We start from the raw sequence: 107,052 nt of genomic DNA, 5'->3' as shown, positions 1-107,052 counted from the left end.
AAAAAGTGATACCTTTACTTCTTCTTTTCCGATATGGATGCCTTTTATTTCTTTGTCTTGTCTGATTGCTCTGGCTAGAACCTCTAGTACCACATTAAATAAGAGTGGAGAGAGTGGACAACCCTGTCTTGTTCCTGATTTAAGGGGGAAAGCCTTCAGTTTAGTGCCATTTAATATGATGTTAGCTGATGGTTTATCATATATGGCCTTTATCATGTTGAGATATTTTCCTTCTATACCCATTTTGTTGAGAGTCTTAAACATAAAATTGTGTTGTATTTTATCGAACGCCTTTTCTGCGTCTATTGATAAGATCTTGTGGTTTTTGTTCTTTGTTTTGTTGATATGGTGTATTACGTTAACCGTTTTACGTATGTTGATCCATCCTTGAGATTCTGGGATGAATCCCACTTGATCATGATGTATTATTTTTTTAATATGTTGTTGTATTCGATTTGCTAGTATTTTGTTTAGTATTTTAGCATCTGTATTCATTAGAGATATTGGTCTGTAGTTTTCTTTTTGTGTGCAGTCCTTGCCTGGTTTTGGTATGAGGGTTATGTTGGCCTCATAAAATGTGTTTGGAAGTATTGCTTCTTCTTCAATTTTTTGGAAGACTTTGAGTAGAATAGGAACCAAGTCTTCTTTGAATGTTTGATAAAATTCGGTTGTATAGCCGTCAGGGCCTGGACTTTTATTTTTGGGGAGGTTTTTAATGGTTTTTTCTATTTCTTCTCTACTGATAGTCTGTTTAGGCTTTCTGCTTCTTCTTGACTCAGTCTAGGAAGGTTCTATTGTTCTAGGAATTTATCCATTTCTTCTAGGTTGTTGAATTTAGTGGCATAAAGTTTTTCATAGTATTCTACAATAATTCTTTGTATATCTACGGTGTCCGTGGTGATTTCTCCTCTTTCATTTTGGATTTTGTTTATATGAGTTCTTTCTCTTTTTTCCTTGGTAAGTCTTGCCAAGGGTTTGTCAATTTTGTTGATCTTTTCAAAGAACCAGCTCCTTGTTCTATTAATTTTTTCTATAGTTTTTCTGTTCTCTAATTCATTTATTTCTGCTCTGATTTTTATTATCTCCTTTCTTCGGCTGGTTTTGGGTTGTCTTTGTTCTTCTTTTTCTAGTTCCTTAAGGTGGGAAGTTAAGTGGTTCACTTGGGCTCTCTCTTGTTTGTTCATATATGCCTGAAGTGATATGAACTTCCCTCTTATTACTGCTTTTGCTGCATCCCATAGATTCTGATATGTCGTATTGTCATTTTCATTAGTCTGTATATATCTTTTGAACTCTGCACTTATTTCTTCTTTGACCCATTCATTTTTTAAAAGTATGTTGTTTAGTTTCCACATTTTTGTGGGATTATTTTCCTCTTATTTGCAGTTGAAATCTAGTTTCAAGGCTTTATGATCAGAAAATATGCTTGGTACAACTTCAATTTTTCTGAATTTGCTGATGTTTTTGTGGCCCAACATATGGTCAATTCTTGAGAATGATCCATGTACACTGGAGAAAAATGTATACTCAGTCACTTTGGGATGAAATGTCCTGTAGATGTCTATCATATCCAGGTGCTCTAGTGTTTTGTTTAAGGCCACTATGTCTTTGTTGATTCTCTGTTTGGATGACCGATCTAGAGCCGTCAGCGGTGTATTGAGGTCTCCAAGTATGATTGTGTTTTTGTCAGTTTTTGTTTTAAGATCAATAAGTAGCTGTCTTATATATTTTGGTGCTCCTTGTTTTGGTGCATATATATTAAGAATTGTTATGTCTTCTTGATTCAGTGTCCCCTTAGCCATTATGAAATGGCCATTTTTGTCTCCGAGTACTTTTCCTGTCTTGTAGTCAGCATTATCCGATATGAGTATTGCTACGCCTGCTTTTTTTTGGATGTTATTTGCTTGGAGTATTGTTTTCACTTTGAATTTGTTTTTATCCTTGTTACTTAGATGAGTTTCCTGTAGGCAGCATACAGTTGGATTTTCTTTTTTAATCCATTCTGCTACTCTGTGCCTTTTTATTGGTGAGTTTAATCCGTTTACATTTAGTGTAATTATTGATACTTGTGAGTTCCCTATTGCCATTTTATATCTTGCTTTCTGTTAGTTTTGTGTCTTGTTTGATCCTTCTCTTTCGTTTTTCTATCTTCTGTTTTTATTTGGTTGTATTCCATACATCTTTCCTCTGTTGCTATCTTTTTTATCTCATGTGCTTCTGTGGTGGTTTTTTCAATGGTGGTTACCTTTGAGTAATGAAAAGGGTCCCTACCCTCTTCATTGTAGCGAACTATTTTGTGAGTACTTTTGCACTCCATCGTCCTTTGCTACTGTTAATCTCCATCTTCTCCCTCTCTTTCTTTTTGTTGTTGTCACAGTTTAAATTTGGTTTTATTGTGTTCTTCTTGGAGCTTTTACTTGTGGCTCTGTTTTTTTTTTGTTCTTTGTATCTGATCGGAGAACCCCCTTTAGTAATTTCTGGAGTGGGGGTTTTCTGATGATAAATTCCCTCATCTTTTCTGTATCTGTGAATGTTTTTATTTCTCCTTCATATTTGAAGGATAGCTTTGATGGGTATAGTATTCGTGGCTGAAAGTTCCTCTCTTTCAGGACTTTAAATATTGGGGTCCACTCTCTTCTAGCTTGTAGAGTTTCTGCTGAGAAATCTGATGATAATCTAATGGGCCTTCCTTTATATGTTGTATTCTTCTTTTCCCTGGCTGCCTTGAGAATTTTTTCTTTGCTGTTGGTTTGTATCAATTTCATTATGATATGCCTTGGAGTAGGTTTGTTGGGGTTAAGAAAACTCGGAGTTCTGTTTGCTTCTTGAACTTGAGGCTTTAGTTCTTTCCACAGGCTTGGGAAGTTCTCATCTATTATTTGTTTGAGTATGTTCTCCATTCCATTTTCTCTCTCTTCTCCCTCTGATATACCTATTATTCTTATGTTATTCTTTTTGATGGAGTCAGATAATTCTTGTAGGGCTATCTCATTTTTTTTAATTTTTGAGTCTCTTTCTTCTTCTCTCTGTTGTGCCTCAAGTTGCTTGTCTTCTATTTCACTAATCCTCTCTCCTATCTGACCTGTTCTATTAGCTAAGCTTGTTACTTCGTTTTTCAGCTCGTGAATTGAGTTTTTCATCTCTGTTTGATTTGTTTTTATAGTTTCAATTTCCTTGGACATATATTCTTTGTGTTCATTGAGTTGTTTTCTGAGCTCCCTAAATTGCCTTTCTGTGTTTTCTTGTATATCTCGGAGGATTTTTAGGATTTCTATCTTGAATTCTCTGTCATTTAGCTCCAAGGTTTTCAATATATTAAATTTTTTCTCCATAGATTTTTCCTCATCTAGCTGTGTTACCTCTCTTTCTTTTGTATCCATGATATTCTATTTTCTCTTCCTTAATGGCATCTGAGGGTGGTTTTGTTGATAGTATTAATGAGATTTAATAAAGAATAAAAAGTTAAAAAAATAATAAAAAAAAATAAAAAATCGAAAAGAGTTGTTTTTTTAAAAAAAAATTAATAATGAAATAAAGAAAAATAAAATAAAATAAAAATTTTAAAAAAGGAAATTATTCCCCTCCTCCTTTTTTCCTCTCCTCTCCTCTCCCCTCCTTCTTGAGAAAATCTTGTGGTGAACTGTGAATTATAACAAACAATGCCTTTGATGGAAGGCCTGAATTGAGGAAAAGTAATAAAGGGGCAAAAAAAAAAAAAAGAAAGAAAAACAAAAAAAACAAAACAAACAAACAAAAAAGAGCGTATCGACCTACAAAAAGCAAATAAGGAAAAAATTTGGGTCAAGAATAAAATGATTTGCTTTTAGGTGTTGGTTGTCTAAGAGTTATGATGAGAGGAATAAGAGGAAAACGGAAAAATGAGGGGACAAATTAAAAAATTACTATTGTATTTAGTGGAACAAGAACTAGATAAAATGGAGAGCCAGGGATGGGAGCACTGCTAGTGAGTTAAAAAGGTGAAGTAAAAACCCCCCAAAATGCCACAAACATAAGTTTGAGTCCCAGATAAGATAATTTGTTTGTTATTGAGGTTTGAATGAGAGGAGATGTAAAGGAGAAAGGAAGAAACTAATATAGAGGGAGAAAAGAAAGAGAGAGAGAGAAAAAAAGAGGGAACCACTAAAAGAAGAAAAAAGAAAGGAGAGAGAGAGAGAGAGTTAAGGGTTTTGGAGTGCAACCCTCATAGAGAGAAAGGAAGAGAAGAGAAAAGATAATGGGAGATGTAACACTTATGGGTAGTGTAGTTCAAGGAGAGGAGAGAGTAAGGCCGGCAGAGAGTTAATCGGCCAAATTGGAGGAGGAAAAAAAGTATCAAGAATGAAGATAAGAGAAACAAACGAACAAATATAATAAAATGGGATAGGTTATAAAGTCTGCAGATTATTCTTGATTTTGAGAGGCTATCTTCTTGCTTTTTCTTTTCTCTCCCTCTTCCTGGTCGGTGACTCTGTACCCCGGGTTCTGCCCCTTTGGCACGCTCAGGTAGAGGTTTGCAGTTGATAAGTCTCTATGGCAATGTCATGTATTGTGCTTTAGTCTCGTTGGCAGTCGAGGCTCATTAGCATTTATAGGCTCCGACAGTGAGAGAGTCCGTGTTCCTGGAGCCTTTCTCCTAGTCTTTCCTTCCTCAATTAGTAGCCTGATAATCCAGCTATGGGGTTGCTGCTGCCTCTGCCTGGAGAGTAAGAGGCTCAAAGAGCTGGCAACTCCCCACTCTATTTCCACTCAGCACAGGGCTCTGGGTAAGGCTCAGTCAGTCAGAGCTGCTAGCATAATCAGGCGGGCTTTCCGCCCACTCAAAGACCTCTGGCTCTGTCTGCCACTCTGTCCGGTAACACAGGCGGGCGCCCACTTCCGGGGCACTTGGAGGAAACTCTCACTCACTGGCTGCGCGCGCAGACCAGGACATCCGGCCAGCAGTCTCACGCTCTGAGTGAAACCCCCAACCGCAGAGAGAAGTTGCAGCGTTGGAATTGAGTCTTGCTCCGTCCCCATGCGCGGCTTTTGCAAGGCGCTGGGGCGGCCCGAGATTCTGCTTTGGCCCACACAAAGGCCCCTGACTCTGCCCCTCTGTGCGATAACACGGGCACGCACTGCCGAGGCACTCGGAGGAATCTCTCATTCACTATCTGCGGGCGCAGACCAGGATATGAGGCCGGCCGCGTTTCCCTCTGAGTGAAACCCCCTCCAGCACGGAAAATCTCTACCGTTGGAATTAGTTCTCACTCCCTCCTGTGCGTGGCTTTCCCAGGGCGCTGGGGCTGCCCAGAGACTCTGCCCTCAGCCCACAGAAAGGCCTCTGACCCTGCCTCTCCGTGGGGCAACACGGGCACCCACTCTCGGGGCCTAGGAAGAAATCTCTCGCCTACTAACTGCGCGCACGCTGACCAGGAGACCGGGTAAAATGGCCGCCCCGCTTGTCTTTCTTTGTTTGGGTTTGGCGCGAGTGTTAGCTTGTATTGCCCGGGTTGCCACAGGATCAGTTTTTCCTCGGCTTGGATCTCCATGCCACAGCCTGGTTCGGCCGTTTGTGCCGCAGCCTGGATCTATTCACCCCCTTTGCCCGCCTCAGTTTCTATATTCACAGTTACCAGAGAAAGCCGCTCTGTTTAGGTTAGTGAGGAAGGCGGAGCATTTCTTACTCCCTATTTCCTTTGGGGTTTGGTTATATATTTAGCCAATTTTTCACTCGACCATACCTTTGGGTGTATTGCGAAGCATCTGTAGGCTCCAAGTATAGGTTTTTCTGTTTCTGGTTGAAGATCTTGTTGAGTTTTGGGGGAGATTTATCGGTATCGCTTCCTACTCCGCCATTACTCTGACGTCATCCCAGCCCAGGGTTTCGAACCAGCGACCTCAGCATTTCCAGGTCGACGTTTTATCCACTGCGCCACCACAGGGCAGGCTCAGCTTATTTTTTAATGAAGCTGGCTGTCTTCACAGGACAGCATCTCAGTCATTAAACAATCAATCAGTCCATGTTTATTGAGACTTGTGTGCCTGATACCCAAAATACAGCAATGACACATTCTCCATTCATATAGAATTTGAAGTCTAGTGTGTCACTGTCCAATGGAAATTTCTACAATAATTAAGGCATCTAATATCAGTACTGGCCAATATGGTCATCAAAAGCCACTGGTGTCTACTAAGCACTTAAAATGTGACCAGTATGACCAAGAAATTGAATTTTTACTTTCAGTAAATTTTAGTTCGTATTGGGGAAAATTCTTTGTGAAATATATGATTGCCTAGTTGTACACCTGAAACTAATACAAAATAATATCAAATGTAAGCTGTTATTAAAAAATAAAATCTAAAGTTCTTTTCAAAATAATAAATAGCCACATATGGTTAGTGGTCACCATATTGGGGCAATGCAGCTCTAATGAGTCCAATAAGATTTTGTGTACATTTTCAAGAGTTGAAAAAGAACACCACAAGTACACAGTAGGTATTCACTTAACACCTCAGGAAATAAAGTGCTGGGCTCTGATGCCCCTGAAAGTGTTCCCAGATAGCTCAGTGGCTTGGGTCATTGAGTATAACCAGCCTGTAAGGAGCCCTACACCATCCAGCTGCAAGAAACCAAAGATAAATGTCTGGAAATGGGTTCTTGAGATCCAGCTGAAAGGAACCAAAGCAACCCCTTTATAGATAGTGTGTAGGCTGTCGATCATCAGCCCATAGTCTCATCCAGCTCACAGAAGTGTTTTACCTGGCCCTCACATTGTTTTTGAATGGTTTTGAATTAATAGTTAACATTAAAATTCAAGGGATTTTACATTTCAGACCTCTTTAGAACAGTCAGACTCCCTGACAACATTTCCCCCTGGCAGTAGTTGACTAGAACTGGGAAGGTTCTGCTCCCTTTGAAAGGGGTCTTCACTCTCCAGGTTGCCGATGTCTCCACCATTCCCTATTGTGCCCCACCTCAGCTCCCTTCACTCATTCACCCACTGCCTGCTTGATGCCAGGAGCCATGTTATCTTATAATAGCTACTCTAGGCTTTTGGATCATCTCCAGTCATTTCCCTAGGACTGGCCTCAATGTATGTTCTTGTACACATGCACACACACACACCCCTAAAGTTTATCCACATGGCTCCACTCCAATCACGCCTTATACTTTCATACCTCTGTGTCTTAGCAAATATTGTTCTTCTTTAGAAAGCCTTTGTCTGTCTGGTTAACGCTTTTTTTAGATTCCTCTTTTGAGATCCAGCTGAAAGCAGTCCTCCTCCACAAAGCCCCCTAGACTACCCCAAGCAGAGTGACTGCTTGCCCTTTGAGTGAACTTGTACACCCCACACACCATGCCATCATTTATTTCCCTCAGCCTCTGCTCCACACAAGAGTTTCTTGAAGAAAGGACTCGTGCCTTATTCTCCTTAGAATTCCTGAACCCCCAGCATGAGGACTGGTGAAGGAATTCTGAGTTAATGAATGAATGAGTTCTAAAGTCTGTCTCCAGCCCAGGCTTCCTACCTGGATCAGGACAAACTGTCAAAGGGTGTTTAGTCTCCCCCTCCTGGGGTCCCCATGAGAGACCCGAGGCCCTTCAGCCTAACGTGCCCACCCTCCTTCTCCCCTTCACAGTCCACATCTGTCACACTCTGCCTGGTACTCCTCCTGCTTCCTCTGCTTCCAGAAATGGCAGAGACCCTCCAACAATTCCATAGCTAGCCAAGCCAACAACCTGGGGGCATTTTAGTCACTTCTTCTGAAGAGTCATCCCCACATTCTATAGGATTTCTCTAGAGGGTATACGATTCATTCCCTTGTCCCCCCTCCCCACTCTTCCATAATCCCTGGTACTGTTTTATTTCTGATTCTCACAGGTCAACTCTTTCAACAGTCTCCAACCTAACCTGTTCTCACACCAGCCTCATCCATTTTTCACCATGATCCATCCTCTACTGTCTGATACTTTTCCATAGTTTTCTAGTGCCCTCAGAATAAGCCTCAACTCCCCATTGTGGCAGTTAAGGCTATCTTTCAGCTTCTAGGTCAAATGCCCCAGCTCCAAAGACTTCCTTTCCACACCACCCACGCTTCCCTCTGCCTGCAAAGCTCTTCCTCCAGCAGCACTTCACAGGATTGTGAAAGACTCTTTAATCACTTAGGAGTCAGCTCAAATGTCATCAGCGAGGCCAACCCTGATCCTTCAGCCTCAAAATGCCCCCAATTAAACTTGTCAATCCATGTGACTCTATAATGATGTGTCAGATCTCCTTATCACAGTCAAGGGTTTCCATGTTTATCTATTGTCGGTTTCCCCAGCTAAAATGTAAGTACCATGAGGATAGAGACTCTATCTGTAGCCTCCAGCCTTTGACACAGTGCCTGATACATAGTTGGCACACAGTCAGCGTTGATTACACGGAGGAACAATTTTTTTTCCATTTTCTGTTGCATGAGGTTTTAGAACTGTTTCTATATATTTTTGCATCACTGATTCCAAATCTGAAATCTGGGTTTTTTTGGTGCATGCTCTAGTTTTTATGCAATTTTAATTTCTTTTTGTTACAGTTAATGGCATGCATTGGTTTTTAAATTGAAGTTAAAGGGCAACGACTCTTGGATTGAACAGAATCACAAGACAATTAATGTTTTACAAACATCACTTTTACATAATTGTAGTTGTTTTTAAATGTAAACAATTATTATCTAATAAAAACACCCTCTTATTTTGTTTTAAGATTGAATCATGGATTCTTCGAGTAGGTGTAAATGTAAGAATAGTCCTGACACCTCTGTTATATATGTGGCTGTTACACACTTCAACATCAAAGGTGCAGTATTTCATCATTTGTGACATGTGCATATATTGCCTATTTTCAAGTTCCCTTTGGCGACCAAGACAAGAATTGGGCTCATCAGATTGTGTGTCATAATTGTGAGGAAATGCTTCGTGACTGGACAAAAGGAAAACGCAAAGGAATGCCTTTCAGTATTCCCATGGTTTGGCATGAACCTAAGGACCACAGCAGTGACTGTTATTTCTGTCTGATCCATACAAAGGGCATCGGCAAGAAAAAACGGCATATGATCGCATATCCTAATATTCCTTCAGCAATACAACCTATCCCACACTCTGAGACACTCCCAGTTCCAGTTTTCAATTGTTTTATTTCTTCTAAGGATGAAGAAAGTGAACATGGTGATCAAGTGTATTTTGATAAGATGCATGAGGAAATGGTTGTAGAATCTGAAGGGTCTTCTTCTGATGCCAAGCAGTCATTAACCCCTCAGCAGTTTAGCCAACCCGAATTGAATGACTTAGTAAGGGATTTGGGCCTATCAAAGAAAGCAGCTGAGTTGTTAGCCTCCAGGGTTCAAGAAAAGAATGTACTTCACTGGTCAGCTAAAGTATCCCATTTCAGGAAGCGTGCACAAATTTTTGTCACGCCTCTTTAATCATATTTGATGAAGCAGGGCATTATTGCTTAATTTCTTCACCCTGTGGGCATTAAAATTCTAAATTAGAAACCCATGGGTTAACCAAAGAGATTCCAGACTTTCTTAGTGAGTGGTGGATTACAATAACAAAGCCTACAATCTTGTTTAATTTTCTGTGTTATTTGATGAGATAATAAACACCAATTCTACATATACTTGTATGTTGGCTTGTTTACTGCAATTATATGGCTTGTTTTGTTCACAAAGGAGGCCCCAGACTGCTCCTGTGAGCCCCAGAACCAGTTTCTCCCTCTCAAATAAACATCAGAGAGGTCTCCACAGTGACAGTCACCAATGGAAAATTTAAGGATATCTCTTTCTATCCCATTGCATTGTAGGATAATTAAAGCCCAAGCCAACAAAATGTATAACTTTCTTAAATTTAATTTTCGCTACATCAGACAGGCAGTTAAATGCCACCTGCTGGCAATTTCACTGCGCGGGGACATGACAAAGATACAGTTTTTCTAGTGACTTTGCCAGTACCCAACCTAAGAGAGAAGGAAGACTGAATTGTCACAGGCTTGGGCCCCACTGTCTACTGGCTTCTGGGCAACAAATCCACAAGACCTGTTGATTAAAAGCCGACCCCCAAAAAGATATTGTGTAAAATATGTAACATCAGAGGGTCAAATTCTGCTATGATTTATTTATATATATTTATTTTCTGTACTTTTTGTCTCAATGTGGCTTCTTCTGTATGTCCGTAGATGTAGAACTTTTGTTCAGCTAGACTGTGGACAGTTCTTAATGATGGTTTTTCTGTAATTTAGTTGTAATTTTGACATGACCGTGGGGGGAGGTGCCTACAGTATTTACCTATTCTGCCGTCTAAACCCGAAGCCATATTGCAGGTATTTATATATATAAGCTAATTTTTCTAAAATGACACAGGAACCAGAAAGATGACACCATTTCCAGAAGGATGGAGTAGACATATTTTCTCTAATTCTGCTGTGAAGTACAACTGAAAATTATGAACATTGTACATAAAACAAACGTAAGTCTAAAAGAAAAAATAAGTCAGATTGCAAGGGACCTCAAGACTAGAGCAGCTGGATAGTGAGGTCCCTAGAGCTTCCCTTTGCCACGTATATCTCAGACAGAGTGCAACCCACCTGGAACACCAAGGGGCACAGACATGATAACCTGCTCTCTCTAGTCAAAGGGGCAGCCTATCAGGACAGAAAATGTAGGAAACAGCTACTCTACTGAAGCTAAACACCATCACAAACAACTGTGCCCACCCCACCCACATCAGCAGAAGAGCAAGTGATGAGCTGAGACCCCACCCTCTCCAGACAGTAACGAAGGGCCCCCACCACTGCAGGAGGGCAGCATCACAGACAGCTGATAAAGAAGTCAGGATTTCCATTCTCCAAGGATAATAATGAGTCCTCCTACCTGCCACGTTGTTGGCCAAGACCATGTGGGGAGCCTGGTCTCCCAGTGGTAATAAGTTACTCTTCTTGACCCTGCTAAGAGAATCTGTGGCCAGCAGATCCACTCTTTCCAAAGTGGTTAAAGGAATCCCTGTAAACCTAATGCATTCTGTATTTGATGTCCATGTTTATTGTGTGTCCTCCTCCTAGAATATGTGTTGTAAGAGGGCAAGGATCTTTATCAGTTTTTTTCTCACTGTTGTGTCCTCATTGCTTTTAATAGTGTCAGACTCAGAGCGAGTGCTCAATGAATATTTGTGTAGGGAATGAATTGTAAGTCAATTTCTTTATGCGTATTACAGGGTCCTCACCTATAAAGTTGACTTAATGATACTTCTATTCCATATTAATATGAGAATTAAATTAGGTAATATTAAGAAATATAACTTGGCCTGACCTGTGGTGATACAGTGCATAAAGCGTCCACCTGGAATGCTGAGGTCACCATTTTGAAACCCTGGGCTTGCCTGGTCAAAGCACATAGGTAAGGTGACCAATCGTCCTCCTTTAGGGAGGACAGTCTTTCTTTTGTAAGTCTCATCCTCCCTCAAAAAGTGTCTTCCTACATGTCCTCCTTTTTGATATTGGAAGACTAATCTGTAAATGTCCATATTCGGTCGATGCAGAGTTAATCTATTGCGTGTGATGCGACGTATTTGTATCTAAATGAGTACTTTTTTTTACAATTATTATTAAAAATTAATAGGCATGTAAGCATAATTACAGTATAAATTATTAAAAATGTTTTTATTATGCATTTATCATATTATAGTGTATTATCGTTGCAATAAATAAAATGTTTCTTTTATTTACGATATTGTTTTCTTCAATTTATTTTGTCCTCCTTTCCAATTTAAAAAAGTTGGTCACCTTAACATAGGGGAAGCAACTACTACAAATTGATGTTTCCTGCTTTTCCTTTCTCTCTCTCTCTCTCTCTTTCTCTCCCACTCTCTTCTCTCTATCTTAAAAAAATCAGTAAATAAAATAAATTAAAAAAAAGAAACACAACTCTCTTAGGATATAAAAAGAGTTCCTACAATAAAAATAATCTTGATTTAAAAATGAGCAAAGAACTGGAATAAACATTTCTCCGAAGAAGATACATAAATATACAAATTACTAAGAGACACACAAAGAGCATGAAGAGATGGTCCATGTCAGTCATCATTAGGGAAGTGCAAATCCAAACAGCAATGAGGTACCACCTCAGAATTGCTAACTATCTAAAAAGAAAAGAAAAGAAGTATAAGCAAGAATGTGAGAAATAGAAACTCTTATGCACTGTAGGTAAAAATGTAAAATGATACAGCTGCTATGGAAAACATTATGGTGTCTCCTCAAAAAATCAAAAATAGAATTACCATATGCTCCCAAAATCTCACTTCTGGCTGTTTACCCAAAAGAACTGAAAGCAAGGATTCAGATACCTATTTGTGTACCATATCTAGAGCAGCATTGTCACAACAGCCAAAAGGTGGAAGCACACCACGTGTCCCATCAATGACTGAATGGATGAACAAACGATGGCATATACACACCCAATGGGGAGAAGGGGAAGTAAGCCATTATTGTCTAAAAGGCACAGACTTTCAGTTCCCAAGATGTAAAGAGCTCTGGAGGCGGATGGTAGTGATGGCTGCACAACAGTGTGCGTGTACTTACTGCCACTAAACAGTTCACTTAAAAATGATTAATTGGGTTAATTATATGTTTCATTATTTTACAATACTTTTGAATTTAAAAAACTTGAACCCTATCAACAACATAGCAGAGACTCATTAAATGGTAAATTACTGGATTGGAGTATAAAATTTATATCAGACAACCTAGTGTTTCTTGTCTATAATTATGCCTAGGAAAAGAGGGTCCAGCTATCTAAGTAGGTCTCATTCCTTTGCACCATCTTGGCAAGATCAACCAAGAAGAAAGTGAGTGGCAGAGACGGGCCAGTGTCAGCAGCTGCAGCAATGCAACCATCTGAAGTTAGATTGCCAGTGGCCTGTCTCAGCAGGAAAGAAAGTTTCTGAAATTCTTTTACTGCAGAAAAAGAACAGAGCTGGCTATAGAATAACAATTAAATTAGGTCTTGAAAAAAAATCAATATGAGTTATCCCAATGCCCGGAGCCCAATTCTGTAGTTTATTCAACAGAGTTTGTGACAACAAAATTGAGGAAGAGCTCAGGAAACTAATTATTCTTATCAAGTTCCCATTGGAGAATGAGGGAGCATCTTTACTAATAGAATTGAAGACCTACTGAGTTGGAGAAGTAAGTTCTTGCCTAGCTAAAGAAAGTACTCTGAGATCAGATCAGAACACTAGTAGGTCACTGAGTGGAATAGTATTTTTTCTCCTAGCTGAGAGACCACAGTGGTGTTTGGTGGGAGTGGGGGTGTGCAATCAATGCCTTCCTTCCTAGTGGCCTCAAACCGAGGTGATCCAAGATTTCTGAACTTCATTCTTCAAGTGAATTCATTTGGCAAATGTTTTAATAATCTTTGTTGAAGTAAACTTGCTTATGTATGTATACACCCATGTAACTATTAATACTTCTAAGATGAAGATATAAAACATTTTCATTACCCCCAAAAGTGCCCTCATGCTGCTTCAGTCACTGTCCCTTCCAGAGGGTAACCTCTATTTTAACTTCTGTTACCATAAATTCATTTTTCTTGTTCTTGAACTTCATACACATGGAATCATACAGCACATACATTCTTTTTTCTGTCTGGCTTTTTTATTCAACATACTGGTTTTACAGTTTATTCATGTTTTTTGTGAGAAGAAAAGACAAATCATAACTAACTATGACTACAAAACAGATGATCGGAGGTATTAATATAGATGTGAAATGTACTTTGAGGAATGGAGAAAAGAAGTTAATTTGGGCTAGAAAATGCTGGTAAGATTGTTCACAGAATTTATAGAGTTGGAGCTGCTGAGCTTCCAGAGCCCCCAGTGAGAAACTTAGCAGCAGAAGAAAGCACAACACATAAACATAAGTTTATCAAAGGGCAGAACTTCCCTATTACCTGCTATTTTATTTTGGCTGAGGAAGAAATAGGGCAGTGAACCAAAATGCGAGAGCAAACCGGTGGAGGTAATCTTCTGTGATTACATTATTTTTTACATCAAACATTTCATCAAACTTCAAGCACCATTAACACTGCATTAATCTTGTATGACCTCAGGCTGATGAGCCAACATACAGGAGCCCCCTGAGCAGGCGTCCTGTGTGCTTGGCAGTCATTTGTCAGACCCCAGCTTGCCGTCTACAGTAATTCTTTCCCCAACTGACGCCCCTCTCCGAACACTCCAGTGCCACTCTCCTATTGCCAAAGGACCAGATCGACTAAGGAATTTTTGTTTTCTTTTATTTTTTTTCCAGATGGCTTGACACTGTGTTTAAATAGCCTAAATGTTTCATAATTCTGTGAGATTTTGGTATAGGGAAAAATTATATATTACCATCAAACTGTCTGTGAATATTACTTCTTAGAATGCTGGCTTTGATTCAGTCTTGACAAAAAAAAGGTTATCAAATAAACCTGATTCCCAATATTTTGCTTCCATCATCATCATCAAGTAGTTTTCTGCCAGTTGTTCACCACTCATCCCATTCTCTGTCCCTGTTTATATCCCAGGAAGCTGATCCCTACATATTCCACCACAGGGCTCCCTTCTTGCTGTGTCCTGATTGGTTTAGTCGGCTCTTCCTCCCTCTCTCCACCCCTGCTTTGCCTGCTTGCTAGCCATGGCAGCCTCCCTTCAACTACAGCTCTATCAACTAGCCTCTGCTCCAAGAATCTGGCTCTCACCTGGCTCTATCACACAATTTCCTCTCACTGCTCCTTCAGGACAAAGGGTGGTGGTCAGTCCACCAGTGCTGCTATCCTCTGGGTGTCTCAACCTCCATGTTTGGTTTTCTAACCCTGCCCACTGAGTAAACCTTTCGTGGATATCCCTGGTGCCATTTGAATTAGCGTCTGTGTCCTGCAGGACCATGATGACAGTCATCTCTAACATCATCTTCTCCGGGACTATTGTACACTGATTGCCCCTCACATGTCAGACGCTGAGTGCTGCCCCAAAATTAACATCCAGCCTTCACAATAACTCCATGAGGAATGTATCATTTTACAGATGAGCAAGAAGACATGGGAGTTTTAAAGATCTTATCCCAGGTGACACAACTAGCCCATGGCAGAGCCAAAATGCAAACTCAGATCTTCCCACTGCAGAGCCTCTTTCTATTCTACCCACAGTTCTCCTTTCTGTGTCAGAATACTGAAGTGTTTGCTACAAATCCAGAGTCTGGGAAGCCTACCGCAAGCCCTCTGCTGAGGAAACCACTGCATGTTTTCACTTGAGCAGTCAGGTTGGCTCAAGGTCATCATCTGATCCAAGGGAGATATGCATCAGTGAGCTGACAACTGATCACGTGGGCGGGCACTGTAACTCTGATCAGTGTGGCAACAGTAAGTTAGTGGGGCAAATGGAACTCTCCCTCCCAAGTTTAAATTAAAAAAGAGAAAGAAAAGAAAAAAAGGCTAAGAAAATTGGTCAAGAAGTAGAAGGAGGAGAAAAAGGACAACCCAGAAAGAGAACCTAGCAACGAGAGAGTGACATGGCCATATGGTGGGACAGTGACCAGTGATGCAGTAATAAGATGACACATCCCTGGAGACAACTTGCAGCCTGAACAATGACTAATCTTAGCTTCTCTTGAGATCTATCCTCACCCGCCAGCCCACCAGTGATCTAAATAATCACTGCTCATGTCTTCCCTGACCCAAACTAATTTGACTGAGTTGACACATTCCCAGTTTATACAGAAAGCTCTAAGCTAACACAAGTGAAACAGCCTCCCTGGTCTTGCTCTGTTTACTCTGGTTACCTCTCTAAACCATTGTTCACATCGAAGCTGAAGTGACTTTTCCAAAATGTCCATCTCGCCTGACCAGGTGGTGGCGCAGTGGATAGAGCATCGGTTTGGGATGCGGAGGACCCAGGTTTGAGAGCCCGAGGTCGCCAGTTTGAGCGCAGGCTCATCTGGCTTAAGCAAAAAGCTCACCAGCTTGGACCCAGGGTTGCTGGCTCGAGCAAGGGGTTACTCGGTCCACTGAAGGCCCGCAGTCAAGGCGCATATGAGAAAGCAATCAATGAACAACTAAGGTGTTGCAACAAAAAACTGATGATTGATGCTTTTCATCTCTCTCCATTCCTGTCTGTCCCTGTCTATCCCTCTCTCTGACTCTTTCTCTGTCCCTGAAAGAAAAAAAAATTCCATCTCTTTCTCCAGGGTGCAGCCACACTCTACTTCCTTTGGCTCTTCAATCACACCATCTAACTTTATTAACCTCCTTGCTTAACATTCACAAATGGTTTTCCATTCTTTTGATGTAGAGTGAAAATTCCTTATGGTGGCCCACAAGATCCTGCATTGTCAAGCCTCCACACATCCTGTTTACCCTCGGCTGGAGCCTCAGTCTCACTCATTCCTCTGGTCTAGCCACACTGGCATTGTAGTCCCCCCTGTTCTTCACACTCCTTCCTGCCACTGGGCTTAGACCAGCCTCCTCTGTCTGCCTGCAGTGTGGATCCCTGCCCTTTCACCTGCCTCATCAAACATCACTTCCCCAGGGATGTGTCTCTGACCTCCATGATTGACACCAACCCACTTGACTGGTATTATTCACAGGTGTTACTGTTTGTGTGAGTACTTGATTCATTTTTGTTTTTCCCCCTAAGCTCTCTGAGATCAAGGCCTGTATCTGATTTTACCTCATTATTCTGTCCCCAGTACCTTATGAGGTGCCTGGCTCATAGTGGACACTCAAATATTTGTTGAATGCATAAATGGCTTAATGTCTACATACGAAAACAGTGGCTACATCTCTTCTAACAGTGCCATGTATACTTGTTACGGAAGAATTGACAATAGTAACAGTGGGCAAGTGACCGTTGCTTAGGAAGCACCAGCACACAACAGGAGCCCAGAGTATGTGTGGCTGCATGCACAGCACCCAGGACCAAGCTCTCCACTTGGAAGGGGAGCCCAATCCCTCTGCAGTTCCAACATCCACTTTAGCACCTAAGAAAATGGCCAAAAGGTCAGTGACACTTGGATCTCCTTTGCTAAGTTTTATTTAAGCTTGCAGGTGTAATTCTAAAGAGTTCACATCAACAATTTAAAAACCGAGATATTGCAAGTTTGGTACCTATTACCCACCTCAATCCAGCTTTAACTTTAATTGGAAAAAGTAAAGAGAGCAAATTTGTATATTTAGTTGCAAATTAAAAAGATGATACAATTACCTCAAATATCTTTGCTGACTCTTGAGAAACATTTGTAAATCAAAATTGGTAGTGATATTAACTATATAGCATATTTTTAAAATTATCTATGACAGAGGAAATGGCTCCATGTCATTCAAATCTGATCCCTTCCTCCCCAGAGCCTTTAGAATAACAACCTGAACCCTTTATAAGGCTCAGCATGCTCTGGCTCTGCCCTAGGCTGCAGCCTCCCCTTCCACCACTCTTTTCTTCTTTCTCCAGGGTGCAGCCCCACTCTGCTTCCTTTGGCTCTTCGATCACACCATGCTTTCTCCCACATCAGGGTCTCAGTACACACTGTTTCTTCTACTTGGGACACTCTTCCTCCTTCTTCCCCTCCTGATTTATGAGGCTCAGAGAAAATGCCATTACCCTGACCTGTAGACTGTGTTAGTCCTTCTTTGCCCTCTGAACATGCTCTGTTGTTACTCTTTATTGAGTTATCTGTTTTGTATCTATCTTCTGCACCAGACTCTAAGCCTCGAAATGTGCAGGTTCCTGTTTCCACCATTCACTGATGCATCCTCACTCCCCAGTACAATACCTAGGCTTTTAGTTAGGTAGGCTGAGCTGTCAGAATAAATAAACTTCAAATTTTCAGCATTTTACAGAAGTTATTTCCTTTTTCATGTGAGAGTCCAGAGTGGGGCATCAGGTCAGTGGCAGTTTTATTCCATCCAGCCATATAGGGACACAGGCTGATGTGGTTTGAACATGTGGCTTCCAAAGTATCCCCAATAATTTCTATGTTAAGCAGCTGGAAATGAGAAATAGCATGGTAAAGCTCTTTCTTGGGGGGTGATTGCTTCTCTTCTACTCCTTTTCCATTAGGAGGAATTTAGTCACATGGTCACATAAATACACAAAAGACTAGAATCTGTGGGCCAGCCATTGTCAAGCAATTCTTTCCCTAAATGTGTCAAAGAAAGAAAAACTTTTAAAAGACAGATGGATGCTCTATCAGAATGTTCAGTGAAGACTCACTGAACATAACTAATCTTTAAGCCAATACAACTCTACTTTAGATGCTCATATCAATGCCTAAACTCCTAGAATCATTATGTTTCTTTCATTTTGTTGGCAGCATTCCAATATCTAAACAACTGGCTTCAATAAAAGGTAAGTTGTGGGGTGACTGAGAGGTATGTGTTTCTTCTCTACTATGACAATTTGCCAAGAGTTAAATATAATAGGACATCAGAGAATGCCAAGAATGTGAGGAAACTTGTGGATAAATCATTAAACATCTGTGTTCTTTTTAAAGATTTGGGAACTGAGATCTAGTAATAAGAATGAGTTTACCCAAAATTAGCCCATTAAAGGCCAAGTTCTAATGGATCCACGACTCCTCATTCAGCAAGGTTCCCGCCTGGATCCAGATGTCTGTCTGTTGTTGGCATCCTCAGTAAGTCCAGAGCAAGAGCATCAACACCTAATTTGTGAATGTCTCATGGAACTCAAGATGCAATCAACCTCTAACTGCCTCTGTTGAGTGAAAACAGTGTGACCAACTCCCAAAGTATAAATATTTGCTCTTAGAATTCCATTTTTATAGGTATATAGCTTTAGACCTACCACTATTGCCATGGAAATAACAATATATAAAAAAAAACTCATATACTTGGATCATTATCTTATTCCAAAGTGTGTGACTTAAAATGTTTATAGAGAAACACCTAGAGCTGGATATTACAACATTGCAATTATTTTTCCTTCAAGATGGTTAGCCAATATTGCCAAAGGGGACTCTTTTATTTCTATTTAAATAAATCTTCAACTTGATGAAAATACTATTTTTTTTTTTTTCTGAAGCTGGAAACAGGGAGAGACAGTCAGACAGACTCCCGCATGCGCCCGACCGGGATCCACCCGGCACATCCACCAGGGGCGACGCTCTGCCCACCAGGGGGCGATGCTCTGCCCATCCTGGGCGTCGCCATGTTGCGACCAGAGCCACTCTAGCGCCTGGGGCAGAGGCCACAGAGCCATCCCCAGCGCCCGGGCCATCTTTGCTCCAATGGAGCCTTGGCTGCGGGAGGGGAAGAGAGAGACAGAGAGGAAAGCGCGGCGGAGGGGTGGAGAAGCAAATGGGCGCTTCTCCTGTGTGCCCTGGCCGGGAATCGAACCCGGGTCCTCCGCACGCTAGGCCGACGCTCTACTGCTGAGCCAACCGGCCAGGGCCGAAAATACTATTTTTATACTATCACAGCATGAGAGACCCATGATTTCTGTTTTATAATTTACACAATTTTAGGTATTTTTGATAATTTCTATAACAATGTTATGCCCATGACATGATGAATAACGATGACATTTCTAATACTTCCTCCTTCCGAAAGACTGAGGGGGACTGTAATTTTATCATTTCCACCACCCTTCCACACACACGCACACACACACCATCCCTAGCACCAGACTCTTCACATTTGTGCCACATTAATTCCCACATCTTAAGAAAACATAGGATCATCAGGGCTCACCTTCCCAGAATGCATTTTACTCAATTGTAGTAATTTAAAATATGATTCATTGATATCACAGATGGGTAGATCATTAAATAGAAGTCAATTTGAATCCACATTTTTCTAGCAACTTGGGTTTATGCACTTGATTTCTTAGAGGGTGAGAACAAAAGATAAGGACATATTTGCCTTGAGCATCCAAAGTCATTTTAGAGTGGAAAAGTTTAAGAATTAATTACTTGAGTATAGGAGAAATTATTGATCTAGCAAGAAAAAGGCAGAGATCTAGTCTTTAGTTCTGACATACACTACCCATGTAACTTAGACTTTTCTCCTGTAGGTCTTCATTTCCAAAAATAACAAATATTAGGAAAAGTTCTAAAATGAAGTGATTATGACAGCTTGCCATACTGAGAGTTGTATTTCTGTTACACTCAAGTGTCAGGAACTTATTAAATCAAATGCTAATGTTTAGTGTTCCATGTTCCAGGGCAGGTGAGGAGAAAGAGGCAGAGAATTGTTTAGAAGTTCAAGTCAGCTCAGTTCAGCACACACACCCCAAGGCTTACAGCACAGCAAGGCCTGGGAATGAATGCAGAGATGAACAAGATGCAGTGACTGTTCTCAGGGTGCAACAGTCTAGAACTCTACCATCCAACCTGGTCACCACCAGCCACGGGCAGATATTGAACACCTAACCCGGGGTTCGTTTGAGTTGACATGTGCTGTAAGTATAAAATATATGTCAAAAATAGGAGACATTAAAAAAAAACAACAACGTATTTCTATCGTTTGTTTTGACCATATGTTAAAATGATATTTTTGATAATTTAACTTTCTTTTTACTTTTTTGAGGTAGCTACTAGAAAATTTTTAATTATTACTATGGCTTATATTACATTTTTTTGGACAGCACTGTTTTAGAAGGTAATTCATACAGATAAACAAAGTGTATTAGTGGGAGATTGTGATAAGTTCATGTTTGAGCGAATAGAGGCACAAAGGAGGGACATGTAGCCCAATGTCAGGGTTTGGGAAAGAGTCTTATGGAATACACCCCGAAAAACAGTGTCTAGAGGCAATATGCATCATGATGCATTGGGAGCAAGTTTCTCAGCCTCTCTGTGCCGCCATTTTCTCCTCTGTAACATGGGGAGGCTGCTGAAATCTCCCTCAGAGCGCTGGCTGGGGTCTACATGAGCTGACTCATGTACATTGCCTGGCAGAGAAGAGCATGCGCTCCATCTCATTCATTCCCACTGACGCCAGAACCCCACTCCAGGAAATCAAGGATTTTTCTCTTGACATTGCTTACTGCTCTATCCCCACCACTAGGATGGCCCTTGGCAATAAATACCTGCCAATAAATTATTGTTGGAAAAAAGAGTGTTTAAGTAACTATACAGTTCCCTGTTATTAAAGCACAAAAAAAATGAGTCGGGAAATAGCAGGAGTGGTGGATATGAAGCAGCCTGTTTTATTTATTGACTTATTTGCTTATTTTTTTTAAAGATGGGAAAAATTACCCTTTTTTAAAAAAAATTTTTTTCCACTGATTGAGAAAGAGAGAGAGGATGGAGGGAAAGAGAGGAGAGAGAGAGAGAGAAGCATCAACTTGCTATTCCACCCAGTTGTTCCATCCAGTTGTGCACTCACTGATTGCCTTCATATGTGCGCTGACCAGGGATTGAACCCACAGCTTCAGTATTCCAGGACAATGTTTTAGCCACTGAACAACCTAACCAAGGCCAGCCTGTTTGAACACTCTCTCCCCACTCCCATTCCAGAGGCAAGAGAGCCAGTAAACGTTGCCAGAAGAGAAACATCACCCTCTGCATTTCGATAGCACTCGGCCCTTTACAATATGCTTTCACATATTTGCTCACACTCTGTGAAGCAGACGGGTGGAACCAGGAGGCAACAGGCTGGGTTTACTAAGTGAAGAACCTGACCATAAAACAGGAAACCAAAATGCCTCTCCAAGTAACATTAGTGTGGGTAGGATGACTAGAGCTCCTCATTCACTTTTATTTTTAATATTTTTCAGTTCTGTTTTTACCATGAGCATATGCTATTTTATAGTCAGAAGGGGAAATGCATGTTATGATGCAAAGGATGGAGGAGAAGGAAGAGCAGCTGGCTCTTCCTAGGAGTCCCCATCTAGACAGTAATCAGACCTGAACTTCTGCAGAAGGCCAGAAACAGCCTGGACTCCACACGCTCCGTGGGGATGCCCTTCCAAGGGCACAATCCAAAGTGGTAGATCTCTCTATGGGCTCTGAAATAAGACAGATTTTCAAATCTTTTCTCTGTCACTTCTGAGCAACATGGTCTTGAAATTCTTAATCTCTCCATGTGTCAGTTTCCAGTGTGTAAAACTAAGACACAGATTGTAAAGCCAGTAGTCACGGCCAGGCCCATGCAGGTTCGCATTGGATTCGGACAGTCGGTAAAGAAACAGTGGAGCCAAAAACTGGTGGGCCATAGTCTTTAATTCTAGCTTGCACCCGGTGGGCAAGTAAAAATACACACTGGGCTCCAAAACCCAGTCACATTCAGTGCTCCCAAAACCACTGACCTATCCGAGTTTCCTAGAATCAAAGGTTTCTAGCTCACCAGACTTATTCACCTCTGTTCCCCATCTCCTTCCTTATCCCAGATACAAACTCTACACAAACTGGCATCTCACTCAGCACTCCACCATCTTGGCTGCTTCTCCTGGCCTCCTCCACGTGGCCTTTCTCTGCTCTCCTCTGCTCTCTCTTCTAATGATAATCTCAGGAACCAAGAGCGCAAACTCCCGTTTTGCCCCCACTTTATACTGTAGCTTCACAACCTCTAATCCAATATACAAAGTAGGGAAGTCTCTAACACAAAGTCACTTTTCTGAGGCATGATTGGATTGTACCACCCAAATCAAAAAGGGTAGGAAAGGCTTAATCCCAAAACCAAGCCCCAGGCTACAAGGATTCCGCCTGCCTTTAGCCCACCCCAACACACATTAATATCACCTGGGCATCGGCCTCCTCGTGTTATCTTTAACAAAGTGAGCATAATACATTTTACCTGCCCAACACAGATAATGCCTATGTCTCTGGGTGTTGCTAAGCATTAAATAAGATTATGTTTGGAAGGCGCCTGACACCTGGAAGCAAGGAAGGTGTCTGTCATTATTTGCAAGCCCACTCACAGCTTGTAAATTCACCCTGTTCTCACCAAAGAACACAGCCAGGACAAGAGACCACTGCCCCCCACCACCCATGAGAACTCTCAGACCCATTAAAGCAGCTTATACTAAGCCCTCCCTAATTATTCTTGGTCATTAATTACAGAAGAAATATTTACCTCTTAAGGAATTAAGGTGTTTCCTCTGAGCAATTTGCTTTTTAAAGACAGTAAGTACTATTTATAAACAGAACTTAACTTTAGCCATTCAAACTCAAAGTTGTCACCATACAGTGCTCTACAACCTCAAATACACACACTCAGGAAACTAAAAAAAAAATATGCTCACTGTTGGAACCCATGGGAGTCTGAAAGACCAGAGTAACAGGCTTTATTGAAAAGAAGAAAGGAACCCTGCTGGGCACTTTTCCCGGGGAGAAGAGCACCAGTACAAGCTAAGGGGACAAATTATATGGGGTCAGGAAGAATTTCGAGCATGTGGGTGTTGAATCAAAAGTCCTGGTATGTCCAGAGCCCCTCCTTGGGGCGGCTTGTCAGCTTCTTGGAATTCCTCTGTCTCAGGGGCGATAGTCCAGTAAGGGCGAGGTCTGACAGATAAGCAGAACATCAAGAGGGCAGTTTGGAATTTACATATCTATCATTTCTCGACTCTGTGGTTACATATAAAAGAAAAGCAGTTATTAATTTTATAATATACGGTGAGGGGTGACGAGGAGAAAAAGGAGAAAAAACTGGAAAATTATTGCTTCTTCTGGAGAGAACTCAAGAAGGGAACCTTGCCAAGCCAAGTCCCTCATCCAGTTAAGGAGGTCGTCAATTTCCATGCTGTGAGGTCTGAACCAGGCGATGTCCTCGAAAACCTGAGTGAGGAAGTAAAAAAATTTTGCGAGGTAATAATTGTGAATTGCTTGCTTAGAGTGCTGAGTGGACAGAGTGATATGGTGATCCATGGTCTCCTGGATGAGCCTCATGAGACGTGCTGGTCTGGTTCCTCTAGAATGGGAGAACATGTGGAGATTTTTAGAGACACAGAACCTGTTGGTGTAAGTTTTAGAAGGACTGAATGTGTGGTTTAAAAGGAAGGGGGTTTGGAGAACATTCAGGAGGGAGTTTCTCAGGCTGAGGGGCGGCTTCTTCCTGCTGTCATCCTTACCTATTTGATATTTCCCTCGTGAAATTCTCCTTGGGGTACTGGGGAATAGGAGTGTAGGAGCATTTGATTGTAGGCAATCCTAGAGATTTCTCTCATCTGGGCCTGTAGGAACTTGATAAAGAAGCGGGCAAGTATATGGAGATTAGGAATGCAGAGTTAAAGAGAGTTGTATAGCGGGGGTGAAAGTTCTTCCATGGTAAAGTTAGAGATATTCTTTCCTGGCAGCCCTGGAGAGAGCAGTTAGCTTGAGCTAAAAGAAATGTTTCATGTCCATTTGTAGGTTTTTCTTTAGCCAAAAAGACCCAGTGATCTTGTCCCCTTACTATGTGAAGGGTAAAAAGATTGAGAAGCGTTAAGAGATGAATGCTATTCATTCTCCTAGTTCTTCAGGGATACGGAAGAGCTTTAGGGTTAGGGGACTAGTAGGGGTTGAAAGATAGGATTTAGGAGATTTGCTGATATCTGGTTTCAGATTTTTCTGTTTTGCGAGGGCAGATTTCAGGGTTGGTGTGTAGAGTTAGGTAGATTGTTCCAATTTTCTGATTGGTGAAGGTCTGCATGAAGTTCTGTAAGAAATTAGTGAACAAAGGTAAGAAGCAGGGTTCAAAAGTTAGAAAAATAAATAGGAGAGTGAGTGGACCAATGAAAGGCAATAGTCAAGACACCCAGTTTGTGTGAAACCACTGATTCCATGACTCAGTTTGTTTTTTATGAATTCACTGGGCTTCAGAGATAGAGTGAGTAGGAATAAGACAGGGCAGTGGCCACTCCTCCTGCCCCTAGACCTATTTTTATAGAAAATTTTAAAGCAACAAGAAGAGAAATTACCTGTATAGCTCGTTTGGTCTTTAGATTGATGGACAGTGTACTAGGAATTAAAAGAAGCTCATAGGATAAAAAATTAGATTGATACTTGGGATGAGATAGATTAGGGTACAGGTTTCTGTCCAATTAGTAGGGAGACACATATGGGTGCTGGTCCCATACGAGTAGAAAGCCCCTGATTGGGTGAGGCAGGCTGAGAGGTGAATAGAGAATAGAAGGACAAGGGGTCAGTTTCGTTTCTCTGTTTCTGAGCTCCAGATGGTCAGGGTGGAGGAAAGAGTCGTCCTAATAAGTGGGGAGAGTAAAGGATTGTTAGTTAGGATGACTAATTAAACATTCTTTGAAAACCAGTTTTCTGACTGTTCAAATTCTTTTTTCTCGGTACAGACCTATCCAGAAATAACTGCCCTTCATAACAACTTTCTTTTCAAAACCATACAACTCTTTTCTAGTCAGAACTCTTGATTTAAAAATCTTTAACTTTTAGTGACAGTTAAATTGACTTTCTTTTTTTTTTTTTAAACAGTATGTTGCTTTATTTTTTTTAAGATATTTATTTATTTACAGAGACAGAGGGATAGATCGGGACAGCAGACAGATAGGAATGGAGAGAGATGAGAAGCATCAATTATCAGTTTTTCATTGTGACACCTTAGTTGTTCATTGATTGCTTTTTCATATGTGCCTTGACCGCGGGCCTTCAGCAGACCGAGGAACTCCCTTGCTCAAGCCAGCGACCTTGGGCTCAAGCTGGTGAGCTTTTGCTCAAACTAGATGAGCTCTCACTCAAGCTGGCGACCTCGGGGTCTCGAACCTGGGTCTTCCGCATCCCAGTCCAATGCTCTATCCACTGCACCACCGCCCGGTCAGGCAAATTGACTTTCTTTTTACCCTAGTTTCCCTTTTCCCAAAGTCTGATTAAAAGAGTCCTTAGTTTTTCATATATTCACTATACATAGACCAACCAGCTTCAGGTTTATGGTTGGAGTAAGGTATGCCATTTTTCTATTTTAGCAGCAGTGGGAGTTGTCAGGATCACGGTGTGTGGACCTATCCACGTGAAAGTCAGTCCTTGGGTGATGTAATACTGGAAGCGCCTCTTGGACAGTCTTTGAACAGTTTGCTGAGTAACTTGTAAATCCTGTAAGGGCTTAGAGAAAGGGTGGTTACATTTCTACACTTTGCAGTTAGAGTTTAAGTCCTAGTGACCACTGCTTCCAGCTGGAATTAGCTGCAGGTCCCAGCCTACAATAGGCATGGGCCATTGAGACAAGGAATAAAGGAGATACTATACATTAAATAAAGTAACAAAATCAGACTGTCAATATCCACAGTAGAGATCTTTGAGGGATAAATAAAATTCAAATATTTAGGCAAGGCATAGTAGATCTCCCTTATGTTTACAAGAAATGAGATGCTACTTGGAAGAAATACCTTAGGCTCGTGAACAATGTCCTTGGGCCTTCAGTGGCAATTCCCAGCATGCTGGGCAAGGTCAGGTCACAGGTAGCTGGAGCAGGGCTAGAAGAGACTGAACCCTCCCTCCATGGAGCAAGGAGGCAGCTTACTTTCTCGTATCCTTCTTTTTACAGCAATGATGTGTCCCTTGATGGGGCCGGGAAGCCTGGCAGGCTTCAGTTCAATGACCTTTCTTTCCACTCTGAAGCAGGGCCCTGATAGAATCCTATGAAGCCCTTTAGGGCGCTGGAGCCAAAAACTGGTATTTCCTGGCTTCTTTGGGGCCTTATTTGCCTTTTCTGTTACTTCCTTGGCCATTATAGACCTTAAAAGCCATGCTCAGAAGATCTCACTAAGGGGCTTAACTAAGAGAGCAAAATTGGGAATCCAGTGTCTAAAGAAGCCTATTAGACTGAGGAAAGAAAGGATTTGATTTGCGGTGGTAGGTGGTTGGAGACTGCAGAGGGTCTGAGTTTGATTTAGGGTGAGACCTCAGGTGGTGGGGGTTAAGGCGATGCCCAGATGCCTAAATAGACTACGAACTGAGAGTGAAGTTGAGCCTTAGTAGAAAAGACATGATATTTCTTCACAGTGAGGAAGTTAAGAAGGGTGGCAGTGTGTCTCCTTGAGGCAGGCAGGGAGGGGCTGCAGAGGAGTAGGTTATCTACATATTGTAAAAGAGTACTAGTTTTGAGATTGCATGCTGCTAACTCATGAGCTAGTGCCTGCCCAAATAGGTGTGGGCTGTTTCTGAACCCCTGGGGTAAGACAGTTCATGTAAGTTACTGGGCTACATTAGTGTCCGGGTTAGTTTAAATAAAGGTAAACAGAAAGTAAGAGTCAGGGTGTAGAGGAATGGTAAAGAAGGCATTCTTGATGTTTAGGGCCCTGAAATGAGTGGTGTCTGAGGGAATGTGTGACAGTAATGTGTAGGGATTAGGAACTACTGGATGGAGGGGAACTCTGCCTCATTGATTAGGCGTAAGTCTTGTACGAGGTGATAAGTCCCTGAAGGTTTTTGAACAGAATGTATGGGGGTATTGCAGGGAGAGTCCGTGGGGATGAGTAAGTCTTGATTTAAGAGGTGGATAATTATTGGCTTAAGGCCTTAGAAATAGACACAGTTATACATTAAACAAAGATTTTACAAATTATGAATTAAGGAATTTAAATGAGTGAGATTTACTTATTTCAATTAAAATTATACTAGAGGTATTTTCTGACAGAACAAAGAGATAAGACAGATTATTTATTCACACAGCTCAATAGAAAACTTTGCTTTTTTAAGTTTTTTTGAGATGGCATGGAGTTGCCAGCATAGAGGGGAGGAAGAGAGAAAGCAGATGGATGGACAGTGTGAACAGCTGGATGGAAAGAAGGAGGGTCAGAATCTGCAGGAGGAGGAGGAGGAGGTTAAAGTATTAGTGTGGCACCACGTGGTCAGAGGAGTCAAAAGGATTTAGAGCTCTAAGGAGAGGGGAGAGGATTAGGGGTAGTGGAAGGCACAGTCAGTCTCTGAGGAGGGGGAAGGATGGGTCAAAGCAGAAAAAGAGACAGAGCCACCCATCTGTAAGGAGGGAGGAAGGGTTTAAGAACACAGTGGAGAAGGGAGGGGCCCCTGGCCAGGAGGGGAGGAGAAAGAGAGACTGGATTTGCAGGTGAATGAGAAACAGGATTTTGCGAAGGGAGGGGGCTCTTGGAGGGAAAAGACTTGAGTGAAGAGATTTGCAGAGGGACCAAAGAGGGGTCCCAAGAGAGGGGTGCCCCCTGGGGGTCAGGCAGGAAGGGGAGAGAGTTGAGAGTCCACAAAGAAGGAAAGATTAGGAACAAAGGTTTTAGGTGAGGTTTCTTTGGCCAAAAAATGGCCTACATGTAGAACAAGTGGCACAGAAATTTAGGACAGGAGCAAAGGGAGAAGAAAGCTTGCACATAAGGGATTTCTGATGCCCTCCCCGTCCAGTGGCAGAAATTGTCAAGATCTCTTAGGATATTGTAATCAAGGGTTCCATTCTCTGGCCAGTGGGAGTCGTTGTCTAATTTATATTGAGGCCAGGCTGTATTACAGAGGAAGATGAGTTTTTTTGGTTTGAGGTCAGACAGGCCAAGTTTGGTGAGAGTTTTGAGGACACAGCCAAAGGGAGTCTGGCTGGATGGTTTGGATTGGGAGAAGTCCACAGAAGAGGAGACTGGTGAGAGAAGGGGGCATCCCCACCTTCAGTCACAGTTCCAAGAGGAGAAAATCTCCGTAGAGAGAGAGTCTCAGACAAGAGGTCGTCACCTCAAGGCTGAGATCCCAGGACATAGGAGAGGGGCCTGGCTAGGCGTGCCTAGACTTTCATAGAAGTCCAGTAGAGGAGTCAAGGCAGATCACTCGTAGATATGGGGTCTGAAGTCAAAACCGTCCAACCAAGAAGGGGTGTTTTTAGAGAGAAATTTGGAGGCCAACTGGGGAAGGGGAGGGGGAAACTCCTTACCTTTCTGGTCCAGCAGGGGTTCAGGACAGGGTTAGACTGCCAGCCAATTGACCTAGAATTACACGTCCAAACAGAATCAGGGAGTAAGCCTGGGATGAGTTGCCGCTGCTCATTGCTTCCCTGGTTGTAAGTTTGGATGGCAAAGAGGGATCGTTCAGGCAGTTAGTACCCTGTCCTGGGTTTTGGTGCCAAATGTTGGAATCCATGGGAGTCCAAAAAGACCAGAGTAACAGGCTTTATTGAAAGGAAGAAAGAAACCTTGCCAGGCACTGATCCAAACTCAAGCTCTGCCACTTACTGGCAGTGTGTGCTTGGAATGATCATCTCTTCTCTTTGTTGATCAAATGGTCTGATGTTGGAGACACACACCGTGTTCCTGAACTGGAACTGTCGGTGTAGTAAAGACATCAGTTCTCCCCAGATTGCTTCCTAGTCTCAGTGCAATTCCTATCAAAATGTAAGGTTTTCTTTCAAAAACAGTCAAACTTATTCTAAACTTTATATGGAAAGAAAAGGCTCTAAAATAGCCAAAATAATTTTGAAAAACAATAAAGTGTCAGGAATCACTTTCTCCACTATTAAGACTTACTATAGAGCTATAGGAATCAGAACACTGTGATAAAGGGTTAGACACACAGATGAATGGAACAGAAGAGAGGACACAGAAATGACTGACACAAATATGCTCCACAGATTTTTGACAAGGAGGTAAAAGCATGCAATGGAGGAAGGATAGAGTTTTCAACAGCTGGTACCAGAGAAACTGATCAACTGGTAATCCACTAGTAAAAAAAATGAACCTCAACCTAACTGTCATATCTTATACAGAAATTAACTCACATGGATCACCAATTAAATTGTAAAACATGAAGTCATAAAACTTTTAATTATCCATAGGACAAATCTCTCATAAGAGGATAAACCAATAAGTTCGGTTTTATAAAAATTAAAAACATTTCCTCCACAAAAGACCTCATTGAGAAGATAAAAAGGCAATTTATAAACTCAGAGACAATACATGTATTTGCAAATCACATATCCTATCAAGGACTTGAATCTTTAATAGATACAGAACTCTCAAACCTCAAAAAGTGCTTTAAATGCAATTATACAATGGGAAAAATCCATGAGCAGACCTGAAGAAACATTTCACCTAAGAAGATATACAGACAGCAAATAAGCACATGAAAAGCTGTTCAGCATCACTAGGAAATACAAGTTAAAATCACACTGAGATATCATCACATACCTATCAGAATGACTAAAATATACAGTGATTATGCAAAGGCTGATAAGAATGGGAAAAAACTGAATCTCTTACACATGCTGATGAGACTGTAAATGGTACATTCACTGTAGAAAACAGCTTATAGTTTCTTAAAAATGAAACAAACAAAGGCTTATCCTATAACCCAACAAGTATACTCTTGGGCATTTATTCCAAAGAAAATAAAAATCATGTTTTATACCAGTGGTAGTCAACCTGGTCCCTACACCCACTAGTGGGCGTTCCAGCTTTCATGGTGGGCGATAGCAGAGCAACCAAAGTATAAATAAAAGATAGATTTAACTATAGTAAGTTGTTTTATAAAAACTTATTCTGCTAAATTAGCAAAAAATTGACATAAAGTACTTGGTAAGTAATTATTATTATATGCTTTAACTTACTGTAACTCTGCTTTATAAATTTTATAAAGTAAAGTTACTTTCCTACTTTATATATCACCATTACTGTGGAACAATGGGCAGTAGGTATAAAAAGGTTGACCACCCCTGTTTTATACAATAACTTCTACACAAATGTTCACACAATCTTTATTTTTCATACTCAAAACTATAAACCACCGAAATATTCCTTAAAGATGAATGCTAAACTATGGGTACATTCATAACATAAACTACTATATTAAATGGTATAATCATTTTTATGACTGTTATGAGAATTAGATGTACAAGTTATTAAAGACGTTATGCCGGGGTCCAGCCCCGGGGGGAATCCAGGGGTCCCACAGGAAGAGACAGCGTCGGCACGAATCGAGTGAGAGAGCCGAATTCTTTTCTTTCTCTTTATTCTCTCGTTAGCATTTACTGCCAGGCATCTCTGCCAAATGCTGGTCTAGCTTTCTTTTTATGCACACACACTAAGTTACAATCACATGGTATTTTGAATACATTGATTAATCACTGTTTTTGTTTCACTATGGTTACATATTTCTAGGTAACAGTTAATTCATATCTATAAGCTATAAATCAGGTGGTAAGTTATTCAAAGTATAGTTATACAATAACTTGAATAGCAATAAAAATATTGGTACAAACTTTTTATTTATTTATTAAATTTAATGCAGTGACATTGATAAATCAGGGTACATATGTTGAGAGAAAACATCTCTAGATTATTTTGACATTTGATTGTGCTGTATACCCCTCCCCCAAAGTTAAATTGTCTTCTGTCACCTTCTATCTGGTTTTCTTTGTGCCCCTCCCCTTCCCCAACACCTCTCTCCTTCTTCACCCCATTCCCCTCGCCCCACCCCCCACCCCTGTTGCCATCACATTCTTGTTCATGTCTCTGAGTCTCATTTTTATGTCCCTTCTATGTATGGATTCATATAGTTCTTAGTTTTTTTTTTCTGATTTACTTATTTCACTCCGTATAATGTTATCAAGGTCCATCCATGTTATTGTAAATGATCCGATGTCATCATTTCTTATGGCTGAGTAGTATTCCATAGTATATATGTACCAAAGCTTTTTAATCCACTTGTCCTCTGACGAACACTTGGGCTGTTTCCAGATCTTCGCTATTGTGAACAATGCTGCCTCAAACATGGGGGTGCATTTCTCCTTTTGGAGCCGTTCTATGGTGTCCTTGGGGTATATTCCTAAAAGTGGGATAGCTGGGTCAAAAGGCAGCTCGATTTTCAGTTTTTTGAGAAATCTCCATACTGTTTTTCACAGTGGCTGCACCAGTCTGCATTCCCACCAGCAGTGCAGGAGGGTTCCCTTTTCGCCACATCCTCACCAGCACTTATTCTGTGTTGTTTTGCTGATGAGCGCCACTCTCACTGGAGAGAGGTGATAACTCATTGTGATTTTAATTTGCATTTCTCTAATGATTAGTGATGTTGAGTATTTTTTCATATGCCTATTGGCCATCTGTATGTCCTCTTTGGAGAAGTGTCTATTCATCTCTTTTGCCCATTTTTGGATTGGATTGTTTATCTTCCTGGTGTTGAGATTTACAAGTTCTTTATCAATTTTGGTTATTAACCCCTTATCAGACGTATTGTCAAATATGTTCTCCCATTGTGTAGTTTGTCTTTTTATTCTGTTCTTATTGTCTTTAGCTGTGCAGAAGCTTTTTAGTTTGATATAGTCCCATTTGTTTATCCTGTCTTTTATTTCACTTCCCCGTGGAGATAAATCAGCAAATATATTTCTCCAAGAGATGTCGGATAGCTTACTGCCTATGTTTTCTTCTAAGTTGCTTATGGTTTCACGGCTTACATTTAAGTCTTTTATCCATTTTGAGTTTATTTTTGTGAGTGGTGTAAGCTGGTGATCTAGTTTCATTATTTTGCAGGTAGCTGTCCAATTTTCCCAACACCATTTGTTAAAAAGGCTGTCTTTACTCCATTGTATTTCCTTACCTCCTTTGTCAAAGATCAGTTGTCCATAGAACTGTGGGTTTATTTCTGGGTTCTCAGTTCTGTTCCATTGATCTATATGCCTGTTCTTATGCCAGTACCAGGCTGTTTTGAGTACAATGGCCTTGTAGTATAACTTGATATCAGGAAGTGTGATACCTCCCACTTTATTCTTCTTTTTTAAGATTGCTGAGGCTATTCGTGTTCTCTTTTGGTTCCAGATAAATTTGTGGAATATGTGGTCTATATCTTTGAAGTATGTCATTGGTATTTTAATTGGTATTGCATTGAATTTATAGATTGCTTTGGGTAATATAGACATTTTAATGATGTTTATTCTTCCTAACCATGAGCACAGTATATTCTTCCACTTGTTTGTATCTTCCTTGATTTCTTTTATCAATGCTTTGTAATTTTACGAGTACAAGTATTTAGTCTCCTTGGTTAAGTATATTTCTAGGTACTTAATTTTTTTGGTTGTAATTGTGAAGGGGATTGTTTCCTTAATTTCTCTTTCTGACTGTTCATTGTTGGTGTATAAAAATGCCTCTGATTTCTGAGTATTGATTTTATATCCTGCCACTTTGCTGAATTCATTTATCAGGTCCAGTAGCTTTTTGACTGAGACTTTAGAGTTTTCTATATACAATATCATATCATCTGCAAATAATAATAGTTTTACTTCTTTTCCAACTTGAATGCCTTTTATTTCTTCTTCTTGTCTGACTGCTGTGGCTAGGACTTCCAGGGCCATGTGAAATAAGAGTGGTGAAAGGGGGCACCCCTGCCTTGTTCCTGATCTTAAGGGTATTGCTTTTCATTTTTGCCCATTGAGTATGGTGTTGGCTGTGGGTTTCTCATAGATGGCTTTTATCATGTTGAGGTATGTTCCCTGTATTCCCACTTTGCTGAAGTTTTGATCATGAATGGGTGCTGGATTTTATCAAATGCTTTTTCTGCATCTATTGAAATTATCACATGGTTTTTCTCCTTCTTTTTTTTTATGTGATGAATCACATTGGTTGATTTACAAATATTGTACCAGCCTTGCCTCCCCAGAATAAATCTCACCTGATCATGGTGTATGATTTCTTCCATATATTGTTGGATCCAGTTTGCTAATATTTTGTTGAGGATTTTAGCATCTATATTTGTCAGAGATATTGGCCTATAATTTTCTTTCTTTGTGTTGTCTTTGCCTGGTTTTGGAATCAGAATTATGCTCGCCTCATAAAAGGAGTTTGGAAGTCTTCCTTCCTCTTGAATTTTTTGAAATAGCTTGAGAAGGATAGGAGTTAGTTCTTCTTTGAATATTTGGTAGAATTCACTTGTGAAGCCATCGGGCCCCAGACTTTTCTTTGTTGGGAGTTTTTTGATAACTGTTTCGATCTCATTTGTTGTAATCAGTCGGTTTAGGTTTTCTGATTCTTCCAGATTGATTTTTGGAAGATTGTATGTTTCAAGGAATTTGTCCATTTCTTCTAGGTTGTCTAGTTTTTTGGCATACAGTTCTTCATGGTATTTTCTTACAATATTTTGTATTTCTGTTGTGTCAGTTGTTATTTCTCCTCTCTCATTTCTAATTTTATTTATTTGAGTCCTCTCTCTCTTTTTCTTGGTGAGTGTTAAAGGTTCATCAATCTTGTTTACCTTTTCAAAGAACCAGCTCCTAGTTTCATTGATCCTCTGTATTGTTCCTTTAGCCTCTATGTCATTTATTTCTGCTCTGATCTTTATTATTTCCTTCCTTCTACTACATTTGGGCTTTACTTGCTGTTCTTTTTCTAATTCTTTTAGATGCAGGGTTAAGTTTTTTATTTGAGCTTTTTCTAGCTTCTGAAAGTGTGCCTGTAGTGCTATAAACTTCCCTCTCAGCACTGCCTTCGCTGTGTCCCATAAATTTTGAGTTGTTGTATGCTCATTGTCATTCATTTCTAGAAATTTTTTTATTTCTTCTTTGATCTCATTCTTAATCCATTCATTATTTAACAACCTGCTATTTAGTTTCCATGTGTTTGAGAATTTTTGAGCTTTTCTGTTGTGATTCATTTCTAGTTTCATGCCGTTGTGATCGGAGAAAGTGCTTGATATGATTTCAGTCCTCTTAAATTTGTTGAGAGCACTTTTGTGCCCTAACATGTGGTCTATCCTAGAGAATGTACCATAAGCACTTGAAAAGAATGTATATTCTGCTGCTTTAGGGTGAAAAGTTCTGAAGATATCTATTAAATCGAGTTGATCTAGTGTTTCCAATAAGTCTGCTGTTTCTTTGTTAATTTTCTTTCTTGAGGATCTATCTAGTGATGTTAGTGGAGTATTGAAATCCGCTACTATTATAGTATTGCTGTTGATCTCGCCCTTTAAATCCATCAAAGTCTGCTTTATATATTTGGGTGCTCCTATGTTAGGTGCATAGATATTTATAATAGTTATATCTTCCTGTTGGATTACTCCCTTTATCATTATGTAGTGGCCTTCTTTATCTCTTACTATATTCTTTGTTTTAAAGTCCAATTTGTCTGATATAAGTATTGCTACTCCAGCTTTTTTTTCATTTCCGTTTGCATGAAATGTTTTTTTCCATCCTTTTACCTTCAATCTATGTGTGTCTTTTGTTCAAAGGTGTTTCTCTTGTAGACAACATATGTATGGGTCCTGTTTTCTTATCCACGCAGCTACCCTATGTCTTTTGATTGGTTCATTTAATCCATTTACATTTAAGGTTATTATTGATATGTAGTTGTTTATTGCCATTTTGTTCTTTAAAGGTGTATTCCTTTTTTGCTATATTCTTTTCCCACTTTGATCTATTTACAACAGGCCCCTTAACGTTTCCTGCAGCATTGGTTTGGTTGTAATGAATTCCTTGAGTTTTTTTTGTCTGGGAAGCTTTTTATTTCTCCTTCGATTTTAAACGATAGCCTTGCTGGATAAAGTAGTCTTGGTTGTAGGCTCTTGTTCTGCATTACTTTGAATATTTCTTGCCATTCCCTTCTGGCCTCAAGTGCTTCTGTTGAGAAGTTGGATGTCATCCTTATGGGGGCTCCTTTGTAGGTGATAACTTTTTTTTCTCTTGCAGCTTTTAATATTTTCTCTTTATCGCTTAGCTTTGGTATTTTAATTATGATGTGTCTTGGTGTAGGTTTCTTTGGGTTTCTCTTTAATGGAGTCCTCTGTGCTTCTTGAACTTGTGAGAGTTTCTCTTGCATAATTTAGGGAAGTTTTCAGCTATGATATGATTGAACAAATTCTCTATCCCTTGTTCTTTTTCTTCTTCTTCAGGAACCCCTATGATGCAGATGTTATTTCTCTTCATGTTGTCACAGAGCTCTTTAAGAGTTTCCTCTGACTTTTTGAGTCTCTTTTCTCTTTTCTTCTCTGCTTTCATGCCTTCATTCCAGTTTTCCTCTAACTCGCTGATTCGATCCTCTTCTCTATCTATCCTGTTTTTAATTCCTTCCATTGTGGTCTTTATTGCTGATATTGTATTTGTCATCTCCGACTGATTTTTTTTATACTTGTTATTTCTTTATTTAGGTGTTCATAATGACCATCCATTGTTGTTCTAAGATCCCTAAGCAGCCTTACAATCATTATTTTGAACTCCGCATCTGGAAGTTTGATTATTTCCATATCACTCTGTTCATCTCCTGAAGGTTTCATTTGGATTGCACTTTTTTGTCTTCTCATTTTCGGTGTTTTGTTTGTAGAGTTGGTTGAGTCTAGGCTTGGTGTTGTCTGCCTCCAGTTTTCAGTTGTGTTATTTCTAGGTCTTCTTGGGTTGGTATCAGCTATTATTTGTAATCCACTTTCCGATTTGGGCAGCTTTGAAGTCTTGATTTGTTTGTTTTCTTAACAGGTGATAGTCTTGTTAACTGATCTCAGCAGGGGGCTCCCTTGAAACTGTATCCAGGAATGCTGTGGGTGTAACCTGAGACTCTGAAGGTCTCTTCCACCAACTAATCTCACTGGGGGCAGGGTTTTTTCTCAGCTTCAGTAGGGGGAGGTGTATCTCAGATCTCCATGGAGACCTGAGTTACTGCCCCTCCTCCCCACTTCTTGTTTTCAGCTGTGTCTTGTTGCGCTGATTGGAGCTGGATAGATGTCCGGAGATCTCTGATCAGGAAGCACTTCAGCTCTGTTTTGTGAAAGGTTCAGTCCCTCCCCCAGCTATGGCTGCCTCCAGCACAGATGGGTCAGCTTTTTTAGTTTGTTTCCTGCATTCCTTTGCACCTCACAGTCTGTCCCTCTCTCTTTCCTTTCCATTTGGGAGATCAGCTGGTCTTTTCAACACACCTCGCTCCCTGGTCGCCAGGCAAGTGGCTGTGAGCAGTAGTTTCTGCTCTTTTCCCTGTGTGAGATCCCCTCTGGGCTCTCAGCCTCACAACCCCTCCTCCGTTCCTGTAAGCAGAGGAGATTCAGGTGCTCCCTACCAGGATTGTTGTGGCTTCTTCTTTGCTCCTTGGTTTTTGAGAGCTGTTCTTGCAGTTCAGAGTTGGTTTTTCATGCTGATTTTTCCTAACTTGATTTGTATTCCAGTTTTATGGTGAGAGCTGGGCGTCTGTGCATCCGCCTACTCCGCTGCCATCTTTTTCTCTGGTACAAACTTTTAAAAGATTAGCACTGATTAATAACTCTACCTTATTGTTGTTGTGAGTCAAGGGTGCAGAGAGAGAGATTAGCAGTCGAAATCATCAAGGACTAGCAAAGGACCACCGCTTGCTCAGGCAAATGGCCCTGAGTTCATGCAGTGTCCTAATTATTCACAAGACTTCAAAAGGCTTGTTTACTGAGAAATTGGCATAATATCAAGAGTAACTTTTGCTTAAAGATACATAGAGTGCACCTGCAAGATAGCTTAGTAGCAACATAATATCAGAAGGCATTAATTGCTATTGCTGCTATGGATCCCACCACATTCCTCTCCTTATTCTTGGAAAATACAAAAATCTCATGAGAATGTTTTACTGAGAAAAGCCCAGCAACTGCCTTCAGTCACAAAACAAGTCTCTTAACAAAACATTTTTTACTTGCCAGCTGTGCTCCCATCCAAGGCCACGCAACGGGCCACTCCACTACACCTTATCTAAGATTTTATTTTCTAGTCAATTTTATTTATTTACTATATTCATACACTAGTTAAGTTCTAACTTTATTCTTCTCAGAGTGTTTCACCACCTGTTGGTCAGGTATGCAAGAAGAAAGGAAAGTTTCTCTACTCCACCACATGAAAAGGCTAGGGAGGTAAAGTGATAAATTAAGTGAAGGCTGAAAGGTGCTCTGTGTATAGTTACTGTTTCCTACCTATTCATAAGTTACAATCTATTCTTTCTAACATGATTAATAAGAAGAAATTCTCCTACAAACTTAACCCTTTACGAGGGATATCATAGCCAGCCTCTTATGTTTATGAGCCCAGTTCAAGGGGCTTACAGGCTTTTCTGTGGAACTCACACCCTCTGTCTCATTTCCAAAGAAATTACTACAAATCTACAGGGAAAAGATGGTACTATTATCCCTGTGCCATAAATAATAGCACACACCCAGAAAAGGGGGATATAAGGCCAGATTAATTCAAAAGATCAAAGGGGGAAGTATCATTGTGCCTTTCCTTTGTGGTGACTTTGTCAACCCGCAGCCATTGGTCTTCACTGTGGCGACTTTGTCAACCAGCAGCCATTGGTCTTCTCTGCTGTGACTTTGTCAATCAGCAGTTTTTGATCTTCTTCTGCTGTGACCTTGTCAGCCAGCAGTTGTGGGTCTTCTCCTGCTGTGACCTTGTCAGCCAGCAGTTGTGGATCGGCTCCCGACAATGTTACACATAATAATGCACAATAAATGCAGCTTCTACTCTCTAACCTAGATTGCTGCATACATGCATGTCCTTGACTTGCTTTACCGTGGAGCAAAGAAGAGAGCACTCCCGGGTGAAAGGCAAAGAGAAGGTCATTCATTTGCATGACTAGGAAGTCCAAATGATTTAAGCTTCCTGCTAACTGTTGAGGAAAATGGCCTGGGGGAATGGAGAGGGCACACATTTTCTCACACAACATGGAGAAATGCCAACTCATTGATTAAAATGTTTGGCAGAGATTGATAGACACAAAAATTGTAGTGGCACCATTTAGTTTGAGTACTGCTCAAAGATACAGTAAAAACTGAGAAGACCCACGGCCACCATCACAGCTGCCTTCCCATGCAGTTGCATTTGATTTGGACAGAAGGTAATGAAAAACTGGAGCCAAGAATTGGTGGACCATTAGCTTTAATCCTTGCTCACACCTGGTGGTAAAGAAATATGCACAGTGCGAAAACACTTTCCTTTCCATTCAGGGCTCCCAAAGCCACTGACTTACCCAAGTTTCCTAGAATCAAAGTTTTCTACCTCATCAGCCTTATTCACCTCTGTTCCTCATCCCTTCTCCCTGCACAAACACTGCACAAACCGGATTCTCTTTCAGCATTCTGCCATTTTGGCTGCTTCTCCTCTCCTCCACGTGGCCTTTCTCTGCTCTCCTGCAGCATGTGCTCCTCTGCCCCATTTTATAGTGTAGAAATTAAAACCTTTAATTCAATATACAAACGAGGAAGTCTCTGATACAAAGTCAATTATCTGAGGCATAATGGGATTCCTCATGAAAGTGCACCACTCCCTGTCATGCAAGAGTAAAGGGTGTGGGGAAAAGCTTAGTCTTAAAACTAAGCCTTAGGCTGGAAGACAAGATGGCGATGGAGTAGGTGGACATACCAACTTCCACCTTCCAGAACCAAAGTGGATTACAAACTAATTTTAAGAACCATAATCTGGAAAAACCAACTCTGGACTAAAGTAAGAGGACTCTTCAACTAAAGAACACTGAAGAAGCCACACTGAGACTGGTAGAAAAAGCAGAAACGTGGACAGGGTTCCCCAGCTCCCCGGAGTGAATAGCACCTGGGAGAGACTCATGTGGCAGGAAGTGAGTTTAGCAGAGAGGGGAGGGTCCTAAGTCCCAGGAACAAAGCCCCAGCCTGCAGCCCCAGAGCCTAGAAGAGGCGTATGGACAGTATTTAGCTGAAAACAAGACAGGATACTGTTTGTGAGAAAGAGACTGATTTCTCAGACCCAGGATTCTTCGTAAAGGGACAGTGCAGAAAACCTCTCTCACAACCACTCACCCAGGGCTCTGGGGGATGGGGAGAGAGGAGAGGACCAGAGTAGCAGGAAGAGAGTGTAATCTAGGAGGCATAAGGAGAAACACTTTGAGGGACAGCCACCCTAACCCCTGGGACAAGTCACTCCCCAAATCTGTAGTGAATATTTCCCCTAGAAACAGCAATACCAGAAAAGGGAAGCAGGATACCAGCCAAACAAGCTCTCCCACCACACTCAGAGCAGAGTCACTTAGAAGGAGGGAGCTTTCAGGACTACAGTAGTGAGTCTTAGGGTCTGAGCTGCAGCTCCCCCGCCCACACAGCTGAGGGCTCACCCAAGGGCGGGCGGTGGCGGGGGCAGAAGCTAGCTGGCCACCGCAGAGACCCAGGTGTGACTCAGTCTTTCCTGGCTGGGGAAGAGGGACGTGCAAAAGTGGTCAAGCCCAGCTGCAGGTCACTTGCAATCCAGCCTACGGTGGAAGGGCACAAGCCCTGGAAAGGGCAGAGACCTGCCCTTGAGCAAGGGCACAAGAGCACAGCCTTACTCCACCTGTGGAACCGAAGCTTGTGGCCCAACTTGGTAGCTGGCTCCTCTTGTGGGGGTGGAGCAAAAAGCCTAGAAGAGGCGGAGTCCCGCTACTGAGCATGGGCATGAAGTCCCACCCGACCTGCAGAGCCTAGATTTGCAGCTGTCTCATGAGCGGGCTCCTCCTGCAGGGGTGGGGCAAAATCCCGAAATCAGGCGGAGACCCACAGCTGAGAAAAGGTGCTCACCTCTGCCCTCAGAGCCAAGCATAACGCCACACGTGGGGGTGGGGTGAAGGCCGTGGTCACCGAGGCTTTTGCACCTGAGCACGTGATCACAGCCACTCCCGTGAAGGAGAGGCGGAAACCACAGCAACAGCCACAATGGGCAGGCACCAGCAGCGCCCATACCCGAACGCCCTAGGCAGCAACAGCATAGGGGGTGGTGGGCCTGCCGACCGACCACACCTAGAAAACACAGAAGCCACACCCAGTAGACTCCAGTGGCCAAAACCTTCTTTTACACAGACAAAATGAGAAGGCAGAGAAATGCAACACAAATGAATCAACAGAAATCCCCAGAAAAGGACCTGAATGAGTCAGATATAAGCAAATTACCAGATGCAGAGTTTAAAATAACAATTGTAAGGATGCTCAAAGATATAAGAACAACAATAGATGGTCATTATGAACACCTAAATAAAGAGATAGCAAATATAAAAAAGGACATTGAAATAATAAAAAATAATCAGACAGAAATGACAAATACAATATCAGAAATGAAGAACACAATGGAAGGAATTAAAAGCAGGTTGGATGAAGCTGAGAATTGAATCAGCTAGTTAGAGGACAAGATAAATGAAGTCACAGAAGCAGAGCAGAAAAAGAAAAGAGATTCAAAAAGTCTGAGAAAAATCTAAGAGAGGTCTGTGACTACATGAAAAGAAATAACATATGCATCCTAGGGGTTCCTGAAGAAGAAGAGAAAGAACAATGGATAAAGACTTTGTTCAAACATATGGCTGAAATTTCCCTCAATTAAGGTAGGAAATGGCTCACAAGTGCAAGAAGCACAGAGAACTCCATTAAAGAGAAACCCAAAGAAATCTACACCAAGACACATCATAATTAAAATACCAAAGCTAAGTGATAAAGAAAAAATATTAAAAGCTGCTAGACAAAAAAAGACTATCACATACAAAGGAGCCCCCATAAGGATGACTTCCGACTTCTCAACAGAAACACTTGAGGCCAGAAGGGAATAGCAAGAAATATTCAAAGTAATGCAGAACAAGAGCCTACAACCAAGACTACTTTATCCAGCAAGGCTATCATTTAAAATTGAAGGAGAAATAAAAAGCTTTACAGACAAAAAAAAAAAAACTCAAGGAATTCACGGCAACCAAACCAATGCTGCAAGAAATGCTAAAGGGCCTGTTGTAAACAGATCAAAGGAGAAAAAATATATAGCAAAGGAGTAATACAGTTTTAAAGAATAAAATGGCAATAAATAACTACATATCAATAATAACCTTAAATGTAAATGAATTCAATGATCTGATCAAAAGACATAGGGTAGCTTCGTGGATAAGAAAACAGGACCCATACATATGCTGTCTACAAGAGACACACCTTAAAACAAAAGATGCACACACTGAAGATAAAAGGATGGAAAAAAAATATTTTACAAATGGAAATAAAAAGAAAGCTGGGGTAGCAATACTTATATCAGACAAAATGGACTTTAAAACAAAGGCTATATAGTAAGATAAAGAAGGTCACTACATAATGATAAAGGGAGCAATCCAACAAGAAGATATAACCGTTATAAATATCTACACACCTAATATAGGAGCAGCTAAATATATGAAGCAGACTTTGATGGATTTAAAGGGCGAGTTCAATAGCAATACTATAATAGTAGGAGATTTCAATATCCCTCTAACATCACTAGATAGATCCTCAAGAAAGAAAATTAACAAAGAAACAGCAGACTTAAAGGATATACTAGATCAACTCGATTTAACAGATGTCTTCAGAACCTTTCACCCTAAAGCAGCAGAACAAACATTCTTTTCAAGCACTCCTGGTACATTCTCTAGAATAGACCACATGTTAGGGCATAAAAGGGGTCTCAACGAATTTGAGAAGATTGAAATCATATCAAACACTTCCTCTGATCACAATAGAATGAAACTAGAAATCAAACACAACAGAAAAACTGAAAAATAATCAAACACTTGGAAACTAAATAGCATGTTATTAAATAACGAATGGGTTAACAATGAGATCAAAGAAGAAATTTAAAAATTTCTAGAAACAAACGATAATGAGCATATATCAACTCAAAATTTATGGGACACAGCAAAAGCAGTCCTGAGAGGGAAGTTTATAGCATTGCAGGCATACCTCAAGAACCTAGAAAAAACTCAAATAAACAACTTGGCCCTACATCTAAAAGAACTAGAAAAAGATCAGCAAGTAAAGCCCAGAGATAGTAGAAGAAAGGAAATAATAAATATCAGAGCAGAAATAAATGACATAGAGGCTAAAGAAACAATACAGAGAATCAATGAAACTAGGAGCTGGTTCTTTGAATAGGTAAACAAGATCAATGAACCTTTAACTAGACTCACCAAGAAATAAAGAGAGAGGACTCAAATAAGTAAAATTAGAAATGAGAGTGGTGTGCCTGACCTGTGGTGGCGCAGTGGATAAAGCATCGACCTGGAAATGCTGAGGTCGCCGGTTCGAAACCCCGGGCTTGCCTGGTCAAGGCACATATGGGAGTTGATGTTTCCAACTCCTCCCCCTTTCTCTCTCTCCCTCTCTCTCTCCTCTCTAAAAATTAATAAATAAAATTAAAAAAAAACCTTTAAAAAAAAAAAAAGAAATGAGAGTGGAGAAATAACAACTGACACAACAGAAATACAAAATATTGTAAGAAAATACTATGAAGAACTGTATGCCAAAAAACTAGACAACCTAGATGAAATGGACAAATTCCTTGAAACATACAATCTTCCAAAAATTAATCTGGAAGAATCAGAAAACCTAAACAGACCAATTACAACAAATGAGATCGAAACAGTTATCAAAAAAACTCCCAACAAAGAAAAGTTCTGGGCCTGATGGCTTCACAAGTGAATTCTACCAAATATTCAAAGAAGAACTAACTCCTATCCTTCTCAAGCTATTTCAAAAAATTCAAGAGGAAGGAAGACTTCCAAGCTCCTTTTATGAGGCGAGCATAATTCTGATTCCAAAACCAGGCAAAGACAACACCAAAAAAGAAAATTATAGGCCAATATCCCTGATGAATTTAGATGTTAAAATTCTCAACAAAATATTAGCAAACCGGATCGAGCAATATATGAAAAAAATCATACACCATGACCAGGTGGGATTTTTTTTTGGGAGGCAAGGCTGGTACAATATTCACAAATCAATCAATGTAATTCATCACATAAACAAAAAGAATGAGAAAAACCACATGATAATTTCAATAGATGCAGAAAAAGCATTTGATAAAATCCAGCACCCATTCATGATCAAAACTCTCAGCAAAGTCGAATACAGGGAAGATACCTCAAAATGATAAAGGCCATCTATGACACACCACAACCAATATCATACTCAATGGGCAAAAATTCAAAGCAACCCCTTAAGATCAGGAATAAGGCAGGGGTGCCCCCTTTCACCACTCTTATTCAACATAGTTCTGGAAGTCCTAGCCACAGCAATCAGACAAGAAAAAAAAATAAAAGGCATCCAAATAGGAAAAGAAGAAGTAAAACTATCATTATTTTCAGATGATATGATATTGTATATAGAAAACCCTAAAGTTGTAGTCAAAAAACTACTAGATCTGATAAATGAATTCAGCAAGGTGGCAGGATATAAAATCAATACTCATAAATCAGAAGCATTTTTATACACTAACAATGAGATGTCAAAAAGAGAAATTAAGGAAACAATCCCCTTTACCATTGCAACCAAAAAAATAAAGTACCTAGGAATAAATTTAACCAGGGAGATTAAAGACTTGTACATGGAAAATTATAAAACATTGATAAAAGAAATCAGGGAAGATATAAACAAGTGGAGGCATATTCTGTGCCCATGGTTAAAAAGAATAAACTTCATTAAAATGTCTATATTTCCCAAAGCAATTTATAAATTCAATGCAATACCGATTAAAATACCAGGAAAGATCTGGAAACAGCCCAAGTGTCCATCAGAGGACGAGTGGATTAAAAAGCTTTGGTATATGTATGCTATGGAATACTACTCCGCCATAAGAAATGATGACATCGGATCTTTTACAACAACATGGATGGACCTTGATAACATTATACTGAGCGAAATAAGTAAACCAGAAAAAAACTAAGAACTATTTGATTCCATACATAGGTGGGACATAAAAATGAGACTCAGAGACATGGACAACAGTGTTGGGGTTACAGGGTGGGGGGGGGAGAGGGAGGAGGTTGGGGGAGGGGAGGGGCATAAAGAAAACCAATTAGAAGGTGATGGAAGACAATGTTATCAATGTAACCCCATCAAAGTTAATAAAAAAAATAAATAAAAAAAGAATGTCTCACAGCTAATTCAGGCAGTTGGAAGAATAGTATAAGGATGCTAATTCTGCTTCTCAGGCCACATCCTGCAAAAGGGGCCCCAAGAAATTGGTGATTTGGCTCCTCTGATTTTGCCAGTTGGATTTTAAAAAAATAGGTCAGGAACGCCCTGAAATGGAACTAACAACACATGAGCATAAATTTAAAGGACTTTTAGATACTGGAGCTGATGTATCTGTTATTTCTAAGCTACATTGGCCTCCTTCCTGGCCCACTCATGCAGTAGCCACAGAATTACAAGGTATAGGACAGAGTAAATCCCCTCAACAAAGTTCTAGTTTTCCTCATTGGTAAGATTAAGAAGGCCATTCTGGATTTTTTTAAGCTTTATGTGCTCCCTAAATGGCCAGTTAATGTGTGGTGTAGAGATGTTTTGAAAAATAGGGAACATTGCTTGTCAGTCCTAATGGTTTAGTCAGTACTCAGATGCTTGATCGGGGATTTTCGCCCACCAAGGGACTACGGAAAGAACAGCGAGGAATTCTCGCCCCCATAGAAATGGCACCCAATACCAGAAGGTGTGGATTAGGATATCAAAATTTAGCATAGGAGCCTTGGTAGCTCCTGCTACCTCAATAATTCATTGTGCAGACCCAATTACTTGGAAATCAGATAATCCTGTATGGGTAGACCAATGGCCCCTTTCTCAGGAGAAACTTAGAGCAGCTGCAGCTTGGGCACATTGAACCATCTAATAGCCCATGAAATACACTTCCATATTTTCATCTTGTTGCCTCCTGGATTATCAAGGGGCATAGGGGACCCTTACAGCTTACAGGTTTTGAGCCTCAAAATTATTGTTCTTCCTTTTTTCAAAGGATCAACAACAATGGCTCTGGGAAACTTCCAATAAATGGCAAATCGCTCTTGCAAATCAATGGACAACTATATACTGAAACTGTCAACTTAAAATCAGCTCAAAGTCTAGAATTATATGCCATGATCATGGCTTTTCAGCATTTGCCATATTCCCCCTTTAATCTATATACAGACAGCAAATATTTACTTATGGTGTTTGCACTATAAAAACTGCAGTCTTAGGGACAAATGCTAATGAACTATTTCAGCAGTTCCTCCTTCTTCAAAGACTTGTATGTCAACATAAAGCTCCATGTTTTATAGGACATACTCGAGCTCACTCCATGCTCCCTGGAGCTTTAGCACAAGAGAATGCCCCCCCCTTTTTTTTTCTGAAGTTGGAAACGGGAAGGCAGTCAGACAGACTCCCGCATGTGCCCGACTGGGATCCACCCGGCACACCTACCAGGGGGGGATGCTCTGCCCATTTGGGGTGTTGCTGTGTTGCAACCAGAGCCATTCTAGCACCTGAGGCAGAGGCTGCAGAGCCATCCTTGGCGCCCAGGCCAACTTTGCTCCAGTGGAGCCTTGGCTGCGGGAGGGGAGGAGAGAGACGGAGGAGAGGGAGGGGGGAGGGGAGGAGAAGCAGATGGGCACTTCTCCTGTGTGCTCTGGCCAGGAATTGAACCCAGGACTCCTGCACACCAGGCCAATGCTCTCCCACTGAGCCAACTGGCCAGGACCTAGGAATGCCTTTGTTGATCAAGCTACCCAAAAAAAAATTACTTGGAGCAACCATGACAGATCAAGCAATTCAGCCTCTTACTGTTCATCACCAGAATGCTGCAGCCCTGTGTAAACAGTTTCAACTTTCTCAGGAAGCAGCATGGAAGATTGGGAAATCCTGTCCAAGGGGTCCTATACTACAATCTGCCCCTTCATTTGGAGTTAACCCTCAAGGACCCCTACCAGGACAACTTTGGCAAATGGATGTTACTTATATACCTTCTTTTGGCAAACAGTCCTATGTTCACGTTACAGTGGATACATATTCTGGATTTATAGTAACCTCTGTCAGAACAGGAGAGGCTGCTAAGCATGTTATAGCTCATTGTCTGTATGCACTGTTCTATTATTGGATTTCCTAAACTGGTTAAACTGACAATGCTCCTGCATATGGAGCAAAAGCATTTACTGTATTTTGTCATTCTTACAATCTTTAAAGTCAAGGTATTATTAAAGTGTACCCAGCAAATATTTTAAGGTCAATTTAAAAAAATTTAAAAGAGAGGAGTTGCCCTGCCCGGTTGGCTCAGCGGTAGAGCGTCGGCCTAGCGTGCGGAGGACCCGGGTTCGATTCCCGGCCAGGGCACACAGGAGAAGCACCCATTTGCTTCTCCACCCCTCCACCGCGCTTTCCTCTCTGTCTCTCTCTTCCCCTTCCACAGCCAAGGCTCCATTGGAGCAAAGATGGCCCAGGCGCTGGGGATGGCTCTGTGGCCTCTGCCTCAGGCGCTAGAGTGGCTCTGGTCGCAACATGGCGATGCCCAGGATGGGCAGAGCATTGCCCCCTGGTGGGCAGAGCATTGCCCCATGGTGGGCGTGCCGGGTGGATCCCGGTAGGGCGCATGCGGGAGTCTGTCTGACTGTCTCTCCCTGTTTCCAGCTTCAGAAAAATAAAAAATAAAAATAAAAATAAAAAAGAGAGAGGAGTCATATCCTGGAACTCGTATGGGTCTACCATGTCATGCTTTTTACTTAAAAAAAATTTAAATTTCTTTGAATGCTGATGAATAGGAGTCACCAAATCTTTTTCTCCTGTAAACTACTACCTTCTTTATTTGATCCAGCTAATAACACTGTTTTGTCTTTTTCCAAATAGCTCCAGATTTATGGAATAGATATATATAGGCAAAAGGGGATCCTCAAACCCCTCAGGGAGATCTTCTGAGCATGGCCTTTAAGATACCAAGAGGCAGAAAAAGTCCAATAGAGATCAGGGGAACTACCAGCTTTTAGGATATGCCCTTAAAGGCTCCAACACCCCAAAGGGGTCTCATAGGATGCCATCTGGGTCCTGCTTCAATAGTGGAAAGGAAGGTCATTGAGCTAAAGCCTGCCAGACTTACATGCCTCTGCTGTGAGGAAACAGGGACACTGGAAGGTAGGCTTCCCCCTTGTTCCTCTAAGGGAGGGTTCAGTCTCTTCCAGCCCTGCTCCAGCCACCTATGACCTAACCTTGCCCAGAATGTTGGGGTTTGCCACTGAAGGTTGAAGGTGCCCAGGGCCGTCAGCCCCATCTACGACACTGTGGACGAGCCTAGGGTATTTCTTCCAAGAAGCAGTTAAACTGATCTCATTTGCACAAGGACCATTTAACTATGTCTTGCCTGAATAGTCAGGGTTTTTATTCTTCCCTCGAAGATCTCTGTTGTGGGTGTTGATAGTCCTATTTTCTGCTGCCTTGTTTAATATATAGTGTTTCCTTTATCCCTCCTACCTCAATGCCCCACTCATATTTCAGGCTGGGACCTACTCCTAATTTAGAGCTCTCTTTCCCCCTTTTGCCAACTTCTATTATGAATCTACCTTTGCCACTCAGCTTAGTGTATCCCAAGGTTCTCTTTACCAAGCCACAGTTGCAGAGCTCCAGGGAAAAGCAACCTGGTCTCATCTCTCCAGGCAGAGGAGAACAGAAGCTCCATCTCCACACATGCTACAGATGGCTTTTCCAGTCTACCTGAATCATTACCAGCTAGAAGCAGCGGTCTTTGGGACTTGGACGTAATCTGCAAAGTATAGAATTGTGACAACAATTCCAGTGTCATGAGGACTTTTCCTGGATATGGACTTTTCCTGGACTCCTACTCCTTGTGACAGCTCATAACAGACTGAACTGGGGGTGGGTTGCATTTTTTCAGGGATTTGGCATGGTCTTGGGGCCAACTTGGACTTGGTGAACATGTTAAGGACACTACTCTTTTATGGATTCTGGCTGTATTAGCCAAGAGTTTGCTTAAAGGCTTTAATCAGTGTAAAAAAAAAAAAAATAGAAGACAGGATAAAGAAGATGTGGCACATATACACCATGGTATACTATTCAGCCATAAGAAATGATGACATTGGATCACTAACAACAAAATGGTGGAATCTTGAGAACAATATACGGAGTGAAATAAGTAAAATCAGAAGAAAACAAGAACTGCAGGATTCCATACATTGGTGGGACATAAAAACGAGACTAAGAGACATGGACAAGAGTGTGGTGGTTATGGGGGGGAGGGGGAGGGAAGGCGGGAGAGGGGGAGGGGGGTGGGAGGGGCACAAAGAAAACTAGATAGAGGGTGACGGAGGACAATCTGACTTTGGGTGATGGGTATGGAACAGAATGGAACGACAAGATAACCTGGACATGTTTTCTTTGAATATATGTACCCTGATTTATTGATGTCACCCCATTAAAATAAAAATTTATTTATAAAAAATATATAAGAATACATTATATTGTACAATCTCCCTCCCAAATTAATCTAGGAATCCTAATAAAAATTTGAGTAGAACTTTAAAAAAAAAAAAATATAGAACACATATTCAAAAAACTTATATGGAACCAAAAGAGAACACAAATAGCCTCAGCAATCTTGAAAAGGAAGAATAAAGTGGGAGGTATCACACTTCCGGATATCAAGTTATACTACAAGGCCATTGTACTCAAAACAGCCTGGTACTGGCATAAGAACAGGTATATAGATCAATGGAACAGAACTGAGAACCCAGAAATAAACCCACACTTTTATGGACAACTGATATTTGACAAAGGAGGTAAGAGCATACATTGGAGTAAAGATGGCCTCTTTAACAAATGGTGTTGGGAAAATTGGACAGCTACCTGCAAAAAAATGAAACTAGACCACCAACTTACACCACTCACAAAAATAAACTCAAAATGGATAAAAGACTTAAATGTAAGACGTAAAACCATAATCATTTTAGAAGAAAACATAGGCAGTAAGCTTTCTGACATCTCTCGCAGCAATATATTTGCCAATTTATCTCCATGGGCAAGTAAAATAAAAGACAGGATAAACAAATGGGACTTTATCAAACTAAAAAGCTTCTTCACAGCTAAAGACAATAAGAACAGAATAAAAAGACAAACTACACAATGGGAGAATATATTTGACACAGCATCTGACAAGGGGTTAATAACCAAAATTTATAAAGAACTTGTAAAACTCAATACCAGGAAGACAAACAATCCAATCCAAAAATGAGCAAAAGTAATGAATAGATACTTCTCCAAAGAGGACATACAGATGGCCAATAGGCATTTGAAAAAATGCTCAACATCACTAATCATTAGAGAAATGCAAATTAAAATCACAATGAGATATCATCTCACACCAGTCAGAATGGCGCTTATCAACAAAACAACACAGAATAAGTGCTGGCAAGGATGTGGAGAAAAGGGAACCCTCCCGCACTGCTGGTGGGAATGCAGAATGGTGCAGCCACTGTGGAAAACAGTATGGAGATTCCTCAAAAAAGTAAAAATCAAACTGCCTTTTGACCTAGCTATACCACTGTTAGGAATATACCCCAAGAACACCATAGCACTGTTTGAAAAGAAGAAATGCACTCTCATGTTTATGGCAGCATTGTTCACAATAGCGAAGATCTGGAAACAGCCCAAGTGTCCGTCAGTGGACGAGTGGATTAAAAAGCTTTGGTACATATATACTATGGAGTACTACTCAGCCATAAGAAATGATGACATTGGATCTTTTACAACAACATGGATGGACCTTGATAACATTATACTGAGCGAAATAAGTAAATCAGAAAAAACTAAGAACTATATAATTGCATACATAGGTGGGACATAAAAATGAGACTCAGAGACATGGACAAGAGTGTGGGGGTTAAGGGTTGGCGGGCAGGAGAGGGAAGGGGTTGGGGGAGGGGAGGGGCACAAAGAAAATCAGTTAGAAGGTGACAGAAGACAATTGGACTTTGGGTGATGGGATGCAGCATAAGCAAATGTCAAAATAACCTAGAGATGTTTTCTCTGAACATATGTACCCTGATTTATCAATGTCACCCCATTAAAATTAATTTAAAAAAAACAAACAAAACTAAGCCTTAGGCTATAACGACCCTGCCTGCTTATAGCCTGCTCCCCACACCCAATGCAAACTGTAAGCGAGCAAACATATATATTATATTTACAAACTTATTTGACCAACAGCCCACATACTTCTTCCTCCATCTGTTCCAATGTTGTAAAGTACTGTACCTTAATCCGCGGGTTATACAGAGACACCAGGTTTAAATGAATTTTTGAAGAGTTTATTAATTAGCTGCCTAGCTACACGGGGCACACCCAAATCATGTAGAAAGTCCCTACCATTCTGTGGTTGAATTTATAGACCAAATTACATATTGGTTGTGGCAGGTAAGGAGGGGCATGTGATCCCTTTGTCTACAGGTATAGGTTACTCTCATGACTTTAGCGTGGGAGGGTAAGTCCGAGTGTAGGAATTCTTAATTAAGGTACATAAACATTCTTTTCTAAAGGCTTTTAAGAGAAGTGAAGGGATTCTCAGATAAGCTCTATTTTCCTTGCTCTATGTTAAATTATGACTTCTCTGACCCTGTTGCCCTTGCAAGCCAGGAAGCTCCTGCATTCTTCTCCCTCCATTATCTACAGAAAGGAGGGGGCAAGAAGCCTGACCTTTCCTCTTTAAAATGGCACCACCAATACTAAGTTTTATAGTTCTTTGGTACCGCACCCCAGATTCTGAAAGGCACTGTACCTCATTTCATGGAGTTCACATAGAGACATCCAGTCCAGATAAATTTTGAAGAGTTTTATTAGAGGAGATTTATTAAATATGCTGGCCGCATATGGCTGACACAGGGCATCTGCAGGCCCAAATCCTGCAGTCCCAAAAATAGTTCAGGGGCTGTTTATATACCCTTGATCACACGCAGGCAGGCGAGAGCATGACATCATGGTAGGAGCTGGCAACATTTGTTTAGGGGATACACAGAGACATTAAGACTCTCAAGGTAACACAATCAAAGACATTTACAATCTTTCAGGGTTCCTCTTTCCTCACTAGCCTAGAGGTATTTTACCTTCATGATTCCAGAAAGGGGGAGGAGCTACAGTCAATGCAAGGTGGTATATAAATTCTGCCTCCTATTGAAAGAATAGTTTCTAGGTTAACCTTTAACTTAGATTTAAAACTGAATGACCTATTGTTCTTGCAAGCCAGAAACTTCTACATTCTTCTCCCTCCCCTCCCTAAGGGAGGGACAGGACAGGAAAGCCTGACAGGAAAGCCTGACCTTTCCTCCCAGAATATCAATATCAATTTTCAGCTTTTAGTACCTTACAACAATCACACCTCTTATCTCTTGTTCTTCCCTTTCACTTTTTTTTTTTTTAAAAAAGAAGATGCCTAAAACCTTTCAATGTCTTTTCTTTACACTTTATTTATTTATTTATTTATTTTCATTTTTCTGAAGCTGGAAACAGGGAGAGACAGTCTGACAGACTCCCGCATGCGCCCGACCGGGATCCACCCAGCACGCCCACCAGGGGCGACACTCCGCCCACCAGGGGGCGATGCTCTGCCCATCCTGGGCGTCGCCATGTTGCGACCAGAGCCACTCTAGCGCCTGAGGCAGAGGCCACAGAGCCATCCCCAGCGCCCGGGCCATTTTTGCTCCAATGGAGCCTTGGCTGCGGGAGGGGAAGAGAGACAGAGAGGAAAGCACGGCGGAGGGGTGGAGAAGCAAATGGGCGCTTCTCCTGTGTGCCCTGGCCGGGAATCGAACCCGGGTCCTCCGCACGCTAGGCCGACGCTCTACCGCTGAGCCAACCGGCCAGGGCCTTTTCTTTACACTTTAAAGGAAATCTTGGTTCCTTTCCAGGGCCTAGGGGCAGCGTGTTCTAGCACTGCTGACCTTTCCCAGTCAGACACCTTCCAGCACCTGTGCTCCAGCCACAGCTGCCTCCTGTCAGCTGCTCCAGCTGATCTGAGCTTCCTTCTAATCTGCCACACAAAGCATGACTCTGGCCTGAGCCTTTGCTTATATTGCTTCCTGAGCCTGGACCACTCCACACAACCATAACCACAACCTGATCTCACAAGACAGGATCCTTCTCAGCCTGTGTGTCTTAGCTTAAATATTAATATACTTACAGAGGCTTCCAAGTCCACCTCTCTAGTAGCTTTCCTCCCAGACCTACTCAGTAGTTTTCTATTTTCTCCCAAGGAAAAAAAAATTTATAGCCCAAGAACAAGGCCAGGTTGACATACATTTTCTAACCCTGGTCCTGTAGAAGACATAGCCCATGTCTAGGGGAAAATTATTACTAACTGAGGCTACATCATGCATGTCTTCTCCCACAGCTCTGAAGAAGGGCTCAGATCTGGAAAAAGCCATTGGCACTGCTGCTCTGATTTTCAGAAATTCTTCTGACCCTGATGGTAAACTTGAAAAAGTGACTGCCAAAAATCTGCTACAAACTGAATTTAGGAATTTCACAGAGGTAAGAGAATTAACAGGCACCAAGATACAGGGCAATACCATAATGGCTGGTCCCAGAGCCTACAACTCCAACTCAAAGGCCCCATCCTGTTCTTTCATTCATCAAATATTGAACAGCTGCTATATTTCAGGAGATGAGTTGAATCCTGGAGTTAATACAGTGAAAAGCTATCAATTCAGTCGAGCAGAGAAATATGCTGAGAACAATGAAAAGTATTCAAAGGATGATGAAATAGCTGAGCAGGCAGTGAAGGAGTAAAATGGAGGGACCCTCTTGGGGGGTCAAAAAAAGTGCTCCTGGAAAATGAAGGAGTAACTGAGATCTGCAGAATGAGTGAGAGTTAGCAATCAAGGGGTGGGGTGCAGAAGGTAGCATTCCAAGCAGAGGGAATGGCAGATGCAATGGCCTTAGAACATTAGAACTCCAAGAGCTGTGAGTGCTAGCAAGTAGTTCCTGAGAAAGGGGAAGAAGGAAGCTGTGAGTGATGAGGCTGGGGAGGTGGAGAGAGGCCACACCTCACAGAGGCATGGCCAGAGAGCAGCAGGAAGCCAGGAATGGTTTCCCAGTAGGAAGAAGAAATTAGACCAGCTGCAGTCCAGATTGGGAGAGGGGTGAGGGTGGGACAGAAAAGAATGGAGTGATGTGGGGAAGCAATCCAAAGGGAAACCGATGTGATGGTTTGGACTAGGGTAGTGAATATGAGAAGCATTTGGAAAGTGGAAAGAACAGGATTTGATCACTGATTGGCTGTGAGGGCTGAAGGACAGGAGGAGCAAATTATGCACTGCTCACAAAAATTAGGGGATATTTCAAAATAAATATGAAGCAATAAAAAAAGAAACATTTGATATGTCACTTGCTACTCAATCACAATAATTGAGTTTGCATCTCATTTGCATAATCAAATAACTTTCTTTGACTTGTTTGCTTTTCTGATGTTCTTGTTTAATAAAAATATCAAATGCTTCTTTTTTTTATCGCTTCATATTAATTTTGAAATATGTCCTAATTTTTTTTTTTGCACTTTTTTTTTTTTATAAATAAATTTTTATTTTAATGGGGTGACATCAATAAATCAGGGTACATACATTCAAAGAAAACATTTCCAGGTTATCTTGTCATTTAGTTCTGTTGCATACCCATCATCCGAAGAAAGATCATCCTCCGCCACCCTCCATCCAGTTCTCTCTGTACCCCTCCCCCTCCCCCTCTCCCTCCTTCCCTCCCCCCACCCCCATAGCCACCACACTCCTGTCCATGCCTCTTAGTCTCGCTTTTATGTCCCACCAATGTATGGAATCCTGCAGTTCCTGTTTTTTTCTGATTCGCTTATTTCACCCTGCACAATGCTACCAAGACTCCACCATTCCTCTATAAGTGATCCGATGTCACCATTTCTCCTAGCTGAATAATATACCATGGTGTATATGTGCCCCATCTTCTTCATCCAGTCCTCTATTTTTTTTACAGTGATTAAAAGCCTTTAAGCAAACTCTTGGCCAATACAGCAAGAATCCCTTAAAGAGTAGTGTCCTTAACATGTTCCCCAAGTCCAAGTTGGCCCCATCACCATGCCAAATCCCTGAAAAATGCAACCCAACCACAGTTCAGTCTGTTAGGAGCTGTCACAGGGAGCAGGAGTCCAGGAAAGTTCCCCACAGGAAAAGTCCACATGGCACTGGAATTGTTGTCACCATTCTATACTTTGCAGCTCATGTCCAAGTCCCAATGACCGCTGCTTCTAGCTGGTAATGATTCAGGTAGACTGGAAAAAGCCATTTGCAGCATGCGTGGATATGGAGCTTTTGTTCTCCTCTGCCTGGAGAGTTGAGACCAGGTTGCTTTTCCCTGGAGCTCTGTGACTGTGGCCTGGTAAAGAGAACCTTGGGATACACTAAGCTGGGTGGCAAAGGTAAATTCATAATACAAGTTGGCAAAAGGGGGAAAGAGAGCTCTAAATTAGGAGTAGGTCCCAGCCTGAAATATGAGTGGGGCATTGAGGTAGGAGGGATAAAGGAAACACTATATATTAAGCAAAGCAGCAGAAAATAGGACTATCAACACCCACAACAGAGATCTTTGAGGGAAGAATAAAAAACCTGACTATTCAGGCAAAACATAGTTAAGTGGCCCTTGTGCGAATGAGATCAGTTTACCTGCTTCTTGGAAGAAATACCCTAGGCTCGTCCACAGTGTCGTAGATGGGGCCAATGGCCCTGGGCACCTTCAGCCCTCAGTGGCAAACCCCAGCTTTCTGGGCAAGGTTAGGTCATAGGTGGCTGGAGCAGGGCTGGAAGAGACTGAACCCTCCCTTAGAGGAGCGAGGGGGAAGCCCACCTTCCAGTGTCCCTGTTTCCTCACAGCAGAGGTGTGTAAGCCTGGCAGGCTTTAGCTCAATGACCTTCCTTTCCACTATTGAAGCAGGACCCAGATGGCATCCTATGAGACCCCTTTGGGGTGTTGGAGCCTTTAAGGGTGTATCCTAAAAGCTGGTAGTTCCCCTGATCTCTATTGGGCTTTTTCTGCCTCTAGGTATCTTAAAAGCCATTCTCAGAAGATCTCTCTGAGGGGTTTGAGGATCCCCATCCGCCTATATAAATCTTTTCCATATATCTGGAGCTATTTGGAAAAAAGACAGAACAGTGTTATTAGCTAGATCTAATAAAGAAGGTAGTAGTTTGCAGGCGAAAAAGATTTGGTGTCTCCTGTTCATCAGTATTCAAAAGAAATGTAAATTTTTTTTTTTTAAGTAAAAAGCATGATATGGTAGACCCGTCAGAGTCATTGGCCTGGTGTGCAGGATTCCCGGGTTCGATTCCTGGCCAGAGCACACAGAAGAAGCGCCCATCTACCTCTCCACTCCTCCCCGTCTCCTTCCTCTTTGTCTCTCTCCTCCCGCCCGCAGCCAAGGCTCCACCGGAGCAAATCCACCCTGGGCACTAAGGATGGCCCCATGGCCTCTGCCCTAGTCACTAGAATGGCTCCGGTTGTAACAGAGCAACATCCCAGATGGGCAGAGCATTCCCCCCGGTAGGCATGCCAGGTGGATCCCAGTCAGGCGCATGCAGGAGTCTGTCTGACTGCCTCCCCATCCCCATCCTCAGAAATATACAAAAAATAAATAAATAAAAGAAGAAATACTAAAAAAAAAAAAAAAGAAAGAAAAAAAAAGAAAAAGAGGGGGGGGGGCATTCCCTTGTGCTAAAGCTCCAGGGAGCATGGAGTGAGCTTGAGTATATCCTATGAAACATGGAGCTCTATGTTTACATATAAGTCTTTGAAGAAGGAGGAACTGCTGAAATAGTTTATCAGCATTTGTCTCTAAGACAGCAGTCTTTATAGTGGGAACACCATACGTAAATATTTGCTGTCTGTCTATAGATTAAGGGGGGAATATGGCAAATGCTGAAAAGCCATGATCTTTGTGCCCCTCCCCTCCCCCAACCCCCTCCCTCTCCTCCCCCCACCCTGTAACCCCAACACTGTTGTTCATGTCTCTGAGTCTCATCTTTATGTCCCACCTATGTATGGAAACATATAGTTCTTAGTTTTTTCTGATTTACTTCTTTCACTCAGTATAATGTTATCAAGGCCCATCCATGTTGTTGTAAAAGATCCTATGTCATCATTTCTTATGGCTGAGTAGTATTCCATAGTATATATATACCAAAGCTTTTTAGCCATTCGTCCTCTGATGGACACTTGGGCTGTTTCCAAATCTTTGCTATTGTGAACAATGCTGCCATAAACATGGGGGTGCATTTCTTCTATTCAAACAGTGCTATGGTGTTCTTGGGGTATATTCCTAACAGTGGTATAGCTGGGTCAAAAGGCAGTTTGATTTTTAATTTCTTGAGGAATCTCCATACTGTTTTCCACAGTGGCTGCACCAGTCTGCATTCCCACCAGCAGTGCAGGAGGGTTCCCTTTTCTCCACATCCTCGCCAGCACTTATTCTGTGTTGTTTCATTGATGAGCGCCATTCTGACTGGTGTGAGGTGATATCTCATTGTGGTTTTAATTTGCATTTCTCTAATCATTAGTGAAGTTGAACATTTTTTCATATGCCTATTGGCCATCTGTGTGTCCTTTTTGGAGAAGTGTCTATTCATTTCTTTTGCCCATTTTTGGATTGGATTGTTTGTCTTCCTGGTATTAAGTTTTACAAGTTCTTTGTAAATTTTGGTTATTAACCCCTTGTCAGACGCTGTGTCAAATATATTCTCCCATTGTGTAGTTTGTCTTTTTATTCTGTTCTTATTGTCTTTAGCTGTGCAGAAGCTTTTTAGTTTGATAAAGTCCCATTTGTTTATCCTGTCTTTTATTTCACTTGCCTGTGGAGACAAATCAGCAAATATATTGCTGCGAGAGATGTCAGAGAGCTTACTGCCTATGATTTCTTCTAAGATGCTTATAGTTTCACGGCTTACATTCAAGTCTTTTATCCATTTTGAGTTTATTTTTGTGAGTGGTGTAAGTTGGTGGTCTAGTTTCATTTTTTTGCAGGTAGCTGTCCAGTTTTCCCAACACCATTTGTTGAAGAGGCTGTCTTTACTCCATTGTATTGTCTTACCTCCTTTGTCAAATATCAGTTGTCCATAGAGCTGTGGGTTTATTTCTGAGTTCTCTGTTCTGTTCCATTGATCTATGCGCCTGTTCTTATGCCAGTACCATGCTGTTTTGAGTACAATGGCCTTATAATATAACTTGATATCTGGAAGTGTGATACCTCCCACTTTTTTCTTCCTTTTCAGGATTGCTGAGGCTATTCGTGTTCTTTTTTGGTTCCATATAAATTTTTGGAATATGTGTTCTATGTCTTTGAAGTAAGTCATTGGTATTTTCATTGGTGTTGCATTGAATTTATAAATTGCTTTGAGTAATATAGACATTTTAATGATGTTTATTCTTCCTAACCATGAGCACGGTATATGCCTCCACTTATTCGTATCTTCCCTGATTTCTTTTATCAATGTTTTGTAATTTTCTGAGTACAAGTCTTTAATCTCCTTGGTTAGATTTATTCCTAGGTACTTTATTTTTTTGGTTGCAATGGTAAAGGGGATTGATTCCCTGATTTTTCTTTCTGACAGTTCATTATTAGTGTATAAAAATGCCTCTGATTTCTGAGTATTGATTTTATATCCTGCCACCTTGCCAAATTCTTTGATCAGGTCTAGTAGTTTTTTGACTGCGACTTTAGGGTTTTCTATATACAATATCATGTCATCTGCAAATAATGATAGTTTTACTTCTTCTTTTCCAATGTGGATGCCTTTTATTTCTTTTTCTTGTCTGATTGCTGCGGTGAGGACTTCCAGAACTATGTTGAATAAGAGTGGTGAAAGGGGGCACCCCTGCCTTGTTCCTGATCTTAAAGGGATTGCTTTTAATTTTTGCCCATTGAGTATGATATTGGTTGTGGTGTGTCATAGATGGCCTTTATCATGTTGAGGTATGTTCCCTTTATTCCCACTTTGCTGAGAGTTTTGATCATGAATGGGTGCTGGACTTTATCAAATGCTTTTTCTGCATCTATTGAAATTATCATGTGGTTTTTCTCCTTTCTTTTGTTTATGTGATGAATCACATTGATTGATTTGCGAATATTGTACCAGCCTTGCCTCCCAAGAATAACTCCTACTTGATCATGGTGTATGATTTTTTCCATATATTGCTGGATCCGGTTTGCTAATATTTTATTGAGGATTTTTGCATCTAAGTTCATCAGGGATATTGGCCTATAATTTTCTTTTTTGGTGTTGTCTTTGCCTGGTTTTGGAATCAGAATTATGCTCGCCTCATAAAAGGAGTTTGGAAGTCTTCCTTCCTCTTGAATTTTTTGAAATAGCTTGAGAAGGATAGGAGTTAGTTCTTCTTTGAATATTTGGTAGAATTCACTTGTGAAGTCATCAGGCCCAGGACTTTTCTTTTTTGGGAGTTTTTTGATAGCTGTTTCAATCTCATTTGTTGTAATTGGTCTGTTTAGGTTTTCTGATTCTTCCAGATTGATTTTTGGAAGATTATATGATTCAAGGAATTTGTCCATTTCATCTAGGTTTCTAGTTTTTTGGCGTACAGTTCTTCATAGTATTTTCTTACAATATTTTGTATTTCTGTTGTGTCAGTTGTTATTTCTCCACTCTCGTTTCTTATTTTATTTGAGTCCTCTCTCTTTTTTTCTTGGTGAGTCTTGTTAAAGGTTCATCGATCTTGTTTACCTTTTCAAAGAACCAGCTCCTGGTTTCATTGATCCTCTGTATTGTTTCTTTAGCCTCTATGTCATTTATTTCTGCTCTGATCTTTATTATTTCCTTCCTTCTACTAGCTCTGGGCTTTACTTGCTGTTCTTTTTCTAGTTCTTTTAGATGCAGGGTTAAGTTGTTTATTTGAGCTTTTTCTAGCTTCTTGAGGTATGCCTGTAATGCTATAAACTTCCCTCTCAGAACTGCTTTTGCTGTGTCCCATAAATTTTGAGTTGATGTATGCTCATTATCGTTTGTTTCTAGGAATTTTTTAATTTTTTCTTTGATCTCAATGTTAACCCATTCATTGTTTAATAACGTGTTATTTAGTTTCCAAGTGTTTGAATGTTTTTTAATTTTTCTATTATGGTTGATTTCTAATTTAATGCCATTGTGATCAGAGAAAGTGCTCGATATGATTTCAATCTTCTTAAATTTGTTGAGCCTGCTTTTGTGCCCTAACATGTGGTCTATTCTAGAGAATGTACCATGGGCGCTTGATAAGAATGTATATTCTGCTGTTTTAGGGTGAAAGGTTCTGAAGATATCTATTAAATCAAGTTGATCTAATATGTCCTTTAAGTCTGCTGTTTCTTTGTTAATTTTCTTTCTTGAGGATCTATCTAATGATGTTAATGGGGTATTGAAAGCTCCTACTATTATAGTATTGCTGTTGATCTCGCCCTTTAAGTCTATCAAAGTCTGCTTTATATATTTAGGTGCTCCTATATTAGGTGCGTAGATATTTATAATGGTTATATCTTCTTTTTGGATTGCTTCCTTTATCATTATGTAGTGACCTTCTTTATCTCTAACTATGGTCTTTTTTCTAAAGTCCATTTTTTCTGATATAAGTATTGCTACCCCAGCTTTTTTTTCATTTCCATTTGCGTGAAATATTTTTTCCATCCTTTTATCTTCAGTCTGTGTGCATCTTTTGATTTAAGGTGTGTCTCTTGTAGACAGCATATGTATGGGTCCTGTTTTCTTATCCACGCAGCTACCCTATGTCTCTTGATCAGATCATTTAATCCATTAACATTTAAGGTTATTACTGATATGTAATTGTTTATTGCCATTTTTTTTCTTTAAAACTGTTTTTCTCTTTTGCTATATTCTTTTTTTCCTTTGGTCTGTTTACAACAGGTCCCTTAGCATTTCTTGCAGCCTTGGTTTGGTTGCAGTGAAATCCTTGAGTTTTTTTTTTGTCTGTAAAGCTTTTTATTTCTCCTTCAATTTTAAATGATAGCCTTGCTGGATAAAGTAGTCTTGGTTGTAGGTTCTTGTTCTGCATTACTTTGAATATTTCTTGCCATTCCCTTCTGGCCTCAAGTGTTTCTGTTGAGAAGTCAAAAGTCATCCTTATGGGGGCTCCTTTGTAGGTGATAGTCTTTTTTTCTCTAGCAGCTTTTAATATTTTCTCTTTATCATTTAGCTTTGGTAATTTAATTATGATGTGTCTTGGTGTTGGTTTCTTTGGGTTTCTCCTTAATGGAGTTCTCTGTGCTTCCTGAACATGTGAAACGTTTTCCTGCCTTAATTGGGGGAAGTTTTCCGCTATAATATGTTTGAACAAAGTCTCTATCCCTTGTTCTTTCTCTTCTTCTTCAGGAACCCCTATGATGCGGATGTTATTTCTCTTCATGTTGTCACAGAGCTCTCTTAGAGTTTCCTCAGACTTTTTGAGTCTCTTTTCTTTTTTCTGCTCTGCTTCTGTGCCTTTATTTATTGTGTCCTCTAACTCACTGATTCGATTCTCTGCTTCATCCATCCTGCTTTTAATTCCTTTCATTGTATTCTTTATTTCAGATATTGTATTTGTCATTTCTGTCTGATTCTTTTTTATTATTTCAATGTCCTTTTTTATATTTGTTATCTCTTTATTTAGGTTTTCGTACTGGCCATCTATGGTTGTTCTAATATCTTTGAGCATCCTAACAATTGTTATTTTAAACTCTGCATCTGGTAATTTGGTTATATCTGATTCACTTAGGTCCTTTTCTGGGGATTTCTCTTGGTTTATTTGTGTTGTATTTCTCTGCCTCTGCATTTTCTCTTCACGGGAGTGGCTGTGATCACGTGCTCGGGTGCACAAGGGTTGGTGGCCTTGGCCTTTGCCCCGCCCCCGTGTGTGACGTTATGCTCGGTCCTGAAGGCACTGGCAAGCACCTTTGCTTAGCTGTGGGTCTCCGCCTGTTTCCGAGCTTTCGCCCTGCCTTTGCAGGATGATCCCACTCAAGGAACAGCTGCTAGCCTTGGCTCTACCACCAGGCAGGGCTGCGTGCCCAAGCTCAGCTCCGTAGCGGAACTCCGCCTCTTCTGGGCTTTTGGCTCCACCCTCGCGGGAGGAGCCGGCTACCAAGTCAGACCGCAAGCCTGGGTTGCACGGGCGGGGCAGGGATGTGCTCCTCTGCCCTTGCTCCAGAGCTGGTTTCTACTCTTTCCAGGTTTCCCGCCCTTCTCCCGGAGGCTGGATTACAGGCTGCCGGCAGCTGAGCTTGGCCGCTTTTGCATGCCCCCTTCTCCCTAGCCGGGCAAGATTGAGCTCACACCTGAGCCCAGTGGTGGCCAGCCAGCTTCCAACCCTGCCAGCAGAACCGCGCTTTTGTCTCCCGCTGCCGCCCGCTCTCCGGTGCACCTTCAGCCGCGTGGGTGGGGGCGCTGCAGCTCGAACTCTAAGACTCACTACTGTAGACCCAAAAGCTCCCTCCTTCTATGCGACTCTGCTCTGAATGCTGCGGGGGAGCTTGTTTGGCTGCTCTCCTGCTTCCCTTTGCTGGTATTGCTGTTTCCGGGGGAAATATTCACTTCAGCTTTGGGGAGTGACTCATCCCAGGGGTTAGGGTGGCTATCTCCCAAAATGTTTCTCCCTATGCCTCCTAGATTGCACTCTCTTCCTGTTACTGTGGTTCTCTCCCCTCTCCTTCCGTCCCCAGGAGCCCCGGGTTAGTGTTTGTGAGAGAGATGTTCTGTGCGGTCCCTTTAAGAAGGATCCTGGGTCTGAGAAATCAGACTCTCTCACAAACAGTATCCTGACTTGTTTCCAGCTAAATACTGTCCTTACGCTTCTTCTGGGCTCTGGGGCTGCAGGCTGGGGCTTTGTTCCTGGGGCTCAGGATCCTGTCCCCTCTGCTAAACTCACTTCCCGCCACGCGAGTCTCTCCCTGCTGCCGTTCGCTCCGAGAAGCTGGGCAGCCATCTCCGCGTTTCCGCTTTTCCTACCAGTCTCTGTGTGGCTTCTTCAGCGTTCCTTGGTTGAAGAGTCCTTTTAGTTTAGTCCAAAGTTGGTTTTTCCAGCTGATAGTTCATAAAATTAGTTTGTAATCCACTTTGGTTCTGGGAGGTAGATGCTGGTACGTCTGCCTACTCCAGCGCCATCTTGTCTCTCCTATTTCAATATGTCCTAATTTTTGTGAGCAGTGTATAACCCCTCAGTTCTGATTTTGGGGAAAAATGGGTGGTGGTCCCATTCCCAGAGAAGAGAGACTGAAGAGTCAGCAGCTTTGAAGTGAGGTGGGGGTGGGACGCAGTGCTGAAGTCCATCAGAATGTGTCAGTTTTACCATGTCCATGAAACAAACAGGCAAAACTCAGCAACAGGATGTGTGAGTTAGGGGTCAGAATGGAGATCTGTGTTCAAAATATAGAAGTGAGAATTAGCAGTGTGCCAGGGGTCACTGACCTGAAGGAGAGTGGACTGATTCACCTGAAAGCATATCTCTCAAACTGATTACTATCTTCAATATCTTTCTCATATTTGCCTATAGCCTGTATTATAATTTACTTAGAACTGTTTTCCTTAAGTTAGCAATCTACTTAAATATATTTATTTTTTTAAGGACACTTTATCACTATTCTAAATATAAATTCAGTGAATAAAAGAAAAAGGTAGTAAAAAAATAGTTTACTAATAATTCTTATTTAATTTTTATTTTAGCATCACCTAAAATGACATTCCATTATACCAGCAGTGCGCATTCAGACCTTGAGAAATATTGGCCTAGGAAAAATGAGTAAGAATTATAAGTGGTTTAAAAGATATGTATAGGCCTGACCTGTGGTGGTGCAGTGGATAAAGCGTCGACCTGGAAATGCTGAGGTCGCCGGTTCAAAACTCTGGGCTTGCCTGGTCAAGGCACATATGAGAGTTGATGCTTCCAGCTCTTCCCCCCCTTCTCTCTCTCTGTCTCTCCTCTCTCTCTCTCCCTCTGTCTCTCCCTCTCCTCTCTAAAATGAATTAAAAAAAAAGATAAGTATAAAAGATTTGAAAGATGAGTATTATAATCCCCTTAAAATATAGAGTGATGAAATTATCATTCACTGGGGAGCTGGGCCACAGGTGTTTCCTGTAAATCTATAGTTACTTCAAAAATGCATGTGTAAAATTAGCTTTAAAAATAAATCCCACACATAAATGATTTTTTTAAAGGCCTATTTCAGTGGTAGTCAACCTGGTTTCTACCGCCCACTAGTGGGCATTCCAGTTTTCATGGTGGACGGTAGCAGAGCAACCAAAGTATAAATAAAAAGATAGATTTAACTATAGTAAGTTATTTTATAAAGATTTATTCTGCCAAACTTAGAGAAAATCTGACATAAAGTACTTGGTAAGTAATTATTATTATATGCTTTAACTTGCTGTACCTATGCTTTATAAATTTTATAAAGTAAAGTTACTTCCCTACTTTATAAATCACCATTACTGTGGAACCAGTGGGCAGTTAGAAAATTTTACTACTAACAGGGGTACCAAAGTGGGTGGTAGATATAGAAAGGTTGACTACCCCTGGCCTATTTGATAGAAACAGAATAGAAGAGTGGTTGCCAGGGTTTGTGGACAGAAGGTGGTGGGGTGAGAGAATCAAAGGTAAACGTTTTCAATTCTAAGAACGAGTTCTGAGAATGCATTGTGAGCATGGTAACTGTAGTTAAAGCACAGTATTGTGGACTTGAAACTTGCTGAGAGCAGATCTTAAGCATTCTCACCACACAGAAAACTCACCACTATGTGAGGTGATAGATACATTAATTCTCTGGATTTTGGTAGTCATTCCCATAATGTATATGTATGTCAAATTATCACATCATATACTTCAATTATGTTTAAGGAAAGTGTGTATGTGTGTGGGTGTGGGTGTGCTTGTGGGAGGGACAGAGACAGAGAGAGACTTCATTCAATGTGATACACAGAAAAATTATTGGAAAGAAATGTTAACAGCCTGACCTGTGGTGGTGCAGTGGAGAGAGCCTAGACCAGGAACACTGAGGTCGCTGGTTCGAAACCCCAAGCTTGCCTGGTCAAGGCACATATGGGAAGCAACTACAAGTTGGTGCTTCCTGTTCCTTCCTGACTTCCTCTCTCTGTCTCCTCTCTCTAAAATCAGTAAATAAAATCTTTAAAAGAGAGAGAAAAGAAATTTTAATTACAGCTATTTTGTGGTAATGGGGTAAAAATTTATTTTTCATTTTTATTTTGAAAAATATTTTTCTAAATATTCAATGTTAAACGTATTATTTTTGAAATAATTTTTTAAAGAAAAGCTATTTTTTTTCAGCTAGAAATATCAGTCAGAATTTGACAAAAGATAAAATATTCTAGGGGATCTTTAAAGAGAGGGTGGGTGAAAAAATCCTACAACATTATCCTGCCTCAGAGGCCAAAAGAAATGGCGAGTCCCAGGGAGAAAAAGGACCTGTAAGCTGCCTGGCGTATCCTCAGGGAGCTTCTGACAAGGCTTCAAATGAGAACCTAGTGGGTGCACCACCCTGTGAAACCCACCACTCCTCTGAGAACAGCAAGATAGACGACTCACCAAATCATCAGGAAGACCCTCCAGCCTTGTGGCCCTTGCACGGCCCACCGTGAGAAAGACAGCCAGTGTCTGGCTCCAGCTGCAAACACACCCAGGCCTCCATGCATCCTGCCCGCTGCCTGGGCTGATGGGCCTCGAGGGCAGAAGTCATAGGTCAGGGCATCCCCGGGGACAGCTCATCCTGAAGCAGCCTCAGTATCAATGGTGGCAGCTTGACTTCACTGAGCAAGCACTTGGGTAATGTCCGAATGCTGCCTGGAACTAACCACACTCCCTGTGAGATTCCCTAAGACGGATACTGACCACTAGTCAAGGCAAAGGCCACAGAGACCCCTTCATTACTGACCGCTTTCTTCTAAATCCCCAGGTCAAGTTCTCCAGGAAACTGAACTGGACCTTGTGGCTGAGACCTGCGTTTGGAGAGGAACATCTTCTTTCCCTTATGCCTAAACATAATTTGGGGGAATTTTATTCTATAGTCAGGCAGATATAAGAAAATTGAACACATAAAACCACTGTGAAGAACTTACAAAGCAAACATGGCTGGTCAGGCCCTACATCCCCGTACCTCAGTCAGCCCCATGTTCAGCAACACTGTGTGGGAAAGACCTACTGCCATCTCTGACCTTTGAGCAAGGTGCTCCTGTCTCTGGTTTGGAATCTAACCCTTTTGCCATAGGCTTCAGCTCTCTGGTAGGAGCTGGGAGAGCTCCTTTGGCCTTACTGACAGGGGTGACCTCTTGAGAATTAGCCTAAATGGAACAGTAATGCTCCGCAGCTGCAGAGGAATGTGTCCCCGTCCCTAACATTGCCTCAATCCTGGCTGGGGTGGATTTTACAGCTAGCACACATTTGGGATTGAGCTAGATATCAACATAGCTCAGTAACTTTCAATCAAATGACCTTAACCTTTTTATACCACTTGAAAGCTGTTTCACAAGCTGTGACCGGAAACTGAAAAGCCTCTTCATTTCTGTACTAGTCACATGATTTCCTTCAATCCATCTATGAGAACTATGAATTTGGATTTGATTTGTGATCAAACTAAATGTTGAACAATCTTCTAAGGCACATAATTTCTTTGAGTATATTTTATTCCATAATTCTGGATAATCTAATTGTTCAGTGGAACACATGCTATATAACCCCCATAACAAACAGATTACCATATTTCCCCATGTATAAGACGCTCCCATGTATAAGATGCACCTTAATTTTGGGGCCTGAAATTTGAAACAATATAACAAGCACAAAAAACATGAAATTCAAGTAAGAAAATCTACAACAATAAGTGCAAAAACAAGCATGGAAATGCAGGAAATGGAAGTAAAAAAAAATCTACAACCACTGTATAAGATGTACCCAGTTTTTAGACCCTAAATTTTTCAGAAAAAAAATTGTGTCTTATACATGAGGAAATACAGTATGTTTTGGAAAATGTGAAAACATAATATTATGTGTGTTTGTAGAGAGGTGGGGTGGCTTAGCAGTTAGGAGTGGGCTAGGTAGTTTAGATTACTAATCTACCTCCAAACCAGTAGCTGCCTAGCTTGTGACAAATGACTTAAATCTCACTGAGTCTCTGCTATCCCATCTGTAGAGTGGGGTGGTAATAGTATACAATTCAATAAGGTCACTGTGAGGATCCAATGAGAAGCCCATGTGAAGACTTCACACAGTACATGACTGTATGAATGGTAGCAACTCGACATGTTATTAGAGTTAATAACAAGTTCACTATTGCTTATTATCTGTAAAACTCAGGTGACACAATAAATCAGGGTTGTACTTTTTTCTTTATTCTGACAGGGACAAGAAACCAAACCAAAATACAAAGACCTCCTTTCTGAACTTGACCAGCATATGGAAAATAAGCTTGATTTTGAAGATTTCATGATCTTACTGTTAAGTATCACCGTGATGTCAGATTTGCTACAAAGTATATGGAATGTAAAAGTGATGAAATAAACCGTTTTCACTGACTAGTGAGACAAAATAATAACAAAAGAGTGTTACATGATCAAAGACTGCTTCCCTTTTTCTTTTTCTCTTTTAATTAACTGGTATCCTGGGGATCGCCTGGAGGGTTCTGATTGCTAATATTCAGATCCAATTTAACTTCAAACTCCACGCATGCTCTTCAAGAATGTCTGAATAACAGGGTCTCTGGGTGCTTTACAACATGATATATTTATGCCACTGAATATCACAGTGCTCTTGTTGAGTCAATAGTGACAGAGCACTTTCCTTACAGTGAGCGAGTCACACATCATTTGTCCATTAAGTGACATGTGCTGAGCATCTACTCCATGGTACTGCTGGGGATGTAGTAATGAACCAGCCAGACTAGCCCTGCTCTCACACATGCCTGGGGACGTCTAGCAGAGGAGACGGGCACTGAGTAATGCCTTATTCAATCGCATTACAGTGTAACTATAATTGTGATAGGGCTGTAGTATGCTAAAATTGCTCTTATCATCTGACCTTGGCTTAAAGGTCAAAGAAACTTTACTGACATTCTGCAAAAAATAAAATTATAGGAAAAAATGAATCTGATTGCCAGGGCCATGGGTAGTAAGTGGAGTTGTCTACAAATGGGTATGATAAAATTTGAGGGGGGATGGAAATGATCTGTATATCAACTGTGATGGTGTTTTCATGACTGCATGCATTTGTCATACTCTAAAAATATTGTATGCAAATTATTCTTAAATAAACATGACTTAAAAACAAGCAAACAAATGCCACAATATCCTTGTAATCCAGGCCATGGTTTCACCAAAAATGCCTTGAAATTATGATCTAAAAGTGATTGTGTCCTAAGGATCTATATCCTCTATGGTCATGCCTGTATTCCTGAATTTAAATTATATATATATATATATATATATATATAAATTTACATACACACACATAGGTCAATGCCTGAACATTTGAGACTGACTTTCACAAAGACTTTTATTTATTGTAAAATTATTGTAAGTCTTCTACCCTACTTCCCCTTGTCCTCCCTGCCCAGCACTGTAAGCCTCACATGTATATGTTAAGAACACTCTTTCAGGAGGAGACCTTCACCCTTGGTCTCGTGAAGCATTCATTTCATTGGGTAGTGCCCCAAATCCACCAAGACCCAATTCCTTGGCCCTTCCCACTTTCCAAACCTCAGACATTAAGTCCACACATTTCCATACCATGCAAGAGAAAGCCCCAGACTTGCTCTCTCTCACCATTTTAACAGGAGGTACTTGGGTTTAATGGGGCTCATACTACATACCAGGCACTATCTTAGGGGCTCTATAAATATTAACTCACTGACTCCCTTTAGTAACCCTAAGTAAGTATTATTATCATTTTTCAGATGAGGAAACTAAAGCACTGAGTGTTGGTTGTCCCAAAGTCATACCACTGGCAGGTTTGAAAGTTCTCTGCCCTTGCTGTAGGTATTGCTAATTTTGTTAATATTAGATTTTGTGTAAGCAATAATATTATAACTCAACAAAAATAGATGTGCACATTTCAGGCACTGTGCAAGAGAGAGTGCTACCAGCTGGGTCTCAGAGAACCATTTGGCATTCTCCAAATAGAAGTCTGTGGGCTGGTCTCCCTCAAAGTCACACGTAGCTGAATTTGGCAACCTTGGTGACCAATGAAAAGGTCTAATTCACACCTTTTGGAAAAGGAAAAAAGAGACCCTGGCCAATAGACTGATGGGAAATCTTGGAGCCATTCTAACTGTCTGCGCTCCCTGTAAGAAATTTTGGTAAATTCATCCCAGATAGAAAATCACCCTCCTCTGGGGAGGATATCAATTATAGATTCTATTTTTGCCTCATGAAAACAACAAATACATGTGAACGTGTTAGAGCATAGGTGACAAATAGATCAATTAGCACGATTAAAAACCCTAGATCAAAGAAGCCTCACTCCTTGGCTCTAGGACATAAGCTCAGTGGTGGGATTCAAATAATTTAACAACCGTTTCTCTGCCCTAATGACCAATTTAAGTGTAAAAACACAATATACCAAAAGGTAGTTCATTATTTCATGCACTTAATACTTAAATAAGAACAATAAAAGAGGTATACAAAACTAGATTATGTTTTAAGAAAGAGTTTTAAAATATTAATGAACATATTAAATATTTGACAAAAAACAATAAAACTGTTAAAGATATTTCCATATTGCTTCTTGATTGGCGTCCTCACTTGCAGTTTTCTTCACTTTTATCTGAGCATCATCGGCTGTGTGATTTATTCTTCACCATCTTTTCACCGTAGGAGTAGGATCCCATTCCTTTAGAGGTAGGCCGATTAGACTAACAGTCATTGTGTTTGATATATTTGAAACAGGTGACTTCTCTTCTCTGAACATATTATGTTTATCTTTGAAAAACCCCTTTCCACTTCTGCTGAATTTACAGCATTGTTCTGACAATATTTTTAGTTCCTTGAACACTTTCAGGACTTGCATAGTTCTGGGAATTTTTTTTAAAAATTCTCTAAGGCACCCACTTTAGAGAGAACCCTGATTACAAGTGCCATTTTAACAACCGGTTCGCCGAACTCAACAAAAAGTTAGGTATCAGTTCTGCTGAACCACTGCAAACCGGCTAAATCTCACCACTGCATAAGCTCTACTATTGAACCAAAATGCCATCTTGAAAACATTACTTGTTGGAAGCCTATCAACAACTGCTAGTTGACAAGGTCACAGCAGAGAAGACCAACGGCTGCTGGTTGACAAGGTCACAGCAGAGAAGATCAACAACTGCTGGCTGACAAAGTCACAGCAGAGAAGACCAATGGCTGCTGGTTGACAAGGTCACAGCAGAGAAGATCAACGGCTGCTGGTTGACAAGGTCACAGCAGAGAAGACCATCGGCTGCTGGATGACAAAGTCACAGCAGAGAAAAGGCACAACGATACTTCCCCCTTTGACCTTTTGAATTAATTTGGCCTTTTCTCCCCCCTTTCTGGGTGTGTGTGCTATCATTTATGGCACAGGGATAATAGCACCGTGCTTTCCCTGTAGATTCATAGTAATTTCTTTGGAAATGAGGCAGAGGGTGTGAGTTCCACAGAAAAGCCTGTAAGCCCCTTTGCCTGGGCTCATAGACATAAGAGGCTGGCTATGACATCCCTCAAAAAGGGTTAAGTTTGTAGGAGAATTCCTTCTTATTAATCATGTTAGAAAAAATAGAATGTAACTTATGAATAGGTAGGAAACAGTAACTATACACAGAAGCACCTTTCAGCCTTCACTTAATTCATTACTTTACCTCCCTAGCCTTTTCATGTGGTAGAGTAGAGAAGCTTTCCTTTCTTCTTGCATACCTGACCTGCAGGTGGTGGAACACTCTGAGAAAAATAAGTTAGAACTTAACTAGTGTATGAAATTAGTAAATAAATAAAATTTGACTAGACAATAGGACATTAGGTAAGATAGAGTTGTTAATCAGTACTGACCTTTTAGAAGTTTGTACCAATATTGTTATTGCTGTTCAAGTTATTGTATAACTGTACATTGTATGACTTACCACCTGATTTATAGCTTATAGAAATGAATTAACTGTTACTTAGAAATATGTAACCATAGTGAAACAAAAACAATTATTAATCAATGTATTCTGAATACCATGTGATTGTAACTTAGTGTGTGTGTATAAAAATAAAGCTAGACCAGCATTTGGGAGAGATGCCTGGCAGTAAATGCTAAAGAGAAAAAAGAATTCGGCTCTCTCACTCGATTTGCGCCGACGCCGTCTCTTCCTGTGGGACCCCTGGATTCCCCCCGGGGCTGGACCCCGGCAATTACTGGTCATCATAGGTGAAATTATAGATGCAAATCTGGCTTGGTATTCCTGTTTGCAAGGAACAAAACCCACTCAAATCACAGCCATCCACGTGCACATACATACACATACAAAGGAAGCAAAGGAAGGGTTATATATACAGCAATGTACAGGGCATACTATGAAATGAAAGAGCAGAAAATGCACTTAACATCCTCGAAGTACTGCAAGCATTAATAGAAAGCAAAACCAAGGTTTTGTTCTTAGTCTCTCTTCAATTGCTTTGTCTCTGCTTCTGTCTGCATGTAGTTGTTATTCTACATTCTCTCTTATTTCTCTTTTTCATTAATTTTGTGTATTTTTTCACTTATTTCTTTGTTTTATCTGATTGGTTTAAACATATTTTCATCTTGCTTGATTTTTTCTGCAGCTAAACCAGAAATTTATAGTTTTTCTCCTTTAAAATTACAATGTTCCCATAAATTGCCCTCTCTGATTTTTTTTGTCAGCCTGTTCTAGGAAATTCATGTGTCCAATATACTTGCTTGTAATTTGGCCCCTAACAAATGGTTGTGTAATCCATATATATATATCTGAGCAGCAAACTGAGCTGATCCTTCTGGAGAAAGTATGGTTGAACAGCCAAAACCACTGGATAACTGAAGAGAAGACCACACATTCTGAATTTCCCAGTCTGGAGTGAGGGAAGGGCAGCTGATAACTGGGATACAGTGTTACCAGACATCACTGGTCCTAAAGCATCGTTTCTGCCTGCCTTTGCCACATATCCAGCAGGAATGCCATCCCCTTTATATCCTCTCTAATTCTCAGAGTTCTATCTGGTCCTGGATGGGCAGAGGTTACCCAGAGTTCACACAGAATGCCAAAATTGCCCCAAGCCTTCCTGAATTTTTTACAGTGACTGAGATCAGAGGTTGAGCGCTTCAATACTACAACCCTGAATTGCCTTTCTGGTTTCAGAAGCAACTCCACTCTTCCTGCAACCCACTCTAAATTTCCTTTACCACCTGGGGCCCTTCAGGAGCTGCATTCTTGTTGAGGGCACAATAAGACGGTTTGTCTTTCTGTTGGCTTTGATCTCCTCATGGGCAAAGTCTTTAGGAATTATTATCAATAATATAAAAATGAACAATTTTTTTGTGTGATGACATGAACACCAAATTCAATCTTCATATCAACCAATGCACAGTCCTGAGGCAACTAGGATTTCTCCATCATTTCAAAAATAGCCTGTGTAGCGTGACTCATGGCATCCACTTCAGTATGGCCTATAAGTCCATGAAGGAAATTTTGCAGCAATGAACAGCTCCTCAGACCATTGTCGATCAATTGGCATCACCCTTAAAAATAGCTCCACTAGCCTGACCTGTGGTGGCGCAGTGGATAAAGCGTCAACCTGGAAATGCTGAGGTCGCCAGTTCGAAACCCTGGGCTTGCCTGGTCAAGGCACATATGGGAGTTGATGCTTCCAGCTCCACCCCCTTCCCTCTCTCTGTTTCTTTCTCTCCCTCTCTCTCTCCTCTCTAAAAATGAATAATAAAAAAAAAAAAATAGCTCCACTATAGGAGGGTAAAACGTGTATCCTTCCTTGACACTAGGTTTTCTTTTGAGATAAGAACCAGTTGCTATTCTTCCACAAACCCATTCTTAGACTCATTTCACACTTAGGTGCAATGGAAATAGTCTCCCTACATTTTCTGGTGAAAGTTGTTTTGATACCTACTTTCAGTAGCAACTGAAAAATACACCTGGTAATTTTGAGATTGTAGCTTTTCTTTCCAGGTGATTCTTTTTGGCTGCATTTCCTGCTGTATTCTGGTTCTCAGAATGCAAGAAAACTTTTCTTGGACTAGCTAACAATTTGTAGACTTCTTTTGTTTCCCTCTCATAGAGTTTGTTTTTCTGTGTGTTTTGTTTTGGGGGGGGGGGGTTGTTTGTTTTTTAGTTGGAGGAGAGGAGGCATTGACAGACTCCCACATATGCTCCAACAGGGTTCTACCCAGAAAGCCCACTAGGGGCGATGCACGCCCATCTGGGGCCTTGGCTCTGATGCAATCAGAGCCTTTTTTTTTTTTTTTTTTTTAATCACCTGAGGTGGAGACCAGGGAGCCATCCTCAGTGCCCAGGATCAACTTGCTCCATTGAGCCATGGCTACAGGAGGGGAAGAGAAGAGAGAGATAATGGGAGAAAGGGGAGGGGGGGACAAAGAGAGAGAGAAAGAGAGAGAGAGAAAAGAGGGGGAGGGGTGAAGAAGCAGATGGGTGCCTCTTTGTGTCCTGGCCGGGAATCAAACCCAGGACATTCACACACCAGACCAATGCTCCAACACTGAGCCAACCAGCCAGAAACTGTTTTTTTCATTGTTGTTGTTTTTTAACTAATGTCACCATTATCCTGGGTAGACTAAAAGCCTCTTTCTCATTTCTAACTCTACCTCTATATCTCTTTTTATCTTTCTTAATCAGTTCTTTCTGCTTCTTGGCACAAAAGCAAACACCATGACCCATTGCTGACTTTACTTTTCTCTTTAAATGCTCAACAGATACTATATAGAATCTCCGAAGCACAAATCCAGTCCCCAAGAGAGAGAATCTGATTGGCTGAACTTGACTAGGGATTACAACTGACCTACTCATTTGTGGTCAAGGCAACAAGTCACATGCCCAGTCAACAGGGACTGTGAAAACTAACTCTTTGCAAAGTGTATGACCAGGTTCTCAAAGAAAGAAGGGAGGAGCTGGTAAAGACATGGTTGACAGAGGCAATTATAACAATTTCTAAAACAAAATCCATAATATGGACAAGAAGTATAGTTACTTGCTTCTCAGGTATGGTCTCAGCAAAAGTATCTTGATGGAATCATCTCATTTGTTATTCCAAGTGAAACCTTTCTTGCACTCTCACTGGATAAAAATAGCTAACCTGAGCTTCTCTGGGAAGTTTTATTTGACCCACAGAATAACAGTCTTGATGGGGCTTGACTGGATAACCTGTTGGGGACAAATAGCCTGCAGTTTATTTCTTTCTGCTGACTTTTGGCTCACACACTACAAGAGTCATGTAACTGTAATCTGACTACCCCTTTCTATGTGCTGGGAGAAGCTGAGACAGGGCTCTGCTCAAAGAGACACCTGGTTTGGGGGACCAATTCTATTGCTCAGCACCTCATTGTGTAGATGCTGTTGTACCAGCCAAGGCCCCCGGCATGACAGCTGACATCCAAACAACTAAGGAGATATCAGCCAAATAAGTTTGTAAATATGATGTATATGTTTGCTCGCTTATAGTTTGCATTGGGTGTGGGGGACAGGCTGTAAGCAGGCAGGGTTGTTATACCCTAAGGCTTAGTTTTAAGACTAAACCTTTCCCGCCCTTTTAATACTAAGATTTTTTTCAAAACTAAGCTTTTCCCACACCTTTGACTGTTGCATGATGTGGGGTGATGCACTCTTATGAGGAATCCCATTTATGCCTCAGATAAGTGATTTTGTATCAGAAACTTCCTTATTTGTATATTGGTTTGAAGGTTTTGATTTCTACACTATAAAATGGGGCAGACCGGGGGCTCTCTCTCTATTATACACTTTGGTTCCTGAAATTAGCATTGCATAGGAGAAGCAGTCAAGATGGCGGAGTGCTGAAGGAGAAGCCAGTTTGTGCAGAGTTTGTGCAGAGAGAAGGAGATGGGGAATAGAGGTGAATAAGGCTGGTGAGGTAGAAACCTTTGATCCTAGGAAACTCGGATAAGTCAGTAGCTTTGTGAGCACTGAATGGAAAGGAAAGTGTTTTCCCACTGTGAGTATTTCTTGCCCTCCGGGTGCAAGCTAGGATTAAAGCTAATGGCCCACCAGTTCTTGGCTCCATTGTTTTATTACCTTCTGTCCAAATCAAATGCGAACCTGCATGGGCCAGGTGGCTGTGATGGTGGCCATGGCTACTGGCTTTACAGGAGACATTAACAAAGGGACCATTTACAACAATGTGAACAGGGTAAGAGAAACCAACAAGGGGTGATGTAGCACCTCAGACCTCGTGAAAGTGGGAGCTGTCATAAGTGTCTAAAATTTACAAGTGAGAAAACCAAACTTCACTCTACTACCCACGTGGTCCTGGGAGGCTCAAGAAAACCTAAGACACCAGGAAAACAGAAACTCTCTGAACCCCTTCCGCACCGTTCCCTCCCCGCCCCCTGGCCTTCTCCCTCGGCACATGCTTCCCTCTTGCTTTCTGTCTGCAGTTTTTCAAACAAAACATGCTTAGGCCTCCATGGATTTAGACAGGGTCCCCTCATTTGAAGGCTTTCACCAGCCTCATACCCGACAATCCAGGAGCATACATTAGTTGTCCTTGCTTACCTAGTGTCCATCCCCCCTCTCATGACCACACCTCTTTTCCTTTGGAAAGTGAACTAAGTGGTCCATCATACCAGGTGGGCATACCACACTCCAGGGTCAGAGGTGAGTCCGCAATTGCAGGATGGGTGCAGGGATGGGCTTGCATCCCAATCAGGCCAAAGAGTCAATGCTGAAAGAGTTGCTGTCACTTTATAGCAAAAGTGTTTCAGTAAGGGTTCTTAGGCCTGTAGAGTGTCACCTGGAGAAAGCTATCACAGAATACAAGTGACACAGTAATAGCCAGAGCAGAGCACTGTAGAGAGATGGGTTCATGGCAATGTTGTGCGAGCACCTGACTCCAGCCTTGCAGGGGAGCGGCAAGCCAGGGGGCCAGCGCTGCCTGCGCCTCTCGGTGGTGAGCGCCAGGAAGCCCCCGTCTGGCCTGAGCCAGTTGAAGCTTTCATCACTTGCACTGCACTCTCCTAGGTCTCACCACCCCTGAATCACTCCCTGCAGCGGTATCTGTCACTCTATATGGTCTGATGTCTTCATTGGATCTCCCACTAGACACTAAGTTCTTCCTTTTCCTTCTTTGCTCAGGGACTGACACATTAGTAAGTGATTAATAAATGTGAAAAAAAATACAAAAAGTCAGGGTTCCAGGATAAAGTAGCTCAGTACTCCTGGCTCTTTAATAATAGTAATAATCCTGGCAGGATAACTCAATTAGTAAAAGCATCATCCCAATATGCAAAGATTGCCAGTTCTATCCCTGGTCAGGGCACATACAGGAACAGATTGATGTTTCTGTCTGTCTCTCTGTTTCTCTAAAATCAATAAGTAAAATTTAAAATCATTATCATCATCATTGCTACCATTTATTAAGCACTGTGCCTTTGATGATTTTATAAGCATTATTATATTAGGTTATCAGAACCATTACAACATGCAGTTCTGTTAAATTATATTGCTTATAAGAAAGCAAAAGCTCAGAGATTTTAAATAACTTGTCCAAAGCCACACAGCTAGAAGTGGCAGGTACAAGATACCCACTGACCTTCAGTTCCGAAGCCCATGCCCTTGTCTGTGCTCTTGGGGGTGATACCCACTGACCTTCAGTTCCGAAGCCCATGCCCTTGTCTGTGCTCTTGGGGGTGATACCCACTGACCTTCAGTTCCGAAGCCCATGCCCTTGTCTGTGCTCTTGGGGGTGAACAACCCTCAAGCCTTTCTTTTCACTTCTCTTCTTCCCTGAAGGAAGCCACCTATCCCGACTTACCCCTCTTGACCCTGCCCTTCTTAAACTCGAGCAGAACAGGGAAATAGGACTAACTTATTTCCCTCTCCTGCCTTCCAGTGCCAGGCCTTGCACTTGATCAACCTCATGGTTTCATGCCGGGCTGGGCAGAGAAGCATCTTCTCCAGTCCAGAAGCACTTTGGGGGCTAAAAAGTATGGTGGCACCTGGATCATGAAGTTCAAACTCAAAAGTTTAGGAAAGATCAGAAACCTGACACCCACTGCTACAAACATTGAAGCTGCCTCCTCAGACCGCCCAGTTCTCCTTAGGAGCTCCTACCAGTATAAACAGCATCTGAGCGTACAGCCTTCAAAGACAAACCTGAGTTTGAATTCTTGTTCTTTTGCAACATGAATAACCTTGAGCAAACTATATTAACTCTCTCAATCTTAGTTACCTCATCTTAAAATGAGAACATCTACATCAAAAAAATGTGGGAATAACTATAATTATCTAAATCTTATCTTTTTCACATAACTGAGAAATTAAAAGCTTCCAGACCCTGGAGAGGGGGAGGTATATTTTCCCAAGACTCCATACCTTACTGCCTATTGTTCCAGATACACACATTCATATGTCTACACCTTTGCACAGGTGCTTCTTCTCCAGGAAGCCTTCCAATCCTCCTTCCTCCAGTGGTGTAAAGAGTTGCCAGATTTAGCAAATAAAAATACAGCACAACCTCTAACAATGAAAAGACCAGGACCAAAAAGTTTCACTGGTTAATTCTTCTACCAATGATCTGCAGAAGAACAACACTAGTCATTCTCAAACTCTTCCAAAAAATTGAAGAGGGAACCTTCCAAAGTCATTTCATGAGGCCAACATTGCTCTGATATCAAAGCCAGACAAAGATGCCACAACAAAAGTAAACTACAAGCCAATATATAAAAACATAGATTACATGTACACATAAATTCTCAACAAAATCCTAGCAAACCAAATTCAACAGCACATTAAAAGGATCACACACTATGACCAAGTGGGATTTATCCCTTAAATACAAGGATTATTTAACATATGAAAATCAGTTAATGTGATACACCACATTAATAAGATAAAAAATAATCACATAATCATCTCAGTAGATGTAAAAAAAAAGAGCATGGTAAAATGCAATACTCTCTCATGATAAAAACTCTGAACAAACTAGAATAGAGGGAAATTAACTCAATATAATAAAGGCCATATATGAAAAGCCCACAGCGAACATCTTATGGCAAAGTGAAAAACTGAAAGCTTCTCTTCTAAGATCAAGAACAAGGGGAGGTTGTCCATTCTCACGACTTCTAGTCAGCATAGTACTGGAAGCCCTACCCCTTCAACCAAAAGGCCCGTACTGAGGTTTCGGGTGGTTCTAATGAAGTTCTGTGGGAGAGTGACCCAAAGCTCACAGTGGCTGAGGAGCTGCCTCTCCATCCATGGCCTGCTGGAAAGGTCGGCTCCGCGCGCAGCGGCGGCGGAGGACTCCCCGTCCACTGCAGAGAGGTCGGCTCCGCGCGCAGCGGCGGCGGAGGACTCCCCGTCCACTGCAGAGAGGTCGGCTCTGCGCGCAGCAGCAGCGGAGGACTCCCCGTCCACTGCACGGAGGTCGGCTCCGCGCGCAGCGGCGGCGGAGGACTCCCCGGACTCCCAGTCCACTGCAGAGAGGTCGGCTCCGCGCGCAGCGGCGGCGGAGGACTCCCCGTCCACTGCACGGAGGTCGGCTCCGCGCGCAGCAGCAGTGGAGGACTCCCCGTCCACTGCAGAGAGGTCGGCTCCGCGCGCAGCGGCGGCGGAGGACTCCCCGTCCACTGCAGCTCCAAGGAGAGGAATGACCTCCCTTTTCATTTAACTCGTAGACCTCATGTTTTCATATTTGCAGTGTGTTAACTCCCAGTCTCCCTGCAGAGTTCCTGTTTGAGGTTTCCAAGATTGAGGGAAGGTCTGATGTGGGGCGAGGGGCTGGCCCTGCCTGTCCTGCCAAGTGCAGTCAGCAGGAAAGGAGAAAGAGTAGAGGGCAGTCCCTTCTGGAAGCTTCACCTCGGCAGCGACCTGGCTCTGAGGGGTTGTTGGCTTTTTCCTAATATCTTTATGATTTTTGTGGGTGGAGGGGAAGATATGTGCTCATTACTTTAAAGATTCAAGCAAAACCAAAAAGCTCAGAAATACATGAACAAGCATCCCAAAGTCCACCATGCAGAAGTTAATTGTTATTAGCATTCAGAGATGAAGAGTTTAGGGCTCCTAAGAGGAAGTGGCTGATTTTAGGGCAGGGCCAAGGAAGGTGCCGGATGAAACTGGAGCATCTTATTCTAGAAAAGAAAAAAATGCTCAATAAATAAATAAATAATGATGGGACATTTCACAAGGACACAGAAGCTGGCTAGAGCGAGCTCCAGTGGCCAAATGTAAGTCAATTTAGGCATCAAAATCATTCAGGCTAGTAGTGAGTTATAAACAATTAAAAATAGGAATGCTTGAGCCTATCATAAAAATAAACTGATAAAAAGTAATGATGGGACGAAGGGAGAGCTGTTGCTTACAGGAAAATCCCCAGGGCCGACAGACAAACACAAAGGGAGCGCTGCGGCTGAGAAACCCTCAGATTGCTGATAAATTGCAAGGGATAAAAATAGTGAGTATATAGTGAAGAAATGAGACAACACCTTGACTTAGTGCTCAGAAGTAATTTCACCAGTGAAGGGCAGTAGACACTGTGTGCCTCCAGATATGATACCTGTAAACATACAACGTCACTTGCATAGGGTTCCAGCTGGGAACATAACCTAAACCCAATCATGAGGAAACACCATGACTCAAAACAAGGAATAGCCTATTTTAAATGGGGTTGTGCTGTACTTAAAATTGTCAATGTCATAAAAGGCAAAAAAAGGGGGGGGGGCTTGTAAAAATGTTCCAAATTAAAAGAGAAGAAAAAGATAACTAAATGTAACACCTGCCAGAACCTAGACTGGACCCCGTATTGGGGAAAACTAATATAAAGGACATAAATGGATCAATTGGCGAAAATGTTATATGAGTGATGGGTTACATAAAAGTTTATCAATTTAAAATTGGTTGAAATTTTAGCTTTATTGTAATTTTTGGAAAAGAGCATTTTTAAGATGTATTTAGGGATAAAGAGATGATATATACAATTCTCATGGTTCATAAAAATATCATAGAGCAAATAAAGCATTTGCAGTAAAAGTTAGCAGTTGAGGATTCTGAGTATAGGGTAGGAAAGAGTTCTTTTTACTATTGCTGAAATTTTTCTATAAAATTAAAATTATTTCAAATAAAAAGTTGAAAACATTTTGAAGAGATGAGGAGAAACATACAAAGACCTAAAATGTGGTGGGAGAAATGACAGTTCATTGATTGACACATTCATTCTCCCATTCACTCACCCATCCATCCACCCACCCACCCCATGAATACTAGCTGAACATGCCTTAGTGCCGGTACTAGTGTTACAGATGTGAATTAGGCCTGTACTCAACGAGCATAGTTTTTAAATTTTTATTTAGACAATTAAATTTAAAGTGGTGACATTAATCAATAGGAGTATACATAGATTTCAGGTGAACGTTTCTATAACATTTGAACTGTTGATTATGTTGTATAATCATCACCCAAAGTCAAATCATTTTCTGTCACTGTATATTTGTCCCTCTTTACTCCCTCCACACTCCCCCTCCCCAGTAACCACTTCACTTTTATATATGTTCATGAGTCTCGATTTTATTTCCCACCTCTGTGTGAACTCATACAGTTCTTAGCTTTTTCTGATTTACTTATTTCATTCAGTATAATATTCTCAAGGTCCATACATGTTGCCATAAATGGCAATATGTCATCATTTCTTATGGCTAAGTAGTATTCTATTGTATCTATGTACCACATTTTCTTTATCCAGTCCTCTATTGAAGGACACTTTGGTTGTTTCCATGTCTTAGCCACTATGAATAATGCTGTGAAGAACATGGAGGTGCATGTGTCTTTACACACCAATGTTTTTGAGTTTTTTGGGTAGATACCCAGCAGAGGGATTGCTGGGTCATATGGTAATTTTAGTCTTAATTTTTTGAGGAACGACAATTCTTTCTTCTATAATGGCTATACTAGTTTACATTCCCACCAGTAGTGAGTGAGGGTTTCTTTTTCTTTACAGCCTCTCCAACACTTGTTATTACCTGCCTTGTTAATAGTAGCTCATCTAACAGGTGTGAAGTGATATCTCATTGTAGTTTTGATTTGTATTTCTCTAATAGCTAGTGAAGATGAGCATATTCTCATGTATCTGTTGGCTATTTATGTCTTCTTAGGAAAAATGTTTGTTCAGGTCCTCTCCTCATTTTTTAATTGGATTGTTTGCTTGTTTGTTGTTAAGCTTTGTGAGTTCTTTATATATTTTTGGATATTAATCCCCTATCAAAGCTATTGTTCGCAAATATCTTCCATTTGGTTGGCTGTCTTTTTACTTTATTGTCAGCTTCTCTTGCTGTGCAGAAGCGGTTTAGTCTGATGTAGTCCCATTCATTTATTTTTGCCTTCACTTCCCTTGCTTTTGGGGTCAAATTCATAAATTGTTCTTTATGGCCAAGGTCCATGAGTTTAGCACCTATGTTTTTTCCTATGTAATTTATTGTTTTCAAATCTTATATTTAGGTCTTTGATTCATTTTGAATTAATTTTTGTTCAGGGAGACAGACTGTAGTCAAGTCTTATTCTTTTACATGTGACTTTCCAATTTTCCCAGCACCATTTCTTGAAGAGGCTTGGGGCACGAGTGGTCTAATGGTGAGCATAGCTGCCTTTCAAGGGCCATATATATAAGAAGGAAAAAATGTCATCTGAAATTGGTTAAATCAGAGAAGAGTTAACACTTTTTGCATGGTCCTGTATTTTCTGCACATTGCTATTCAAAGCTTTGTTCTTGCAACTACCTGTAGCCCAAAAAGTCACATTTATTGATCAAGAGACTTGGAAATTTTCATAATCCCATCATATTATAAGGAAAGAAACAGAGACCCAGTGATTTAACACAAGTGGTAAGATTATCTTCTCTAGGTGGTTCATCTCTGAGTATCTCACTGGATGCTTCTGTGAGTTCCCAAAACTTCTTTATAAATACCAAAGACTCAGATTTTATCAGCTTTTCTAAGCTCCAGGAGCAGCCCTCTCTGCTTGAACTAGTCCAGTGGTTCTTAGTTGGGGCAATTCTCTACCCCATTCCCACCAGGGAACATTTGGAATGTCCATAGATATTTTTGGTTACCACAACTCAGGGGAGCAGCAACTACTGGCATTTAGTAGGTAGAGGCCAAGGATGCTGCTAAACATCCTACCATGCCCAGCACAACCCCACAACAAAGAATTGTCTACCCAAAATGTTAATAGTGCACAAATTGACAAATCCTGAACTAGTCTAAAAACTCAAAGCATTTCAGTTAGAGGAGAAAGATGGAAAGGAGAAGTATGGGAAGAAGAGTATATAAGTTAAGAATAGGTTCATCTGCAAGAAAGAGAAAACCCAAAATCAAGATGGTGTAAACAGAACGTGCTTATTTCTCTTTTTCTTAGAGAAGCACACTGATGCAGTCCAGAGCTGGCTTGAGCCGGACTCTGCCCAAATACTTCCCTCTCCTCATCCAAGCTGGTGACTTGAACTTCAGTCATCATGTCCTCATTCCTGCCAATAGGAAGAAGGAACACAGGCACCTCCCTTGAAGAACACATCACAAAAGCCACACCCAGGACATTTTCTTATATCCATGGGACAGAACTTACGCACAGGCACACTGAATTACCAAAGAGAATGGAAAATGCAATCTTTATTCCAGGAAGCTGTGAGCTCAATTAAAAGTCAGAGGTTCTATTACTAAAGTACATAGGATGAATAAATGCTGGGAGATAGCTCACACAGCTGAACACAAATGCACAAACTAGATACTTGCTTTGGGGATTTTTGGTGTTGTCTTTTCATTCACCTATTTTTCTGTATTCTCCTTCTGTACTTGATGTTTGTAATTGTTAAAGCAACAAGTGCCATTATATAAAACTGCAAATTATGTAATAACTAAGAGACAAAAATCTTTAGGGAAAGGTGACAGGGAGGACTTGCATTGTTCCCAAGCAGAAAACATTCAAACTCTTAATAAGAGTGTAAAGATTGTACAGAAATATGAGAAAAAACAAGACCCCAAAATACAGGTATGTATATATTCTCAACTAAATGCTTCAGCTAATAATGACTTTCCATAAAATCTATACCACTTTGTGTAGGCTTATCTCTTATATCATGTCACAAAAATATTCAGCAAATTTTAGATTATTCTCACATTATTCTGTCCTCTACAATGACTTTTCTACTTCTTCAAATACTTTGTCAAGCTATCAACAGATTAGTGAAAAGCCTGTGGCTCAAACTGTGCATTTCTCCAAAGTAATTTTTAACCAAGGGATATTGTACTTTACAGTTGCTGATATAGTCACTCTTGAATTTCTTGGAGGTGTCAACTGCTTCATGAGTTTCTCACCTTTTGTTTCTTGTTTTCTGATGAAATGCCGCTGTCCAGCATAACATCCAGACAGATAACTCTGAGTTTACAGCCGGACTTACATACAGATTCACCATCCAGGATACAGAGCAAATTAAAAATGTTTGCCTCAATACCTCATATTGAATTGCAAACAACTCGGGCTTCATTTGTGTGAGTGGGTGGGACTAGATCTCACCGGGCTCTGGAATAGAATTCACCCACTGTTTTTGCTCAAGAATGATGCCAGCTTTCTTCCTTGGAGACTGGAGGAGACTAGTTATGAAAATTAGATTTGTGCCTCTTGTAAATATGCAGACTCATACTCCAAACCTCTCACTTTTGATGTTATAATAAAGAAAAAATAAGCTGGGGGAAGTAAGACAACATTCTCATTTCTGAACTTAATTTGCAGCTGACTTACCACACTCTGAGCCACATGTAAGAATAGAAGTAATTTCCCCTTAGACACAAATTAGAATAAGCCTCTTTTCTCCAGATGGGATGGAAATCAGGAAAATCTGGTTATTTGGATAGAATGAGTTATTAAGAGTCAGTCTTTGGAGCAGAATGTGGGGCCTGCTAATTTCCTGAAATTTTGGACAAAACTTTTTTTTCTTCCTACATAATGTCACAATATCTAACATTTACTGAAAGCATATTTGTTGCTAGGCACACTGCTAAATCCTTTATTTAATCTTTTAACAGCCTTTTGATTTAAAAACTGTATCATTTCCATTTTCACAGATTAAGAAGCAGAGTCTCGAAAAAGTTGAGTCACTCGCCCAGGTCACAGAGCTGGTAAATGACTGGACTTTGAGTCAAGCTCTGGTGATCCTGATTCGCTTACATTTTCTTAATTCTTTTTAGAATTTTTAAGTCTTTAATTCACATGGAATTTATTTTGAAACATGATATGAAATGAGACATTAATATTTTGTTTTCTATAAATGTAACCAATTGGCCTGTCACATTTTTAAAACAATTTAATGACAAGGTGAAATGTTTATGACTTATATTAAGTAGAAAAAAGAGAAAAACACTTAGTTTTATACACAATAAGAAACTACTTTAACATCATCTATGTATAGTCGCTGATATGTTAACTACTGAACAGTTACATGGAAATATCACCCTGGAAACTGGTGCAGAATCTAACAGGTATTGTCAGACTGCTCAGGTGGAACTTAATCCCGGATCTACCTCTTACTCCCTCTGGGCAGCCTCCTGCAAATTACTTAACCTCTCTGTGCCCAGGCTCTGGCCTAGAAAATATGCATAATAACACTACTTATCTTCTGAGGTGGCTGAGCAGATTAAATAAGTAGAGCCATGCAAAACATTTAGCATAGTACTCGGCACTTAAGAAACACGGTACGTATAAATAAATATGCCAAATACAAATGCTTTAATAATATGTTTTGATTTGTTTCAAATTGTCTACAGTTAGTTGTTTTGTTTATTTTGCTTTTTATACTCAGAAAAAAGGGCCAATTTTCTAAAATCTGTGTCTTAAGTGTTCCACTAATGCCAAAATAATATAAAGTCAAAAAGTAAGCCCCTTACAAACTCCCGTCTGAGATGCAGCTTCACTGGGAGAACCCCTCTCCCTCCCTTGCAGAAAACAAGGTCCTCGTTTCCATGAGCTGATAACCAAGGGAACATTAGAGCAAAGACTGAGGGAAATGTAGACTCTTTAAATAACAAATTGAGGTATTTGGCATTATGAAAACAAGAAGCAACAAATGTAAATAAGTCCCAGGTAAGTCATCTCTAAGTCCCTGAAGTGTTGTAAAAATTGGGAGTATGTTATATTACATTATAAATTATAATTCGATCTTGAAGTCTGTTTCAGTAATAGGTCTGGTAACTGGTGAGAAGTATCCTAATTCACACTGCATTTCATTGCTAGAAATAGCATCAAACCTCATCGCTCATGAGACAGCCTGTCATGTATATAAAAAAGAGCTAGGCAAGGCCAGAGGAGTCTGATCCAGGTACGTTCTTAGATGCAGGGAAATGCAGAGGCATAGGGAAGATTATTTAAAATAATATTGTTTTCTTGCCAAACTTCCTCAGGCTTCAGGGGAACATAACGAAGCACAGATTTATCTGTGTCTCTTCTGAGATGATTGATGAGAAAATCAGCTGCTAATAACTGGGGAAACAACTGGGAGAAACCTTAATATGTTTTATATAGCTGAGTCACTGCAAATGTTTAGAAATTCAACATGTGGAAGAAAAGGCTAAAAGACTCGTCCTGGCACCCTGTTATTGTTCTGGGAAATGGTGGTTGAATATTTCCTTCCAAGACCCCATCCCAGTGGGACTTAGAAGTCTGAGAAAAATGGATGGTAGCTGTGTGACTTGGAGCTCATTTCTTGACCACTCTGAACTTCAATTAACTGCCTGTTCAATAAGAATCCCTACCTGGCAGCAGTTCTGAGAGGACCCCAAACAATTCATTTAAGGTATTTACCTTAGCACCTGACACCTAATGGGTACAGCTGTAGCTATAAGCATCATTGCTGTGGGCCTGACTTCAAGTGCCCTGAGAGATTGTCTGAATCACCTACTCCTGCAACTAATTTACCGGTGTTTGAATCCCTTTAAGGGCAGAATAGTCTTTCCCCTGCTATTATAGATGGGGCTTAAATACAAATATCTAGAATGGATAGTAATTTAGTTAAATTGACATTAACTTTACATTGATGACTTATAGCAGATTATAGCAGGTTCTGAAGGGTAGAAGGAAGAAAACTCTCCATGCATTTGCTTAGCACCAACTATGACCTAGGTTTGCACTTGTCCCTGGAAGGCGCAGGGCAGAGGGGCGAGGAGCCTATGGTCCTTGACAGTGCTCCTCTCTCCTGGCTCTTGCACTCATCCTCCAAGCCTTCCAGCTCAGATGCACTTCTTGGGTTCCGCTAGTGCCTGGCTCTGCAGTTCTCTGGTCTTACAACTCCTATGACAGAGTCCTCCAGAGACTGTGTAATGGCCAGTCTCAATCCCCACAGTCAGATGCGGAAGAAATGACTATTTCTTTGTCTCAGCTAGGTTTAAATCAGTTTTCAAGCCTCACTGTCTCCAGGCTGGATTGGAATTCTCTCTCAGTCACCTCTCTGGGAATCCAGAGAGATTGAGTCTACATGCATCAGACAGCCTAGGCCCCAGTGTGCTGTGTGTTCAGGATAACTGGGCTCCCAACCACTGTCTCTGACTCCAGGGCAGTAACGGGCTCCTTAGGGAGTGATTTCTCCCTCAATCACTCTGCTTTTGACAACTGGCTGTTTGTTGCCTGTTGTGTCTTCCTGTGATTCTCCATACTGAGTGTGCCTGCAAAGGACAAGGGCTGAGAACACCTTTGAAAGCCAGCCAGCTGGAAATTGGAAGACAGAGGTCTTCAAGCAGCTGCTGTGGTGGGGGAGGATAATATAGAGAATCTCTACATCTAGCTTCAAAGAGGCACTTGTTTGCTGTGGCTGTGGGCTGGGGGTACCGGCTGTGGGAATGAAGAAGCCTCTAGACAAGTGCTTTTATAAATCCATCACTCCCCTCCCCCAGCAGAGAATTGTTAATCAGGTCCTGTTGCTGAAGTTCCCTTAACTGCTTGACAGCTGGTAGTCAGGTTGCCATGTCAACAAGAAAAGAACCTAACTGGGGCTTTGTTTACTCATCACCAGGTTCCCTGTCTGAGTAGCTTTCAGCTGTGGGAGAAGTTAAGACATCTGACCTGTGACTGCTCCCCTGGGCAATAGAATTGTTTTGAGCCCTGTGGGGAGGACTGGGAGCTTGCACAGAGATCAAATTGTGGGAGGAGGGATGGGAGAGGGGCAAGGGGCAGGGCCGTCTCAGGAAGCACCTGTCGCACTGATGGGGAATTCACATTAATGGCATGTCTCTTGTGTGTCTGAAACTCTGCTGGAAGCTACCTGGATTTTATTTTATTTTATTCTCACAACTATCCTAAGTATTGATATTAGTATGCCCACTTTATGGATGAGATAAGAGAGGGTAAAGGGCCAAACAGAAGAGCAATGGTTAACTAGGTGAGGATAAATTGGTTCATAAAATGAATCATTATCAGCCATTTAAAAATCATATCTAATGACTTTTCCAAATCATAATACAGAATATCCAAGTGATAAATATATATGATGAACAAAGAATAATATTGTGGAAATAACCAAAGACCACCCAAATGAGAGCAAGCAAAGGTTATTTGTTCAGAGCTTTCTATACAAGGGAGTCAACCACCATCATTTACATTTGTCAAAGACAGAAGCCAGGAGCAGCTTGTAGTGGAAAAAGGGCGAGATTTCAGCCATGTCCCAATGAGAGGATGTTGGCATGGGAGACTAAAGATGTGCTGATTGGGAGTGGGACATCCTGTGTGATTAGCTAAGGGAACATATTTGTCGTATACTAGATGGCCCAAAGTTGGAAGCAGGGACCAAACATTAGGGCAGTCAACAGTTATTGACCAAGTCCTAAGGATTGGGGGCTGATTACTGCAGACCTTGTGGGTTAGCTTCCTATTCTGGGTGCTACAGGTCATGGGTCACAGCTCTAATTTTATACAAGATCTGACCATTGTCTGTGTATCCAGCCTCTACTATACAGAATGGTAACAATATATCCAGTCTCTCTGTACACAGAATGGTAACAATATATCCAATCTCTCCATATACAGAATGGTAACAATAGCTATCAGGAAGGATTAGACCTTTGATTGATTTTTTTTGTTTGTTGTTTTTTTCTAATTCCTTTTATATATTTCTCAATGTTCTGCAATAAACAAATATTTCTTTTTTAATATTTTAGTTACTGTATTTTAGACAGAGGGGAGAAACACAGAGAGAAAGAGGAGTAGGGAAAAACAGGAAGCATCAACTCATAGTAGTTGCTTCCTGTATGTGCCTTGACCAGCCAGGGTCTGAAGGCAAGAGGAATAGAGAGAGAGTTTTTGTTTTAAGATGAAAAAAGCCTAGAGATGGATGGTAGTGATGATTGTACAACAATTTGAATATACATATCACCTGTATCAGGGATGAGTGAGCAGTTATTGTTATGGATCCTATAGTTACTAAAAAATTGGAGAATATTATAAACATGTCAACAAATGTGACAACCAGATTTAGGGACACTACCCTTCACATACACACAAAAACAAAACTATTGAAACTAGCTACTGCAAAGAGGAATGTTTATGGAGGAGTCTGAGAGGTATCACCAAGGTTTCTCAATGTGTTTATATAAAAATTCCACCTCAACAGACCACTTTCCACTTTACTGAGGGTGGCTCAGAAAAAGTGGAAAAGGGATGAGATATAACAAGTTTTCAAGTGACATAGGTGCTTTATTAAAATTAAACACAGCTGCATGAGTTCATTCAAAGTGGGGTGCTCAGTGGCAATCTATCCATAAAGCACAGTCACTCAACCTGTAGATAATATATTTGAAGATTCTGATAATGTATACCATAAGGTCTGAATGCCATGAAATTTTCAATATTCATGGGAAGTTTTATTTTTGTGTTTATTTTGCAACAATGACAAATGATACTAAATATTGTGCAGACATTTCCTGGAAAGAAATCCCATGAGGTTTATGTCATGAGCCTCATTTTAAAGGCCAGGAAACTGAGGTGACATGCCGAAGGTCACAGTGTGAGTCAAGCCGGGTCTGCTGAGTCTCCCAGGACAGAAAATAGCCCAGTGGTTAAGAGCTCCGAGTTGGAAGTCAAGCAAACCGCCCAGCATGGAATCCCAGCCCCAGCACCTAGGGGCACGGTGACCTCAGGCAAGTTACCTAACCTGAGCTTAATTTTCTTCACTTGAAAATGAAAATAAGAACAACTTTCCTTCAGGTATAGAAGGAAATTTATAAAAAAAAAAAAAAAGAGACATATTGATGAAACACAGTGAGGTTTGAACTAGAGTTTCATCTTGGTTTGTGTTCACCCTCCGACAAAGATTTGAGTGCAAAGATTTGCAACTAGTCCCACAAGTGTGCGTAGGGCAGTGGGAAAGTGAGGCAGGGGATGGAAAGCAGGCAATAAAGAGTGGGTTATCAAGCAGATACCACTAGGGTAACTGGTGCTCCATTGGCTGGGAACCATCCGAGCCAGTGTGAAATGTGCCTTGGTTATCCCAACTGAGGGCTGAGGCAGCTGGGCTGTTCCCCCACTACTCCCTGTCCAGCACTGATTGAGAACTTCCCGTTGCATCAGCTCATGGTGCTGGCATCCTGCTCTGGGAAAAGCATGCTCACTGCCAGAAAAATATCCTCAAGCAAAGATCTGCAGACACTGAAGTGAGGACTTTCTGTGTGTAGAGATGCTGCGTGCTGAGAAGTCCCGGATGGGCTACAACAGTTTCTGCTACAATACTAAGCAAAGAACAGGATTCGGATACACAAACAGAAGCAAAGAAAAGAGAGATGCTTTAAGGAAGAAAAAAAAAATTCAATAGAAGCCCAGATTTTTTAGCCAAACCCCGAGTCTATTTCATTCTGAACTCGTATGTTTCCTTGTTGGATAGTACCAATCAGGAGTCCTTTTCCTGGATCCCAGACAGAGCAGAATGATCTGGTGAAGAAAAGCTGTCCCTGAGTAAGTGAGTCCAGGTCATCATTAGGCTTTTTGCTTGGGATAGAGTGAGGCAATCCGTGTTCAAATCCCCAGTGCACCCCAAACTAACCCTGGCATAGTCACCCATCCCTTCAAGCCTCAGTTCCCTTATCTGTGAAATGGGGATGATGACTGCACATCTTATTCCTCTCTCTAAACATACAACTTTTCCTAAATCCCAACCATATGCCACGCCCTAAAGTATAGCTGGGAACTGAGAGATTACTGAGATGAGGTCCTTGCTTTAAAATACTTTGCTACCTAAAACAGAAGACTGAAAGGTGGGCCAATGATTATAATACAATGATTACTGTAACAAAGGCTATCACACTAGGCTACAGTACAACGATTACTGTAACAAAGGCTATCACACTAGGCTACAGTACAACGATTACTGTAACAAAGGCTATCACACTAGGCTACAATACAACGATTACTGTAACAAAGGCTATCACACTAGGCTACAGTACAATGATTACTGTAACAAAGGCTATCACACTAGGCTACAGTACAACGATTACTGTAACAAAGGCTATCACACTAGGCTACAGTACAACGATTACTGTAACAAAGGCTATCACACTAGGCTACAGTACAACGATTACTGTAACAAAGGCTATCACACTAGGCTACAGTACAACGATTACTGTAACAAAGGCTATCACACTAGGCTGAGAAAGCAACACAAATAAATGGAGAGGGAAAGATAGAGCAGGTCTGAAGGAGGTGACACAATCTTGACCTTTGTAATGGCCATGAGAACCATCTTTGCAGACCTCCTACTACAGAGGCTGTAACTACCGGAGGGCCCCAGCTGCTGCCGCCCTGAACTCAGTCCTCACATTTGCAGCAAGGCCACGGCCACAAGCTGCTCGCTTCCGGTGAGGAGTGTGACAAGGAAACAAGGCAGACCTGTTGCTAGGAGCTGACTTTGACTAGGGACTCCTGATGACTTTTCTGGACCTTTCTTAGACTGAAAGGCAGTCCAGATATTCTACTAGGCTTTCTTTCTGTCTCCTTGCATTTCAGCATGGTGGCTCTCCCAGCTCCCTCCAAATTTCTTTTCACACAGGAATCTCCCCTTAAAAAATCTGTGGTTGGCCCTGGCTGGTTGGCTCAGTGGTAGAGCGTTGGCCTGGCGTGCAGAAGTCCCAGGTTTGATTCCCGGCCAGGGCACACAGGAGAAGCACTCATCTGCTTCTCCACCCCTCCCCCTCTCCTTCCTCTCTGTCTCTCTCTTCCCCTCCCGCAGCCAAGGCTCCACTGGAGCAAAGTTGGCCCAGGCGCTGAGAAAGGCTCTGTGGCCTCTGCCTCAGGTGCTAAAATGGCTCTGGATGCAACAGAGCAACGCCCCGGATGGGCAGAGCATCGCCCCCTGGTGGGCATGCCGGCTGGATCCCGGTCGGGCACATGCGGGAGTCTGTCTGACTGCCTCCCCGTTTCCAGCTTCATAAAAATACAAAAATACAAAAAAAAAAATCTGTGGTTGTTTAATCCTATTTTGGCACCTTCTTGGAAGACCCAGACTGACTGTCTTGAAGGATAAGTAGCAGTTAGATGGGCAAAGGGAGCTAGAAAATGCTTGCCAAGCAGGAAGAATGTGTGAGCTCAGATGAGGAGGCAGGGAGAGCTAGGCCTGCTCAGCAGAAGCAAGTGCCACAAATGGAGGACTGTCCAGTGGCCAGGTGGGTGGGAGGGCAGGGGGAAATAAAAGGGCACATTAGGTAGGAACAGTGACCAGGTCATATCATCAGGGACCTGGGAGGGGCTTTAGAACTTGTCCGAGTGACAACAGGGAGGCTGTGGAGAGCTTTGGGGAGAAGAGTAACAACAGCAAGTGTGCACTGCACTGGCAGCAAGGAAAGCTAGCGGGCAGGCTTGGACCGGAGGTCAGAGAGAAAGCCCTCCCGGGACTCAGGGGAGCAGTCAGGAGGGCCTGACCTGGGGAGGGTAACAATGGAGAAGATGAGGAAGCCGAAGGATATGTGTGTAGAGTAGTGGGCAAGGGGGAAGGCCACATGAGACACCAGACCCGGGAACTTGGCTAGGACCGCCCACAACCATGCACGCCAAAAGAAACTTCCCCGGAGTCCTTGGGAAAAGAGTGACCATCCGTCAGCCAGTGAGATTTCACCACATAATATTAACTCGGCCACCCTGGGGACCCTTTAAATATCTCCCACGCGGGTCACCCCATGCAACCTCCCTGGCCTCTGTGTCCTCGGGGCCAGGGAACCTTGTCGGGCAGGATGCACTCTGTACTCAATAAAGCCTTTTATTACTTCACACTTTGTGGCTCTGACCCCTTCCTTCTTTCTCGATAAGAAAAAATACCTTACATTTGGTGCCGAAACTGAGAAGAGTCAGAAGCCCGCAAGGACCGCTCCTCTCCCCTTCCCCTCCAAGAAAGAACCAGGGCCTCTGACCTTCCACCCACTTCGGCACATGGTGCGGTAAGTCCTCTGCCTCCAGCCTCCCCTCAGTTCTTTCTGCTGAGACTCCCTGTCCGAAACCGCAGCTGTGTCAGGAACCTCTTTCCGTTCCGTTCTGAGTGCGTGTGTGCCCGTGGAGACGTCCTGAGCACATTCACTTTACCTTATCCATCCAGTGGCCAGAGCTTAAGTTGCAGGACGCCAATTCTCACCTCTGAGCACTCCGAGGACTGAGGGCAGCCATGGGGGCACAGGAATCTAAACCTAATCCAAAAACACTCCTGGAGTTGCCTTATCCAGAATCTCTCCCTCCCTCTCCCTCCCTAAAGAAGAAGAAACTGTTTTTCTTCTCCACTGTGGCCAGGACACAGACCCACTGGATAACCAGATCAGGTAGCCTCCTGAAGGGACTTTCAGTTTTAACACCCTCACCAATTTAACTATCACCAAAAGAACTGGGAACTGGTTGGAGATCCCTTACATTCAGGGCTTCTAGCTATTCATGTTTCCGTCCTGATCTCTGTGCCTCCTGTTCTACACACAGGCCCTTTTAGGTCAGAGAAACCTCACTAAACCCTCCACTCCTAATCTTTCCTCCTTCGCCCAACCCCCAACTCTCTCCTTCTCCTGCCTGACCCCCAGGGGTACCCCTCTCTCGGGACCCCTCTCTGGTCCCTCTGCAGATCTTTTTCACTCGGGTCTCTTCCCTCCAAGAGCCCCCATCCCCTCCTTTCGCAGGATCCTGTTTCTCATTCACCTGCAAATACCATTCTCTCTTTCTCCTCCCCTGCTGGCCAGGGGCCCCTCCCTTCTCCACTGTGTTCTTAAACCCCTCCTCCGTCAGGCCATTCTCAACCTGACATTGGCCCTTACACCGGTTTGCAGGATACCCAACCCCAATTTTCTTACAGGAAGTTTTGGCCCTGTCTTGCCTCTGGCTCTGGCATTTCTGGCCAGAGCTGGGTGCTGGGCTCCCCAGGATCCCCCCTTCTCTTATTCTCAACCCTCAAACCCCTATTCAAGGCCTGTGAACATGGAATTTAATGTTTTTAATGGTCACGGCTAGTAGAAACAGACCAAAGCTGTTCACCAGGCCTGCATGCAGCAGAAGGTAATGCTCCAAACCCAGACTCTTGTGGCAGCCCTGAGGCCGGCAGAGCAACAGGGGCAAGGCACAGGAAGTGCCTGACCCAAGTCCAAGCCACAAAAAAGAATCCCACCAGCAGCTTGCTTTAAATGTGGCAAGCAGGGTCACTGGTTCCGGCAGGGCCCCTGCCTGCAGCTGCCCACTGAGCCCTGCCCTGACTGCAAGCAGCCCGGTCACTGGTGGAGCGATTGCCCTTTGGGCAGCAGGCTCATCCTCAGCATCTCTGCATGGAGGACAAGCCGCTCAGATGGGAGGCCGGTCTAGCCAGATGGGCCCACCACTCAAACTCCTAGACATCATGGACGGCTGACATCACCTGGACTCAGAGACCCCATCATCCTCACCAAACCCAGGGTAATGCTGCAGGAACAAGTAAGTCCATCTCATTTCTTGTGGACACGGGGGCTACCTTCTCTGTTTTGCCATCACACTCTGGACCTCTAGTTCCCTCACAGGTCTCGGTTATGGGAGTGGATGGGACCCCTTCCTTTCCCCTTCTTTTCCTCTTTGCACACCACTCCTGACATGCAGTTTTTCCCCTTCATACGTCACTCCTGGCATACAGTTTTGCCTCAAGTTTGCTGGACCTTACCCATCTTTGGTTCACCAACAGGCTGGACCCTGCAGATCCCCCTATTACTCCTCTTTTTAAATCCTTACAGGACCGCATCTGCAAAGTTTCTCCAGTCACAGTCAAACAGATGTTTTTCCTGACACCTCTCAAAGCCACCACCTGACGATCTCCCCCTCCCCATGATGCCCCTAGTCAGCAGGAAGTAGCCAGACGAATAAGTGGCGCCTCTAATTAACACAAAAGATCGGAATGTAGGGTGGTGGGCAAGGGGGAAGGTCACGTGAGACACCAGACCCGGGAACTTTGGCTAGGACTGCCCACAACCATGCATGCCAAAAGAAACTTCCCAGGAGTCCTTCCCTCGGTTTGGTGAGGATGATGGGGTCTCTGAGTCCAGGCGATGTCAGCCGTCCATGATGTCTAGGAGTTTGAGTGGTGGGCCCATCTGGCTAGACCGGCCTCCCATCTGAGCGGCTTGTCCTCCACGGAGAGATGCTGAGGATGAGCCTGCTGCCCAAAGGGGCAATCACTCCACCAGTGACCGGGCTGCTTGCAGTCAGGGCAGGGCTCAGTGGGCAGCTGCGGGCAGGGGCCCTGCTGGGACCGGTGTCCCTGCTTGCCACATTTAAAGCTGCTGGTGGGATCGGTCAGCCAGGGAGATTTCACCACATCATATTAGCTTGACCACCCTAGAGACCCTTTAAATATCTGTATATCTCCCACGCAGATCACCCCATGCGACTTCCCTGGCCTCTGTCCCCAGGGCTAGGGAATCTCGTCGGGCAGGATGCGCTCTGTACTCAATAAAGCCTTTTATTATTCCACACTTCATGGCTTCGGCCCCTTCCTTCTTCCTCGGCGGGAAAAAATACCTTACAATGTGTGAGGTAAAATTGTTAGAACTTGGACCCTGTTGGCGATGGAGAGTGGATGAAGTAAGGAGTTGAGGAAAACACCCAGGTTTCCACTTGGAGCAGCCTGTTATACAGAAAGCAACCAGCTCACCAGAGAGGAAATTCATGTGAAATCCAAAAGTGCAAATAACTCATCATTACCCAGAAGAACACCCCCAAATCCTAAAGAGCCATTGATACCATCTCATGCAACATAGCATTTCTAGAAATGTGGCTCTCACTGCAAAAATATGGCTCACTGGCCCTGTAGTGTAGAGTGCCCGTGGTGTCCAAGGTGTCTCTGGGACGTGGAGGTGGACAGCTCAGTAGGAGCAGTGCTTCCGTCAGAAAGTCAGAAAGGGAGGGTAGAGCAGGAGGTGGAAGTGGGGTCTTCCATGTACAATGGACAGTTAAACCATAGGATGAGCACACTCAAAACGAGTTTCCTGTCGCAGCTATTACAAGTAACTACAGTCATGGTGGCTTAAACAACAGAAATCTATTATCACAACTTATAGTCCTGGAGGCCAGAAGTCTGGCAAGGGGCTGACAGTGCTCTCCTCAAGGTACCAGCAGGGGCGTCCCTCCTGGAGGCTCCCGTAGAGACTCTGTCCCTTGCCTTTTCCAGCATCTAGGACCGCCTGGATTCCTTAGTTCCTGGCTGCGTCCCGGCAATGACCTCACTCCAAACTCTTTTTTGTCATTGTAGTGTGTTCTCTGATCCTGGCCTACTTGTGTACCTTTTTCCCTATAGAGACCCTGTGGTTACATCAGTCCTGCTCAGGTAATCCAGGGAAATCTCCTCATCTTGTTATAAAGTACTGCACCCCAGATTCTGAAGAGCACTGTAGCTCACTTCATCGAGTTCACGTAGAGACACCCAGTCCAGATAAAGTTTGAAGAATTTTATTAAAGGAGGAAATTTTAATATGCCGCTGCATATGGCTGACACAGGGCATCTGCAGGCCCAAAACCTGCAGTCCCCAAAATAGTTCAGGGGCTGCTTATATACCCTTGATCACATGCAGGCGGGGGAGAGCATGACATTATGGCACAATCATTAACAAGATTATAACAGACACAGAAACATTAAGACTCTCAAGGTAACACAGTCAGACATTTACAAATCTTTCAGGGTTTCTCTTCCCTCTCTAGCCTAGAGGTATTTTACTCTCAAGATTCCAGGAAAGGGAAGAACTACAATCAATGCAAGGTGGTATGTAAATTCTGCCTCCTATTGAAAGGGAAGAAGTTTCTCAGGTAACCTTCATCCTTTCAGAGAACTTAAAACCAAATGACCCTAGTCATCCTTGTAAGTCAGGAGACTTCTACATTCCTTTCCCTCTATTTTCCAAGGAAAGGATAGGAAAGCCTGACCTTTTCTTCCTAGAATATCAATATTAATTTGCAGCTTTTTGGTACCTTACAACAATCTCAAGATCCTAAACCTAATCACATCTGCAAAGACATTTTTGTCATGTAAGGTAACATACAGGTGGGACAAAAGTAGTGAGTACATGAAGCAGAGACTGTTCATTCTTTTTTTTTTAAGAAAAAGTTTTTTTGTTTTGTTTTGTTTTTAGAGAGGGGGACAAAAGGGGAAGGAAGAAGGGAGAGAGAAAGAAGCACCAACTTGTTACTATACTTAGTTGTGCCATTGATTGCTTCTCTATGTGCCTGACCAGTGCTTGAACTGGTGACATCAGGGGTTGAGCCAGTGCTCTCTGGATTGAGCTGTTGACCACAGGATTAAGCCAGTGATCCTTGGCTCAAGCTGGCAACCCCAGGATCAAACTAGCAACCTTGACTCTCTGGACAATGCTCTATCCACTGCACAACTGGCCAGGGCAAGAGTTTATTCTTGTATTATTATTATTTATTAATTATGGTATCTTTCCATACAAACAACTGTAGACCTACTTTTGCCCCACCTTGTGTTCCAAATTCTGGGGAGTAGAATCTGAGCATTTGGAGGAAACCATTATTCTTTCTCCTGCAGCCAAGGACTCAGTCCTGGAGAACATGATTATTGTTCCAAGCAGACAGTGCTTGGAACAAGAAAAAGAACTAAAGGCAGTGATAACTTCCAGGCAGTCAGTTACCAGTGACATTTTCAATTCTGAGAGTATTTTAGCTCTTGCTTCATTAAAAAGTAAGGTTTGGCTTTGCTCACCCCCCCTCTGTCTGTGATCTACTTTACGAATTCAAATTAAATTTCTGAGTACAATAAAAGCCCTTTAGACACCACAGGGGATATATATGGTAGCATTCAAGGTCAGAATAATATTATAATTATCATTCTGAAGTTACTCCTCCCCAGAGGGAAATAGGCCTTTTTCAAAGGACGCATCTCTCTCATTCACTGAAAGGTTGGTTGTTATGGGTTCTGTGTAGACTGAGAAATCCTTGCCACTCCCTAGTTAGGCCCTTCTCTACTATTAAGAAGCCAATAAAAAAAGATGTGGTACTTACATACTATGGAACACTACTCAGCCTTAAGAAATGATGACATATTGCCATTTACGACAACATGGATGGACATTGAGAATATTATACTGAGTGAAATAAGTAAATCAGAAAAAGCTAAGAACTGTATAATTTCACACCTTAGGTCAAACATAAAACTGAGATTCATGGACATAGATAAAAGTGAAGTGGTTATCAGGGGGAGGGGGATGTGAGGGAGGGACATGGAGGAGAGGGTAGGGTGAAGGGGGTGGTGACAGAAAATGATTTGATTTTGGGTGATGATTACACAATATAGGCAACAGTTCAAATGCTATAGAAACAGTTGCCTGAAACCTATGTACTCTTATTGGTCAATGACACCCTTTTAAATTTAATTTTCTAAATTAAACTAAAAAAGAAAAAGTTATCTTTTCATCTGTAACACTGGGGAACAAAATTTTTGTTGCATCCACAAAAACACTTGTTCTTACCTAATTCAAGTGTGCTCATCTCAAATCTGACATTAGGTTTTCTCTGTAAGCTACAGGATTTTTGCAATTCAAAATTTTAGGTTTTCATCTTATTGTAACATTTTCAACATTTAGTTTAACATAATGAAGTAGAATGTCTTCTTGGGCATCATCTTTGTGAAACTATAATAATTTATGTAATGCAGTAAATACACTAATATACTAAAAGATGTGATTGCATCAGAATTTGTCTACAATTTTGAAATAGAACATATTAAAACACTTATTTTAATCATAAAATTTGCGCAAAACTTATTTACATTCTATTCAGGCAAAAATTTGCATTTGTAGCTCTTGCGTTTGTGTACTTGTTGAGGACAATCTCATTTGATGCTCCAGCAGTAGTCTGCTCATTACTAACAGCTCCAAGATTTTTGGGAAATTTATCAAAATGACTGCTCAGGAAGTGAATTTTAATGCTCATGTTACATCCAATGTCACGGAAAGCCAACAGCATCCTTTGAACCAGAAGTTCATAGTTTTCTGCTTTTTGTTGCCAAGGAAGTTCTTTGTAACTGCCACAAAAGACTGTCATGCTGCTTTCTCCTCCTTATTCATCTTCCTGGCAAATTCTTCGTCATGTATGAGGGTTCAAATTTGAGGTCCATCAAATATACCTGCTTTTATCTTCTCAAAAGACAAGGCAGGAAAAGTAGAAATAATATGTTGAAAGCATTCACTTTCTCTATTCAAAGCCTGAACAAACTGCTTCATTAAGCCAAGTTTGAAGTGAAATGGGGAGAAAAATGATCCTGTGTTGATTAACTACAGGTTCATTCACAATATTTTGCACCCCTACTTCCAGAGCTTCACGTTTCGGCTACTCCTTCTGTGTCCAGTGTTTCTCCCGAGCTCGGCTGTCCCACAAACACAGAAAGCCAGGATACTTCGTGAAACCTCTCTGTTGTCCTAGCAAGAAATTTACCATTTTAAGATCTACACAAATGATCCAGTTATGCTCCTCATACTTCAGAAAATCGAGGACAATTTTTATGTCATTATAGTCTTCTTGCAAATGAATTGAATAACAAATAGGAACTGCTAAAAATAGGCAACATATGCATGTGTCACAAATGATGAAATATTGCACCTTTGACTTTGAAGTGTGTAACAGCCACATATATAACAGAAGGTATCAGAACTATTCTTACATTTACGCCTACTCACAGAAGCCATGATTCAATCTTAAAAAAAAATAAGTGGGTGTTTTTATCAGATAATAATTTTTTACATTTAAAAACAACTACAATTATGTAAAAGTGATGTTTGTAAAACATTAATTGCCTTGTGCTTATGTTCAATCCAAGAGTTGTTGCCCTTTAACTCAATAGATGACTGGATAAAGAAGATGTGGCACATATACACTATGGAATACTACTCAGCCATAAGAAATGATGACATCGGATCATTTACAGCAAAATGGTGGGATCTTGATAACATTATACGAAGTGAAATAAGTAAATCAGAAAAAATCAGGAACTGCATTATTCCATACATAGGTGGGACATAAAAGTGAGACTAAGAGACATTGATAAGAGTGTGGTAGTTACGGGGGGAGGGGGGAGAGGGAGAAGGAAAGGGGGAGGGGGAGGGGCACAAAGAGAACTAGATAGAAGGTGACAAAGGACAATCTGACTTTGGGTGATGGGTATGCAACATAATTGAATGACAAGATAACCTGGACATGTTATCTTTGAATATATGTATCCTGATTTATTGATGTCACCCCATTAAAAAAATTTTAAAAAAAAGAAAAAGGTACCTGTAAAGCCAGGAGCCACAGCCAGGGCCACCAACACGGCAGCCCGGCCCATGCAGGTTTGCATTGGATTCGGACAGTTGGTAAAGAAACAACGGAGCCACAAACTGGTGGGCCATAGTCTTTAATTCTAGCTTGCACCCGGCGGGCAAGTAAAACACACACTGGGCTCCAAAACCCACTCACATTCAGTGCTCACAAAGCAACTGACTTATCCGAGTTTCCTAGAATCAAAGGTTTCTAGCTCACCAGCCTTATTCACCTCAGTTCCTGTAAAGCCAGCAGGCAGGGCCAGGGCCACTAACACAGCAGCCCGGCCCATGCAGGTTCACATTTGATTCGGACAGTCGGTAAAGAAACCATGGAGCCAAAAACTGGTGGGCCATAGCCTTTAATCCTACCTTGCACCCAGCGGGCAAGTAAAAACATACACTGGGCTCCAAAACCCAGTCACACTCAGTGCTCACAAAGCCACTGACTTATCCGAGTTTCCTAGAATCAAAGGTTTCTAGCTCACCAGCCTTCTTCTCCTCAGTTCCCCATCTCCTGCCTTATCCCAGATACAAACTCTGTACAAACTGGCATCTCACTCAGCACTCCACCATCTTGGCTGCTTTTCCTGGCCTCCTCCACGTGGCCTCCTTTAGCTGCTGGCTCTACTCTCTCCGCTCTCTCATGCTAACCTCAGGAACCAAGAGAGCAAACTCTCGTTCCATCCCCATTTTATAGTGTAGCTTCATAACCTTTAATCCAATATACAAAATAGGGTAGTCTCTAATAGTCACTTCTCTGAGGCATGATTGGATTGTACCACCCTACATCAAAAAGGGTAGGAAAGGCTTAATCCCAAAACCAAGCCCCAGGCTAAAGGATTCTGCCTGCCTTTAGCCCACCCCAACACACATTAATATCACCTGGGCGACGGCCTCCTCCTGTTATCTTTAACAAAGTGAGCATAATACATTTTATCTGCCCAACAATCCACCCCTATGCTCACTTTACTACCCACAATCTATACCACCGGTATCCCTGTGCAAGGAAATTAGAACATTACACAAATTACAACAGCAAAAGTCATACAGTTTCAACAATTACAAAGGTACACTTCACCAGTCTCTGAGCACTTAGCCCAAAGCGCAAAATGTCCTCGGCCTTCCTTCTAGCCATCGGAAAAGCTTCCCGGGGTGGGGGAGTGCTTTCAGCAAAGCCACCCCCCACCCCCATCAGGGTATTTCACATTGTCCAAAATCCATAATCCGTAAGTCCATCCAATAATGCCAATGCCCACTCCGGTCGTAGTCCAGGAAATCAGTCCAAGCACATGGGGCGTCAGCCTCCCCCCTCATTCCTGCCGTCCTCACAGGTCTTACACTGTCCCAAAGAGGGGCACATGGCAATGGCAGTCAGCATTTCCATCTTGGCTCTGGAGAGCATGATAACGTTCATCCTATGTCCCCAAGATTGCAGACCTACCAGGGCTGTAGTAGGTGCTCCTTCCAGCTGGGCTCTCATCTTCCGGAGACTTCGGATTGCAACTCCAGTCCGATTCTCCTCATCCTCCAAAGAGGAACTGAAAACACCAGCTCCTGCTGCCAGTCTCGAGCCCCGGGCTGCCGCAGCCTTCTGCTCCGCAGACCTTGCAGCTCCGGGCCCGGCCTCAGCTTCAGCCTCAGCCTCAGCCTCAGCCTCAGCCTCAGCCTCAGCTTCAGCCCCGGCCTCCTGCCGCTGCTGGCTCTCCGCAACATCCAGGGCAAGCTGCAACTCACGAACCTCTGAATCCTCCTCCAGTGTTTGCTCCATTTCCAGGCGAATCTCGAACACCTGGTTGGCCTCCTCCTCCAGCATTTCCTCCAGCTCCAGGGTCAGCATCGGTTTCTCCTGCATTTGCTCCATCTCCTCCCGCTGCTCGGTTTGCAGGTCCCAGGCAGCCTCTTCAACAGAGCTCTCGGTTTCCTCACGCATGGCTGTAAAAGTCAGCCAGCCTACGATCCCCAAGAGGACAGCCATGGGGAACCCTAACACTAGCCAGTCCTCTACTCCACCACTCAAAGGCTCCTTGCCGATCTGTATCGAATCCTGCCACAGACTACGCCAAATGTAAAGCCAGCAGGCAGGGCCGGGGCCACTAACACAGCAGCCCGGCCCATGCAGGTTCGCATTGGATTCGGACAGTCGGTAAAGAAACCATGGAGCCAAAAACTGGTGGGCCATAGCCTTTAATCCTACCTTGCACCCGGCGGGCAAGTAAAAACATACACTGGGCTCCAAAACCCAGTCACACTCAGTGCTCACAAAGCCACTGACTTATCCGAGTTTCCTAGAATCAAAGGTTTCTAGCTCACCAGCCTTCTTCTCCTCAGTTCCCCATCTCCTGCCTTATCCCAGATACAAACTCTGTACAAACTGGCATCTCACTCAGCACTCCACCATCTTGGCTGCTTTTCCTGGCCTCCTCCACGTGGCCTCCTTTAGCTGCTGGCTCTACTCTCTCCGCTCTCTCATGCTAACCTCAGGAACCAAGAGCACAAACTCTCGTTCCATCCCCATTTTATATTGTAGCTTCACAACCTTTAATCCAATATACAAAATAGGGTAGTCTCTAATAGTCACTTCTCTGAGGCATGATTGGATTGTACCACCCTACATCAAAAAGGGTAGGAAAGGCTTAATCCCAAAACCAAGCCCCAGGCTAAAGGATTCTGCCTGCCTTTAGCCCACCCCAACACACATTAATATCACCTGGGCGATGGCCTCCTCCTGTTATCTTTAACAAAGTGAGCATAATACATTTTATCTGCCCAACAGTTCCCCATCTCCTTCCTTCTCCAGCGTCAAACTGCACAAACTGGCCTCTCACTCAATACTCCACCATCTTGGCTGCTTCTCCTGACCACATGGCCGCTTTCTGCTCTCTGCTCTGTTCCCTCTGCTCTCTCATGCTAATCATTTCAGGAACCAAGAGGACAAGCTCCTGTTCTGCCCCCATTTTATAGTGTAGATTCCAAACCTTTAATCCAATATACAAAATAGGGAAGTCTCTAATACAAAGTCACTTCTCTGAGGCATGATTGGATTGTACCACCCCACATCAAAACGGGTGGGAAAGGCTTAATCCCAAAACCAAGCCCCAGGCTACAAGGATTCTATCTGCCCACAGAGACACACATTAATATCACCTGGGCGATGGCCTCCTCGTGGGCAGCGCCGTCTTTAACAAAGTGAGCATAATACTTTTTACCTGCCCAACAGTACCCCTTCCGAAGTGCGGTGGGGGCCAGATAAATGGCCTCAGGGGGCCGCATGCGGTGTGGGCCGTTGTTTGGGGACCCCTGATCTAGACCATCTGAGAAGGTTTGCACCTCCTTCCTCATGTGAATGTGCACATGTGCATTACATATCTGCCCAAGGCATAAGCTAAAGAAAATAGTTTGTTTTTATGCAAATATTTGGATCAGATGCTGCCACAGCAAAACCATCACCAATTTTTTACTGCTACTTCTCTGCAGCTATACACACAAGTGCACCAACAAAAGAAAAAGCTACAAAACTGAGCATCTTACACTGGAATATGGTAGCACTCCAGCCCCATAGGAACTCCCAGTGTCACGTGGAAAAAACCCACTCAAGACACAAATTATGTCAAGAGGTAGAGGGGGAGGCCTGCCAAGGGAGGCAAAGACCTTCTAAATTTCCTTCTCTCTCAGTTTTTATTGATCAGAAGCAGAACAGAAGTAACAGGATTACAAGGGAGGGAAATCAGGTGATAAGGGGAAAGAATGACTAATAGACTTTTTGCTGATTTGGAGAAAGGGCTAATTTGGGTCAGTACATTCTTTTGCTAATTAACAAGCACAAAGGAAGGGGCAATCTAGAACCTCTAGGCTAATTTTCTAAAGCCTATTTACATGCATTCCTTTGTGTCTGCACAAAGATCACTCATTCACACAGTTTCTTGGTGTTTGCATCCAAGAGACATTCACTCAGGGCTTTTAACTAAAATTCCCCAATCCAAGTCATGGAGGGTTCAAGGTTATATGGGTGATTCCCTACAGAATATGTCTTAAAAAAAAGGATGACAAAAATGAGGGGAGGACAAGGAGATCCTGAAAATAAATGTAATCTATTTACATCTGAGACTCAATTATTGCTTGTCAATTGCCTTGGAAATGGAGTCCTGCTCATAATCAGACAAACCCAAGTTCAAAAATAGCCCTAGCATTTATTGTCTCAATGGCCTTGGTGACTAGCTTAACTCTTGTAGGTCTCAGTTTCCTCCTTTGTAAAAGGGGGAGCATAATAATAGGACCCCTCCCGGGGTTTTCTGAGAAATGAGTGAGTTAGTGAATAAATAAATGCCATTCCTCAGAGGAGCACTCACTCCTTACTATTGTTGTTGTTCTTGTTTTCATTTGGTTCTCAGTCCCTTCAGGTCCTTCCCTCTGACCAAATCATTTCTTTATTTGCTCAATCAATATTTATTGACTGCTGACTCAATGCCAGTGTTGGCCCTGGAAAGACAGTAAAAGACAAGTATTTAACAGACTAACAGTCAAGACTGGTAAAAATAAACCACTTATTGAGCATTTAGTATAGACCAGCTTCTATTTCAAGTGCTTTAAGTATAGAATCTCATCTAATAGTCTCACGACATTTGTATGAGGTTTGTCCTTTTGTCATCCATATTAGACAACCAAGATAAGTGGGGTGTTGGGCAGATAAAATGTATTATGCTCACTTTGTTAAAAATGGCGCTGCCCACGTGAGGCCATCGCCCAGGTGATATTAATGTGTGTTGAGAATCCTTGTAGCCTGGGGCTTGGTTTTGGGATTAAGCCTTTCCCACCCTTTTTTGATGCGGGGTGGTACAATCCAATCATGCCTCAAAGAAGTGACTTTGTATTAGAGACTTCCCTATTTTTGTATATTGGATTAGAGGTTGTGAAGCTACAATATAAAATGGGGGCAGAACGAGAGTTTGTTCTCTTGCTTCCTGGGATGATTAGCATGAGAGAGCAGAGGGAACAGAGCAGAGAGCAGAAAGAGGCCATGTGGCCAGGAGAAGCAGCCAAGATGGCGGAGTGCTGAGTGAGAAGCCAGTTTGTGCAGAGTTTGTATCTGGGATAAGGAAGGAGATGGGGAACTGAGGAGAATAAGGCTGGTGAGCTAGAAACCTTTGATTCTAGGAAACTCGGATAAGTCAGTTGCTTTGTGAGCACTGAATGTGAGTGGGTTTTGGAGCCCAGTGTGTATTTTTACTTGCCCGCCGGGTGCAAGCTAGAATTAAAGACTATGGCCCATCAGTTTTTGGCTCCACTGTTTCTTTACCGACTGTCCGAATCCAATGCGAACCTGCATGGGCCGGGCTGCTGTGATAGTGGGCCTGGCCCTGGCTGCTGGCTTTACATGGGGCTAACCTACTTGTACAAGGTCACATAACCAAGTGGCAGAGCTGGGGTGTGAACCTGGGCAGGCTGGGTCTAGGGTCCTCTGTGTTAAGCCAAATTCAGAGGGACCCAAAACATGAAAGATGGGAATAAGGTCCGTCGTTTACACATCAAAGCTTATTTTTTATTTTATTTTTCTTTTTGTATTTTTCTGAAGCTGGAAACAGGGAGAGACAGTCAGACCGACTCCCACATGCGCCCAACCGGGATCCACCCGGCACGCCCACCAGGGGGCGACGCTCTGCCCACCAGGGGGCAATGCTCTGCCCCTCAGGGCGTTGCTCTGTCGCAACCAGAGCCACTCTAGCGCCTGGGACAGAGGCCAAGGAGCTATCCCCAGTGCCCGGGTCATCTTTGCTCCAATGGAGCCTTGACTGCGGGAGGGGAAGAGACAGACAGAGAGGAAGGAGAGGGAGAGGGGTGGAGAAGCAGATGGGCACTTCTCTGTGTGCCCTGGCCGGGAATCGAACTCGGGACTTCTGTACGCCAGGCTGATGCTCTACCACTGAGCCAACCGGCCAGGGCCAAAGCTTTATTTAGCTTGGCCAAGCAGCGGCAGCTCCAACAGAAATCTGACGGAGAGCACACCGGCCCTTTGTTCTACTTAGTTTTTATAGTCTTGTAAGTGGGAAGTACAGAAGCAAAAATTGTAATTAGGAGCCCTTTACCACTATTGGTTATAGTCATATGTCCTTTAACATGATAGGACCATGTTCAATTTGCAAGCCATACATCATTTTGGAGAAAACAAAATTTACAAGTCAACACAATGGTAGAAAGATGTCTCTTTACATATTAAAGACATTCCTATATTATCTAGTGTTCATCTGCTATCTCTCTGTCCAGAGTCACACATGTTAACCACATGCATTTACATAGGAGAGGTAGTTTCCGTGGGGACAAATGCCCGCAAATGGTTCATTGCTATAAGAAAAGGTTTATTTTGGCTTTTCCCTTCCTGCACCTGGCTAGCCATTCACCCCTTTCCTCACAGGTGTGGTGGAATGTCTGGGAATCCATGTTTTCCTTCCCTTTGCATTTACAATACAATGCCAAGGGCCATCCTGGTTATGCCAATCACACAGTACAGAGACTACTCTCACAATTTCTCTGCACACCTTAACCCAAATTAATAAAATGTTTCTCAAGCCTCCCAAAATATTAATATTAATTCTGTAGCTTTTGGTGCTTTACAGCACCTGCGGGTGAAGTGGCGCAGTGGCTCCTCACTCTGTATCATCACAGGAGATGTGATGGCCCACCCCGCTTCACCAGGGTGTTGCATTGGTCCATACTGTGTAAGTTAAAGATGATAGCCAGGACCTATGTCTGAAGTTCAGGAACATTCAGCACTCAATAAACCCAGCAAATGATGAGGGCTTTCAGAGGACAGCAAATGCCTCTCTTCCTAGACCAAAGTTGTAACAAATCTAATAGAATGCTGGAAACTGGTGATTGCTTGTGATTTGCCCAGGATAAAGGACTTCACTCATCTTAATTTCAGTGCATCACTTCCTGCCTTTGACACATGGCCCGAGTGAATACATATTCTCTCCCCAGAAAATCAGCTAAAACTAATTTCCATAATATTTCCAACAGTCCTCCAACCCAGAATCTGAGACAAAAGAAATTAATTTTCACCTTCCTGAAGGTGAATCTTTTTTCAAGTGGGAGCTTTAGACTTATGTTTCATTCCAAACCCCCAAACATTGAGGCTATTGATCTTGGTAAATGTAAAGATTAATATTTCTAAGGAAGATACATGGAAGGAAATAGCCAGGCAATTACAAATAAATCCAATAAAGGAACATAATAAATATTTAATAAGTTAAAAGAACTAATAATATAGGGCAAGATGAAGAGAGTTGGAAGATCAGTGTGTATGCACGTGTGTGTGCATGTGTAGAGAAATTACTACTTTAAAAAACTACTCCCTCCATTTATATTTTAATGCAGCCAGAGGACCAGTCCGGTCCTCTCCCAAGTTTGCACCTCTCTTAACAGTCTCTTCTGTTAAAACCTAAAAATTCAG

General features: G+C 41.9%; 1 protein-coding gene and 1 pseudogene across 2 annotated transcripts; one reads left to right on the top strand and one right to left on the bottom strand.

Annotated features, from left to right (window-relative positions):
* The first annotated feature begins 16,930 nt into the window (after positions 1-16,930).
* On the top strand, positions 16,931-69,176 carry SNTN (sentan, cilia apical structure protein). Of its 2 annotated transcripts, none has more exons than XM_066351006.1 (4): positions 16,931-17,040; positions 18,351-18,385; positions 52,996-53,135; positions 67,002-69,176. In XM_066351006.1, exons 1-4 carry the CDS (start codon positions 16,931-16,933, stop codon positions 67,158-67,160), a joined length of 444 nt encoding a protein of 147 aa, XP_066207103.1. In that variant the 3' UTR covers positions 67,161-69,176. The 2 variants fall into 2 exon arrangements, with proteins under 2 accessions (XP_066207103.1, XP_066207104.1); XM_066351007.1 differs by lacking the exon at positions 67,002-69,176 and adding an exon at positions 65,560-65,742.
* A 2,250-nt stretch (positions 69,177-71,426) lies between these two features.
* LOC136381867 (bifunctional phosphoribosylaminoimidazole carboxylase/phosphoribosylaminoimidazole succinocarboxamide synthetase pseudogene) lies at positions 71,427-78,468 on the bottom strand (annotated as a pseudogene).
* Positions 78,469-107,052: the final 28,584 nt, after the last annotated feature.

This window comes from Saccopteryx leptura, chromosome 10 (assembly GCF_036850995.1).
Source record: "Saccopteryx leptura isolate mSacLep1 chromosome 10, mSacLep1_pri_phased_curated, whole genome shotgun sequence".
Taxonomy (NCBI): domain Eukaryota; kingdom Metazoa; phylum Chordata; class Mammalia; order Chiroptera; family Emballonuridae; genus Saccopteryx; species Saccopteryx leptura.
The sequence above is the reverse complement of the archived record's forward strand: the minus strand, read 5'-3'. Positions and strand labels throughout refer to the sequence as shown.

Excerpts from the sequence above, each read along its gene's own strand:
- SNTN (XM_066351006.1), top strand. The coding sequence starts at position 16,931 with ATGTGTGGCTGCATGCACAGCACCCAGGACCAAGCTCTCCACTTGGAA. Across the intron at positions 18,386-52,995 it reads ACAACTGGCTTCAATAAAAG|CTCTGAAGAAGGGCTCAGAT; the intron begins GTAAGTTGTGGG and ends CTTCTCCCACAG. Across the intron at positions 53,136-67,001 it reads AATTTAGGAATTTCACAGAG|GGACAAGAAACCAAACCAAA; the intron begins GTAAGAGAATTA and ends TTATTCTGACAG.